The 133653-nt window shown below is 36.5% G+C and overlaps 29 protein-coding genes and 1 long non-coding RNA gene across 40 annotated transcripts; 13 read left to right on the top strand and 17 right to left on the bottom strand.

The window, feature by feature from the left end:
* Positions 1-10456: 10456 nt before the first annotated feature.
* BNAC08G23610D lies at positions 10457-11759 on the bottom strand. Of its 2 annotated transcripts, none has more exons than XM_013804363.3 (2): positions 10911-11759; positions 10457-10836 (listed from the first exon to the last, which is right to left on the bottom strand). In XM_013804363.3, the coding sequence occupies exons 1-2, from the start codon at positions 11029-11031 to the stop codon at positions 10676-10678; spliced, it is 282 nt and encodes a 93-aa protein (XP_013659817.1). In that variant the 5' UTR covers positions 11032-11759; the 3' UTR covers positions 10457-10675. The 2 variants fall into 2 exon arrangements, with proteins under 2 accessions (XP_013659817.1, XP_013659818.1); XM_013804364.3 differs by having other exon boundaries at positions 10457-10821; positions 10911-11310.
* Positions 11760-12425: 666 nt separating this feature from the next.
* Positions 12426-16187, bottom strand: LOC125591112. 2 transcript variants are annotated; one of them, XR_007327096.1, is made up of 4 exons: positions 15107-16187; positions 14942-15027; positions 13128-14850; positions 12426-12721 (listed from the first exon to the last, which is right to left on the bottom strand). It is a non-coding gene; the product is annotated as an uncharacterized LOC125591112 (long non-coding RNA). The 2 variants fall into 2 exon arrangements; XR_007327095.1 differs by having other exon boundaries at positions 12426-14850.
* A 15546-nt stretch (positions 16188-31733) lies between these two features.
* LOC106367834 (ATP synthase subunit d, mitochondrial) lies at positions 31734-33455 on the bottom strand. Its single transcript, XM_013807691.3, has 5 exons — positions 33176-33455; positions 32758-32839; positions 32293-32357; positions 32099-32185; positions 31734-31994 (listed from the first exon to the last, which is right to left on the bottom strand). Exons 1-5 carry the CDS (start codon positions 33344-33346, stop codon positions 31893-31895), a joined length of 507 nt encoding a protein of 168 aa, XP_013663145.1. The 5' UTR covers positions 33347-33455; the 3' UTR covers positions 31734-31892.
* A 5638-nt stretch (positions 33456-39093) lies between these two features.
* On the top strand, positions 39094-41809 carry LOC106364881 (transcription initiation factor IIF subunit beta). The gene is made up of 6 exons (XM_013804365.3): positions 39094-40417; positions 40535-40646; positions 40863-40993; positions 41069-41137; positions 41224-41370; positions 41502-41809. The coding sequence occupies exons 1-6, from the start codon at positions 40208-40210 to the stop codon at positions 41607-41609; spliced, it is 777 nt and encodes a 258-aa protein (XP_013659819.1). The 5' UTR covers positions 39094-40207; the 3' UTR covers positions 41610-41809.
* A 452-nt stretch (positions 41810-42261) lies between these two features.
* Positions 42262-42918, top strand: LOC106364882 (RING-H2 finger protein ATL18-like). Its single transcript, XM_013804366.3, has one exon. The coding sequence runs from the start codon at positions 42394-42396 to the stop codon at positions 42856-42858; it is 465 nt and encodes a 154-aa protein (XP_013659820.1). The 5' UTR covers positions 42262-42393; the 3' UTR covers positions 42859-42918.
* Positions 42919-43862: 944 nt separating this feature from the next.
* LOC106367835 lies at positions 43863-50697 on the bottom strand. The gene is made up of 5 exons (XM_013807692.3): positions 50444-50697; positions 50055-50347; positions 48397-49533; positions 47213-48238; positions 43863-46680 (listed from the first exon to the last, which is right to left on the bottom strand). The coding sequence occupies exons 2-5, from the start codon at positions 50236-50238 to the stop codon at positions 44099-44101; spliced, it is 4929 nt and encodes a 1642-aa protein (XP_013663146.1). The 5' UTR covers positions 50239-50347; positions 50444-50697; the 3' UTR covers positions 43863-44098.
* Positions 50698-56862: 6165 nt separating this feature from the next.
* BNAC08G23550D lies at positions 56863-59528 on the top strand. The gene is made up of 6 exons (XM_013807693.3): positions 56863-57027; positions 57189-57312; positions 57386-57551; positions 57621-57789; positions 57868-58144; positions 58226-59528. Exons 1-6 carry the CDS (start codon positions 56996-56998, stop codon positions 59300-59302), a joined length of 1845 nt encoding a protein of 614 aa, XP_013663147.1. The 5' UTR covers positions 56863-56995; the 3' UTR covers positions 59303-59528.
* Positions 59529-59710: 182 nt separating this feature from the next.
* On the bottom strand, positions 59711-61058 carry BNAC08G23540D. The gene is made up of 2 exons (XM_013807696.2): positions 60663-61058; positions 59711-60035 (listed from the first exon to the last, which is right to left on the bottom strand). Exons 1-2 carry the CDS (start codon positions 60945-60947, stop codon positions 59907-59909), a joined length of 414 nt encoding a protein of 137 aa, XP_013663150.1. The 5' UTR covers positions 60948-61058; the 3' UTR covers positions 59711-59906.
* A 109-nt stretch (positions 61059-61167) lies between these two features.
* On the top strand, positions 61168-63341 carry LOC106367838 (multiple myeloma tumor-associated protein 2 homolog). Its single transcript, XM_013807695.3, has 4 exons — positions 61168-61370; positions 61700-61789; positions 62465-62732; positions 62869-63341. Exons 1-4 carry the CDS (start codon positions 61328-61330, stop codon positions 63200-63202), a joined length of 735 nt encoding a protein of 244 aa, XP_013663149.1. The 5' UTR covers positions 61168-61327; the 3' UTR covers positions 63203-63341.
* A 39-nt stretch (positions 63342-63380) lies between these two features.
* LOC106367837 (mRNA cap guanine-N7 methyltransferase 2) lies at positions 63381-65874 on the bottom strand. The gene is made up of 11 exons (XM_013807694.3): positions 65708-65874; positions 65541-65619; positions 65374-65468; positions 65220-65291; positions 65025-65134; positions 64757-64879; positions 64573-64665; positions 64240-64308; positions 64047-64135; positions 63869-63966; positions 63381-63675 (listed from the first exon to the last, which is right to left on the bottom strand). The coding sequence occupies exons 1-11, from the start codon at positions 65861-65863 to the stop codon at positions 63544-63546; spliced, it is 1116 nt and encodes a 371-aa protein (XP_013663148.2). The 5' UTR covers positions 65864-65874; the 3' UTR covers positions 63381-63543.
* Positions 65875-67807: 1933 nt separating this feature from the next.
* Positions 67808-70375, bottom strand: LOC106367840 (dihydrolipoyllysine-residue acetyltransferase component 1 of pyruvate dehydrogenase complex, mitochondrial). Of its 3 annotated transcripts, none has more exons than XM_013807697.3 (8): positions 70125-70375; positions 69310-69393; positions 68969-69046; positions 68718-68788; positions 68570-68630; positions 68419-68479; positions 68250-68330; positions 67808-68157 (listed from the first exon to the last, which is right to left on the bottom strand). In XM_013807697.3, exons 2-8 carry the CDS (start codon positions 69325-69327, stop codon positions 68099-68101), a joined length of 429 nt encoding a protein of 142 aa, XP_013663151.1. In that variant the 5' UTR covers positions 69328-69393; positions 70125-70375; the 3' UTR covers positions 67808-68098. The 3 variants fall into 3 exon arrangements, with proteins under 3 accessions (XP_013663151.1, XP_013663152.1, XP_022563475.1); XM_013807698.3 differs by having other exon boundaries at positions 68718-68898; positions 70125-70311; XM_022707754.2 differs by lacking the exon at positions 69310-69393 and having other exon boundaries at positions 70125-70360.
* Positions 70376-70626: 251 nt separating this feature from the next.
* Positions 70627-73789, top strand: LOC106367842 (SEC12-like protein 1). Of its 2 annotated transcripts, none has more exons than XM_013807699.2 (10): positions 70627-71207; positions 71418-71518; positions 71847-71979; positions 72073-72164; positions 72381-72480; positions 72648-72720; positions 72824-72944; positions 73040-73159; positions 73245-73315; positions 73420-73789. In XM_013807699.2, the coding sequence occupies exons 1-10, from the start codon at positions 71019-71021 to the stop codon at positions 73611-73613; spliced, it is 1194 nt and encodes a 397-aa protein (XP_013663153.1). In that variant the 5' UTR covers positions 70627-71018; the 3' UTR covers positions 73614-73789. The 2 variants fall into 2 exon arrangements, with proteins under 2 accessions (XP_013663153.1, XP_048620528.1); XM_048764571.1 differs by having other exon boundaries at positions 71847-72009.
* A 458-nt stretch (positions 73790-74247) lies between these two features.
* On the top strand, positions 74248-77500 carry LOC106367843 (phosphoglucan phosphatase DSP4, chloroplastic). Its single transcript, XM_013807700.3, has 14 exons — positions 74248-74506; positions 74632-74704; positions 74796-74840; positions 74901-75009; positions 75129-75205; positions 75295-75371; positions 75483-75563; positions 75741-75873; positions 76108-76167; positions 76430-76486; positions 76599-76694; positions 76868-76927; positions 77018-77125; positions 77209-77500. The coding sequence occupies exons 1-14, from the start codon at positions 74481-74483 to the stop codon at positions 77338-77340; spliced, it is 1134 nt and encodes a 377-aa protein (XP_013663154.1). The 5' UTR covers positions 74248-74480; the 3' UTR covers positions 77341-77500.
* Positions 77501-77617: 117 nt separating this feature from the next.
* LOC106367844 (30S ribosomal protein 2, chloroplastic) lies at positions 77618-78799 on the bottom strand. Its single transcript, XM_013807702.3, is given in 5 exon segments — positions 77618-77800; positions 77890-78163; positions 78165-78196; positions 78280-78381; positions 78463-78799. Coding segments are annotated over 5 exon segments (753 nt in total). The 5' UTR covers positions 78769-78799; the 3' UTR covers positions 77618-77761.
* An 839-nt stretch (positions 78800-79638) lies between these two features.
* On the bottom strand, positions 79639-87557 carry LOC106367845 (clustered mitochondria protein). Its single transcript, XM_013807703.3, has 27 exons — positions 87370-87557; positions 86853-87113; positions 86694-86755; positions 86396-86585; positions 86164-86304; positions 85926-86076; positions 85664-85857; positions 85462-85563; positions 84784-84919; positions 84545-84673; positions 84010-84340; positions 83810-83914; positions 83435-83662; positions 83212-83352; positions 82858-82989; positions 82595-82765; positions 82428-82514; positions 82206-82334; positions 81937-82053; positions 81737-81805; positions 81485-81643; positions 81334-81390; positions 81217-81257; positions 80977-81096; positions 80509-80818; positions 80248-80427; positions 79639-80149 (listed from the first exon to the last, which is right to left on the bottom strand). Exons 2-27 carry the CDS (start codon positions 87106-87108, stop codon positions 79829-79831), a joined length of 4059 nt encoding a protein of 1352 aa, XP_013663157.1. The 5' UTR covers positions 87109-87113; positions 87370-87557; the 3' UTR covers positions 79639-79828.
* Positions 87558-88547: 990 nt separating this feature from the next.
* Positions 88548-89070, top strand: LOC106367847 (putative lipid-transfer protein DIR1). Its single transcript, XM_013807706.3, has one exon. It carries the CDS (start codon positions 88563-88565, stop codon positions 88929-88931), a length of 369 nt encoding a protein of 122 aa, XP_013663160.1. The 5' UTR covers positions 88548-88562; the 3' UTR covers positions 88932-89070.
* LOC106367846 (SURP and G-patch domain-containing protein 1-like protein) lies at positions 89027-92040 on the bottom strand. Of its 3 annotated transcripts, none has more exons than XM_013807704.3 (9): positions 91873-92040; positions 91096-91521; positions 90801-90930; positions 90553-90659; positions 90155-90316; positions 89917-90063; positions 89643-89837; positions 89357-89535; positions 89027-89276 (listed from the first exon to the last, which is right to left on the bottom strand). In XM_013807704.3, the coding sequence occupies exons 2-9, from the start codon at positions 91496-91498 to the stop codon at positions 89250-89252; spliced, it is 1350 nt and encodes a 449-aa protein (XP_013663158.1). In that variant the 5' UTR covers positions 91499-91521; positions 91873-92040; the 3' UTR covers positions 89027-89249. The 3 variants fall into 3 exon arrangements, with proteins under 3 accessions (XP_013663158.1, XP_013663159.1, XP_022563849.1); XM_013807705.3 differs by having other exon boundaries at positions 91096-91526; positions 91873-92014; XM_022708128.2 differs by having other exon boundaries at positions 91096-91526; positions 91821-91935.
* A 227-nt stretch (positions 92041-92267) lies between these two features.
* BNAC08G23440D lies at positions 92268-94121 on the top strand. The gene is made up of 7 exons (XM_013807707.2): positions 92268-92545; positions 92622-92677; positions 92761-92819; positions 92903-93295; positions 93362-93448; positions 93546-93714; positions 93804-94121. The coding sequence occupies exons 1-7, from the start codon at positions 92395-92397 to the stop codon at positions 93930-93932; spliced, it is 1044 nt and encodes a 347-aa protein (XP_013663161.1). The 5' UTR covers positions 92268-92394; the 3' UTR covers positions 93933-94121.
* Positions 94042-94550, bottom strand: BNAC08G23430D. Its single transcript, XM_048764577.1, has one exon. The coding sequence runs from the start codon at positions 94548-94550 to the stop codon at positions 94341-94343; it is 210 nt and encodes a 69-aa protein (XP_048620534.1). The 3' UTR covers positions 94042-94340.
* LOC106367850 (histone-lysine N-methyltransferase 2C) lies at positions 94134-98820 on the bottom strand. The gene is made up of 13 exons (XM_013807709.3): positions 98660-98820; positions 98236-98542; positions 97895-98069; positions 97767-97816; positions 97513-97605; positions 97345-97433; positions 97178-97256; positions 96870-96952; positions 96695-96773; positions 96183-96561; positions 95601-96063; positions 94710-95505; positions 94134-94624 (listed from the first exon to the last, which is right to left on the bottom strand). The coding sequence occupies exons 1-12, from the start codon at positions 98689-98691 to the stop codon at positions 95361-95363; spliced, it is 1974 nt and encodes a 657-aa protein (XP_013663163.1). The 5' UTR covers positions 98692-98820; the 3' UTR covers positions 94134-94624; positions 94710-95360.
* A 127-nt stretch (positions 98821-98947) lies between these two features.
* Positions 98948-100002, top strand: LOC106367853 (DNA-directed RNA polymerases II, IV and V subunit 11). The gene is made up of 5 exons (XM_013807715.3): positions 98948-99113; positions 99183-99272; positions 99362-99440; positions 99561-99656; positions 99782-100002. Exons 1-5 carry the CDS (start codon positions 99061-99063, stop codon positions 99812-99814), a joined length of 351 nt encoding a protein of 116 aa, XP_013663169.1. The 5' UTR covers positions 98948-99060; the 3' UTR covers positions 99815-100002.
* Positions 100003-100226: 224 nt separating this feature from the next.
* LOC106367852 (peptidyl-prolyl cis-trans isomerase FKBP42) lies at positions 100227-103210 on the top strand. Of its 4 annotated transcripts, XM_048764574.1 has the most exons (9): positions 100691-100818; positions 100900-100955; positions 101029-101094; positions 101348-101524; positions 101712-101801; positions 102018-102202; positions 102299-102421; positions 102523-102675; positions 102753-103210. In XM_048764574.1, exons 3-9 carry the CDS (start codon positions 101052-101054, stop codon positions 103083-103085), a joined length of 1104 nt encoding a protein of 367 aa, XP_048620531.1. In that variant the 5' UTR covers positions 100691-100818; positions 100900-100955; positions 101029-101051; the 3' UTR covers positions 103086-103210. The 4 variants fall into 4 exon arrangements, with proteins under 4 accessions (XP_048620532.1, XP_048620530.1, XP_048620529.1 ...); XM_048764575.1 differs by lacking the exons at positions 100691-100818; positions 100900-100955 and adding an exon at positions 100227-100473; XM_048764573.1 differs by lacking the exon at positions 100900-100955 and having other exon boundaries at positions 100646-100742.
* Positions 103158-103571, bottom strand: BNAC08G23380D. The gene has a single exon (XM_013807716.3). It carries the CDS (start codon positions 103569-103571, stop codon positions 103230-103232), a length of 342 nt encoding a protein of 113 aa, XP_013663170.1. The 3' UTR covers positions 103158-103229.
* Positions 103572-103919: 348 nt separating this feature from the next.
* Positions 103920-105961, top strand: LOC106367856 (glycosyltransferase BC10-like). The gene is made up of 2 exons (XM_048764576.1): positions 103920-105492; positions 105623-105961. The coding sequence occupies exon 1, from the start codon at positions 104430-104432 to the stop codon at positions 105471-105473; it is 1044 nt and encodes a 347-aa protein (XP_048620533.1). The 5' UTR covers positions 103920-104429; the 3' UTR covers positions 105474-105492; positions 105623-105961.
* LOC106367855 (DNA polymerase I) lies at positions 105912-110359 on the bottom strand. The gene is made up of 16 exons (XM_013807717.3): positions 110273-110359; positions 109981-110150; positions 109578-109761; positions 109414-109493; positions 109160-109198; positions 109000-109018; positions 108374-108427; positions 107625-107752; positions 107476-107544; positions 107276-107361; positions 107076-107185; positions 106869-106919; positions 106716-106774; positions 106581-106625; positions 106405-106479; positions 105912-106303 (listed from the first exon to the last, which is right to left on the bottom strand). The coding sequence occupies exons 2-16, from the start codon at positions 110110-110112 to the stop codon at positions 106169-106171; spliced, it is 1266 nt and encodes a 421-aa protein (XP_013663171.1). The 5' UTR covers positions 110113-110150; positions 110273-110359; the 3' UTR covers positions 105912-106168.
* A 692-nt stretch (positions 110360-111051) lies between these two features.
* Positions 111052-111684, top strand: BNAC08G23350D. The gene is made up of 3 exons (XM_013804367.3): positions 111052-111223; positions 111297-111349; positions 111446-111684. Exons 1-3 carry the CDS (start codon positions 111133-111135, stop codon positions 111572-111574), a joined length of 273 nt encoding a protein of 90 aa, XP_013659821.1. The 5' UTR covers positions 111052-111132; the 3' UTR covers positions 111575-111684.
* Positions 111685-112874: 1190 nt separating this feature from the next.
* LOC106367857 (serine/threonine-protein kinase-like protein At3g51990) lies at positions 112875-114370 on the bottom strand. Its single transcript, XM_013807718.3, has one exon. The coding sequence runs from the start codon at positions 114127-114129 to the stop codon at positions 113053-113055; it is 1077 nt and encodes a 358-aa protein (XP_013663172.2). The 5' UTR covers positions 114130-114370; the 3' UTR covers positions 112875-113052.
* Positions 114371-115048: 678 nt separating this feature from the next.
* LOC106367858 (nucleotide exchange factor SIL1) lies at positions 115049-116971 on the top strand. The gene is made up of 7 exons (XM_013807719.3): positions 115049-115344; positions 115422-115513; positions 115583-115733; positions 115820-115947; positions 116033-116191; positions 116269-116457; positions 116564-116971. Exons 1-7 carry the CDS (start codon positions 115134-115136, stop codon positions 116774-116776), a joined length of 1143 nt encoding a protein of 380 aa, XP_013663173.2. The 5' UTR covers positions 115049-115133; the 3' UTR covers positions 116777-116971.
* On the bottom strand, positions 116934-118082 carry LOC106367859 (acyl-CoA--sterol O-acyltransferase 1-like). Its single transcript, XM_013807720.3, has one exon. It carries the CDS (start codon positions 117792-117794, stop codon positions 117138-117140), a length of 657 nt encoding a protein of 218 aa, XP_013663174.2. The 5' UTR covers positions 117795-118082; the 3' UTR covers positions 116934-117137.
* A 9901-nt stretch (positions 118083-127983) lies between these two features.
* LOC111208572 (acyl-CoA--sterol O-acyltransferase 1-like) lies at positions 127984-131563 on the bottom strand. Its single transcript, XM_048764570.1, has one exon. The coding sequence runs from the start codon at positions 129163-129165 to the stop codon at positions 128065-128067; it is 1101 nt and encodes a 366-aa protein (XP_048620527.1). The 5' UTR covers positions 129166-131563; the 3' UTR covers positions 127984-128064.
* Between the last annotated feature and the right edge of the window lie 2090 nt (positions 131564-133653).

Below are 133653 nucleotides of genomic sequence, written 5' to 3'. Positions count from 1 at the left end.
CCTCGGAAAATCTTGTATGTTTTTTTAAAAACGCATCGATCGATGCGTTTTTGAACAAAAACAAATCGATCGATTACTAAGATGGCCCGGGCCGTAAGATTGTGATCGATCGATGAGAGTATCCCATCGATCGATCGACAATCTGAATTGTTCCTCGGAATTTCCTCGGAAAATCTTGTATGTTTTTTAAAAACGCATCGATCGATGCGTTATAGAACAAAAACGCATCGATCGATTACCAAGATGGCCCGGGCCGTAAGAATGTGATCGATCGATGCGTTATAGAACAAAAACGCATCGATCGATGCGTGTTCGGAAAACAGAATTATAAGGCAAAACCCGACCTTTTTTGGATCTAAACCTTAGAACTCTCATCCCCTCCGATTTCCCCTATAATTCGCCCCCCTTTCTCTCTCTATAATCATCCGATTTGAACAATTTTGGGCTCTATTCCACTTGATTTTTCGAGCTCTACCTGATTCCTACACTCGTCTTCACCCTAAGACAGGTATACTCCGCGAATCTCCACATTCTGAAATCGTGTTCTTGAGCAATTTTTTGGGTTTTGTGAATTTCTTATTTCCGTGTTGATTCCTTGATCAAATATGCATGAAACAGATGTTTAAACATGGAATAGAACACAATTGTCTGTGATCAACGAGTTTGGAACATGATTTGAGATGATTTAGGGATTGAGAATTTTTTTCAATTTGGTTTTTTTTATCACAACTCGATTTCGCTTTTCATTTTCATGTTGCTTTGAGTTCTTAATTGATTATAACCATGTTGAGAGCAATGATTCTATTTTGTAGAGAATGAAGCGCACGAAAACATCAGCAAAGAAAAACACACAAGAAGAGGGTTCGTCTCAGCTGGAGAAGCAAAGGCCAAAGAAGTGGGATAAGTCTGATACCACCCACTACAACAACATGAAGAAGGTAGCCGTTCCGGCTACACAACTAGCATGTCCTGAGACGATGACAATATTGGGAATCAAAGCAGACATTGAAGGACTGTTCCAGAACATGGGTCTAGGCCAACTATGCAACCTCAACGAACCCACTTATCCGGAGTTGGTACGCCAGTTCATAGCATCCGCATACGTCACCCGTCCCGATGATAGCCATCAGGAAGGTTTTCTGGCATTCGTAGTGCAGAAAGTATACTATGAGGTATCTTTCACAGACCTCTGCGGACTATTTGGATTGAGTGCAGGGGAGAGGACATCTGGTCTTTATTGGACTTCAGAGCTGTTGAACTTCTGGGAAACGATTGGCACAGGGGTTTATAGATCTTCTCAGGCAAAGGAGTCACTTATCCGGAGCCCAGTACTGAGATATGCCACACGCCTCATTGGCTCATTGCTATACGGGACAACCACAGCCGCATCAGTCACGCAATGGGAGTTGTGCCTCCTGTACCAAGGTGTGAGGCATTTGCTACCGGCATTTGGAAACTCTACATTCCCACCTGCTACTGCCTTCAACATGGGAGCGGTGCTGGCCGCAAACTTAGCAGGATACAAGGGGAAAGTAACCAAATCCAAGAGCAATGCATGTGGATTTGGTGCAGTGATTACTCGGATCCTTAGACATGTGGGTGTAGACTGCGAGAACCAGCAGGTAGCACTGGACAGATCGAACAACATTGCTTGGAACTACCTGGATGTCATTTCTCTAGTAAGTAAGGAGTTCATAGCTGGTCCCCACTCGAGGATCCATCGGGATGGTCCTTACGTCTACGTATTCCAGGACCGAGCGAAGAAAACACTCTACTGCCACCTGCCTCAGATCGGCCTGACTGCTCTACTTTCAGAGGCTGCAGTTGAGTTCCTACCCCCTGCTACCGCACTAGTAGACAAGCCATCCTTCTTCACGCCAAAATATCAGACCAAAGGCAAGGGCGTGGTTGATGAAGAAGGACAAGATGAGGCTGCACAAGCCATTCCAGATGATTCACAACCCCATCAGCTACTCCCATCAGACTCCAGCCAGTACAAGCTGCAAGAGCTTCCACCGAACGCCACTTCGCGCCAGCAACAACATTGGAGAGATCAGAGCATAAAGACAAACAACGACATGCTACACAAGATCTGGGCTGCCATTTCACGTATCAGGCCGTGTCGTTGCCAAAAGGATGATGTAGTTCATCGGGACAACTCTCCATCCAGCTCTGGTTCGGGTTCGAGTGGTACACACAGGGTAAGAAAGAGGTCCAAGAGACCCAACGATGCAGGAACATCTGGAGCAGGAGACGAGGAGTAGGAGCTATCACCGGCTATTTTATTTTCTTTTCTATTCTAACGTTTTATGGTCTTATTTTCTGTTAATTTTGAACTGAGTTTTTTTTTAGGTTTCTTAATTATGAGTTCGTATTTCTTTTACATGGTTTCTTTGTTTTATTTGGTTGTGTTTTGTGTAGCTTTTAATTCGTATTCAGCTTTGCCTTGCTAGATAAACCAAATAACTATTATCCGAGGAAAGAGGTTATATCAAGTGTTCCTCGGAATTTCCTCGGTATTTCTTAAAAAAAAAAAAAATAAGTTCAATGGTAGTCTGTTTCCGAGTCATCATCACCAGATGAATCTGAATCTGGATCTTGGTGAAACTCTCCAATCACTGGTTCATCCTCTACGTGAACGACGGCTTCCTCTCCAAAGTCGGTTAAATCGACTACAAGGCCAACTCCAGCTAAATCTTCTGCTGCACTACAGTTGCCGGATGTGCTTGGTTGTAGTGGGTCTTCCAGCTCAGAACTTCCCTGAACTCGGCCTCTCGGGTTGAGTCTTGTAACAGTAACCCATGGATCATCTCTGTTCCTTACCCGGGGGTACTTGATATAACAAACCTGTAACATTTAGAAAAATTATAAATTAATACACATGATGATGAATCATTCTGAATAATTAACATTTAATTACCTGATCGGCCTGGGAAGCAAGAATGAAAGGATCATAATATTGCAGCTTTCGCCTCGAATTTACTGATGTAACACCAAATGCATCTGTTCTCACACCTCGATCTGGGGTGTTGTCGTGCCAATCACAATAGAAAACAGTACAGCGCAATCCAACCATGCCCAAATACTTGATTTCCAAAATCTCATGTATGTGTCCGTAGTATACATCATCTCCTGATGCAGAACAAACGCCAGCATCATAAGTCGTACTCGAACGTCTCCTCTTCTGAGTTGTGAATGCATATCCTCGAGTACAAAATCTCGGATATGACTTCACAACAAAGTTTGGTCCAACGACCATCTCACGTATCCAATCGTCAAATGTTTCACCTCTGGCCAAACCAGCAGACACCTATTAATAGCACATATATATATATTATATCAATAAATGTGAATTAGTATAAATATGTGATAAAATATATTTTAATTTGTTTAAAGCACTCACATAAGTAAACATCCATCCAGTAAATTCTCTCTGCTTCATTTCTTCTAGTTCGTCCTCTGTGGCGTATCTATACTCGAACCGCTTTTCTGCCATGAAAATCCTGTATATGATGACAATAATGTAATTAATTAAGATTTAAATTTCAACTTGTTAAAATAAAAATTTGTAAGCTCATTTATTTACCTCTCATATTGAAGAACGTCTTCGCAGTTGGTGAGCAAATATGTTTGCAAATGACTGCGCTCCTGCTCAGTAAGTCGACGGTCCTTTGGTTTTCCGCTAAGTCGTCCAACGTCTGTGAAAATGTCTGGAACCGTAACATGATATGTTGCCCGTTCGCCTCTATCATCATGCCGAGCAGGTCTTCTGTTTTTGGTCTGAACTTCTGCTGGAAAGTAGTACTCGGCAAAGTTTGAAGTTTCTTCATTGATCATCTGTGCGACTATAGAACCTTCCACCCTACTTAAATTTTTCACCATCTTCTTCAAATGGAACATATACCGCTCATACAGATACATCCATCTATACTGCACAGGACCACCAAGTTCCAATTCTCTTGCCAGGTGAATAACAAGATGCTCCATAACATCAAAAAATGAGGGAGGAAATATCTTCTCAAGGTTGCACTGAATCACGGCTATGTTAGTCTTCAAATTTTCAATACCTTCAAGAGTCACTGATCTCGTGCATAAATCGCGGAAGAAACCACTTATCCCTGCAATTGCTTCATGAACATTTCGTGGTAATAGTTCCTTGAAGGCGAACGGAAGGAGGCGCTGCATCATTACATGGCAATCGTGGCTTTTCAAGCCAGTAAACTTTCCTTCCTTTCTGTCGATACAGTTACGCAAATTTGATGCGTAACCGTCTGGAAATTCCACATCGTTTGAAATCCAATCAAAGAACGCATCTTTTCCCGCTGCATCAAGTCGGTATATGGGAAAAGGAGCCCTACCATTCTCATCAACATGAAGTTCTGAACGAGCACATATATCGACTAAATCCAGTCTTGACTTCAAATTATCCTTTGTTTTACCTTGAACATTAAGGATCGTGTTCATGAGATTGTCAAAAAAGTTCTTCTCAATATGCATGACATCTAAATTATGCCTTAGCAGATGATCCTCCCAGTATGGCAGATCCCAGAAAATACTTTTTTTGTGCCAGTTATGTAGTTCTCCAACAGCATCTACCGGAAAACGCTCATGTCCACCGACTTCTGGCGTCCTTTCTGCACCAAAATCTCTTAGTTGTATCTTCAAATCTTTCCCACAAATTTCCGGAGGTGGACTGTCAAACACCCTCTTGTTCTTCGTAAACAAATTCCTACTCCTACGATATGGATGATCAGGTGGTAGGAATCTCCTGTGACAGTCAAACCAACACGTTTTCCTTCCGTGCTTTAGTTGGAAAGCATCAGTGTTATCTTGACAATATGGACATGATAGCCTTCCATGCGTTGTCCATCCAGACAACATACCATATGCTGGAAAATCACTTATTGTCCACATTAGTACTGCCCGCATTTGAAAGTTTTCTTTACACGAAACATCGTATGTTTCAGCACCTTGAGCCCATAGTTGTTGCAACTCATATATTAGTGGCTGAAGAAACACATCAAGTGATCTCTTAGGATGCTCTGGTCCGGGAACGAGAATCGAGAGAAACAAAAACTCTCGTCGCAAGCACAAGTTTGGGGGGAGGTTGTATGGTGTAAGAATGACGGGCCATAGAGAATACTGTCTTCCACTCTTGCCAAACGGACTGAAACCATCAGTACATAATCCAAGGTAGACATTTCTTCTCTCATACGCAAAGTCGGGATACTTTGATTGGAAATGCTTCCACGCTTTTGCATCTGAAGGATGTCTGATCTCACCATCTGTTGAGTGCTCCGCATGCCATCTCATTGGTTGCGCTGTGCGTTCAGACAGATACAACCTCTGCAACCTTTCCGTCAAAGGTAAATACCACATCCTTTTATATGGCACTGGAACTCTTCCACTCGTATCTTTATAACGAGGCTTTCCACAAAATTTGCATGTAACCCGCTGTTCATCCGCCCTCCAATAAATCATGCAGTTGTCGCTGCATACATCTATTACCTGATACGATAAACCAAGACCAGCTACGAGTTTCTGAACCTCGTAGTATGAACCAGGAGCTACATTATCCTCGGGTAGAATACCTTTTACAAAATCAGCAATCGCATCCACACAGTCTTCAGCCAAATTATAATCTGTTTTAATGCCCATCAATCTTGTAGCAGATGATAAAGCTGAATGACCATCTCTGCAACCTTCGTACAATGGTTGCTTTCCAGCATCCAACATATCATAAAATCTCCTAGCTTCTGCATTGGGTAAATCTTCCCCTCTAAAATGATCATTTACCATCTGCTCAGTACCTACACCATAATCTACATCCGTTCTAATTGGTTCTTCTAATCTAACCGCTGGCTGAGGTTCACTAGTACTACCATGTTCATAATCAGTTTCCCCATGATGATACCAAATTTTGTAACTTCGTGTAAACCCACTCAAATATAGATGAGTCCAAACATCCCACTCTTTAATAACCTTTCTATTTTTACAATTAGAGCAAGGACATCTTAACATACCTGTTTTTGCTTCCGGTTGTCGGTGAACTAACCCCATGAATTCAGTTATACCTCGTTGGTATTCTTCCGTAAGCAATCTCGTGTTCGGATCCAAATGAGGTCGATCGATCCAAGAACGAAAATAATTTGAAGAAGACATATTTTTTATGAATCAAATTCGTGTGTAAATAGAGTAAGAGGGAGGATGAAGATATGAAGTGAATGAAGAGGAAGAGGAGTGCTTGTATTTATAGTTTAAATCCTGCCGACATACCGAGGAAATTCCGACGGAATTCCGACGGACAAAACTAGTTCGTCGGAATTTCCTCGGAATTTTGTAAAATCCCCCAACGGCTCTCCAACGGCTATAATATTTCCTCGGAATTCATCGGTTTTTTCCGAGGAACACAATTTTCCTCGGAATTTCCTCAGAATATTCCGACGGACTGTAGTTTCCTCGGAATTCCGTCGGTATATTCCGAGGAAATTCCGAGGAAACCCAATTTTGTGTTTCCTCGGAATTTCCTCGGAAATTCCTCGGTATATTCCGAGGATTTCATTTTCCGTCGGAATGTCTGTCAGAATATCGATGTTTTCTTGTAGTGTTTGTAGTGGAGGTAGACAGAGAAAAAAAAATCAAGGATGTAAAGTTTCTGAAGCTGTTGTTTCTTGTGAAGAGATATATATTATTAGCACTTCTTCCACTTTTAAATTGACAGTAACCATACAAACGTGTCTTGCCTACCAAATAACACAGCCAATTTTTAAGCTTTTTGTTAAATGTATACATTATCAAATATGAAGCCAGAATTTATTGGACATCAAGAAACTTCAGAAGAAGAAAATATATCTATATATCGCATGAGGATGATGATGAATTAGTTGCAAATCCATTTCATTCATTTGTAAAAATCCACTTATTTTGATTTTGAAATTTATATCATTGATAGCGAAATCTGTTTGTTTGATTTTGAAATCAAGGGATTTGTCAAAGATTTGTAAATCTAATTTTTTTCTAAATCCACTAAAATACTAGAACCAATAACCCCTACTTACTAATATTTTTAATCCCAAAATAAATTTACACAGAATCTTAAAATTTTATAACTATTATACGTGTTAGATTTGAGAATAATCATGATTAGACTTTGTTTGAAAATTTGTTATAAAATTTCATTGTTTTTAAGAATTTTTTTTATCTTCTAATAGTTTGTGACAAGTTTTCATCAAATAATTATAATTAAATAAAAAGTTAATAAATTAATAGATTTTTGGGAGAATATCAATTTTAACAAGTTTGATACCATTTTTCAAATTTATTTTTAAAGGATAATTATTTTCATAAATACCTTAAATTTGTGATTAAAATAATTATATTAACTCTCAAAAATTATTTATAAATAATTAAGAATTTTAAAAAAAAATACTAATAGAAGTTTATAAACCAAACCTAACCCCTAAATACTAAACCCTAAACAATAATCACTAAATCTTAATTTCAAATGTGAAGGTATTTTGATTAAGACTTACTTTAAACAATTTCTCTAGATTTTTTGGGTTTTTGACCCTACTCAATGGGAGCTGCTCGTCAATTGTTCAGAGTCAGTGTCTTAGGTTTCTTTGCTTTTAATGGTGGAAGTACTTGCTCTCCGTGCAGCTCTGTCATCAGTACAACAATTATACCTTTTCAAAGTTTGGATGCGTTATGACTTTCAAGAGCTCATCCTAATTATCATCTCAAAATTCTATCAGCTAAAAGCTCTATAGTGTGTTCTCACAGATATCTTCTTCTTTTAGCTTCATCTATTTTTTTTTTCATCCCTGGAAAGCAAAATATGATAGCAGATTCTTTTGGCAAAATCTGCTTTATGTAATGCTTCTTCCATGTTATACTAAACTTTGGTTTATAATAGTATACCGTTCAGAATAAAAGATTAATAGATTTTTTAATAATAGATTTTTTTAATAATGTACTACAAATTAAAGTTACAACTTGTTTTGTCATCAGTTCGTATCAATCAGTAACTAGCATTTAGTCTTTCTATCATCACAAACTGAATCTTGACTTTCAGTCACAATTGGTAACACGGTAAACATTGTCACAATTACGTTACGCATATTATGCTATATATTTCTGTCACACTTATGTCACTAACCGTGAAAAAAATTGGTTACGTCTAAATGAGTCACAATATTGTGACAAACCAGTTACTGATTTGTGATGTATAAATTTAGTCACAAAATCGTCAATGATGTCACAAACTTGTTACGGATAATTTTAGTCATAAAGTTTTGTCACAATATGTCAAATTTCTTGTAGTGTTAGCGGAATATAAGAAACCGTCTCTTAACTTTTAAATAAAAAAACTAAGAACCGGGATCATGCTCTAAGAAACTTCTATTGATTAGTTTTTACTTTTTACCCCCTCTTTTTTGACGTCCCTTTTACCCTCTCCTTATGTTGTCATTAGGCCTGGGCATTTCGGGTATCGGTTTGGTTCGGTTCGGGTATTTCGGGTTTCGGGTAGTTCGGATAGGGGCTAGAGGATCCATTTAGTACTTGACATATTTTTGATTCGGTTCGGTTCGGATAGTTTTGAGTTCGGTTCGGTTCGGATAGTAAATGTAGGAACCGGAAAATATCTGGAAAAATTTCGGTTCTCATTTGGATCGGGTTCGGGTTCGGATAGTTCGGGTAGTTTAGATAATTTGGATAAAATATCGGTTATTTAGGGTAAAATATTAAATAATTAGGATGATTTACATAAAAAATTTGGATATTTCGGATTACTTTGGACATTTCGGATAAAACTATCTGGATAGTTTCGGATACTTTCGGGTAGTGATACTTTATAATAATTTAGTTATCCTCAACTATTTTGAGATACTTTTAATAGAATTTTAAATAAAAATATATATTTATTGATGTTATATGTATATATAATTAATATTTTTATATATTCGGATACCCGTTTGGTTCTCGGTTCGGTTCCGGTTCGGTTCGGTTATTTCGGATATAAAAATATAGGAACCGTTCGGATATTTGAGGGTATTGGTCCGGTTCCGGTTTCGGACATTTCGATTCGGTTCTGGTTCGGTTCTTCGGTTCCGGTTATTTTGCCCAGGCCTAGTCGTCATCATCACGTACTCTTATATACGGGCGGGTGCGAATACTATTAGGTATAACAAAATATTTAAGTTTGATATTATATGGTAGAATAAAGGATGCATGTCGTCACGTTATAAGCATCAGAGGATTAATATTTATTAATCATATGACCAGTTCCGTCTTCTTGTAAGCGACACTTAAATTTTGGCCTGTGATGACCTTTCGGGTTGTTTACGGTACCCTTTCCATTAGTTAAAAGACAACGTTTCTAAAATATATTCTTACATTTAAGCAGTTTTTAAAACATACCCCAAATCTTTGACAAATCTTGAATGTTTAATTAGTCATTAATGTCATGCTGTCACTACACTTCCAAAAACTATTATAGTTTTGGCTTGACGATTTTCTGAAATATTGCGTTCATACGTTAATGCAGAGATAACGTAAAGTATTTAACCGTATGTTATAGTTTTAAAGACTGGAGATCTGTTTAAAACCGGTTATGGACCTTATGGTCTTTTATGTACAGAGCCTATAAACCATAACTTAACGTTCAAAACTAGTTCTAATACAATTCATTGAAAGTATTTGCCATCAGTTGACAGTGATAGTGATACATAACCAAACCAACCAAGAACCTTTAAAGAAAATTATGAAAAATAGAACTATAAGTTTCCAGCACTATTTTTCAACTGTTGTTGAACTATATTATTCACCTTCCTTAATAACTAAACTACCATCCAACACGTACGATGATTTTTTCCATAATCGGCATGATAAATAATATATTTGTTTATGAGTTTATTTGACAAAATCAGCAAGACAGATTATTACCAGTACTTAATCTAAAGCAAAGTAAAATCAAAAAAAATTTGGCTGTGTTTTAAATTATTTTATCAATATTTTTGGATTATTTATGTGATTCTAATCTTTTTTTAACGCTGATTTATTATGATATCACAATTATGAGAAAGATTACATAGACGATCCGACAACCGACAATACTACATGTGTTATAAAGATCTACGCCTAACTGCGTCACCTGAGCCGTCCTACGAAGATCACGCCTGACTGAGTTTACTTGCACCATGTTGAAGATCTCTTGTAAGTCTTTCTTCCGTAGCCTGGATAATTGTTTAATAAATCGGTTTCTCCGGGAATTGAAACTTGGACCTACTCGTGTAGAAGCATTTATGTGATTCTAATTAACTCATTGTAATTTCAATAAATCGGTATTAGACTATTTTAAGTCATTCTCTATTGTTACTGACAATAATAGAATTAGTAAGAGACATCGCAGCATATGTATTCAGTATTCATATCATATATAAAAAGCCTCAAGACAAAAAAAAAAAGTAATTACTAATTAGCAATCACATTTTGTATTTACACAAACAAAATATTAACAGGCAAAACCCCAAAAAAAGTGAAAATAGTAAAAATATGGAATTTGCAAAACATATTCATCAGTTTTAAGAGAAGAAAATCAGAAACTTAGTAATGAAAATTTAATCTCAAAACCCAATGAATAGTTTACATATTGACTAATTCTGTACAAAAAACTTCAAATAGTTGCCGCCAACTTCAATTCCCTATTGAATTTAGCCTTGGAGGAGTGTCTCCGGCGATACTCTTTGTTATTCCCGGAAGGCTCCACCACATCCGCCGCGAATCTCACCTTCTTCTTTATCACCGCATTGTCTGGTGATCCTAAAACAAAATGAACTGCCTCCAATTTGTCAAACTGTTCATAATAAACTTTACAAAAGAAAATATAGAACATGAATTTGTTAACGTACGGATTTCAAGTTCGAACTTGTCCAAGTAATCGGAGAGGAGACGCTTGTGGAATTGACTTGCAACGAACACCACGCTTCCTGAGACGGCGAAAACAGCCATGAAACCTAACGAACTCTCCATATATATCTCTTCCCTAAGGTTTTATTCTGTTACTAATAAAATCGATCTTAATTCTCTGAGAATAAATAAACAATGATAAGTTTGGTTGCATTAATTAGGGGAAGATGCTAGGAAGGAGAAGGGATCAGGAGACATGATCGGAGAAGATAGACGGAGAAGCAGAGAGGAAGAGAGAAATGGAAGAAGCATTGCGTAAAAAAAATTAACAAGAAGGACAGAGAGGATTGATCGAAGAATAGCGTTGTATAAAAAGAGAGTTTTTATTTTCTCTTTATTTTGGTCAACAAACAAACAACTCATAATTAAATATGCATAAATCCAATTAATAATAATAAAATTGTGTACTATTTTTATATTTTTTGTTTCTTTGTTATAGTTTCTTCTATGAATTGAAAAAGCTTCACCAGTCACCACCTCTTCGTATTTTTGGTGTCTTTCTCAATAGAATAGAACAATTTGAACTCTCTCACTTTTTTTGGTTTCTTGTTCTAAATGATGTCACAAAAATTCCAAAAATATAACACAGAGAGTGTCAGGCACTTGATTGTTTCTATATTTTTGTTTTTGTTTTCTTATTGAAAATGGGGATAAGAACTTCCCCATTGCAAGGTTCTAAAAGAAGATACTTTTATAAGAACCTGCTGCAAAATTTTGGACACACATATATCTATTTTTATTAGTTAACTTTTGTTTAGAGAAATTAAATTTAAATATAGAAACACAATACATTAATAAAAGATTTACCTTTTATTGCTCAGAACCTCAGATACACATTTTTATGGATGAGTATGCTTTAAGGCGGGAATCCTCAAAGCTAGAGATTTCATGTATATTTTTATTAGTACTATTATGTTTTGTTTTATTTTTAGGCTTTTACAAATCAACTTGTTTTTTTTTCATTAGTCAAGTCACCTTTGTTTGCCTGTATGAAAAAATATTGAGGGATACAACTGCCAAGTTCTATATAGAATGGTCGTTTTGTCAAATGGATGAAGGATAGGAAGTTTGCTTTCAATATAATAAAATATCAAATGATTTTTTCATAGGGTAACATAAAATAAATAGAGGTGATGGTGACGTCAAACAATAGATATCGAAATGTGGGTATTAATAACGGGCATTAAACGCTATTAATTCGTTTTAATAGTGTTCCTTAAAACGCTCTGAGAGCGCCCGTTATCGTAGCTCCGACCCTTTTCATAGCGGATCTTTCGAATGCTATAGTTAAATAAACAAAGATAGCAAATGTTTCGTGTTATTAATTTGTTTTTAATTATCCGAAAATTTATTAAAAATAATTACCAAACTATATTAAAAACTACACCTAAACATATTTAACCAAAACATTATTCATAATTAAATAATTCAAAATTAAATCGAAAATTAATTCATAATTAAAAATTAAATTTTATTTATTAATTAAAATCAGTATACAAATAACTGGTTTACAATTAATATCGGTTTATTTCTTAAATTTGGTTTACACACAAACCGGTTTATTAAATTAACCCTATCTAAACGAAACATAATAAACCAACCAAAACTAAACCTAATCTACGCCGCTGCCTTCCTCTTTCGTCACCTTCCTCTTCCATCTTCCTTACGTCTATGTCTTCTCCCTCTTTCTCTCTTTCTTCTTCTTGCTCGGATCCATCTCCACCAACAAAGCTTCTTCATATTCGGCTTCTTCCTGTAACAAGAACAAACAAATCAAAAATTAAATTAATTTTGAAATCTAAAACTTAAACTTCAAACTTTTACACTATCAGAAACTGATCAAATTGAAACTCAAATCCTAAACAGCTTAGATTAATTTCAAAATTGTCTTAAACTTAAGAGTATCAATTGAAATAAGATCAGTCATAAACAGAAACAGATTAATCAATCTTCTCAAACCAAAACAGAAACAGATAGCACAGATTCTACACAAGCAAACACAAATCTGATTTCTCTGCAAGAATATGAAAACTCAAAACTCAGAATTGTGATCAAAGAACTCTATTTTAACAGATCTCAACACCACAAACAACAGATCGATTAAATTTCAGCAGAATATGAAACGACCAAACAAATATCAGAGACAAGATGAAGAGCACCCCCGGCCGAACTTTATCTCTTCTTTATTCTCTCGGTCTCCTCTCTCTCCAAAGAGGCCGTAAACGATGGATTCTGGGGAAGAGAGGACCAAAACGGGATGGCATCAACTTGAGGAAGAGAACAAGGCCGTAGACACGAAATCGAGGCTTCAAAATCGATGGGAGAGATGAGAGCAAAGAAGATGAAAAGACTAAAAAAAAAGGATCTGTCGGCAGAGAGAGGGAGCCAGTGAGGGAAAATGAAAAAAGAAAAAAAAAGAATCTTGACCTTTGATTTAATATAATCTAACGGTTGAGAAGGTAATCCGTGTATATAGATCTAATTGGCCAAGACAACTTTGTCTTTCTTTTTTATTTTCTTGTGTCTTGTATTTCATTATTTGATGATTTTTTTTGTGCTTATCTTTGTTTAAAGTAATGTTTTATTCAAAATTTATATTTTGCAGTTTATAATTTAAGTTTAAATTTTACAATTTTGAAATTGGGAATAAATTTTAGTGTGGAGCTATTTTTAAGATTTAAGATTTAAGTAGAGAATATTAAATTTGAAGTTTAGTTAACTAATCTGAATATATGGGGCTTGGAGTTATGATAAGATTTGAGATTATTGTTTGAAAATTATAATTTGATAGTTTGTATTAAGATTTGGATGTAGAGTTTAGGGTTTGAAGTGTAATGTTAAGGGTTTGAAGTGTACTATATAAACCCCTAAACTACTATATATATATTTTAGTAGATTAGTATTTATTCTAAAGTGAAGTTTAAGATTTACAAGATTAACATTTTAGATTAAATTAATAGTTTAGGATTAAAAAATAATTTTAGTTTTACAATTTACTTTTTAAGTACGAGTATCTTCAATGTTTATGATATAGCACTGTTGTTTTTACTAAATATAGTTCATTATGATTTAGAGGTTTAGAGTTATGAAAGTATAAGGTTTAGAGTTGTATGTAAAGGAATTTGTGATTAAGATTCAGATTTCAAGTTTGTTAAATTCTAAAAATTTAGATTGGAAGTATATATTTAGTGGATGAATGGCTTATGTTTGAAGTTAGGATTTAGGGCATAGAATTTGATGGCGAATTTAAGGTTTACATTTAAGATTTGAATGGAGTTTTAAAAATTAGATTTAAAGTTTAAGTTTAAATGTTGGGTTTAAAATCAGAAAAAGACGTTATATAGTATTTAGAATATCATTCAAGCTTGAACTTTAGGGTTTAGGGAATTAGATTTAGGGTATTAGATGGATTCAGGTTGCATTATTATATTTATATTGAACTGTCTTTTCATATAAAGATTAAAAGTTTTTAATTTTTTTTTAAAGTTCAAAATTTAGACTTTGATTATATTTATGGTCTAGGGGTTAAAAATATATTTAGAGTTTAGGGGTTAAAATAAGTCTAGCTAGTCACTTTGTTAAAATTATATATAAGTTTATAAATAGAAATGATAAAATCTTTAAAATATATATTGCAATATGATTAAAAAATATAATTTTCTCTAATAAAACATAAATAAATCATAAAATACAATATGCTTTTCCATTAAAGATTCAAAACATACAAAATCAATTCATCAAACACATGAATTCAAAGCAAAATACAACACACTCGGTGATGAAGTCTTGCATTGTTATCCTTGTTGCCATAGTGAAGTCTGCATAGAACCCATGACCAAGAGGCTCTTTTTCACGACAGTCTTCAAGGTCCAGCCCTTACATCTATATACATTTACACCATTGTTATGTTACACACAACAACACAATCACAAGCATGTTTTTGAGGTTGCAAAACAATTCCTAAGATCGCTACCTCTGCAATCAAGTGTTGAGAAGCAATTTTTGCTAGTTACCGCAGTCGCCTCCTCTGCTCACTACCACTGCAGCTTCCATTGTTTTCTGTCAAGTAAATGCCAACGTCTGTTATAGTCCACAAAACACTTTCTTAAACAAAACTAAAGTGAAGATCTTTCTTTACCTTACTATTTTCAGTGTGGAGCACAAAGGTGCCTTCATTGCGTACATCTATATACAAGAAGTAAAGGCAAACCGTGGAAGAACTTTTGGGGCTATATACCATAGAGTTAGTAGCATACAAGTGAAAGTAAAAGAGAGAGATAGTTATGTATAAACCTTCTTTAGATTCTCAAGTATACTGAACTAAGCAAAAGTAGATTTGTATATGCATGGACAGGCTCGATCAAGAAAGCTAATGATGTCATAAAGGACACAATCACACCTGAGCTTAAATAAGAGCCTGCAAGTGTCACAGCTCTAACTGAGAACACAGACAAAGATCCGAGATAAATAACTTGAACGATCTGAGGGATAAGCGACTTAAATTTCTTCTTCTTAAAACGTTCAGACAGATCAGCACTAGCAAACCTCTGAAACCTCACAGTCTCAGAAACTCTGCCTTATTAGCCTTCACAAACAAAATTGAAGGAAGCACCTGTAGATAAAAACATCCACTTAAGTCATAAAAAAAAACTGTAAGAACAAGAGGAATCAGAGTCTAATACTTCATTCAAGTAGGCGGAGAGTAACACATTCACACATATTAAGATTCAATCTTTGTACAACATACTGTAAAAAAGGTAACAACTTTCTCCTTAACAGAATCAATTGAAATAAGATCAATCATAAACAGAAACAGATTAATTACTCTTCTCAAACCCAACCAGATTTCAACACCACAAACAACAGACTGATCAAATCTGATTTCTCTGCAAGAATATGAAAAGTCTAAACTCAGAATTGTGATCAAAGAACTCTATTTTATCAGATTTCAACACCACAAACAACAGACTGATCAAATCTCAGCAGAATATGAAAAGGCCAAACAAAAATCAAAACAAAATCAGAGAGAGAGAGAGCTTGACCGGCGAGGTTCATTGCAAACAAGAGACAATGAATAGCCTTCACTACAAGAAAACGTGCCAATAACAACGAAGATTTACGACGAAAATATTTCGTCGTAAATTTACATGGTGTTTACAACGCAGTTACGAGGAGACCAACTTTCGTCGTAAACGCCATGTAAATTCACGACGAAATATTGTTTGTCGTAAAATCCATGTAAGTTTACGACGAAAGTACATGGAATGAGAAATACGTCGTAATCGTTACATCGACATTACAACGAAACATGTTACCGTTATATTTAGGTGAAAACGTGTATTCAATGTGCTTTAACTTACCAAATTTCGTCGTAAAGTCGTTGTAAATATTATGTTAAAACCATGTAAAATCCATGTAAAACATTCTTTGTAAAATCGTTGTTATATTTCAACTACCCAACTAGAAAATTTCTCTATATATATGTCATTTCCCACAACTCTCTTCCTCACAACACACAAACGGAAAAAAAAAATCCGAAAAAAAAATCAGAAAAAAAAAGATTTCAAAAAAAAATCTAAAAAAAAAATGGCCGGTGGCAGTAGTATTTACGAGTTACGGAGTTGGATGTATTTGCACAAAGATTCTGACGGAAGGGTGACGAACGCATTTCTGAGCGGGCTAGAGACATTCATGCACCAGGCGGGCTGTACACCGATCACGCAAGAAAGCGGTAAGATGTTCTGCCCCTGTCGGAAATGCAAGAATTCAAAATTTGCACGTAGTGAAACTATATGGAAGCATTTAGTAAACAGAGGATTTACACCACAGTACTACATTTGGTATCAACATGGAGAGGGTTATGGGAGAAATGAAGCTAGTAGTAGTAATAATAATTTTGAGGATGCTCATCATAGTGAAGAACCGAATCATTTGCATAATGAATATAATTATCATCAAGATCAGGAGCAGAAGGTAAATCATGATAGGGTTCAAGATATGATTAGTGATGCATTTTTAGAAACAACTACAACAATAGCTGATGGAACTGGAAATGTAGAAGAACCTAATTTGGATGCAAAAAGATTTTATGAAATGCTAGATGCTGCAAATCAACCAATCTACACTGGTTGTAGAGAAGGTATCTCTAAATTGTCTCTAGCAGCTAGGATGATGAATATTAAAATGGATCATAATTTACCTGAGAATTGCATGGATGCATGGGCGGAGTTGTTTAAAGAGTATTTGCCAGAAGACAACGTGTCTGCTGAATCTTATTATGAGATTCAAAAATTGGTTTATAGTCTTGGGTTGCCTTCGGAGATGATTGATGTTTGCATCGATAACTGCATGATCTACTAGAAAGAAGATGACAAGTTAGAAGAGTGTCGATTCTGTAAAAAACCACGATTCAAACCGCAAAGCCATGGGAGGAATAAGGTACCGTACCAAAGGATGTGGTACCTACCAATTACAGACAGATTGAAAAGATTATATCAATCTGAGAGGACTGCTGCGTCGATGAGGTGGCATGCGGAACATGTCCAGAGAGATGGTGAGGTTGCACATCCATCAGACGCAAGAGCGTGGAAACATTTCAACAAGGTACACGCAGATTTTGCTACAAATATTCGGAATGTCTATCTGATATCTTGCATATTTACATTGTTTTATCCATTCATCCATGTGCATTTTGATCATATAGACTAGGATTTAGCCATGTTTAGGTTGCATTTTGCATACATGAGTCTTTATCAGGTATTGGAGTACCACATGGAGTTCTTGGAGACATTTGGGTGCGTTTGGAGCTTAAAAGAGGTGATTAAGGTGATCATTGGACGAGCAATGCATGGGAGCGACCTACCGGAGCGACTCCATGAACTCGCTCGCCATTTACGCTTCGGAGCGACCTCCTAGAGCGACAAGGCAAAGTCGCTCCAGCTCCTAGAGCGACCTCACCACAGCGACACCCAGAGGTCGCTCGGGTTGTGTCGATTTGAGAGCGACGAACAAGCCGGGAGCGACTTCCTAGAGCGACACCCTAAGGTCGCTCGCGTTTATGGTTTCTGAGCAAGCCAGGAGCGACGTCGTCGGAGTAACACAGCCAGGTCGCTCGCGAGGAGACGACCCGGGAGCGACGTCTTCGGAGCGACACAGCCAGGTCGCTCTCGAAGAAATGACCCGGGAGCGACCTCTCGCAGCGACGTGCCGAGGTCGCTCCGCGTCTATTTGTTTGGCCGAATTCATGTTTTCTCAAGGGCCTTTTGGTCATTTTATTATGCACGTTTTACACTTTCTAAACCTATGTTTTAAGTACCTTTGGTAGCCACCAAGGAAGGAGATCTCTTTTTGGGAGAACAACTAGTAAAACTTCTTTGATTGAGATTTCATTGCTTTCATCTTGTGTTTTTGTTGATTTCTTATTTATTTCTCTACATGATTAATCTGAAATCCAATATGGGTTTAAGAAGAATCATGGAAATTTGTGAGTAATCACCTTTTGAATTCATGGGTTAGGGAGATTAAGGGTGATTAGGTTAGTTCTAGGATGTTTTAGTGTAGATAATTCTTGTTCCTTGCTAGTAGAGTATTCATAATGCATCTTCTGAGTTGGCCACTCAAAAGTTGATCAATAGGCATTTCCCACCCAAAAGGTGTTCGATGAAATGTCTGAGACAACTCTCCTAGGCTTTTAGTATACTTTGCCAAAGACATTTGTTGTTAAAGGTGCTAAGATAGCTAATAGACTTGTTAGTAATGATTGCTTTCACATTATTCAACCAAAGACATTTGATGTTTGAGATATGTTTGCAAATGAGCATTCATCTAGACATAGAGCTTGCTTAGAATTGTGTCTAGGCTTAAGGTCGATAGTTTGATTGATCATTTGCCATCCTTAGTTCGATACTTGATCACCCAAAGTGTAATCTCTATGCCCATGAGTTCTCTTTTCCCTTAGTCAAGAAAGTATCATTCTGTAATTGCTTTCTAGTATTAGTAGTAGTTTAAAACCCATCTAAATCATTGGTTGCACTTAGATTAAGTGAGTACTTGCATTCTCATTGCTTCGAATTCACTCAGAACTGGTTACGCCGTACAATTTACCGCCGGATATGTGCATGGAACAAGAATTTCAATTTTTGACCATATTAATCCCTGGGCCGAAGCATCCAAAACGGTCTCTTGATGTTTTTCTTCAACCGTTGATAGAAGAGCTAAAGCAATTGTGGTCAGAAGGGGTGAGGATGTACGATTGTTCCTTGAAAAACAATTTTACGATGCGAGCAGTTCTGCTGTGGACGATAAGTGATTTTCTTGCTTATTAGATGTTGTCAGGCTGGACAACACATGGAAGATTATCTTGTCCATATTGTCTTGGATCGACGGATGCTTTTCAACTGAAGAATGGTAGGAAGAGTTTTTGGTTTGATTGTCATCGTCGCTTTCTTCCACTTGCCCGTCCGTACAGAAGAAATAAGACATTGTTTCGGCACAAAAAAATTGTCAGAGACGGTCCTCCTCCATATCTCACCGGCCAGCAGATCAAAGCAGACATTGATTATTACGGAGCTCAGGAAACAGTTAAGGTAGGAGGAAATTGGCATGTTCCTGGAAATATGCATGATGGGTATGGTGTCTCTCACAATTGGCATAAGAAGAGTATATTTTGGGAGCTACCCTATTGGAAGGATCTTCTCTTACGCCACAATCTGGATGTCATGCATATTGAGAAGAACTTTTTTGAGAACATCATGAATACATTACTTAACGTCCCTGGGAAGACAAAAGATAACAAAAAGTCAAGGATGGACTTACCTGATATTTTCTCAAAAAGTGAGTTAAATATCAAGAGCAATGGAAATGTTCATGTTCCCATCTTTCGGTTGTCATCAGAAGCCAAAACAACCTTGTTTGACTGGGTTGCATCAGAAGTTAAGTTTCCTGATGGTTATGTTTCAAATCTGTCAAGATGTGTTGAACGAGGTCAAAAGTTCTCCGGAATGAAGAGTCATGATTGTCATGTGTTTATGCAACGACTACTTCCATTTGCTTTTGCCGATCTCCTTCCAGCAAATGTCCATGAAGCACTTGCAGGTAATTATAATTTTATAATATATATACATATGTTATGAAATGTTATTAATTTGATTATTTTTGCAATATACAGCCATCAGCGCCTTTTTCAGAGATCTTAGCACACGTACGTTCAAGGAAGAAGTCATCGAACAACTTCATCATAACATTCCGATCATATTGTGCAACCTGGAGAAGATATTTCCTCCTTCATTTTTTGATGTCATGGAGCATCTAGTTGTCCACCTACCGTATGAAACATTGCTTCGTGGACCTGTTCATAACGGATGGATGTATCCGTATGAGCGACAGATGAAACATTTGAAGGGGAAAGCAAGAAATCTTGCAAAGGTGGAAGGTTCAATAGTTGCGGGGAGTTTGACAGCCGAAACATCTAACTTCACATCATACTTCTTTGCTCCAACTGTTCGTACGAGAAAAAGAGTTCCTAGAAGATATGATGATGGTGGAGTACCGACATCATATCCAATTGATGGTGTTCCTGACATTTTCTGCGAAATTGCACGGTTTGGTGGTAAAACGAAAGAAGTATGGTGGTCATGTGAAGAGGATAAACATAGTGCCCACACTTATATTCTGCTCAACTACGAGGATGCAGTGACCCGTTACTTTGAAAGGTAAATATTTTTTTAATGTTAATTATATGAATTGAAGTTAATTATGTATGACTTGATTATTTGTTTAATTTGCAGCATGTTTGTATCTCAAGTTGAAGAAGCAATACCAGGAATATCTGCAACTGATGAGGACACACGTAAAGATAAGCAATTTGTCAAGTGGTTAAAATCACAGATACGTAATATATCTCATACATTGATTAATTAAGTAAGTGTTTTGATACTTCAATATAGATTAAGAATATCTGTTTTTTGCAGGTTGATTATTACGATCCTTCCCATATGGTTTCACGAATTGGTTCAAGGTCCAGTTGCAAAGGTCACCACATTACCTATGTATTTCACACGAGGATTTACCTTTCACACATACGAGTATGGGAGACATCGGGCAACGAGTAACTACGGAATATGTGTGAAAGGTGAAACAGACTTTTACGGGATCTTGCAGGAGATTATTGAAGTGGAATTTTTGGGGTTATTGAAGCTAAAATGCGTCATCTTCAAATGTGAATGGTTCGATCCTGTTGTGAACCGAGGGATTCGGTATAACAAATTTGGTGTTGTGGATGTCAATTTTGGGAGAAGATACAACAAATTTGAGTCTTTCATTTTAGCTTCACAAACCGAGCAAGTTAGCTTCCTTCCTTATCTTCGGCTTCGAACTTCCGGGATAAACTGGTTAGCTGCTATCAAAATTACACCTCGTGGACGTATTGTCGCTAGAGAAGAACCGCCCTTGCAAGAAGAAGACGCTATCAATGAAGTTGAGGTACCAGAACAACCAACTGATGAAATCTTTTTGATCGACCCGCAAAACTTTCAAGACGAGTTCGAGAGAAGCGACGATGATGATTGTAATGATAGTGATGAGAACAAAAACGATCTAGAGTGATGTAATATTGATGAGAACGAAAACGATTTAGAGTGATGTAATATATGTAACAAATGTTGTATTTCTCTATTGTAACGTATGTTTAAAGAAATATTTTTTTTCCCATCTTAATGTATGTGTAACAAATGTTGTTTTATATAATATGTATTTCTTTAGTTTTTAAAAAATTATTTGGAGTTTTAGGGTTTTAGAGTTTAAGTTGGAGAAAGAGCAAGAAGTAGTAGAGAAGACGATATGATGTTAGATGATATGTGACTTTGGGGTTTAGGGATTTCATTCTCGGTGTTTAGGGTTAAGCGTTGTAAAATCGTCGTAAATGGTTATCTATTCCACGTAATTTCGTCGTAGATGGAAGAACGTGGGCCTGGTAACTTCGTCGTAAATGGAAAAACGCGGACCTGGTAACTTCGTCGTAAACGGACGTTTCGACGTAATTTTCGTCGTAAACCGAAAAACACGAGCCTGGTAACTTCGTCGTAAATGGAAAAACGCGGGCCTGGTAACTTCGTCGTAATATTACGTCGCGTTTACGACGAAACCTTTTCTATATATTGGGACGCCGAGAACGAGGATGCCTCGTTCATTCCTCCCAAACTCTTTCCTCTTTATTTTTTTAAGTTAGTTTAGGTGATTAATTAGTTAGGTAATTAGTTTACGTGATTAGTTAGGTAATTAGTTTAGGTGATTAGTTAGATGACGGAATACTATAATTTAGGTGATTAGTTAGGTAACGGAATAATTTTTAATTATGTCGTCATAATTGATTAAATTTATTTAAATTTTTTTTAGATGGCTCCTAGAAGGAAACCAGCAGCACCTACTTATGCCCAGTTATTTGGCGATGGTTCTGGTACATCTTCTTCCGGTCTATCATCTTCCGATGCAGTTCCAGACTCTCAGACTTCTCAGAGAGTTTTTTCGAGTCCTCCTCTTCCACCGCAGATGCCTCCACCTCCTCCTCCAGCGGCTGCACCTCAGCCTGTCCCAGAAGGTGCAGTTCATCCGGATTTGCGTGTGCCTTCATATGCTCCATTCACGAGATATACGGTGGAGGATTTGCTTGCCCAGCCTGGACGGGAGGGTTTGGATGTTCTAAACCCCGATAGACCCCGAGGAACTTATTGGTAAGTTATTAATTTTTATTACATTAAAATTTAAATTATTTTTATTTTCTAACGGTTAAATTGTTTTTTTCAGATTTTGGGCTAACAACCGTGTTAGCCGGAGCGTTTCGGCGACGATTAAGGGTTACTACGACGGGGCATATCCGAACCGGAGCAAGACACCAAATCACGTTAAGATCACGTGGCTTAAATGTTTTGCGGTAAGATTTTTAAATTTAATTAAATTTTCACTTTTAAATATATATATATATATATATATATATTTTAATATTTATTATTAATTGTAATTTTTTCAAAAATTTTCTGTTTCAGCAACAGTGGCATTGGTCTTTGGGAATCACCGAGAGGGTGAAGGCGGAATTCGTTGCAAAGGCAAAGATCCGCCACTGCAACACAGTCTCCGATTGGAAGGACAAGTGGAAGATCTACGGGTATGAAGGAAAGCCCATTGAGCTCACGACGGATGTGTGGGATGGCCTCATCGCCTATTGGGAGCACCCCTCTTTGATCAAAAAGGCCAATTTGTGCTCGGCTTCTCGAAGGACGAAGGATAAAGATGGTCATTTGCCCATGCTTCACAGAACCGGACAAAAACCTCATGCAGGAGTCCGCCTAGAAGCTGTAAGTTTTTTTTTAAATATATATTTTAAAATATTCAATTAATATAATTTATAATATTTAATTTAATTTTTTTTTTGTAGTTCGAGAAGACGGGAGTCTTACCATCTCTGTCTGACCTTTTCAAGATGACTCACGCCACATCCGACGGAGTTTTTGTGGATCCTGCATCTGAGAAACTCTTCCAAGCAGTGGCTGGTCGGATTGAAGAACGGGAGACGCAACTAACCTAGGAGTCTCCCGATGGATTACCAGTCACATTGTCCACCGAAGAGGTCGACAGAATCTTCGAAGAGGTACAACTTAAAATTTTTGTTTACATTATTTTAAATATTTTAACATAATTAACTATATTAATATATGTTTTGATTTTATAGGTGGCTCCCAAAAAGAAGAGACGGATAGTCGGTATAGGCTCTGTTAACGACCTTGCAACTTCGTCATACACTTCGAGACGGGATGAAGAGACTGCTCAGATGAAGGCTCGAATGGATAGCCAGCAGGTTCGTTTAGACTCTCTTGAGGATTTGCTAAACGTGATGGCCGTGAGAAACTCGGTTATGCAGAGAATGTTGAGTGACAGACGAGCCGCTCTTGGGTTGCCAGTACGAGATCCCCAAGAGTCCGATCCAATCCGTCAACAGCCAAGCAACCCCACCAACTACTTCGAGGATATGTAGTTTTTTTATATTTCTGTTTGTATTATGAATTTAAATATTATTGTATGACTTTTAAATTCATTTTAAAAATATATTTTTCAATTTCATATTTCGTTTTAAAATTTAAATTATTTTAAATTCTGAATATTAAATATAAATTAAAATATATTATGTACTAATTAATAATAATATAATAAGAATCGATGTAAACTCCTCGTAACCATTACATGGAGTTTACATCGAATGTTTACGAGTGATTAACATCGAAAGATTTATGAGGGTTTTACATCGAAATGTTTACGAGTGATTTACAACGAAAGTATTTACGTGTGCTTTACATCGAAATCATTACGTGGGCTTTACCACGAAATCTTACGTGTCGTTTACGACGAATTCTTTCCCTGTGTTTTACGAGGAATATATTTTGTCGTAAACGTAACGAGTCGTTTACGACGAAACCTCTGTTACGATGGACGTTCAACAACGAAACGTCTTTCGAGGTTAATTCGTCGTAACACCCCGTTTACGACGAATTTACAACGAATTTACAACGAACATTGCCCTAGTAAAAAAAATGTTTTCTTGTAGTGCTTATTGAAGTTTTGATTCGAGATAACTATTTGGATTTTCTGAGAAATAAGGAGAAAAAGAGAGTTTCGTCGATGAAAAACAGTGAAGAAAAAGTTAAATTGGGATGTGAATAAAGTCTGGTCAAAGATCAACTTAAAGTATTTTGACTAAAATTTGACATATTTTACACTTACAATAGCATTTAATTTTCGATATGCAATTGTAAAACGCATACATTTAGCAAATTTAGGCGGCTAATTTTTTTATTTTCCTGCGATAACAATTATAGCGTTTTAAATTGACAAACGCTATAAAAAAATAAGTGTTTGTATATAATAGCAGAACTGTAATAAACGATATAGTCTGATGATATTAATACCCACATTTCTTGTAGTGTTCGGCTCTGAGATGTGGTTCCAACGATCTCTTCAACGGGTGCGGTGACATGTGGTGTTCGATATGTTTTTTGTTTTTTTCTTCTTCTTCGTAGAATGTTAAAAAAAATTCTTTCTTTTTTTGAAAACTTTTTAGTTTTAGGGAAATGTATAATCCAGAGAAAAAACATATAGACAAATAATTAGAAGGTAGAATTGTGAATATTTAGATTACTACAAATATTTCGTTGTTGAAAACGCCGCCTACAAGAGTCAATTCGTGAACAAGAAAGACTTTTGTTCCGCATGTTTCTCACATCGTCCATGGAGATGATGTGAAAATGTGTGGCACTTCACAGTGGTAAGGTTTGGTTGTATCCCAAGAAGAATCAACCCAATATGCATGTACATTTTCGTATATGATCTCGAGAGAGGTGAGATCGCTCAAAATATTGAAATAAAGCCTTTACTTGAAAGGTTGAGATGCGTATAGAGAAATTTGGTTGCAGTTAACTTTCTGGGATGACATTGAGAACATCATATCATTCATATGTTTGGAAACCTAATTATGTTAAGTTGTTTGGTAATGCATTCGAAAATAAGTGGAAATATATAAACACAAGCAAACTTAATTTACAAAGTAAATGGACACAATATACAAAAAAAAAAAAAGAATAGCACTTTCTCCGTTTCACAAAAAGTATCAATTAGACAAATTTCCCCCAAATTAAAAAATGATAAAATATACCAATGTACTCATATTTATTGTACAATAATTTAAATGAAAATAATTTAACTAAACATCTATTGGTTATTTAAAAGGATAAAAATAGATTTATCATGAAAATTCACATTAAAAATGTATAATGACATTTTTTTTGAAACAAGAAAAAAATGTTAGAATGACATTTTTTATGAAACAAAGAAAGTAAGAAATAGACAAGTTATAAATATATTGTATCAAAATTAATGTTGAAGTATGGAGCTTCATCCTTCGAAGAGGGAAACAGGCTAAAAGAGATTGGAGGTAGCTATTCCGTGATTACAATATAATAATGTTCTGTGAACTGGCATGGTCCACATGGAGGCAAATTTATTGATGATCATAATATATATTGAAGAGTTTCAATATTGTTAAGAGAATTTGCCATGTTTTAGCATTAACAGCAATTGGTAAATACCTTTTTGTAACTATTTAAATTTAAGTTGGAGGGTGGAGCTTTATCCTGAAGAGAAATATATCATAGCTACAAAGCGCACTCGCTTCATTAAGGCCAATCTCCATTTCCTCTCCATTTATGTCTGCATGATTTGTTCATATTGAACCTTGACAAGAGCTTGTTTAGGCCTGGGCAACCGGGTGACCATTCGGGGTTGGTTCGGATTCAATCGGGTTTGGGATTTTTGGATTTATAATTTTAGCCTTATTCAGGTATTACAAAAGTTTAGTTTGGATTTTATCACATAGATACACACTTCATAACCGCCATAAGACAATCTTCAGTTGAGAACACAACATATTAAGACAGTCTTCAGTTCAAAACACGACATCTTAAACACACATTTAAAACCCCACATAAGACAATCTACAATACAATGATTAAATCCGAAAAGAAACAAAAGAGTAAGATGACTAATGAAGATTAAGTAACATGAACCAGACATAAGACAACTTTTTGTTCACAAAAACACATGATTAAATCAGAACCTGGCAAACTCTGAACTGAAAACCCATTACATGATTGCATAGAAGAGGACGATGAGTAATGCTTACCTATGAGTGATTTCTTGACATCTCTAACAAAGAAGACAACGACTTTCAGTTGTTTTGTATCTCCAGTTTGAGCAATCGCATTTACTTATGTAATAACAGAGATTCTACAGTTTCAAAATCGCTGAGCATAAGGGAATACAAATCGGAGAGGATCAGGATTGGGAAAGGATATAGGGATAGCAAGATATTCGAGGAGCTTATGTGAGATTTTGCACAATAATCTCAGTATCAATTGAAATCATAAAATGGGAAATATGAAATGAAAAAAAGTAGCTCAAAGTTCGGATATCTATTTACCCGATCGGGTGGGTGGTATTTATCCGACCCAAACCGACATCCATCATACCAAAATAATGAGACCAGTCGGGCATGTCTCAAGATTTAAACCCGACCTGAACTGGTTTTATCGGACTGGGTTTGGTTCGGGTAATCTGGTTTGGATTATTTGCCCTGGCCTAAGCTTGTATATATAGTGGTTGAATGACATGAAGCCTAACCAACCAATAAAAACCGAAACTTTCTGCCTAAGACCAAACGAGTATTAATCAATGGACTAGATTGCAAAACTCGTATGTATATCAGATGATATGTCTCAGGATTTGATTATATGAAACTGTATATGGATCTTAATTAAAGGTAAACATATCAATATAAGTAAAAGCTTAGAACATGTCTAAACGTGGATAAAGCTGGGTAAGAACAATATTGTATTATTTTTTCCAACAAAAAAAATTGTTTGTAATATTGAATTCATTCAAAATGAACCAAAAGATCTTGGCTTTGAATATTAAGTTGTACTCCCTCCGTTTCATAATATAAGTAGTTTTGGCTAAAAGCACAAAGATTAAGAAAATTGTTATGTTTTTAAAAAGTATTTTATAATAAATAGGTTAAATATAATTTAACCAATAAAAAATAAGTATATTTAATTTGATTGGTCACACTGTATTCAATAAATGTAAAAGTTACCTAAAAATACGAAAACTACTTACATTTTGAAACAAAAACATTTTCCTAAAACTACTTACAATATGAAACGGAGTGAGTATATAATTTACGTTCACGAGAAAACACCATCGAGCATGAAAGTCATCACAGTTACTAAAGATAGAGGTATGGCCTTCTTCAAAATCCATTAAGCTTGCATTTATTGCTAATCTAAGGTGTTAGCATTTTTAGGTCAACATGTCTTCTAGTTCCACAATGAGAACTTTATATTTGAGGAGAAATGATATTTTTTTTTTTTGCAATCACATGCTGCTACAACACCACAAGAATCAAATGTCATAAACAATTAGCATTGAAGTAAATGAAAATGGAAAAGATAAATTCAAACATTCTTCTTAATTTTTTAGAACAACTAATGTTAAATTCACATTCTCAAAACGTATACTTTAAATAATTTCAATATATCACATTCATAGATTTATCAAATTTTTGAAAAAAAAATGATTCAGTTTTCCTTCAAATGTATTATGTTATAAATTTTTGATCGAATTTTCCTTCAACTATTTATATATAATTATTTATGTTTTCTTCTAATCAACACATGTAAACGAAAATCAACACATTTGGAAATGAAATTTCAAATCCAAATTATGCATATGGAAATAAAAACTCAAATCAAAATATGTAAAAAAATCTCATATATCTAAATCGACACATATGTAAATGATATCTCAAATCAAAATTAACGCATATAAAAATGAAATATCATCAATCTAAATCAATCCAATCAAACATGAGATCTAAGGATAAAAAAAACAAACGGCATATCCATTATAATCAAAATCAATACATATGAAAATGAAATCTTAAATAAAAATCGACGCATATGAAAATGAAATATCATAGATCCAAACAAGTCCAATCAAACATAAGATCTAAGACCAAGGAAACAAAAGACACAATCGTTATAATCAAAACCAACGCATATGAAAATGGAATCTCATATCAAAATTGAGGCATGTGGAAATAATATCTCAGATCAAAATATGGAAATGAAACCTCATAGATCTAAATCTATGCATATGAAAATGAAATCTCCAATCAAAATCGATGCATATAAAAATGATATATCATAGGTTTAAATAAGTGCAATTAAACACGATATCTAGTGCCAAGAAAACAAAAGACCCAACCATTATAATCTAAATTAACGCATTTAAAAACAAAATCTCAAATCAAAATTGATGCATATAAAAAATGAAATCGCAAATCAAAATATGGAACCGAACATGGAAATGAAATCTCATAGATTTAAATAGATGCATATGAGTATGAAATCTCAAATCAAAATTGACACATATGTAAATAAAATATCATAAATCTAAATGAAGAATAAGATACAATTTTTTTAGATTAAAAATATTGTATACAAACACCTGAAGAATCAAATGTTATAAACTATTAGCATTATAGTAATTGAGAATGGAAAAGATAAATTAAAAATTTCTTCTTAATCGTCTAGAAAACTAATATTAAATTCAAAATTCTCAAAACTTCTATTTTACATAATTTCAATGTATCACATTGATAGCTTTATCCAACTTTTGAAATTTTTTATTCGGTTTTCCTTCAGATATTCAGTTATAAATTAGTCAAATCAACAATTTAAGCGATGAAACTCCACAAAGATATCACAACAACTAAAATGAGCACTATTTGTACATATTTATTTATCTTTTCTTTCAATCAGCAGATGTAAATGAAAATCAACACATATGAAAATGAAATCTCAATTCAAATTGATGCATATGGAAATGAAAACTTATATCAAAATTTGGAAACAAATATGGAAATGAAATCTCATCGATCTAAATCAACACATATGGACATGAAATCTCAAATCAAAATCAACGCATATAAAAATGAAATATCATAAATCTAAACCAGACCAATCAAACACAAAATATAAGACCAAGGAATCAAAAGACACAATCATTACAAAATCAATGATATGGAAACAAAACATCTTAAATCAAAAATCAATGCATATGGAAATAAAATCTCAAATAGAAACATGGAACCAAACTTGGAAAATAAATCACATAGATCTAAATTCATGCATATGAGTATGAAATCTCAAAATAGATCACATAGATCTAAATTGATGCATATGAATATGAAATCTCAAATCAAAATCGACACATATGTAAATGAAATATCATAAATTTAAATCAGTTCAATCAAACACGTACGAGATCTAAGGCCAATGAAACAAAATACACATACATTATAATCAAAGGTAACACACATGGAAATGAAACCTCAAATCAAAACTGATGCATACAGAAATAAAATCTCAAATAGAAAGATGGAACCGAACTTGGAAAATAAATCACATAGATCTAAATTGATGCATATGAGTATGAAATTTCGAATCAAAATCGACGCATATGTAAATGAAATATTATAACTTTAAATCAGTTCAATCAAACACGAGATCTAAGGCCAACGAAACAAAATACACATACATTATAATAAAAAGAAACAGATATGGAAATGAAACATCAAATCAAAATTGATGCATATAGAAATGAAGTCTCAACTTATAAGCAGAAACGATTAAATATTTTCTTAAAATTGAAAGGAAAAGGTAATCGTTAATTATTATTTTTTGTTTTATAAACCAATTAACAATTTGAGTTTTACTGCGTGAAAAGGGAAAAATAGTATAATTCTTTCTGGTCTTTGTGAGTTCTGATTTTACATAAAGTACATGAACAGTAATGTGAACTTTGACTGTGTGTGATCATTTGACACAAAAAAAATATGAAGTTTTAATAATAAAAGATAAGAAAATTGTTGCATATCATCTCTAAGAACTAAGAAGTGTATCAGTTAAACCAATTCGGTATAAGCAAAGTAAAATCTATGACCATTACTTGTAGACCGGTTTGTTGATAAAATCTTTCAAATCTAATCTCTTAAATCGAAGACAAAACAACAAACCGGTTTGCATACAAGTAATGGATAAGATTTCTTCTATTAAATAATGTTGGTAATTGATTGGTTAACTATAATAATAACTTGATAGTGATGAGCTAATAGAGAAAACATGTAAAACGACAAAGAAACTTGATAGAGGCATACATTTGAGATATCTTTCACTCTTTTTACTCTCATTAGAACGACAAAAGAAATAATATTATGAAAATTATAACTAAATTAAATGGCAAGGATGGCCCTTGGCTAAAGCGGTAAATCCCATAAAGAAGGTGTTTTAGGTGCTAAAGCCTATTAAAATATTAGGAGCGCCAAATGCTAAAATGTTCTCTTTAGTCTAGTATCACGTGAATTTTTTAATTTGACTTGCAGTCAACATGTTCTAAATCTGTTACCATTTTCTCCTTTGATAAATATAACGTTCTATTTTTACAGGTCTTCTTCTTCCTTAGATAATAATAGTTTTTCTTGTTTTGATAATCGTCAAAGATACATAGGATTTCATATGAATTCTAATATCCGTAGACATTATTAAAAGACAGTTTATCTCCTTTCCAAAAAAATTATGTTTGCAAGAAATGTAATAAAAATTAACTTGAATTATAAATTGTGCATATTCCAGGTTTCAATGTGATTGATTTTAGTAGGAATAGCTGCATCTCCTGCTAAACCCTTTTTAGAAACTTTTGAAATTCAAACAAACATAAAATTTATTATAAGGTTCTAATACTCTATGAGACTATCAAAATTCGATAAAGTTTTACAAAGTGAAGTTGACATTAAAGTGTTTTTTTATCATAAATTTTGCTTTTTATAAATTTTATATATCTTTAATTTGTACAAAAGACTATCAAAAATAGATAAAAAAAAATTAGCCAAATGAAACTGCAAAAATATAAAATAAACACATACAAAATGAGGTATAAATGATGTTTTATTTTTGTAAATTGCTTTAAGTTTTGTAAAAGAGATAGTTTAAAGTTTTAATAATATTTGGTACTATTTTGGTGACATACTTAATTTATAGTAAAAACAAACTAAGTATGGTTGAGGACAATTTTTTTTGTCCGCTTTAGGCATCATACAAATCCGGACATGCACTGCCAAACGGGTTTATCGTCATTGTCTCATTGGGTCTCCAATGAAGATCTGAACAGCTGGGTGTACTTATTATCACAAAATCACAGCGAAAGAAAAACAATGAGAAATAAAAGAGAATGTCTGTTTCTCAGGCTGGAGATACAAGAAGCAATGATCAGTATCCCCAGTAGTCGTTACGGATTTCATCATCAAACTTCTTTTTGAGTTCTGGGTGCTTCTCAAAGTACTCATCTGCAGTCATGGTGCTGAGCTTTTTCTGATCACGCCAACACATAAAAGACAATGAATCATACATCAGAATCTTGAGTTAACAAAATACAATCGAATTGCACTTTGTATAAGATTAATAGAGGTGCTTACGCTTATCTCCTGGACATCAACAATTTCTTTCTCCAGCCGTTCAGACTCCTTGAGCGATTTCTGTTCTGCTTCTTTCAGTTCCACCAACTATATATATATAGAATGAAACATGGCAGACAGAAGAAACGACTAAGTTAAGACCCTTGTCAAAAATATTGTAAAACAATGGAGGGAGTTTCTAAGCTAGTGCTCACCAAAGCATCGAACTTTGGCTTGTATTCAGGAGTAACAGTGTCCACGAACTTTGGAATCTCAACGCCTGCAGCAAACCAGAAAAGAGTAAACAAAAAAAAAATCCAGTTATTCTCCCTCAAAATTTAATTTGGTATATATTTACACAGTCCCAAACAACAGAAATAGAAAAGAAACAACAATCACTAGTAATGAGAATTTCAATTCCAAGTTTTAATATGGAGCAGATCTCTCTCTGTTTCTCTCTCTCTCAAGATTTCTCAGTCACCAATCAAACGCAAGTAAAAGTACTTAACTTGATCACTAATTAAACAAGTAAAAGTGTATTTGTATCATAACATATACTGTATCTGTATGTCAGCATTCTGGAAGATGCGCATGAGAAACAGAAGCTGCACTAAATTTCAAAACCACAAATACGCAGAGACAGGTTACTGTTGAACAAAAAGATTGGCAGAAGAACGTACTGTCATAAGCTTCCTTGTACATGTCAACAATGCCAGACCCAATACCCTTTCTGTAGAAATCCCAATCAATAGGTTCAGGCTCCTACAACAAAAAGAAAGACCAATAAGCCCACACATACAAAACAAGAATCAGATAACAGATGGTATGATCAAGGTAACAAGATGCAAAACCAATGATCAGAGCACAAGTAGAACTATAGGCCTATCAATAGAAAAAAAAATGGTCAGCATCAATGCTTTACTCCACAAAGATTCCAACTTTCAATTGAAACATCAAAGCCCGATTTTTCTGATTAATACGGAAACAGATCTTAACAAATATACATTTCTCCAACACCAATCTGAAAATTCCGAATGATCCAGATTACTATTGTAGGAATGAATTAGATGAGAAAGGGAATCAATCGGAAGAGCGAACCTGGCTGAACTTGGTTTGGAGCTGAGTGTTAACCTCATCGAAAGCACGACGGAGGTTAGAGAACTCTCTTCGAGCCTCATCGGTCACAAGGACCTTCGCCATCCCTTCCCAATCAATCGTCCTTGAAGCTTTGAACGCCACATCCGCTACTTTCTTACCGGCTCCGCTCATTTTTTTTTTTTTTTTGTTCACCCTGATGAAATGCTTGCGATGAGGAGGAGAGGAGGAAGAAGATGTAAACGTCGTCCGATCCGACCAATGAACGGGATGCCCTAGGATCGGATCACATGTCCTTTCAGTTTTCTTTATTTATAAGTTAATCCCTTATTTCTTTAGTTCTCATAAAACGACCCAATTAACTTTCAGTAAAACTGCCTTTGACTCTCGTGAAACAAATTACAAATCTTGATGATACCTACATAGTCTGCATCGTTTTCTTTTTCTTTCTTATACTTGATGTGAAATCAAATTTCTTATGACTGTAATAATCGTCAAATCAATGCTCACAAGGAACTGAGAGATTACTTTGACAATCATCGGTTTTGCTTATATTTATTTGTCTTCTTCATGAGTAGAAAGTTACAAAAACAACCAAATGTTCACCAAGATGAGATTACTGTTGAGATCAAACTGATCAAGGATAAATACAAGGTGAGTTTAAAAAAAAAAAATCCTCGAGTTTGCAGTTTCAAAATCAATATTGAGTATCTAATATGATGATATAAAATTTCAAGGAAAAGAATTGTGAGAATTGATAAATGTATTTTGTGGTCGATTTACTAGCCTGTAAAACCATGGGAAAATCAGAAAATATTGAAAAAGAGTGATAAATTTGCTACCTTGTGAGAAAATGAAAAGTGGACAAAATCTTATCAAATAGTTATAATGAAATTATATGAGTTGAACACAATGAATTCAACAATGGAATATGTCATTAAAACTATGTGTATAACTCATAATATATTACTAGATTTTGACCCGCGCTTTCATTTTTTTTTCAATTGACAAATATTTAGTAAATGTCATATTTTCATATATTTGTGTTTTATTTTATTAAAAACTTAAACTTTTTATCTTTATTTATCGTATTTCATTTTAAATGACTATCTATGTTTAAAAAATTAAACTTTATTTCTTTAATGAATTAAATTGGTATAACTCTGATAAATTAATTTTATTATGTGGTTAATATTTTAATAAAAAAATTATATACTTTTAATAAAGATTTATACTTTTCAATGAAAAAATTCAATTTTTTTTATGAATGCTTAAATTATATTAAGAAAAGAAAAAAAAATTAAGAATAGTTGAAAAAAAGTTATTTGAACTTGGACTCAATGGCCCAAAGGAAAAAAAATGTGAGAATTGGATCTGATTTCTTAATCGGCCCAAATGGCCCAAGAGAGATCTGATGTAGGCTGGATCCGAAAAAAAATGACTCAATATAGATGTGTTATTAATATTACTTGATTGTCATTAATGAAACATGCAATGTTAGTAAATAAAATGACAGGTTAAGGTAAAAAAGACAACAGGATCCTGTTTTAATAATATAGACGTGAGTTGTACTAATAAAATCCATAACCAAACCACAAACTGAAGCATACTATGCAACCGGGGAAAGATTTCAAGTATTTTTTCTGACAAACAATAGATATATCAGAATTGTTTAGATAATCAAATGGTATAGGTAAAAACTCATTGCACAATTTTTTAGGATTGTTAATATTGTTGAAGCAATACGGATACCTTTGATATTACCACTGCATTAGCTTTGGAGGACCTTAAAACCGTATTACAGTCATAAGAGACCCCAATCTAAATGGCAAAAACTAAACTGAACTACATATTTTAACGACGCAGAAAAAGAGATATCAAGCACATGGAACTAAAATCAACGCAGAGCAATCTATCACATACATGTGAACTACATGCCGTTTTAAGAATCAAAATGACATGTAGTTTTATTATTTTCTTTCTTAGTTAAGTTTTCTTTATATTTGGAAGGGAGAGAGAGTGTGAGAAAATGGAGAAAAAAACCCACGCACAAAAAACTCACGGAGAAAAACTCAGACGCGAAAATCCCATAAAGCGAAAATGGATCTGCCCATTGAAGTTGATTTGCAAGTTCAAAAGGAAATCACAACTGAAGTGGAGCTGATCAAAAAGCGATACACAGTTTGAGATCTGATAATTCACTTTTTGTTTTGTTTATCTTTTCAAATTTTTCTTTTGTGGAGATTTTGATGTTCTTCAAGGGTTTTACCGACGAGAAATGTCCCTGGATTTCCCAGAGATGTGCTGCAGGCGATGCTGTGTTCGTAAGAGGAGAATCACTTCTTCAATCATCATCATCAAATCTCTTTGGTCTTTTGATTTTGAAATGCTTCTTCTTCTCTGCCTGGATGTGCAGGTAAGTAGGATCCTTCGTGATTCATTCATAATGAATCTTGTCTACATTGCTGATCCCGAGGATGAGGAGAATGCTTGGAGTCGACGGCGAAGATAAATAGTAAGATGGTCGCACTTTTAAAACATATGGATTTTTATAGATATTTTCATGTTTTTTTTTCTTTTTGGATGTGTGTCTTTTGCTTTAACATTGTTTCCTAATTTGCCTCGAAATATTTTTAAATTTAAACCTATTTGTGGGGATGTTAATATGGGCTCAACCTAACAGACCCATTTGTAACCATAACCCTCATTTTTTAAACAGGGTTCAAATAGGGTTGGCCCTAATAGGACCAGGGTTTAAATTCTAACCCTTTTATTTTGATTCACACAACTATTATACAATATTTAATAATGTTTTTCATCAAAAAAAATTAAAGTAGAGTTTTCTCGCCAAAAACTGAACAACAAAATTTTCCGTCGAAACCGCAAAATCGAGTTTTCAACTAAAACAACAAAATCGAGTTTTCTTTCCAAAAACGCAAAATCGAGTTTTTCGTCAAAACTTCGAAATCGAGTTTTCCCGCCAAAAAATCAAAATCGAGTTTTTCGCCAAAACCTCAAAATCGAATTTTCCCGTGAAAACGTAAAATTAAATTAAGTTTTTCTGGAAAACCCGTAAAACTCAATTTCACGATTTTGGTGGGAAAACTCGATTTGCCGGTTTTGTAGGGAAAACTCGATATTGCGGTTTTAGTTTTGACGGGAAAACTCGATTTTGCGGTTTCAGCGGAAAAACTCGATTTTGCAGTTTTGGCGGGAAAACCTGATTTGTCGGTTTCGGCGGAAAACTCGTTTTTGCTGTTTCGGCGGGAAAACACGATTTTGTAGTTTTCGGCGGGAAAACTCGATTTGCCGGTTTCGGCGGAAAAACTCGATTTGCCGGTTTCGGCGGAAAAACTCGTTTTTGTGGTTTTGGCGGGAAAACTCGATTTTGCGGTTTTGGCGGAAAAACTAGATTTTACGGTTTATGCGGGAAAACTCGATTTGCCGGTTTCGGCGGAAAACTTGATTTTGCTGTTTTGGCGGGAAAATGCGATTTTACAGTTTTGGCGGGAGAACTTGATTTGCCGGTTTTGACAGGAAAACTCGATTTTGCGGTTTTTGCGGGAAAACTCGATATTGCGGTTTTGGCGGGAAAACTTGATTTTGTGGTTTTGGTGGAAAAACTCAAATTAGGTTTTGGCGGAAAAAAACACAATTTTTTTTTTTACAGAAAAATTCTATTCTTAGTTGTGGAGCAAAAACTCGATTTTGCGATTTTGGGAGGAAAACTTTTGATTTTGATGCTCAACAAATTGGAGGAAAGAATCATATCTTAATTTTTCTAGTTTTATCTTTAAAATTTAAGAACAAAAATAAATGAAATATTTTTTTCAATTAAATGAGTTAACCCTGGTACCAGCCCTAACTCTTGATTATAATAGGGTTAAAATAGGGTTGGGCTTATAATAAACAAAAGAGGGCTGAGCCCTAACCCTGCAGTTAACATCCCTACCTATTTGTTATATGATCATTGTTACACTTCTCCATTGTTCTCTATTTGTCAATTTTCATTCAATGTTTATCATTCCATATTCAGTAGGAGAAACAAAGATATGAGGATTCAACAAGAGGTTAAGATACATATGTACATCATCAACCATGTACACACACGACCTTCTATCTGAAAGAAGAATATGATTCACCTCCTTGGCCACATCAGACTTAGTCAACTCAAGTGTTGACTTCCCTTCTTTTATTATTATTGCCCCTTGCATCTCAACGATGTAGGGGGGGCTTATTGGACAAAGAATTTTAGAGGAATTATTAAATTTTGAGATTCTATTCTTATTGGTTTGTGAATTTTTAAAATCTAAATAGAATCCATTATTATTGGAGTGATGATTTTTAAATTTCACTCAAAATCCTTTGTTATTGGAAAAGTTTAGTTTTCATTGAATTTAAGATTCTATTAAAATCTATTGTTATTGGGATGTAAATTTTCTTTGTTTTTACTCATAATACTCAACTTTGAGAATATCATCTATATCCATAAGATTTTTGAAATCAATGTAATAAAATACACTCACATACACAAACTCAAATTGAATAATAAAACAATATACAAATCACAATTTTAACATAATACAATTCACAACTTAAAAAAATAGAAAAAATATTTAAAATTTAAAATAAAAATTGTAAAAATAGTTTTAAAAAGCACTTTCGTATATTTTAATTAAACATTTCAAAAATAATAATTCAAATTTTTTTTACAAAAATTCAAATTTAAAACATATATTTCGAAATTATATAAAAAAATTTTTACTATTTATATATCTATAAAGTAAGAAGTAGAAATTAATTTTTTGGTCATTTTATTTCTTGAGATCTTTTTTGTGACAAAAACTTTTTTAAAAGTTGTTTAAGAATTGCCTTAATTGAAATTATTTTTTTTTTCTACCACCATTAATTTCTTACTTTAAAAGTTAATAACAATCAATAGAATTCTATACACAAGTAATGAAAATCTATGTAAAAGTATTTGATAAAATTTGTTAAATCTAGTTAACTTGTAAAATCCTCTCAACTATTAAAATCATCAAATTCCACAGAAATTCATGTTCTACTAACCCCCTTATTCTTCTCGAGCCTGAGCAACCCCAATCGTGTAAACATCATAATACTAATATTGTAGGATGGTATCTTTTTCATTTAAATTTTAAAATGTTTCAAAATTTGGTCAATCACAAAGAAACATGTGCCGTGATAGTTTCGAAAGGGTTTTTTTTAACGTCTGATTAATTATGCTATTGCAACGACGAGAAATATTATATAGACGATTCTATGGCCGACAATTCTACCATCATATGAGAATGCACGTCTGACTGCATCGCTCTGAGCCGTCCTATGAGATTCATGTTCAATGATATGCCCTTGCACCTTGCTGAAGAACTCTTGTAACCATTTTTCTCCATGGTCTGCATAATTTGCGTTTTCTGGAGTTTGAACCCCAGACCTCCTAGTATAGAAGCATTAGTGAACCCTTAGTTAAACCACTGGACTAAGGAGGGTTCCACCGAAAGTGTCTTTTAAAAGTTCTAAAATATATACCAAAGAGCACCTGGTTTTTAAGACAACAGAAAAAATTCTAAACAACTCCTTTGTTTTAAGAACCTTAGAGCATGATTATTGGGAGGTTCATAGGGTGGAGTTCTTAACGGAATATAAGAATCAGTTTCTTAACTTTTAACTAAAAAAACTAAGAACCGGTTCTTAAATAAGAGTTTTAAGAGCCGGTTCTTACCTTTTGTAGTTAAAAGTTAAGAGACGGGTTCTTATATTCCGATAAGAACCTCACCCTAAGAACTCCCCGATAATCATGGTCTTATAAAAACCTACCCATCCATGTGTCATTTTTATATTAGTTCAAATTTAAAATAGTAAATAAAAATTAATTACTTAAATTAATTGCAATAAAATATTAATGATTTGTTTTTTTAGATACTTAATGGAGTTCTAACTGTTGTGGATGCTCTTAGATACTCAATAAGCTAATAATGGGTTATTCAACCCGTCTTCCTTTTATCCCTCTTATAGTTAGGAAAATAGCATTCTTTTATTTGAAAGGTATCACGCAAATACTCCAATTCTGAAAATGTTTTCCGTTTCCATTTAATTAGCATCTTTCACTGATCACATTTGATGAAACAGAAAACTTGGGCAATTGATATACGTATTTATATATCAACACAATCAAAGAAGCACAATCAGAAAATTACTAGCCATGAATTCCCAAACCATTGTGCACCTCTTCACTATCGCAAGCCCTGCCATAATTGTCCCGTGCTAATGTTGTTTCTACAACATGTCAACATCTTGCGTTTTATGTTGCATACGATTAAGAACCTTGGAGTACACATTCTTATATATTTCTTGTAGACACTACAAAATATGTTCCAGGCATTACAAACCTGTGAAATTAATCCTGCTACCTTTTGACTTTTCTCAGTAATGCCATCCATGTTTGAAAAACTGACAAAGATAAACATACAACTCCATCATCAAGGAACTATAGACCATCTGCATCTAGTTTTCTTTTATGGTCAGTTCTTAGTTCATCAAAAAAGCATGATAATAACCAAACATTTGTCTTTATGGTTTTGTTTTAACGGGTTGCAAAGACATTCAGATTTTGACTACTTTGGATATAGCATAACTGGGTTTATAACGTATGCATGAGAGTATTCAAGTTGAACAAGATCGATTGATATTCCTCGAAAACATTTGATTATTTGAGTACATTCTACCAATACATGGAAAACAAAACTTGCTTGCTTGTTGGGTACACTAGATGCTGAACAAGAAAATATTTTATTTGTATAAATGTTCAGTAATCGTTGTGTACATAAGAAACAAACTAGCTTCTTGTTTGGATTCTACCAATGCTAAAAATAGATTTAGGTTTTGTTATTTGATTTGACTTCTTCCTTCCCTTTGTGACAGACACATTTGACAATAACCAGGACATTATTAAATGATGATAGGGGAAGCTTTCAGGGTTAATGTGAGCTATGTTTCCATGATCTCTCTGCATGCATGAAAATGGAAGAGTTTGAGGCAAAGAAGAATGAGGATCAAACTTTGGAAACAGATTTTGCAGAGAGACCAATGTGGCTGATGAAATGCCCTTCTCTCATCGCTTCTGCTCTCCAATCTCTTCCTTCTACGGATGATTCATACCTTCCCGTCGCCAAAGTCATCCTCTCCTTCGATCCTCTCGCTGCCTTCGACGAAGAAGAAACCAAAGTAATTTCCATTTTTTTTTCTTGATCTCTCTCTCCCTCTCTAGATCTTCTCAGTCATCTTCTAGGGTTGCGTTTGCTTTCTTGCGCGTCAAGCATGTGATTCTTTTGACTCGTGCAGTTCGTAATGGAATTAGCTAGGGCTGGATCTGGAAACATTCCAAAACGTTTTGGCTTGGATATGTCTAAGGATTTCATTCCCATGTCTGTTTTCTCTGAGTCTTGTTCACAAGGTAAGGACAACTTCTCCCTGTCCCTATGGCATGAATCTTTGGTAGTAACACTACACTAGTCAGATATTGACATTCTCTAATGATAGCATTCTCATATCTTTGTTTGTTGTATCACATTTTTGGATCATTATTGGGTTATGGTTCAGCATTAGTCTGTTTATTTACCATCCAGAGATGAACCTGATTCTGTTTAAGGATCTTCTTTGGAATGTATAGGGAAAATGTCAGTAGAAGGGAAGATTAAAAACAAATTTCACATGAGTCCTCGTACCGAAAACATGGAGAGCTATGGCAAACTTTGCCGTGAAAGGGCTACCAAGTCTATGTGCAAAAACAAACAGATCCAGGTTTCTTTTAAAGAATGGTTTATACCACTGCATCTTTACAAAAATGATCATGTTTATGGTTTTATTTTGGACCAGGTCATTGATAATGCCACTGGAATGTATATGTGGCCAACACCGGGAACTGTAGCTCCCACGGGAACTTTTGTATCTATCTAAATCACTCTAAACACACATTACCTACTATTGTTTTCCTTATAGATGTGAAAATTCAACTCATTGTTTTGTATCAGGAAAAGAAGAAAGTGACAACCAAGACAACAGAAATGAAGAGAACAAGAAGGGATCGAAGAGAGATGGAAGAGGTCATGTTTAATCTCTTTGAAAGACAATCTCACTGGACTCTGAGGAACCTCATTCAAGATACAGACCAACCAGAGGTAAACCTAAAGGCAAAGAACTTTTGTATAGTAGTGCTTGATTGAGAGATTTCAAAAGAGAACAGATACAAAAACTGAGATTTGTACTGTTTAATGAAATGTGTAACGGTATTGAATGTGGTTTGGTGCAGCAATTCTTGAAAGATTTGCTTAGAGATCTTTGCATTTACAACAACAAAGGGAGCAACCAAGGAACTTATGAGCTGAAGCCTGAGTACAAGAGATCCACACAAGAATAAGTTGTATATGGTCAAAAGGGTTTGTTCAGGTTTTGGTTAACCTAACAAATTTCATTTCGAGTAAAGGCACAACCTGATGACTTTCTAAAACATTTCTCATAAATTTGATTTCAACTTTCACAAAATGTAAAAACAAAAAGTTGTGGGGTTACTTGTCCTTTTAAGAAATTTTAATCAACAAAGTAAAAAGATTAAGAAATGGATTCAAGGACACTACCAAGAACCAAAACATTTGATATATGATTGAAGTCAAATAGTAAAATAATCAATGAGTTACTTGGGAGATCTTTAGTTGATTTGGTCGGCTGTATTATATCCATGAACTCATAGTCAAGTCCTGTTTTGGTGGAAGGACTCCTTGCTTATAATACATATATCCCTTGACTATGTAATGTGATGAATCCGAGGTTTCAGGGATAAATGTGAGTTAAGAGGGATGGTGCATCATCTCAGTGCCACCTTTTGTGTGTTTTAACGCCGTCATGTGATTCTCCCCTTGTCATTAATATTATTAAATGCAGTACTATCAGGTAATGCTTAAGATGGAAGCATGTTATCATCTCGTACGTTGACTATAAAACTCTTCATAAGTTTTCTTGAAGTTGGGGAAATAGCTGACTTTTCTTAAACAAATAAAAATAATAAGAGAAGGGGGGTGGTGTGGTCGGCGCCGTCCCAAAGCTCCTCCAAGTACATAAAAATAGTATTCAATGGGAGACGATAGTAGTCTATATAAATAGAAAGATAAAGTGAGTTAGAGAAGCAGAAAGCTCAAGAAAAAAAAATGATTTCATTGTTGTTTCCACGGTCTCCTTTGTGCACAGTAGCCATACTATTCTACACATATGTGTGCATTCCTTTAGGGAAGTTGAAGAATCAGTGTGGAGAAGTTAGATCGCACGATGATGATGACGGTTATAATCTAACCAGTGTGAAGTTCGGAGACAAGGAAAAGAAGGAGGAGGAAGAGATATGCTGCTCAATATGCCTTATGGATTATGAAGATGAGGATGCGGTGACACATCTTCCAAGATGTAATCATCTCTTCCATGTCCATTGCATTGAACCTTGGCTTCTCCGTGGCAGTCTCACTTGCCCTCTTTGCAGATCTTTTGTATTCTCTCGAACTCCTACTCCTCCTACCCACAACAATGTCATTAATGCTCATTCCTCTTCCACCTTCCATCTCTCTCTTGTTTCCTTTTTCTTCTTGTTGTTTCTCCATCATCTGATTGAATACTTGTTGTAGCCTTCATTCTTTGTTAGCACACTCATTCTTTTATATATATTTACAGTGTATTGTTTTGTCTTCATTACCAAACACAAAGACATAATCGCGTTGATGTCTCCATATGATGATTATTTAAGAAATACTAAACAGAGACAACAGCAGCACTAGCTATTAGTTGTACATGAATCACTCCTATGTTTCCCTCCAGATGAGTTGTTACCGTGCGTGTGAACTGTGAACCAAACATTTTGGATGTGTGTCTAAAGCCCAATCAGTGACAGGATTAGTAGAATCATTTTTCTGATGGAGAAAACGGACATGAATTGCTTATGTCATTGCCTAGTAAGATTTTGCTTGCCATCAGTTTTCTTTTTGACTGTGAATCTAAGAAATCTTAGAAGCAGATATATAGCATACACGTGCAGCAAGGTGCAGGGGACCCACTTTATGTTGCGGAAGGACAGCCAAAATGCTTTGATCCAGATATTGTAGATGCTACTCCAGCTGAAGATGGGTACAAATGTGCACATTCCAATAGATTTTCCACATTCCCTGTCCCCAAAAATTGAAAAATATCGAGCTAACTACTTTGGTATGATGCAATATTACATTATATAAAACGATGCAAACTAGTGGTTCTTGTGGAGTATGGGGGTTGTGTACAGGCTGAAAACGTAATCAAGCTGTTCCTGGGAACCGTGGATATCATCTATTCATCTTCATGCACATCAAGTAGTAGAGCTACCAAGCCTGTTGAACACTCGTAAGGTATGATAAAGCCACTCTAGTCAAAATCAGAACGTCTTTGCAAAAGTGTCCAGCTATCTAAATCAGCTGATATTCATCGTGTTACCATCGTGCAGGTTTTAAAAGTAGTGGCGCCATTACCACCAATCCTCCCAAGAAGGTAGAACAAAAACAATATCCTTCTGCAAGTTTAGTTGGATTAGTCTTCCACCAGACAACATTACATATCATTCTTTAAAGGTTATCCTTCTTGAGAAACATACATAGAGCTAAGCTAAGCTAAGCACTCTTTCCATGTTATTATCAGCAACCTTACAAATACAAACATCAGCTAACTTTAAGTTAAAATCAAAAGAAAGAGAGAAAAAAATGCCTATATTGACTGACATTCTAAATTAAGAAGAAAAAAGACAATAAAGTGAGATTATGATACAGATAGGATGACACCAACAAAGAATATGCCAAACCTCCAAAACGAACTAATCATTGACCCTAAGAAAGCTTTTTCGATTCACGTTGCTGCTTCTGCTACACCATTTACCTCTCCTCCTATCTTACCTTTATCCTTACCACTCGAGACCTCTGATCTATCTTCGATTTGCTTCCCAAAGCTCAGAATCCCACTGACATCCAGCTGAATCTCTTTGGTACTAACAACTTGCTGCTTCTGATGTGTGGTAAGTGCTTCGGGGTAACTTGCAACCAACTTGGCAGACTCTGGCAAAGATGTGAGCCCGGTTTGGATTCTGTTGCCATCCCAGAAACCATAGCTCGTAATAGGAACATTTTGAAGGTGCTGCTGATTAATGTACTGATGTCCTGTCTCATGGTCCCTGCTCAAGGTTGATGATGGCCTGATACTTCCTCCTGGATTGTGTTTTTGCTTGCTTCCATTCTCATCAGCGGTTAGTACTGTGCCAAACAGCTTCACATCTCCATTCTTATCGAGCCTCTTTGTATCAGACAAACTAAATGAATGGCTCCTGCTGTGACCAGATCTTCCATCCTTTTGGAACACTGTCAGAGGCTTAGTAGCTGAGCTAGTACACTTTTTGAGTGAGAAAGCTTCACCTGTACGTTGAGCCTTCACAATCAAATCAGATTTTGACCTAATTATCCTGCTCGGATCTTGCGTGAATGATATCCACGGAATTTGACAAGATTCCGTACTGGTCGCATGTAATTGACCGTTCTGCTCAGGTTTGACATGGCCCAAAACCTGACTTCTCCTATCAAAATCCAGATTGACCTCAGAAAACTGCCAGCCCATGTTATTTGTTTGCACAACAAGAGGATTTGGCAACTCGGACTCTATATGGCAATTGGAATCTCCTTGTGGTACACTGACGCCTACAAGGTCTTCCTCAATTGGAACATGGTGCAGACACTCGGGATACCTGAAACTTGAAGACGCAGCTTCAGCCTCAAGGCCGGAATTTCTGGTTCTGTTTACAGCTTGCATCACTCCATCCTGCATCTTTGAACTTTGTTTAGGCACCACAGCACCTTCACATCCTGAGCCCTTCTCCACAATATTATTGGAAAGAACGATTGACCCACAATACAAGGGGTCAGAAGATACAGCGATGGGTGTTAAGTTACCTTCATCTATTTCCATTGACAGTTGATCACTGCTCTTAATTTTCTCCGCAGCTACAGATGTCAAATTACCTTCATCAATGTCCTTTGAAAGTACATCATTGCTGTTCATTTGGTCTGCAGCCTGACAGTGGCTCTCAACAGTGTTAATGTCTACCAAATCTCTGCAAGGTTCCGAATCCCCATTGATATTTGCAGTGCTCACGAGATTGGTACCATCTTTCAAACGCAATAATGCCAGCCCATTCTCCTGTTCTGATCTACTAAGGCCGGCTTCCACATTTTCAAAGCCTGAATGGTTAGCTCCCTCCTGATTCATGTTAAGAGGTGAGGTAAGCGTATTCAAACCAATCTTGCTACTAACTCCATTATTGCATATGCCAGAGTTACTCTCCGTAGCACAAGGACCATCCAAGTCGCTTCCACCACCCTCATTGGCATTATCAACACTTGCAGATGCACTCACATTTCTAGATCCAGACTGTATACATTCCAGCCCAAGGCATTTCCGAACTTTGCTAAAGAAAACCCTACACTGATCCGGAGACCTGGTCCTGACAAACCTCGATAATGAAGCAAAATTCTTGCCAAATAAAGAGAAACCCTGTATAAAGGCAGATCTCTCAGCATCGGTCCAATGAATAGGCCCCGTTTCCCCGCAGCTCTCTTCTGAACATGAGTCATCGTCTTCATTGCTGTTCTCATTATGTGTAGTATGAGATATCCGAGGTTTCTTTGCAGCAGGAGCAAACTTCAAATGATCCATACACCCCTCTCTAGAGTTCACGGAAGTCCTTAAGCAGGAATTAATCTGCTCTGATGACAAAGGACCAACAGCTACAACATCTGCACCAAGAGTTCTCTTACGAGGGAAATCGAAACTGTGGGAGTACCCTTCAGAGTAATTGCCATCGCGCTGCAACGAACTAGAACTGCTGCAACCTCTAAGGGTGATCCTTTTGGAAGAAGTCTGCCGGGTTGATGCAACCTTGCCTGCGTTTGCTGCAATAATGGAGACAGCACCTAAAATATCAAGAGAGGCAGCCCCCATCTCACGTTTCCACTTTTTTGTTGGCGCCAACATGTAGGTGTGTTTCCCTTCTTTACCAAAACTACGCTGCTTCTTAATTTTCGCAAAACAATCGGACTTGTGGTTTTTGTAGTAGTAATCAATACAGTCCGCAGTTGTCTTCTGAGTAAGAAATGAAGCAATTTTCTTGAAATCCTTCCCGTGCATTGCTAGCATACTAAGGAAAGTCTCTTTCTCCTCTGAGGTCCAAGGATTAATCATTGTTCTTTCCTTCTCAACGTCGCATGGATCTTCAATCAGCCCATTGCTAGAGATAAACCGCGACCTCACTCTTTCTTTCTCATCCAATATCATCGCAGGCATTCTCAAAATGTCTCTAAAAGGCTTTAGACGGGTATTTTTTAGTAGCTTTTTCATGTAACTTACGAGCTCTGTCGTGGAGGCTACACTATCCCTTCTTTGAGCTGCACGTGAAGAGTAAACAGCTATTAGATTTTAAAATTCGATGAATCCAAATTTTTTTACAAAGCAATCTTTTGGACTACACCTCCTAGCTATACAAGCTAGGTGTTAATATAAATATTACAGTAGAGACTATTAGAATAAACCCAGAATCTAACAAAAGTTAATCTAGCTTTACCAATCCAACAAACTCGTTGTTATGGAATGACTTTGAACTTAGCTTCCAAATAAAAAAATTATGTTCACTATTTGACAGCTCCTGCGCCCAACGTATTGCACTGACAAAAAATTCCTCAAGAGTTCTAGATGTTTTCTCTAAAAAACTCATGCTCCTCAAGTTTCTACAACTAAACATATATTTACCTCAGAAAAAGAAAAATCAAAGAGTAAATAATCTGAAGAACCGCATAACAAGACTGGCATCTTACAGTTACAAGATAAAAACCGAATTCTATCCAGACAAAGACAAACCCAAGGAAAGCTTAAAATACTAAGAAAACAAAGCAGAGAGAAAAAGAGGTTTAAGTACTTTACCTGAAGAATAGAGTCTCAGGCGTACAGGTTGGGAAAGCTTCAGATGCCCACCATTTTTTGCATAGGGAAATACTTCTGTTTTTTTGTTACCCTTGGGTTGGTACTTTGCTGAAGCTAGTTGACGCACATCTTTCTTCCATGCGAGCTGAAACGCTTTAAACTGAAGGAGCAAAATTTTCTCCCTAGCTCTCAAGACCTCTATCCTTTCCGCAATTTTTTCTTTGACATGAGAATCAAACTGCCTTTGACATCTGCCAGGCAATCTTGACTCATCAAACGAACTGAAATCTCTTGGGAGCAATTTATTAAATACTTGAGATGATTCACTGGCATATATCTTATTGGTAGATAATAACTTAGCACAGAGCAAGTCTTCATCAGAGACCATGCTATCATCAGCAGAAGACAGGTCAACAGTTTCCTGATTGGAATCTGCCTTGGTAGACGGTATGGGCAATATATCTTCATTGCTTCCGACAGTGGCAAGAAACTGGGGTAGAGCATTAACTTCTCGACAACTATCTTCAATGATTCTAACAGGAACCTTGGCTGAAACAGCTTGATGAACAGTATCTCTCACCAATGTTTGAGCCACAGAGAAAGCTACTGCTTTGAGACCCAATACACAAGAAGCTTCCTGCTGCACATTTTCGTCTCCCTCGGGAAGGTCGGAACTGGGTCCAACAACACGGCACTGTCTTCCACATTCAAGCTTCAGAGCCCTTTGTTTGCTTTCAAGCAGATCAATTTCAGATTCAGCCATCTCCACAGCTTTCAAAATATCACCTTTCCAGGCAAGTAATTTTTTCATTGACGTCAACTGGACGGAACTGGAATCCCCTGTACCAGGATCATCAGTACCAAGCAATTCATTGAGCAAACAGCCAACTCGCTCCATTGAGATGTTATCAAGCTCCTCTATATTGATTGGAAGTCGTTCAAGGTGAATACTAGACACGGGACTAGGTGAACGGCACATGTTACTGACATCACTAGCACCAATAGCAGCCTTCGCAGATGACTTATCTGCACATACAGAAACGAAATTAGGTGGAAGACATGATAGAAAGAGAAAAGGAAAATCAGTGTATACAATATCAGGCATATGACAGAAGAGCTCCAGTAAAATCATAGAGATAACTCCAAATAGCACACAGAGTAATGTATAACAAAAATTACCGTACCTGGTGATGAATTGCAAGCTACAGAGGATGGAGTTGTAGGGGAACCATAATCTGGAGCATTGGTTGCTGTAGGACTTTTATCAGCAATATTTTTGTTCAAAGAATGCATTTCTTCTGCACTGTTCTCCAACAAGTCTGTTCCATCCTCGGTTGTGTTAACATCAACTTTCTTATTCTCGTATTTCGCCAGGCCCTCACCCCACCCAAGACGTTGTTTCTTTCTAGAACTCATCTCCTCAGACACAGTAGTTTTGGCACATGCAGTAGCATCTCCTGAAGAAGTTTGAGTCACAGCAACAGTTTTAGGAAGGATCTTATGTTTTCCATCACTGGAATCAACAGCCCCCAAGCTTTTCAAGCTACTTGAGTGACTAAAACCTGAACTCTGAGACGCAAAACTCCCAGAACGGGTCCACATTGGAAGCTTCCCAGTTGCTCCCAGAGAATTCTCCTTCCCATTTTCCCTGACACCGTCTAAATCACTAACCCCATGTAACTTATTATCGTGCATGTCTTTCAGGAGAATCTGATTCCGAGTTCCCTCTATCTCTGCATTGAGGATTGGAGGATCTAATGAATTATCATCAGCTAGCCTTCGACCGCGCATCAAACCATTGGATTGCTTTGCTGGAGAACACTCCTTGTTTTCATAACTGTTCACCGAAGAGGGCCGATCAAACAAGCCAAGACCGTCAGAATGAGGATCTGAAGGAAGTGATTGCCTTTGATCCAAAAATTTCTGCTCGTTCTTAGATCTAACTGTCCGAACAGGGGTGCACAGCTCAATATCCATCTGCTGAGCGGAGTTGGGTTGTTCCCAAGAGTTCACCACAGTGGTATGAGTATCTGAAGCAGGTGGTGGCCTCTCCTCAACCGACCTTCGACCATTTCTAACACCACATGGCCTATCAAAAGCTCTATAAGATCCGTTGTTCATCTCCCATGTATTGGACCTCCAGTCCTTCTGGCTTAAAGGAACTCTATCATCCCTGCAATTCCTGGTGTATCGCCAGTCTCCACGTGGTGCTGATGGTCTGTAGTAGTCATTCTCAAACATCCGGGCACTGGACCGAGAAGATGTGTAGCCATGACTAGACTCCTCCACAAACTGGTACCTTCCGCCCTGCTTACCATGAGCTTCAGAAAACATTACAAAGAAGTGAAAATTAGAAACTCCGCAAGAGCTATTCATCCACATATAAAATACAAGTTTGGACTTTTACTGCTGAAAAAAAAGGCATACGAACCATCATAGAACAGCAAGTGATAAAACTCTAGGAGACAACAGATTCCATTAAGACAAGTAGTCCAGACAAGAGTTTCAAATCTACCAGGAAAAAAACCCATAGATGTAATAAACCCACAAAAATAAAACCTTAGTGCCATCCAAATCTATAACATGTCAAGCTAAAACAAACAACAATCCACGATTCTGGAAACATCTACTGGTGGAAACACGTCTTCTATGATGATGAGTCAGGAACAAAGTTATATCCTTTTCTCCTCTTTTCAGATTCCTAAGCAGACAATACCAATTCAATTGTAATAACAAAATCATCTTCCTGCCAAATCTAAATCTAAAAATTAAACAAAAGCACAAAACGAAGCTGGTGGATTCTAAGCCCTAATAAGCGAGAAGATAAGGTTAGGAATCTTACAAGAAGGCCTGCGGAAGTCGGCAGATCCTCCCCACCGTGAAAACTCGCGGTGAGAAGAAGAAGAAGAAGGAGAATCCCTCCACCTGAAAGGAGGAGGATCGAAAGGCGGCTCGGAGGGTCTCTCGTGCTTCCTCTGCCTCAGAAGATCCTTCCGATCCCAAGATGAGTGATCCTGCGGCGGCATCAAATTACCCACAACAATCGCATAGGACTTAACCTTTAACCCACTCCAGACTCCGCGACCAAACGAGATAAGATGGGAGCTTGAAATCAATCAATGAAGGCCGCTTCAACTGGAAAGGATAAAAAAAAAAAAAAAAAATCAAATCGGAGAAGCCGCAGTTAGAAATTAGGGTTTCGTCAAAGTTGAGAAGAGCGGAAAGAGAAACCTGGAAGGAGGCCGAGCTGTAATCACTAACTGAGATAAAAGAGAGAAGGGAGATTCCACCGTGAAGAGAAAGAAAAAAAAAAAAGAAAGAAGCTAAAGATAGAAAAAAGGTTGCTTGAATTTCGGGTCGTAGAGTAATTGGGGATTTTATCAGGAGATTGGTTGATTCTCTCTTCCAATTAGCTCCAGCAAGAAGATGAGATAGACAATTGAGGGGAGAGAGAGAAAGAATGAAAGAGAAAAATCCCTTGTAACCTAAAGACGCTTATAAAACTGTATTTCATAATATTTTTTGGCGTCCGCATTAATATAAACGGAAAGTAAATCATGTGAGAAGGAAAATAAGTATTATTTTTACTTAATTACTCTTCTACCACCGTGTATCCGGTATCCCCCAAGACCAGTCCCTCTATTCAAACGGGTATTATATCTATTCAAACAAATATTTGGTGGATATCCGTAATTTCATAAATATATACTCCCTCCGTTCCTTAATGATAGACTTTTTAGAAGAAAAAAATTGTTTCAAAAAGATGTATTTTTTGTGTTTTCTATGATAAAATTGTAAACTTCAAGAAAATTAATTGAATTTATTGAATTACTATTGGTTAAAAGCTATTTGAAAATTGAAAATTGCAGAAAATGATATATTTATTATGGTAGTTTAATATGTTTTCTTAATATGTGTGAAAATACTAAAAAGTCTATCATTTAGGAATGGAGGGAGTATATTTTATAAATATATATTATATTTTTAACAAATTCAACCACTTTTATTTTTGAAAATTTTAAATTATTTAATATCTTATTATTTTAAAAATAAACATATATTTATTTATTTTACTTATTTTATTGTTTAAAATAAAAATTAAACTATCAAAATATTTAATCAAATTTTGCATCAACAATTATAATAAATTTAATCATGTATATGTTTCACTATATACATGATTAAAACTCATTAGCTAGATATCAGAATGCAAATAGATTTTTTGATATATCTATTACAATAAAGTTGGATTATCTCAATTCTCGTGAAGCCACTTCAGCCGAAACTATCTTAAAATTGAACACATATCATCTCTTATTCCTCTCATATTCCGTGTTTTCTTAAACCAAAAAACAATTACAAACAATATTGGACCTTTCCAAAACAACAAGAAGCTTTAGTCTGTTCGGGCTTCGCAAATATGTTTGTGTATTTGTGAGCATTTCCAAAACTAACTCATTTGGTCCGGGTTCTCTTTTTGCCGTACTCGAGCAATCACCTCGCTGTTCTTCCTTTGTTCTTCGTCTCACGGCGGCAACTTTCTTATGTATCAGCTGGCGTTTCTGTTTCTCATCCTTTTAATCACAGCATTAACACCAGCCCCACTACTCTCCCCACTCTCCGTCAATTAAAGATGATAATTATCATGAAAGCTAACCTCTTGGAGCTGTACACTATAAATATGTTTCATCTCTGCGATGAAAATTCCAAACAGCTAAAAAATCTCAAACTCCAGACGTTGTAAAGCTTTGATTCCAACAATGGCTAACTCCTACGCGCTTCTTGCCAACTTGAGGGATGGGTGTTGTTCAAACACCACTGAGGTCCGTTATCTCCGGTTCTGGTAGGCTTGGAATATCAGGAAAGGAGGCGAGCTGATGAGTGTCGACATGCTCTTGGATGAGCGGGTAACTTCGACTAACCCAATCTCGCTAATTATTTATTTTTTCGACTGTTTCAATTCGGTGGTTTGCAATTGTTTTTTTCAAAAGAAACATTCGATGCTTATCCTAGGAACCATGAATGCAACCCGAAGCCACACGTACCGACCATATCTCAGTGAGGGATCCATTTATTCGCTTAGTGGTTTTGAAGTTACACAGAGCAACAATAATTTCCATCTATCTGACGCCCATGTCTCCATTCGATTCAGCGATGGCACAACGTTCGTAGAACTTACGACCAGCTATTAGAACTCGCAAATACCATCAGACAACTACCATGTATGCTTTAGACATTTTCTATATCTAATTGTTAACAAGTTTTTACCTTATTTTTGACGGCACTGAATTTTTAAACGTGGAAGATGTGCTTGGTGAGATAATTGTAATACATAGCACCATCAGCGACGGAATACACGGATCACAGCGTGTTATGCTTACACTCTGTGTAGAAAGGTACTTTATAAAGTTGAAAGTCAAGAGTCTGACATCGGTAAACTGTATATCTGAACGTTGTGTTTTTTATAATTATTCTTCACAGGGGCTTGAATGTATGTGTTAGCTTGTTTGATGGTTTAGCTTACGCCTTTCATGACAAGATGACAAGCTACGGGGCGGAGCCAAAAGTTTTGTTGGTCACTAGCATCAACCCCAAGGTTGTTGGAGGTGAGTTACCTGGAATTACCTTTCCTCTATTGCCTTGATTCTTAACTTTACTTTACTGCCCTGCAACTGAGTATGAATTCTCCCAACTACGATTGATATCTTATGTTCTCCAACAAACATATAATCTTTCAACTGTTATTTGGAGAACATATATGAGTCAACATTATTTCATGCAAAGAACAAACCCAATGCATGAAATTTACAGAGATCAACACTTTGATGAGCAACCGGTGGTTGAGGCAAAAGGATGGTAGATGGACAAATAAAATCAGAGCTTGAAGTGGAACAGGTGAGCAGAGGAGACATGTATGTGCTAGAGCTTGAAGGTAACTTGAAATTTTACGCTTAGCTAGAGACCAGCATGCAGAAACAGTATTGACTAGGGCTTGAGTGAACCCTACTTTTTGGCTCTACTTTTGTAAGAATAAAGCAAATGAATATATATTACAATGTACATTAAACTCCAAAGCATATGACTGTTTCCGTAAACCCAGTTCAGAGGTTGTTCTTTTTTTTCTCAGTTTCTCAGGATGTTCTTAATATCACATGCACAATGAAACTTATCGTAGGGAGTATCGATAACAAAAATAGAGCAAGACAAATACAAGCATTTGGATGATTTCATTTATTATAACTCTCCTTGCTAAGGGTTGAAGACTGTCTCATGACAATGAAGTTAAAGGATCCACTTTTCTCTATTAATAAATATTCTGTTTGAGAATCCAAGATAAAAGAATGTAAGAACCTAAAAAGTATGTTTTGCCATTGTTATCTAAGCCTTTTAGTGTTAGTTAATTTTGTGAAAAAGTTTTTTTTTTTTTGTTTCGATCATCTATCTATATATGTTACTGACTAAAAAGTTTTTTTTTGCAAGTCTTAGGATTTTTTTCGATGGATTGTACCATTTAGTAGTTGTAGTGTTTACTTCTTTTTTTGATCAAATAGTGTTTTTTTTTCTTCTTAATTTGGTAAAAAGTACCTAGGAACGATCTATAGTTCTACTATTTGCTATCATTTTTTTATCATTGGTGTGTTGAAGAAAACGATGGAAGCTTTTTTTAGTATGTACAGAACTTAGGTTAAATTCACCCCACCCTTTAGCACCAATTAAATTTCCACATAGATTATTAATTAAAAAATATTAAATTAAACAAAAAATAGCTATAAAAAATAAAAAATACTAATTTTAACGACGCTAACGCTTACACATAAACCCTAAACCCTAAATCTTAAATTCAAAACCTTATACCCTAAATTCTAAACCCAAGTCCAAACACCTAAACCCAAACCCTATACCCTAAACCCTAATCCTAAACCCTAAACCCTAATCCTAGACCCTAAACCTAAACCCTATATCTTATACCCTAATCCTAGACCCTAAACCCAAACCCTATACCCTAAACCCTAAACCCTAATCCTATACCCTAAATCCAAATTATATACTTTAAACCCCAAAAATAGACTATAAACCTATAAACCCTATACCCTAAACCCAAGTCTTAGACCCTAAACTTAAACCTTAACCCAAACCCTATAGCATCTAAGTTTGGGGTTTGGGTTTAGGGTTTACCGTTTGGGTTTTAGGTCTAGGATTTGGATTTAGGGTATAAGTTTTGGGTTTGGGTTTAAGATTTACGGTTTGGGTTTAAGATTTACCGTTTGGACTTATGGTTAAAGTTTTGGGTTTAGGGTATATAATTTGGGTTTAAGGTTTACGGTTTGGGTTTAGGGTCTAGGACTTGAGTTTAGGGTATAGAGTTTAGGTTTATAGTCTAGTTTTTGGGTTTATGGTATATAATTTGGGTTTAGGGTCTATGATTAGGGTTTAAGGTATAGGGTATAGGTTTTGGGTTTAGGGGTTTGGATTTGGGTTTAGAATTTAGGGTATGGGGTTTTGAATTTAATATTTAGGGTTTAGGGTTTACGTGGAAGCGTTAGCGTAGTTAAAATTAAATTTTTTATTTTTTGTAGCTATTTTTTATTTAATTTAATGTTTTTTAATTAATAATCTACGTGGAAATTTGATTGGTGCTAAAGAGTGGAGTGAATTTAAAGGTTCACGCTAGGGGATGAACCTAAGTTCAGTCCTTTTAGTATTACTAAAATGTAATTATTCAGATTAAATGTAGAAATATTAACTCAGATCTTTCCATAAAGTTTCACTTTGAAGAATCAATCACATTCCAGTTTAGTCAATTTAGTTGTATTTGTAATCAGAAAAGTAAATTGTTATACACAAGCGCCCCTTGAGAAGAATCTTTTGTTTATACTTTCCATAGAGACTATCACTTCAAAAACTCTGAGCCACACAACTCGAAAGCAAAATAGTGAAAATTTCTTCACAACCAACATGTGAATGGTGGAAGAAGAAAATAGAATGAATATTCAGGAAACGTCCATAAAACCAAAGGGTAACCCGCTATCTTGATACATATACCATTACCCCTCCTCCAATCATGTTCAATCAAAATAAGTTCAACCAAAAATTAAAAGAGCAAATCTCACAATTTTTTTTTCCTTTTGATTATCAAGCTCAAGTTAAGGGAGGTTAATAAGATACTAAGAGAAATTACAACAAAAAAATTATACTTAATTAAAAAAAATAGCAACCAACAACAAAAACTAACAAATAAAACAATTACATAAAAGCAATAATGATTTTTATTGTTTTCATAATATAAACAAGATATTAAAGTTATTGTATCCATTCAAATAAAACATGTAACTATTTAATTAATTAAAACAATATACAATCACGAATTAGTTAAATTAGACGATCATAACATCACAAATTAGACAAATTAGACGGTCATAACATCCTAAACACGACAACTTTATATCTAGAAATATTCATCAACGTAAGTTTCATAAACAGAAATCAACAACATCTTTAACCAACTAAAATAGCCACTCTACATACAAAAAGATAACATTTTCGTACGAATCGCAGACCAACCACTAGTTATCATAATATAGTTAAGACCCTAGAAATAGTATCTGCCCATGGATACAGTATTGTTAAGGGTTTTTATGGCGGACATATATATATATATGGGTGTGTATTTTTGTGTAATAGCGATTCTTGGAGTTGTTGTATGTGATATGAAGAATGCAATAACAATTGTAGCTAGTGTAAGGGAGATAAGCTCAAAGACAGCAAAGATGAAGACAGAAATGGAGGCCGCGAGAAGCTTAAAAGAATAAGGTCGTAAGGGTGTCAAAAATCGATGAAATGTTATAGATTAGAAATGGATAACTAACTATTTTTATTGGTTGGAATAAAAGTATCACATTGATAGTCTTAGAGGCAAGATTGAACTTTTTTTGTATATTAGATATTCAGCATTAATACTACATATCACGAATCAAAACTCTTGTCCGATAAGTTTCGAAAAAGCAAAATTGGATGTTAAAGCTCAAATTCATTACTATAATTTTTAGAATTAAAATACAAAGTGAAGTCTATGTTTTTGTTTAATGAGAATATAAAAATTCCATTAAATATAAAAATATATGTTAATTAATTTTTTGAAATCAAGTTTAAATTATTTAATTATATAGTATAATATTCTAAACATATAGATAAATATTATTTCCTTTGTTCCCGTAAATTTTTTAAGAATTTTTTTTTACTCTACAAATTTTCAAAAGATTTTTTTCTTCTTATTAATTAATGTTAATTGGATGCTTTAAAGAAACATTAACTGAAAATTATTTAAATAGATTAAATTTTATTGCTGATAGTTATTGGAAACTACATAGAAAATAAATATTATAGTTATTATAAATATTTTTTATATTTTAATATGCGTAAAACTCTAGAAAAACTTCTTTTTAAACAGAATATTAATAATTTATTACTTTGTCTAAATATTATGTAAGACCTATTTAATCATACAAAAACTCATTCCGCAATTTTTCAGTATGTATATTTTAATTATATATTTCATCATTCCGTGATAAATTATCATCATCTTTATTAATTAATTTATCATTCAGAGCCAATGAGAACACAGAAACATACTTAAATAGAAATTAAAACCTTTGATTGTTGACTCCTCAAGTTAATTTATTAAGAGAGAGAAAGAGGGACGGCTTCTCACCGCAGGCTCTACGCAGCATAAAGTCTTCGAGATCGAAACTATAACAGAACTTTGGATCTTCTTCTTTTTTGGTGATGGCTCATCAAGACAAGTTGGATCATCATCGGTAATACTTGTTCTCTTCTGTCTGTTTTTTCCAAATTCAATCGTCTCTGTTTTTTGGTTCTTTACTTACAAGTTTGTCAACGACCATATTGACTTGAATCTTCTGCAATCGAATCACATTTTAAGAAACCTGATTGATCTGCACCTCATTTGACTGATCAGGTGTAATGATTCAGACGCACAAGATCCTACTTCAATGACCATTGAGTTTCTCCGCGCGCGTTTACTTGCTGAAAGAGCTGTTTCCAAGAGCGCAAGAGCTAAGCTTGATGGCCTCGCTGACAAAGTATTGTCTCTCTCTTTTTTGCTAATTTGCACCATTCCTAGCCTTAGTGTTATCTTCATGTTGTGATCTTTAGGTGGCAGAGCTGGAGGAACAGCTAAAGATTGCGTCTTTACAGAGAAAGAAGGCAGAACAAGCAACTGCTGATGTCCTTGCCATCCTTGCAGAAAATGGGTTTAATGATGTCTCGGACGGTTATGATTCAACCTCTGATCAAGAAAGCTACTCTCAGGCGAGTTCAGGTAAGCGTTTCTATCTGAATTGAGATGGAGCAGTTCCTCAGCATCAGAGAATGTATTATTCTTTTGCAGTGTCTGGCAAAAGCCTGTCCTGGAAAGGGCGCAGGAGAGAAGCAGCTTCTTCAGACAAGGCCAAGGAACCGCGTGATAGGAGACAGAGAGGTTTCGACTCTGCTTATATCTGGCGTCCAAGACACCGCCAAGGAAGGTCTTGTCGACAGATAAAACGCAGCGAATCAAGGTCTGATGAATCTCTATTGTAAAACTTGCTTTTTATATGTTGTGTGTTAAAGCAACCAACGTTTCTTTAACTTTCCAGAACTGTATCTGAAGATCACAAGGGAGATGGAAATGCAATTGTTGATACTGAAGTGGTTCCCAACGCGAGTGAAGAGTCATCCAGAACTGTGGTTGATGTTGTTGTTATGAAAGGAGACGAAAGTTTGCAGAATGTTTTAGAGAAGAGAGACAGCATGGACATCAACTTAGAGAGAGCGTTGGCAAAACGTGCACAAGTTATAGGTTCTTTTGAAGATATGGAAGAGACTCAAAAGCAGTGGGAGAAAGAGTTCACTGATTCTAAATTATCTGCCCTGGTATATGCCTTGTGTCTCAGAGCTTAGGCTATGACCTTTACAAAGATCTTGATATCTTATCTCTTTTCTAATCTTTTGCAGGATTCATGTGACGTAGGGAACCATTCAGATGTGACGGATGAAAGTAATGGGGAAAAAACACAAACTCAGGTTCAAGATTCCACACTAGTAGCCAACGAAGCTGACCAAGGTTCGCCTGATCATTCAGTAACATCATCATCTGATAAGTGCTGCAAAAGTTGCGGAACCAAATCTATGGAACAAGATGCATTTCCTTCAGGAGACAAAGGAAAACAAATACCTGAGAGTCCTAAAAGTGAGTCTTCTCATTCACAGAGCTCTCAAGGTATCTCCCAGCACTCTTCATCAACTATTCAGCCAAACTCGAGAGGTAGCTCCTTTCGTAGTAATGCCACTACTACCTTCCAGAAAGTAGATTACCCTTTAGTTCCAGCGTCAAAGGAGAAGTCTGATAATTGTGAGACAGTGCTCACTGCGCTGCAGCAAGCTAAGCTGTCTCTGCAAGAGAAAGTCAATAGCCTACATACCAGAAAACCTGAGTATCAATCTGAAAGCTCATATCCTTCAACGCCAGGTTCATACGCATTATCCATAGAGGCAGCACCTGGTTCCAAGTCATCTCTCCCTGCTTCCAACACCGGGTCCATGGTAGAGTTTCCTGTTGGATGTGCTGGACTTTTCCGAGTACCCACTGATTTTTCACCTGATGCATCAACGAAGAACAGCATTCTAGCTTCTTCGAGTACTCAGAAAGCTCTGATTAGCCATACACCTGACACGAGTCCTCCTTTGTCAACGGATGAGCGTCCTCTGATCACTCCGTACATTGGTGGACTAAAACTATATGCAGGCTTCAGGGAAGATACTCAAGAATCTAGACATTATAAAGCCACACCAAGTGTTTCAGGCAGCGTCATCTCTGGTTTTGGAGGTAACCAACTATCATTCTCAACTAGCCTCAACTTAGATAGACAAGTGAGTACATATACTCACGTGACACCTACTCGAAGCTTGTATCCTGATTCAGTTCTGCGTAGTAGAGAAATGTATTCGACTCCTTATTACACACGTGCGGTTGGGTTGCCTCCTAGTGGTGGTGGTTCAGGTCCAGCTGACGGCTTGTTTAGGCGAGTATGATTCTGTTGTGTTTTTTGTGTTCAAAGCTGCAATATCATATGTTGAACCTTAGTGTGTTGTATACAATGCGTGTAGAGACCAAACCAGCTTTGTGTGAATTTGTTAGAAACAAAAGTTAAAACAAAATACTGTAAAGAAGATGCAAAAGGTGTATGTATGTGAGTGATTCATAGCGTTGTAAGTAGATGACATTGATTGTTATTTTTAACTTCTGTTTTTTGTACTAGTTCTTCTCTTCGAATCCTATCCTGAGTTGGTTTCGCTTATTACACTTATCAAGCCTTAAATCGTGTGGACAAATCTAGCGGTTCAGACCAAGGTGACACAAACAACATCCATGAACGTGTTACCATCAAAATTGTGGCATCTAAAAGAAGAATATAAGACAAGAAGATGACGTTTTATCAGTGGAAAAGAGAAAAAAAAACTGCATTGGGAGAGGAGAAAAGTAGTGTCATTACAGAAGTAGAAGGAACTCAAGACAGTCTTGAGTAGATACAATGGGAATATAAGAAAATCTGAAAGGGAGTTTTTGCTATACAGAACCAAAATGGGGGCAACAGATTCATCGTCGTCGTGCAAATATGACTAGCAGCCTTCATCATCAATCATCTTCCGGATGAGGAGCTTGATCATCAGCATCATCATCCTCCTTTTTGTCACTTGTGGCGTTCCTCTCATTCCATCTCGCCCAAGCCCACTTCAGGACCAGAAACCCTCCAAGTGCATATACCTGAAAAATATAGTTTTGAAAGCAACCAAGTTCTCAACTTTTTTTGCAGGCTATGAACAAAATCAGAACACAGATTAATGCATAAAACGAAGAAGACAAAAACAAGTGAGCACAAGTAGGGCGTTTCTTCTACGAAGTTATGCAAATGTCGAAGAAGACAAAGTAGTCCGTAACTCATACAAGTGATGCCAAGGTCCTCTAATGCATACTATAGATGCAGGAGCAAAACAAAAAACTGTAGTCAACTTCAAAGTTCAATGTAGCACCACTGTCTGCAACTGAATGAAACAAATAAAAAAAAAAAACGTTGCAAAAACGGTCGTCACTTGTACAAATCGAGAAATCAACTGCTTTTTTTTACTTTTCAGACAAGAAGACAAGCAGACAGAAGTGCGTAAAGAGAAATTCAAAGAAGTTTCAAAGGACTTTAACAATAGACAGAAACAAAGAGACAATCAATCATCAACAAACAGCCATGGTCCTACCATGGACAAAGCTCGCAATAAAACAGCAACACTCCCATGATTGCTCATCTAAGTAATCCTTAAAGTAAAGCCAAGGACAAAAGCTCCCAATGAAATAACAATTCTTCGATATGATTGTTCATCTAAGAACATCTTAAAATACCTGCCAAATGACGAGGGAGTTAGAAGTGCTTCCGGAGCTAGGTTCGGCTTCAAGCTTGAGAGGCTCTGCGTTCTTGGGAGGATTGTAAGGGAAAGTAACCGTCGAGTTCTGAGTCTCCTTGTCCTTGGCGACTCCTCCCGCGGGTTTAGGAGCACCATCGGCGCCGTTAGCGGGAGAAGGAGACTTGGGTTGGAGAAAGGGGAACAAGTTAACGACGAAAGAAGGTAACTTCAGCTGAGGAGGGGAAGAATCGGATTCTCGCTGCTGCTGTGGTTGTTCAGCCATAGTTGTTGAGGATCCACCGCTTAGGGTTCTGAATCGTCGGATTTTTAAGGATACAAATCTTCTGGTGGTCACTTCTCCTCTCTTTCTTCTACACGACGACACGTGCCGCACGTGTCCTTTCCAGTTTTGTTTGTATTAAAAACTTAAATGGGCCCGAAAGTCCAAGATGAATTAGAAGGCCCATTAATTATACTTCGAGAATCATCGGTGTTTTTAGATTCAGACCAATCAATCAATCAATCGGACCGTCCTCAATTTTCATGTTCTTTTTTTTTTTTTTAATTTATATACAAACAAAAAAGAAACTCGATTCATAGACGATATTCATCAAAGCTGAAGCTTTTTGGGATCGTTGAACCCAGAAAAGTTTGCAACTTTCCATGTATCATCCGACGAGAGGCGGTGTTCGTGGTGGTCGAGATCGTAAGTTTCCCTTTTTTTATATATTTTGTTTCGGATCTTTGCTTCTCTTCTTCTTACAAGAAAGTTCTTAGGGTTTTCGTGTACCTTCCAACTCAATTTCGTCCATCTTCTCTGCTCTTCTTTCTTGTGATATTCGTTTTGAGAACGATCTAGGGTTTGAAGATGTAAAATTGGGTATAATCAATTTTACATGAGTTTGATTAAGAAGCGTTGGCATAGTACTAGTGAAATTGGCTAGTTCTAGAACATGATGAGCTGCTTATAAAATGATTGTGAATGATGAAGACTTGTGTTACTAAAGAGGTTACGTTTGTTTATGAAATGTGCAGAGTTCAGTTGGGATGAAGTGAAGGCTGATAAACATAGGGAGAACTACCTGGGTCACAGTGTCAAGGCCCCTGTTGGACGATGGCAAAAAGGTTCTTCTTTTTCTCTCTTATTCCCTCCTTTTCCTGTTTCTTTGATTTTACAAAGTTGCTTGCTTGGTCTTGTAAGTTAACTTGTCATCTCGACACTATGCTTGATCCTCTTGTTTGGCTTACGGAATACTAGTCTTGTCAACTGTAATCGTATTGGATAACTTGTTTGCTAGTTTCTGGTATCAGTGTTCTTGTTGGTAGACATAGAACCATATGTGTATATGCAAGAAAGCATTGTCGTAGCTCTAAACACATTTGAAATCCTTGATCTTATTAGCTCTTTCTGTGCCTTCTCTAACTCTGTAAAATTAGCTCCCAATTAATATGTGGTGGAATGTAAAGCGTCTCAACACTTCATGAGTTCAGAGGCGTATGTATATATGGTGGCTAAGATACATGGGGGTTGTCTGCATGCAGCTCTTATGGTCATGAATGAGCCAAACCGTTTTCTCTGCTTCTGTGTCTTTTTGTCACTTTGCATTCAGAAGAATTTGGTGTTCTCCCTACAATTTCATCGTTAAACTATTACTTTTATTTTTCTTTTGATAAAATTCAATGCCTTTGAAGAATTTGAGCATATTTATTCATGGATTCTTGTCCTTTCTAGCTAATAGATTTTTGTATCTTCAATGTATAACTTTATACTGACATTCCATTTCTCTGCGGACTCAACAGGTAAAGATCTTAACTGGTATGCTAGAGATAAGAAACAAGGGGGTTCCAACACGGATGCTATGAAAGAGGAGATTCAAAGAGTTAAGGAACAAGAGGAACAAGCCATGAGGGAGGCTCTGGGCTTGGCACCAAAGTCCTCTACAAGACCACAAGGAAATCGCCTTGACAAGCAAGAGTATACTGAACTTATCAAAAGAGGTTCAACAGCCGAGGACCTGGGTGCAGGGAAGGCTGATGCAGTTTGGGTTCACGGCATTGGCTACGCAAAGTAAGTTCTTGTTTTTTTTCTGTGTGATCATCTCTACTTCTTTAAAAAAAAACTCAAACTCTTGTTGATGTTTTGGTGTGTTTTTGCTGTACTAGTAGTTTCCTCATCTCAAATTTCTTTCTGCAACTCTTTACAGGACACCACGACCTTGGGAAGATCCTAGCACCCTTGCACCACCCTCTCAGACAGAAGAAGCAGGGCCAGCACGTTTGCCAGCAAATGCTCCAGCGATCAAAACTGTTGAAGATGTACCAAATGATACTGAGAGGAACCAAGAGAAGGATAAGCACGAGGAAAGGAAACCTGCGAAGAGAGATAGGGAAGAGAGACATGAAAGGCGTGAAAAACATGAAAAGCGCGAGAAACGTGAGAGGCATGAAAAGCGACACAGTCGTGATTCAGATGACAGGAAGAAGCACAAGAAAGAGAAGAAGGATAGGAAGAGGAGGCATGACTCCGACTCCGATTGAGTTAAACTGTACTGCTGTGTCTCTTGTTCTCTTACAGGGGAGAAGCTGTCTCTTCTGCAAGATTTAAAGATCCTTATCTCATTTTGTGTTCAAACCATGGAAGTAAAGAAAAACCCTATGAATGTGTTTGTTTGTTGAATATTGAACGAATTATTTTTTTTTTTTTAAAGAAAAAAACTGATCTAATGTTTGTTAAATGACATGGATAAAGTTAGATCTGATCCTGTAACAAACCCCAAACACATGTTTTATCTCATTTGCTTGACTAGTATAATACACAACTTTCACAATACCACCTCACACAATGGCCTAGCAGCCCAGTTATTCATAGAAAAGAGGAGTCAAATTGCCTCTGAGAAACGTAGATCAGCAGGGCCAGGTCCCAATATTCCCTTTTGCTCACTAATTTTCCCAAGTCCTTGCGATGAATCTTCTGAAGGTGCCCTTGTGTCAGTGACCATCGGAAATTCTCTCTGTAAATGGACCAAATACAATGAGCAAGCAGGGAGCTTAAGACTGAAGCAACTGTTGTGTCACAAACTCAATACGGATTTCTAAATATAACGTCTATACTAAAGCCAATTCCCGTACTCTTTTCTCAAGTGGAAGGAAAGTTCAAATTAGTTGTATACTGTAAGTGAGATAAGACAAGAAAAAGACGCTTGCCTCATCGTTATCATTAGAATTCTCAAAAGGTATTGGGGTCGATAGAGGAGGTTCAAGGTCTGGGTCAGGCTTCTGAAATATGAATGTTGCATAGAGCCCTGCGCAAAAAATAGGTAGATAAGTAGTAGCAGAGTATACAAAGTGGAGACTAGATAAGATAAGATGATGAAAAGGTTACCTAACAAATCAAATGCCCGTGGAAGCAGTTTTCCCCTAGGGTCAACAAAGTTCGGGCCAGCATTCATCAGCAAGCTTGCAAATTGAGCTCTAGCGATAGGAGTTGAACAGCATCAGCAAATGTAAATATACGAAACAACTATAATATACTAAATCTCGTGATATAAGATTGAGAATCTGTCAGACTTTTAAACCTGTTATCATCGTAAAAATCTGTTAAACTTTGAATCTCCACATATTCAAGGCCAGCTTCTCTCGCTAACCTGAGTAAAAAAAATACAAAAGAAAAATTTTAGAGGACCAAGGATCAAAAGATTAAATACAGATGGACGTCCTTTCTAGATCAACTCGAAGCAATATGACAAGTAGGATTGCAATGGAAATCTATTTTATCTAAAGAGTAGGATTGCAAATACAAGTAACAAGGTCAACAAGTAAACATTGTTGATATGGTAAAATGCTATACTACAGTACCATCAAACTGTTGTTGAATAAAAAGGTGAGATCATGGCGCCAAGAGAACCCACCTGATTAAGCTTGGGAAGTGAACCAAACAATGGTCTTCAGGAGGGTTGTCACCAGAAAATTTCAGCTGATACCTCTTTCCAAACAACGGAAACCTGAGTAGAAAAATACCAAACACTCTCTAATTTCAGAAAAGCAACTCTATGGCAAAATGATTCTATTTTTCTCAGGAAAAAAATAGCTCACTTTTCTTCCTCTACTTCGAAAGTGATCATGTAACTTTCTGACCGAATGTAGTTAGGAAAGACATTAGGCTTTGTCCCTCCGCTCCTATTGTGGTATGCTTCGACATTCTTCTGGTACTTTGCCCTGTTTCACCAGAATGTTAAGACGCGCAGTACAACTGCACAAAACAATACTTATGCAGTATAATGTTCAAACTAAAGAACTGAAAATCTAGTATCAATTCGCAGGAGACATTAGTATTAATCCAAATGTAATAATATTTCCTTACCATATGGTAGACGAGTCAGGAGTGATTCCGAAAAAGTAACCACCCGGTTTCAGCAAACTTGCAACATTACTTAAGAGTCTTCTCGCACTTTCCTCAGTTTCAAAGCATAACTAAAAGCAAGAACATTTGCTAAGTATGTTACAACCATCACGTTCTTGCTAATGCTACATATCCATATAAGTTAAAAAGCAAAACCTGAAGATGACGCCAACAGGAAACTAAATCAACCTCCCCAACTATCTTCTCCACCTTGATTTCAAGATCTTCCTGTTACACCATATGAAGGCAAAAAAAAATAAAAATAAGAAGTGTGCTCCACCATATTAGTATAAGATTGTCAAATCCTCACCTTGGAAGGATCAGCTTCGAAGAACTCCACATTGTAACTCTTCCGATGACTCTCCCAAGCTTCACGTACGCAAGACATCCCAGAAGACGATGTATCTAATCGTTAAAAAGTTGCAAACCCCATTAGTACTCTTTGAGGAAGCTGTAAGTGGTAATATTTATAAGTACCGATTCCGATGTAGTGACCGATTAAGGCAGCTTCCCATTTCTCGGTGTCGGGAGCTTCGCCGCAGTACAGCTCGCAAACCTAGACGACGCATAGAGATAGACATAAAGGATGAGACTTTGTAAAGGGATTGTGGTTAAAGAGTGGAGAAAGGATGAGTTTTTGTTACAGTGGTGTAAGGATGTGCGAAGATTTTGATTATGGCCGTCTTGGCGAAATCGAAGAGGCGGTGGTGACTCTGCTCCGGTTTCGAACCCGGGATGATGCCGCTCATTTCTTTCTTCTCCGGCCGAAATTTTGAAAAATTATGTATTTGGCAACTCATTTTTAGTTTTTTCGTTTTGCTTATATGTATTTTTCTTTTAACTGATTTTTTTTTTTTTTTTTTTTTTTTTTAAACTGATTTACTATTGGGAGAATTTGTTGAATAACCAAATACTGAAGTGAAATTAAGAAAGTGACATTGATTTCGCCATTATTATCTAACTAACATTTAATCCAGTTTTGCCGCAGTTATATTATTCTTGTTTGTAAATCTATATTATTAAAAGAGAAGTACCCATTTGAAATTGTTCTTACTTCATTAATTAAATTTCATATTTTTTTATTATCTTTTTCAGTTGCATTTATGAAATATCCTAAAACGAATAAAACTGTCTAATTTATTACTTGTCTTTTCAGTTACGTTAATGAAATATGCTTAAACTTCCTATTTTATTGTTTGTCTTTTTCAGTTACCTTAATGAAATATCTTTAAATAAATTTAGACATAATATCATTTAATCAACAAAAAAACTCATGAGTTATCCTTACGTGCATAATTTTAATAATGGAGATTTTAAAAAACGTGCATCATTAAAATGTTACCTAAAACATACAACACTAATATATAACATGCATCAATAAAACTAGAATTTGACTCACACAATTGTACGGAAATTATTTTCAGTTGATTAAATTAAAAAATATTTAAGAATGGCTATGTTTTTAAAAATTATATGGTATTATTTTCTCATAACTCATTTGTCATTTACTAAATTGTTAGAAATAAAATTTTAGCATAATATAACTCAGTTGTCATTTGCTAAATTTATGGTTTTTATTTATATTTTTTATTATTTAATTATAATATTTTCATTTTATATTTGAAAGAGAAATGCATTTTCTTTCAAACAATATTTTTGTAAATGTATTTTTTAAAAAATAATCAATTTAAATTGTTATTATCATTGAATATAATTATTTTTGACATAATTTGAGTTTTTCGTTTACATCAAAACTTATCATATTTTAGGATAATTATAATTTAAAATGTAATTTTCATATTTTTCAAACAAATTCTAAAAATATTTTTTAAATATTTTGTTATAATTTTTTAAAAAATATTAAGTTGCATTTCAAATAAAAAGGTAAAGATATTAAAAATATTCTAATTAAAATATGTAAAATTTAATATAGTTTTAAGGAAATGGTCAAATAAAAAAAATTACACATAAAAAAAATCATGATTTTTGTTAACTGGGCGGATCATTATTTATATGATATCGCAAACGAAAAAAAAAATTATGTTTTTACAATTATCTAATTAACTATGTATACTCATTTTTTTATATTTTTTATATGATATCACACATTCGTAAAAAAATAGATAATTTAAGATGCAAGAAAAAAAATATTTACTTAATGAATATAATATGAATGAATTTTACAAATACATCATTTAATAAAATAAATAATTAAAAACTGAAAATTCATATCCGTACTGGCGCGCGGATCAGGATCTAGTATCCGGTTAAAGAACGTCGTGACTTGTTGCTATGGACACTATTATTTACATCCAGTTTGTCCCCAAAAATGTTTTATATATTTCTACATCCAGTATAGTTTTATGAAAACTCATGTCAAACGGTTTTTATGTAAAACTTTCGTTATTAAATTTCTTTTTTTTTTGTTGTTGTAAGATTTAAGGTTTTGGGATCACAATTTTTAAAAATTCCCTAAACTTCTTATTATAAACATGATATACATTTACGCATATTCGTTTTGTTTTGTTTTGTTTTGTTTCGTTTCGTTTCTAACATGATTCACATCTATGCATCACATTATATTTAGAATACTGAATGGTATATTTCACCTGTTTTTGTTAGTGGTATGTGACTTGATTCATAAATGTATATCTTATAAATTAAACTCAACGCATAAATGATATATGTATCATGTCATGAGTGGTAGAAGACTTTGTCATTTCACGTGTTGAGTTCTTGGCAGCTGCTAAAGAAATTATTTATTTTTCAGAGGACTGGCAAACAAAAATACCTCAGGATTCAGGAAGATACGAATCTATGAGAAGAATTGTAAACCAAAACCAATATTTTTGTTAGTTGGTAGCTAGCCAAATGGAAAGAAAAAAAGAGGAACATGTGATTCAGAGCTTATCCTGTCGAACCAACAGGTATGGGTTCTGGATATGCAATGGGTTCTGGATATGCACGTGTGTCCAAGGTTTATTATGTAGTAGTAATCCCCCAAGATTCTATCTGATCAACAGTTGAATCTTTTCTCAAAGAAGAAGTCTTCGAACATCTTCAAAGTTTGAACGCGATTCAGCCAGAAACGAAGCTGCAACGATAACCCGGTTTCATAAAAAAGCAATCAGTAACAAAAGAGAATCGCAACAGAGGCTACTGAATGGAGATAGTGTACTCTATTACCTCCAACTTGTCCATCAAAGATTCGATGATCAGCGGATAGCGTCACGTTCATTTTCGTTACAACCGAAGGCTTCTCAACTCCTGAAACAGTGACAAAAACTTGTCATAACCGAATCAAAACAGTAACCCGAAGGTCTAAACACACACAAAAGGATGTTACTTGACTCACCATCTGCTCCAATAAGTGCCTCAACAACTTTATTCCCTCTACCAACTGCTAGAATTCCAGCCTGCAATCCAATTGATGATGCTCCTGAGTTTAGTAGTTTAAAAACACACATATCTGTAATTAACTGCACATCGTTGAAGGTATGATTTACCTGAGGGGGGTTAATGATTGCGCAGAACTGGTCCACAGGATACATTCCGAGATTTGAAATGCTAAAACGACAAAGAAGTTTTTCTCAGTAAGGAAAGTTTCATATCAGCTCCAGTCCAGACAATGGTTAAATTCGAAATGATGAATACCTGAATGTCCCTCCCTGAAACTCATGGGGAGCAAGCTTTCCAGATCGTGCCTTTTGTGCCAGCTCCTTTACCTGCTCCACAAAACAATTAAGAAAAGCAGCACATGACATACGGTAAGAAACAAGTGTATTCCTCTAATAGATTTTTGGTCAGCGTTCCTGATAATTGGAGTCATTAAGCCCTGCAACACATTCCAAGATGATAAGGGATTAACTATTCAAGTAATAGGAAAAGCCAACACAAGAGTGTACCTTCTCAGTTGCAACTGCAATTGATATGTCAACATCCCTCCAACATAACAATTTCTCCTTTCTCAGCATCCCAGAAAGCTGCCAGATATTAACGACAAAGGACTTTAAACAACCAAAAAGAAGGATTTAAGCACGCACAAGGAGAGATGTCAGGTTGCAATCCACATATCATTACATCAAACTCAAAAGTGAAAATTATCCTAAAGTAACAACGCAGTTAAACATAGCAGTCAAAACATCTTCCACGAAATATTGTTCCAACATGGGAATCACGTTGACGTAAAAAGGACAAACAAGATTGCAGTGATAGCATCATTTACGAGGAGAATGTGATTTCTCACCATTAGCTTGTCGTACATTCCTCAGTGCGACTGCCACTGCTTTAATAACTATGTCATTGACGGACACTTTAACACCATGGTTTTCTGTAGATCATGAAACCACAGTTGAATACGAATACAAATGTATTGGAAAGCTAAAGAAATTACACCAGTCTTCACTTCCATGAACATAAATATAAGAAATGACACGCAAACACAAGAAAATTAAAATCAAACGGAAAAAAAAAACACACACAATTCTATGGTAATCCAACATCTATCAATGCCTTTTAAATCTACTCAGCTTAAATTGTTTGAAGTAAATACCTCTAGGCTTGATTGCTTTCAGAAGCAAATTCCCTCTAGAAGAGGAAATTTACTACACAAGAATCTATTGGAGCTCATAGTGGTTTCCTGATGGATCCCAAAGACTTAAGAAACAATTTACTTTTCATATCTCATTCCATACACAAAGGAAAATATGAACTGAATAAATTCCAACTAAACAAATAAAGAACATGTTGAACAAGTGGACTGGGAGACTTGTCATTAATATATGAGCCACACTTTATCCCATCATTGACCATGATCTTATCATTTCCACAAAAGGAGAAGTTCCTCTCGCAAACTATATACAGATAAGCTCGTAATAATTTCAATTCAGAAGGGCAAATACAAAAGATTTACATTCTTTCTATCCATCGTTCATAATCAAACTCCAAAACATCACTTAGCAATACGCAATAGAAAAACTAGTCGACTGGCAAGGATCACAAGTGGAAAAGAGGAACACAGAAACTTGGGAGAGAAGACGGTTGAAAGGGAACAAAGCGTACCGAGTGTGGAAGCCGGAGGCAGGAGCGTGAAGACGTGCGTGCGATCGCTGCGTGCCGGAGGAGCGGAAGCACCATGGCAGCACTTTATTAGAGAGAAGACGATGGAGGCAGGTTCGGATAAAAATATTCAGAAAAAATGGGAGGCGACGGAATGGAAATGAACAACTTTTAATTTTGGTCAGATGCTCGCAGTGACGGCACGACCGAAATCCTTCAGAATTCAGATACGTCGCTGAACCGGAAAACCAATTAACCGTTACTGGACCGGAAAACCACATTCAATCATATATAAAGGCTCTCTCTACCTGGTTCAAAAATCATTTGGGCCTTGTCCCCAGTACAAAGTATAAATTCGATTATCCAAAGCCCAAGTAAATGGGCCGTGGTTTGCATAGTCATCGTAATATAATTAGGACTCGAAAGTCGAAACATTGAACATTTAATGGGCAACTGGCAAGTGCGATATAAAAGATCACGGAAGCACGATTGTGACTCCTGAGTTGGTAATTAATTTAATTAAAATTAATTTGGCATCGGAAAAAAGGATCAAAAGGTATAATCCTTTTTTTCATACACCAGCATCTGATCTGACTTTTTGTGTAATTATCTCAAAGCTAATTGCACGATTTTGTTCAAATCTCCGTCTCTTCTTCTTCTTTTTTTGTCAAATTCGAGACTTTTTCCATTCACATTATTTATAAAAAACTCAATAAAATCTGTCTGTCCAATTTGCAAAGTCAACTCTTGTTTTGTTTTCCTCTTCTGCTCGTGAAGGAAATTGAAAAAAAAAAACACAACAACAACGACAATTTTGTAAACTATATAATAAGGATCCCAATTGTCGTGGAAGAGAGATAGATATCAATTAGAAGAGGAAAGATTGAATCGAAGCGAATGGAGATAGAAGAAGCGAGACGGGGTGAAAGTGGGCATGTGGTGTGCGGATCATGGATTCGTCGCCCCAAGAAAGTCAACTGGGCCATCATCGCCAGAGCTTCCAAACGCCGCGGCTCCTCCTCTCCTCCTCTCCTCAACATCTTCTCTTTCGATCCCATCACCACTTCCCTCTCCTCCTCCCCCTTGGTATTTTCATTCTCCTTTTACCACTGTTGTCTGTCTATTCAAAGAGCTTCCAAGTTTTGTCGTGTTTTGGGTGAGAATCTAGGTTGTTGTTCCTTTAGGTTTTTTTGTTTCCTCTTTCAAAGGCAAATAGCCTTTTCGTTTTGGTATTTACTTGGATTGACTAATGAAATCTAAAACTACCCTTTTCTTTTTCTTTTTAATTGATCAAAGGCAATACATGAGCTGAAGGAGAGTGATGGTGATCCTGTAGCAATCTCGGTGCATCCTGGTGGTGATTATTTTGTTTGCTCTACCTCCAAGGGTGGTTGCAAGTACGTTTCTTTCTTCCTTCACCTCTTAATATTTGATGTTTCTAATTTAGCCGAGCTGGTATTGTCAAGCCTAGGATAGCTTCTCGATCATGATCAAATGTCACTAAAATGTTGAACAGTGTATTATTGCTTATCTTATTGCACAAGACTTGTAATAGTATCTTCCATTCCCCTATGTCTGCTAATGCACATGTGTTTGTAGTTAGTGATGCTTGAATTTTAGGTTTGGTTTTTTATATTTCTGAATATACTTTTGTTGAAGACAAATTTGGACACTATCTGCCTCGTTGTCTATACAAATTATTGAATTTTTAAATGGTTTTCAAAGGTTGTTTGAGATCGTTGGAGGAGCAATGTGTGTTACCGTCTTAGCCAAAGAACTCCCTCCTCTTCAAAATGCTGGACTACAGAAATGTATGGCCTTCAGCTTTGACGGGTCTAAATTAGCTACTGGAGGAGTGGTAAGGAGGCACCGAGAATTGCTTTATAAGGTCTTCTTTTTTCTCGATGTTGCCACATTTTTCTGTAGCTTACTAGAAGCTACTTTTTTTCAGGATGGGTGTCTCAGAATCATGGAGTGGCCAAACCTAACTGTGATTTTGGATGAGCCCAAGGCACACAAATCCATCCGGGACATGGATTTTAGGTAATGACTAGAATCTTCTCTCTTATTATCCCTCCTTTTATAGTCTTTTCAGTTTATTGCATAGTTAAACTAGTAATACATGAGTCTTGTGTAAAGATTTGCGACTTGGGTCACACAACACAAATAGAAGTAAATGGAGCTTGTGAAACGAAGTCGGTTTTGTGCATCTCTCTCTCTCTCTCTCTCTCTCTCATATATGCGTGTCTGTTGCTGTAGTCTTGACTCAGAGTTCTTAGCAACAACATCAACTGATGGATCAGCTAGGATATGGAAAGCAGAAGATGGTTTTCCTTTGTCAACTTTGGAGCGTAGTGGGGTATGTGATGATAGGAGCTAACTTTTGCATTTTGATCCCTATATTCTCAGAACTCATACATCTTTAATAAAATCTGCATGAAGGATTAGTTTGTCTATGTTTGTCTAGATAAGCATAATTTTGATATATATGAATTATCCTGATTTTGTTACTGTCGTGTGTTGCAGGATGAAAACATTGAACTGTGCCGGTTCTCTAAAGATGGGACAAAACCTTTTCTGTTCTGTGCTGCTCAAAGAGGTATATTATATTTATATATCGACTCTTATGTAAACTATTAAAGCATTACTAGTGTTCTAAAGGTCAGAACAAGATAGTGAAAGTTTTGAACAATTGGAAACAGGTGATGTTCCTGTGGTGAATGTTTACGACATTAGTACATGGAAGAAGCTTGGGTTCAAGAAGCTGTCAAGGAAGAGTGCATCGACAATGGCAGTGAGCTTGGATGGCAAATATATTGCTTTGTGAGTGTTTTCTTCATCCCGGGTCTAGTTATTGCTTTTTCAGGCTTTTGATTGCTGTACAAAGTTTCATAATTTGCACCTTATATTTTTTGTAGGGGTGGCAAAGATGGAGATATATCTGTCGCTGAAGTTAAAACAATGGAGATCTACCACTACAGCAAAAGGCTGCATCTTGGTCAAACCATTGCTTCACTTGAGTTCTGCCCTAGTGAAAGGTATGTATAAGTGATATGTCAAAACCAAGTCTCATTATTGGGGTTTAGACTAGCATTGTTTTTTATCTATCGACTCGGTGCTTAGGGTTATGCTGACAACATCGAGCGAATGGGGTGAGATGGTGACCAAACTCACTGTACCAAAAGAGTGGAAAGGTTTGTTTCTCATCTCTCTCCCTCTGTGCAAAGCTGAATGGCGCATATATACCTTCTTTATACAGCTCTCCCTAACTCATCTCTCTTATTTGTTGGATGCGCAGAGTGGCAGATATATGCACTGTTGTTTTGCTTGTTCATGGCGTCAGTGGTACTTGCATACGTGTTCTTCGAGAACTCGGATTCGTTTTGGAAGTTGCCAATGGGTAAAGATCAGAGAAGACCAAAGATTAGTCTTTTTGGAGATTCATCCACTACGCCTGCTGAGGATCATAATAAGTGGAACTTGGACCTATAGATTGAAAGAGATTTATGTAACTCCACACGAGACGTTTCCTGTCTTTTTTTTATTTTTATTTTCGAAACTTCACTGCATGTTTTATCTTCTTCCTTTCCACCACAGCTCTAATGATTCTGATTTTTTCCTGACAGTAACTCTTTTATTTTCTGCAGTGAAAAATTCGTTTTGATGTTTTTTGCGTCTTGAATACGTTAAATTGACTTGTGTCGCTGATCACATCCGTAACAAGTAAAAAAAACATTAGAGAAAAGAGTTTACAAGTCCAGAAAATATCTGTTTGCACGTGACCCACATATATAGGTCGGTAGCAATAAGAGACATGAGGACGTTTGTGAATGGTCCCTACATAGCAAGCTGTCCCTTTAAGCTTTTAGAGGCGATAAAATATCAAAAACAGTGATACACATTCATTAGTTAGAAAATATTCAGTGAGAATCATCCTCCAAGATCCTACAAAACAAAACTTAAAGGTAAGCTGGTGTGATAGGTTGTGGACCCGGAACAATTTAAAGCCGTAAACATAAAATCTCAATCTAGAAACAAAATAAAGTACAGTAGTAGCTGAAGTGTCCGTTTCTTTGCGGTCAGAAGTGTTACGGGTAAAAGAGGGTGTTTTCTTTGTTTTATGATTAATAAAAGTAAAAAAAAGTTTGAGCTTCTTTACGTACGAAACAAAACAAAAAGCGATTAGCTTTCCCCGAGCGTGGTGGGTCCCATATATCCTTTGTCTTGATCCTAAGTCACAAGCACTCACTCACACTCGCAACGATTTTGGACCTGGAATTGAAATTAGACTCTTACCATCACAGATCTTTATCGACACTGAGTGAGCAAGCTTCACTTATCTGATACATTCTCTAAAAGATGAACTGCCTTCAGAATCTTCCTAGGTAATGTATTCACTCATTCATTCTTCTTCTTGCTTTCATAAATTCTTTTTTTTTATCTTTCCTGTTCTTTGATTTCGACTTCATTCTATTATGCGTTTTGTGTTGATGATCGTCACTGTTTTCAGATCTTTAGTTTCACCGTTGTTGGGCTTTGGGGGCAATCAGAGAGATCCTTGTTCGTCTTCCTTGAAGATGCTGGTACCACACTACTTCATCTATTTATTTACTCGTTTGATTAATAAAAGATTCATTCTTCCTTTATTTAACTTTCTTGAAACTTGTTTTGCAGCTTCCCATCAGAGCCAATGATCCTAAATTGCGACTTGTTTTACAGGTAATTTAGTTGATTGCTATGTTTGAAACTAGTGTAAAACATATTCTGTTTTGAGTGTAGGCGGTATCAGATTCGAAATCCAGCACAGATATGAATGGTGGTGTTTCCAAGGAGGAGGAAGAGAAATCTGATGAATATAGCCAAGACATGACTCAAGCTATGGGTGCTGGTATGGAAACTCTAATGGTTCTGATGTTATCATCTGAGATTAGTTCTTCAAACTCACCTTTCTTGTTCCCCTTAATTATGCATTTCATTCACTGATTGGTTGTCTCTTTTCATTTTCAGTTTTAACCTACAGGCACGAGTTTGGAATGAACTACAACTTTCTTCGTCCAGATTTAATCGTTGGATCTTGCTTACAGGTTTCAATTTTTCATCCTTCCTTTTGTTAACTATTGAAATTTGTTGTTAATACTATTTTTACTATCTGATCCGCTTTGTTTGCTTATAGACTCCTGAAGATGTTGACAAGCTCCGTAAGATTGGGGTTAAAACCATATTCTGCTTGCAACAAGATCCTGACTTGGAGTATCCTTCCAAACCAAAGTTCTTCTTTTTTTATGTTTATTAATTCTTATGGTTTTTTTTTCAAATTTCGAGAAATGATATGTTGGGTGCCTTGACCAATGATACTTGCAGATATTTTGGAGTAGATATAAGGAGCATTCAAGCATATGCTAAGACATTTACTGACATTGAGCATATTCGCTGCGAGATCAGGTATAATAAGCCTTTGGTAAATGCAACTAGAGTATATGGGGAACTAAAGTTAGTCATCACTATTTGTCTATACTGCTAAAAACTGGGAACCATTGTCATCCCATTTCATATGCATAAAACAGTTCACACCATGAACACACTCAATCTTGACTTTGATGTAAATCTTTGGTGTAACAGAGACTTTGATGCATTTGATTTGAGAATGCGCCTTCCTGCCGTGCTTAGTACACTGTACAAAGCTGTTAAACGAAATGGAGGAGTTACATACGTCCACTGCACTGCTGGAATGGGAAGGGCTCCTGCTGCTGCGGTATGTTGCTGATACCTGTCACTCTGCTCTTATCTTTTTCCTCCCTTTTTCTTTCTGTAGCACCATGTTCATGGTGCTGTTGAGTCTTCCCATGAAACAATGTTTTAAGACTGTTGCAGATAGTTGTTGTCATAATTATTGTGCTTCTTTGGTTGGATGATGAGGGAATGAACAAGTGTTGTTGACCTTTTGCTGACTAATACTGAGAATGGGTATTAATTTTCAATTTTACAGTTGGCATACATGTTCTGGGTGCAAGGCTATAAACTTATGGAAGCTCATAAAATACTTATGGTAAGATGCTAATCTAACTTCTGGTTTTCTGTTTCCCTGATACCTGTATTGATTAAGCCACAACATGTTGAACTAGTGATACTGCCTGTTATATATTATGTGTTCTAAGCCAGTTGATGCACCTAGTAATATATACTTAGTAAATAGCACCAAGACAGTAGTATATTGGGTTAGTTCATTGATCTATAGTATCTAGTCACCTTATTTAAAGAGGCACATTTAACACTGGTCTAAGCAAACCATCTCTGACAATTCATGGCAGAGCAAACGAACATGTTTTCCAAAGCTGGATGCTATCAGAAATGCAACAATTGATATTGTAAGTCAACAAATCCTTTAAATTTCAGAATGCTTGCACATATGTTTGTAGCTCCTCAGTTTCATTTTCTAACAAATGTTGCTGAGTTCCTGTGTTTCCGGGGACATAAAAGCTTACAGGACTCAAGAAGAAGACTGTCACTCTGACACTGAGAGACAAGGGGTTCTCCACGGTAGAAATATCTGGCCTTGACATCGGATGGGGACAGGTGAGTATGGCTCTTATTATAAGTCGAATCAAATATCTTCTTGATTCATTTTGATTTTAAAAGTATGGTATATGATTGAAATCTAGCATATGCACATTTCTCATTTCTATGCAAACGAAAAGTCTTGACTCTACGTGAGAGGAATGTATATGATGCATTCATCATCTTTGCAGAGGATACCTCTGACACTTGACAAGGGAACAGGATTCTGGAGCCTGAAGAGAGAATTGCCTGTGAGTTTTCTTAGTGAAGTAGAAAACTCATTAGTGTCTGCTTTTTTGTTTTTATCATGTTCTGACCATGGCTATAATTTCTGAACGCAGGAAGGACAGTTTGAATATAAATATATCATAGATGGTGAATGGACATACAATGAGCAAGAACCGTTTACAGGACCTAACAAAGATGGCCATACCAATAACTACGCAAAAGTATATAATGTCTCTCTTTCGCTTAACATGAACAAGTTTGATGAATGAGTTGAATCTGTAATGTTGATGTTTTAATGAAACAGGTAGTGTATGATCCGACGAGCGTTGATGGTGCAACTCGTGAGAGGTTAACGAGCGAAGACCCTGAGCTTTTGGAAGAGGAACGCTTGAAGCTAATCCAGTTCTTGGAGACATCTTCAGAGGCAGAAGTTTGAGAACATCTCTTGTAACTCTGTGAATGTACAACTTACTAGTAACAAATAAAATGCTTTATGTTGCTCATACATAAAGTTATGTTTATAGCAAAAAAAAAAATAAAAACATGAAGCTAGTTGTACAACGTTCAAGAACAATAATATTACAGACTTTTAAATATTTGTTTTTTACAGTTACATTTTGACCAATGTGAAGCTGCTTGGGGCTGGTCATTTTAAATAATTGGATCTTTTCTCACAACTAATAATTTTATCTATGCTGCATATAAATGATCAGTGAGATATAAACTTAATGCTTTCATTTTTTTCAACTTAGAATGGATACAAAGATGATGATACTAAGCTCTAAAATGTTTTGCATTACAAAATCTGATTCTTTGCACCTTCTTATAATGCCAACAGGCTAGTCATCAAACTCGCACTATGCCTTATTCACCCGAATCTTCTGCCCTTCCAACAGCTGAAGTTTTAAAAAAAAACATTAAAAATGAGAAAAAAAGATTCAACACACTACTCTGTGTTTATACAAGTGAAAGGATGAAAGCTTACAGAGTTGTTAAGAGCCACAATGGCAGCTTCAACATCCTCTTCAGAAGAAAACGTGACAAACCCAAACCCAGTGGATTTCGAAGTTGCAGGTACTCTCGAAACCTTGGCGCTGACTACTTTCCCTTTCTCAGAAAACAAATTCTCAAGCATCTCTTTGGTAACAGTCTTTGCTAGATTCCCTACATACACTTTGTAAGGACTATCTACAAACGCCGAATCTTCAGACTGAAGCAGTGACAAATCAGGAGACGATGATGACGCTATAGGTTTCTCTGATGTTAACCTTCACCTCACGTCCTTCAATGGTCTGACAAAAAGAACAAACCTTTCGCCATTTTTATTACAGAAGATGGTGTAAAAAGAGAAGAAGAAGAAGAAGAAGAAGCTCACAGTGCCATTTAACTTGTCAATCACAGCATTGGCATCTTCAACTGATTTCATTGTAGCGAATCCAAACCTACGGCTTCTTCCTGAATACTTATCATACATCACCTGATCAGACAAATCAAACATCAAAAGCATCAATCTTTTATGATAAAAACTATGAAATGTAACAGACGCAGAAACAAGAACCTGAACATTTTCAGCGGCGCCGTGTTCTTCGACGAGTTTTGAGAGCTGTTCGTTATCCACAGTTCTGGGTATGTTTCCGATGTAGACACGCCTTGAGGACTCTGCGTTAGGGTCTGAAGCGGGTTTTTCTTCAGTCTCCACCGCGTGGGGAATGAATCTCACCCTGGAGCTCTGTGCTCCCGCGAGAGAAGGAAACGGTTTGAGTGAGAGTACATTGGTTTGTGTTTGTGGAGAGGTCACGGATTGGGACGGGAATGAGAAGACTGTAGGTTTGATTGAAACAAGAGGTGTGAGGAAAGTAGCCATTGTCGGAAGGAGAAGCAAGAACAAGAGAAGTGTTGTGCTTTCAGACATTATCCTCTCTTTCGTCTCCTAAATCAATTGGGCCGAACCGAGCCTTCATATTGTGGGCCTACTAAAGTAGCAGAATATACAGATGAAGATGATTTAATGGGCCTGAGTAGGCTTGGACACATTTATCCACATTTATCCCAACTAAGATTCATCGGAAAAAAACAAACTGAATTTCATAGATATCCAAACAAATTATATATCTATGAAACCAAAACATCAAAACCAAACAGAGAACACCAAAAGTTTATATACCTAAAAGTGTTAATTATATTAAGTTTTAAAATTATATCCAAATGTACTAATCATAGATTGATTACCCAAATGTTTTGTTTTCTTTAAAATATTTTAATTATCCTAATTACCTGTTATTTTATCCAAAAATTCGAATTACTCAAATTTTCTTTAAAAACAAAATTAGCATAAAAGTATATATCGAAATTAACTAAAATTATCAGAAAAACTATAACCGAATTAAATCTGAAATTTTCTTGGATATATAAGCAGGTATATTTTATCCGAACTAAGGGGAAAACTAAAATAACTGAACTAAATTTCACAAATATCCGAATCCAAAACTAAAGAGAAGAATTGCCAAGGCCTTACAGTTCGGTCCGTTTTAAAAAAAACGGCTTTGACGTTCGAGCTTTCAGTTCGCCACTCATGGACCGTGGCTAATCAAACTTCATATAGTAGACTTATGTATGAACCAGGAAGTCAAAATGTTGTTAAATCAAAGCTTAAATCGTGAGCTTATTCTCTAGACGAACTAGAACTTTTGTGGGATAAGATTACATCCAGATAAAAGTGAGGAGAAAAAAAAAAAAAAAAAAGACCAGACATAGCTGGAAGGGGGACTTGCCCAAACCGTTGAAACATATAATGAAGAACACAACAAAAGTTTTGTGGTACACAAACAAGTCTTCTTATCCTGCAATGGACTCACCAAGTGAATGACAAAACCAAACTCCACTACTTAGAATCGAGCAACGTTTCATTCCAACGCTACTAAATTTTACTTTTTGGCTTTTTGCTTCTTCTTATCCAATGATGTTAAGCCAGCTCCCAACCCTGCAGGAGCCTCCACGTTCGTTGTTTTCTTAGAAGAAGCTGCAGTTCCTGGACTGATCAGCTGAGATAGCTGTTGCACTGGAACACCACTCTGGGGACGAACCAGTAGCCCCTTCGCAGCTGCCTTCTTCCTAACTTCAGCTGCAGCACGAGCCGCTCTTTCATCAAAACCTCTGCCACGAGGTTGAGCCTCTGCCGTGTTGAGAGCATTAGCCCTCTCTGCGGCTGCTGCGTTTTGGAACGCCTGTATCAGGTCTGGCCGTGACTGTTGCACCCCCAATCAGGAAAACGATTACATTACTATAAACAGTTTTGTGATTTCCACCAAAAACACTCCAGAAACTAAAGCTGCAAGTAAGATACCTTCAAGAGATCGATAGCCTTTTTCGTGTTGGCCGCATCGACTGCCTGTCCTTTCTGCTTTTGTGCAGTCTTCTGAACCTCACGCATCTCAAAAGTCTTCATCCAGTTTTGAGAGTCTTTTGTTCTGGAATCATCCTCTCCCAATTGTTTGACAAGGATATCATAGGTTTTCTTCTCATGCTGACCAAAACAAAAACAGTTTCTTAAGAAGATGAGACAAAAAAAAAAAGAGGATTCAAAGCCTTAAAGAAGCCGTACTACCTGTTGCGAGAGCTTGAATAAACCCATACTGTTGCACGCAATGGCAAGAGCGTGGTAGCATACTGCAGTCTGAATGTGTTCCGGACCAAGAAGCCTCTCATTTTTCTTCAAAGCGTCTTGAAGATAGCGTAGAGCTGTGTCCATTTTGCCCATATCCTGATACATCATGGCGACATTTATAAATGTGGCTGCAACATCCGGGTGATCAGGGCCAGATGAAAGGCCGAGTAAAAGCAAGGCACGGCCCATGTTCTGTAGAGCAAGCTCTGTCTGATTCAGCCCATGATAGAAAAGAGCCATATTGCCATAGCTGCAGTTCAGATACCCCCAAGTAAGTAGACATATATCAAACCAGAGAAAAGAACAGGAGCGCACTGCAAGTCCTGACTTTGAAATGTCAATAAACTGGAGTCCTACTTCTAATGAATTGTGAAGGATAGTAACTAGATTCAGTAGCAGGCTTGTTACCTGTGAGCAGTATCAGGATGGTCTAGACCAAGGCAACGCTCATTTATGATTAGTTCCTTGTGTTGCTGCATTATGGCACCAGCCATATCTCCTGCATGGTACAAAACCATGGCCAGGTACCTGAAAAGCATAGAAAGTAAAAACTTGTAAGGCAAATAAAACAGAAAACCGTAGATAATAGTCTAAATCAAAAAAAAAAAAAAAATAGATGAAAGGTGGAACATCAGGCAGTAGGACTACCTGCAGCAGTTTGCAACTTCCCTGTGCATTGGACCAGTCACCTGGAATAAGATTAAACATGATCATCAGTTTTAGCTTGATAATATGTGACAATCAATAGGATGTATGACCACTTACCTGTTGAAGTATCGAAAATGCCTCTGAGAAAAACGTGTAGGACTCACTGAGCATACCCTACAAGAGATTAATCACTTTAGTAAAACAACAGACCTTCATGATGTATCAGGCGACGGAAACTAAAACAATTAATTTGAAATAGCAAAACTACCTCAGCCAGCTGGACCTTCCCCATCTCAACGAGAGTTTTAGCCTCAGAGCATACAGGGACAGAATGCTTAACAACAGCCCGAAGATCCAACACATCTGACGCGTCAAAAGGCGAGGCAGCACCAAAGTCGTATTTGCGAGCAGCAACACTGATGCCAACCTGTTGCCCAAAACAAATAACGATTAATAACAATAATTAACTGACATTAGTAACAAAATTCTGAAGGAGCAAGTTATGTGTTTCTCTACTTACCTTTTGGCAAAGGTTACGGAGTACAGGTACATTTTTAGCTGTAGTTCTTGCCTGCTCGGACAACTCAAACTGAAAATAAGCTCACATTAGCTTCAGGTGGTTATAGTAGGTAAAAAGTATAAGTAACTTGCTCAGAAGGGTGACAACACTTCAAATAGACAGTCGATAAAACAAGTTTAAATTGATAATGATTATTATACCTCAAACTTGGCTTTGGCAAACTCTTGAATGTCAGACCATAGAATGTTGGAGTCAACCATCATATAAGATGCGAGACTTTTCTTTGCAGAAGCTTTTCCTTTCCCTCTTCCTTGACCCTGTTCAAATTTCAAAGGTCAGTATAGTACCTTATACCAATCAGAAACAATAAGTATGCTTTATAGACTGCTCCAAAGAACGAAATAGCATAATTCAAGAAGAACAAACAAGGAACTATATAGATACACAGACTTTGATAGTGCACACGAACCTTCTTTTGATTTTTAGCATTCACGTTGTTGGTGCTAGCTTTTCCTCCAGTAACATTTCCAAAGAGACAATTTAAGAAATGTGAGACTGCTGCACCAATATCGTGATCCTCTATATCTCTTAGAATGTCCTGCAGAAGCAATGTAACAACTTTACTAACGAGCTTGTCTCTTGTTCAACCATGTTTGTTGGTAGTGTCAATTTTACAGACTTTATAAACTACCTTGAGAATGTGCTTGGCAGATCTTACGGTAATTTCATTCAAACAAAGATCCCACAAATGAGGTAAATGCTTCACTCCATTAGCAATCTGATCATGTACAGCCATTGTTAATTACGTCAGCCATGGAGATTAATTTTACAAAACAACATTGGAGATGACGAACTTACCCTTCCAATATAACGAACATTGACACCATGAGAATGGAGTGCTTCAGTCAAAGTTTGACCATCCATTGGGGAAACCTCAAGAGCGCAAAGATCTGCTATGAATTTTGGAAGCACCACATCCACAAGGTATGAACTAACTTTCTTCACATTTTCTTCATCAGCAGCTATCTCCTGGTTAACCCAAAAATTAATAATTAATATTAAATCAGTTACACAAATATAAGGAAAGATCTTGCCACAGCACCTATAGCAACATAACATACCTCTTGCGTGCCACCTAATTTGAAGTCAGTGAAAACATTAGGGTTAAATGTTATTTCATCACATAGTTTGGAACTTTCAGATGATCTGGCTGCAGAATCCGCAGTGGTATCTTGCTTTTCTGCAACAGTTTTCTGTAGATGAAACAAAGATATCAGCAATTACAGTGTCTTGTAAACTCAGTTACAGCTGTTCTCAGACATTTCTTTTCACCGAGTTCAACTGTATTAGCAATGTACTCAGTATTGTCTACTAACACAAATGAAAATAGTTATTTTCATCATTGTTACAGAAGCCAATCCTACTTGGTATTTTGTCTGTGTGCTTTCATTTCACAAACAGAGGTTAGCCCGTACCTCAGAAGTTGACGCTCCGTTTTCCTCTCCATGGCTCAATTCATCACCCGACTTAGAAGTATCAACACTAACATCAGAAGGATCAGGAACAATATCCGTCCCTTCATCAGTCTTGGTTTTACATTTTGATTGAGATTCAGCCTTCATCATGACATATGTACTGATCAATACCTCTAATAGTAAAATGAATGAAATATGTTTATAAGGAATGAAGAATCTGTACCTGGCAAAATGAAGTGATAAGTTCTGGTCTTAGTACACAAAAGCGTGACTCTGGACCCGTGTAATTAGCATCCCGAGGCGTCACTCTCATTAAGTCCAGAAGATAATGTCTGTTGTCACTCCCAACAATCCCCTTGCACTCCACTGGTGCAGCTAACTTGAAGACATTCTCGGAAGCATCAATAACATCATGTTCCTTAATGTGAAGAAGTTTTGCAGCCTCAAGCACCTGCAGAAGGAATAATTCAGGAAAAAAAGAGTTATGTTAGAACAAAGGTGGTCGTATACTAAAGATGTGTAACAATATTGTACATACAAATAAATACTAGTCTAGAACTATCACACTAATGACTACAACATCCAACAGCAAGATTACCTTAGCATGAAAATCTTCATTCCAGCATATTTTCTTGCCATTATCGACTGAACCATACAAAAGCGCATCTGATTTATCCCCTTGAAGGATGCCTGGTAGAACACTCTAGAATACACATATGAAAACACATTGCAAGCTATTAAAATATACGCAAGCAAGATCAAGAAAAAATAATTGGCAGTTACAGCATTGGTACGAACCTGAGCAACAACACGATGACCTCTGTAGTCAATAATGGCCATAGCCAGATTATATAACCCTGGTACATCTGCTTCTTGATACAACTTTGTGCCTTTCAAGTCGTTGTTTGCAGAGGCATAGGTTGCCTGCTCATTCTCTACAAGAGGCGCCTCATTACAGCAGTTAAGCTCTGCACTGTGTTCCCCATCGCATGTTCCTTCTTTGCATGGAACCTTCTCAGATGAGGGCATTTTTTCAGTCACCGAAACATTACTTGATGGACGTTTCTTGGATAGCTGTTCAATGTCCGCATCAACAGCAAAACTGAAAAAGATATTGTTGTGCACATACCTACAACAGTGGAACAATAACAAGTGTTCAACACTGAGACGCTGATGCAAAATACAAAACGTAGAAATCTAAAAGCTCCAACTCATTTTCCATGTTTAAGCAAAAAGAGAATGATAGGATTTCATGGTAACAATGAGCAAAAAAATAAAAGATATGAGTTCACGGTTAAGAATCAACGATAAAAGCCAAAGGATGAACACTGACATGTGCAGACACTCTGGATCAGTTGGATTTATGGGTGGTATACATCGACTGATAACACCAATTGCTCCGTTAAGCGCCGCATCGACAAAGTCGGAAGAAACTTTGTAAAGAGCTCTGTCACGTAAGATCCTGCAACGAAGGAATTTATCAATATGAAGCAAACTCTAAAAGGAACAGACTGCCAAAATAAAAAGTTTCACGGAACCAAAAAAATCACTGTAGTCAAAAATCACATGTACCTCTCCTGAGGAGTAGCATGAGGGAACTCCCTGCATGATTGCAACTCCTCGTTCCAATCTCTTTGCATACCAATCAGCTCACTACCATAGGAAATGGTCAGTGCTTCTTCTGCTCTGGCTGCATCGCGCTTGTGATCTGAGCCAGATGCAAGAGCTTACATCAGATATAACATTACCGTATCTTTGTGAAAATAGGTATAAAAGTCGGATCATGTTTTGAAATTCCAAATAAAAGAGGAACTTATCTTCTCATACTATTTATGAGCAGAAGCGCATGTTGTATATATAAAATAGAAAATGAGCATGCAGACGAAGAACAAGCAACAGTTTGGACAACAAACTACCAATATATTAACTCACATAAAATTAGTCGGAAATTTTTTATCAAAATTATTCTTAGAGCGAAATATAACTAGGAGCTTAGGATGCAGTCACAGATACAGACAAGAAAGAGGCAAAGTTTTCTTCTAAATCCTAACCAATGTAGGTGTGCCATGTTAATATCTCAGAACCATAAACAGTGCTTATAACACGAAATGTGGAAAAACGTCCTCTAAAAGAACCAGTCGAGCTGGCCACAAAAAGAGAGAGCCAAGCTACTAAAACCAAATTACTATGCAGCAAGAAAAAACATACTATAATATTCAAGTTCCGTATGTGCAAAGTTGATAAACTCACCGGGAACAGGATATGGTCTTAGCCATGAGTGTGGTGGCAAAAGTGATTGAACATTTTCAAAGGGATGTGCAGAGGCTTTCTTTTCCATGACCTCGCGAAAAGCTTTGTAGTCAAAGTTTTTTTAAAAAAAAGAGATAATTAACAAACTGAATGATACTAAAGTAAATAAACTATGAAGAATTACATATATACTTATTCCCACCTTTTTTAAACTTAGAGCTAAGTTTTTGCAATAAACCAATGAGTGTAGCTGTTTCGAACCCAGATTTACTCGGCCTAGGATCGAGAATATTCCCGCCGCTAGAATTAACGTAAAAGGCCTTTGTTGTGCCCGTGATACAGTATTTGTTACCTTCAAGCGTCACAACATCCAAATAGATTAAGTCTCCTACAAGCCTGTCATAAAACAAATTATTATTAGATACTTATAGCCTCTACATAAGTTAAAAGCAGAAGGTGCATACCTTCTGTGGCTTGGAGGAGGGTTGAAGGACGAGAAGACAATGCTCTCCACACATTTGATCTCTTCCGTTGGAGAACTGATCAACTTCCTGAGCGAGGCAGGTACATCTTCCATGAAACCGAGGCAATCAAGCTCTGGGACGTTGGGTTTGTCTGATTCAGAAAAGAACCGTTCAGCGTGCATGAACAGCAAAATTATTAAGTCAAAACACTAAAAAGAAAAAGATTCAAATCAGAAACCTCCAGGATTCTGAGCTTTGTTCAGTGCTGCGTCATACTTCAAGGCAAGCGTAGTAGACAGGGAGGAGTGGAGAGTAGAAAGCGAAAGGAGGTCTCTAGCTCGGTGAACATGAGCCCTGATAGATCTATCATCGTACAACGCTGTGAGAAGAAAGAAAGAAAGAAACAAATACAGTCAATTGTCAAGCAACTAGTTTTCAACTTAAAAGAAACACAAATTCTTAAAACATACCAGCAATCATTTCCAATGAACAACCACCAGTTGTGATGTCAGCAACTTCAGAAATCTCATTATAATCTTCAAGATGGTGAGACTCATTCTCCTTATTGCGGAGCAACAACTCGTAGCAAGTGAAGTAACATGTCTCCGGGGCATCAAGAAGGAACTGCCTTATATCCATCACCGAGTCTCCAGGGTTCAACTGAAAAAAAAAAAAAAACAGATTAGACATATTCAGTAACTCACACCAATATTATAAACAGAACAATAATAGTAAGAAAGGTAAAAAAAAGAGAAACTTTGAACTCACTTGTAGCTCCATTTTACCGCCACTCTGTGTTTTGACAGAAACAGGATAAAGACGAAGTTCACCTGTGAAACAACAAGCATATCAACAAAAGAAAAAGCTGAATGCAATTGAGAGATAAAATAAAACGAATGCTACCTAGAAAACGCAAAAAGAGCTAACCTTGTTTAGGTTGATCATCTTTACTTGCTGCTACTGCTTGTGATTCGCTATCGTCAGCGTTAGGAACCGGAGGAGGAACTTCATTGGCTTCAGGGACGGTAGCTTCAACAGCGTTATCAACGGTTCCATTATCAGAAACAGAAGCAGGTGCAGGAGCAGCAGGAACATCGGATTGAGGAGCAGAGTCAGTGGGATTGGAGGCAGAGCTCTGAGCCGCAGCTCTCTTGGCCTTAGACTTGTTCGATTTCCCAGCCATTTCACCTAGAGAGAGAGAGAGAGAGATCAAGTATCTAGTGAATTAGCATAAGCACAAAGCAAAGTGTCGAATAAACAAGCGGATATGAAGCAAGAACGATTGAATTTGAGAATCTCATTCATTTTTTACGGAAACAGAGATAAAGGAGCATCTGAATCGATAAAGTGTAAAAAAAAAAAAGTCGCGGATGTGAAATCAAAAAGGAGATATAGCAAAAAGGGTAATTAAAGGGGGTTTTAGTAGAGGATCTAAAGGAGTTACCTTGAGGGGGCAAAGAGAAATGGGATGACGGCGGCGGCGGAGGAGAGGTGAGGTTTAAGGAGGGTTGAAAGTGATAGAAGAGGCGGCTGATGATTTTGCTGACTCTTTATTAGAAGCTTGAGTTGAGTTAGGGAGACCACAGCTAGAGAGACAGGAACCAGTCACTCTCTTTGGGCTTTTATTATCTGTTGGGCCTTCTATGGCCTTTTCTTTTAAACAGGGGAATGATGATTGCGTAGTTTATTGCTAATCATCTGTAATTAAGATTCCTCATTAACTAAAGACGACAATAGCATATGGGTTTGATTTGATGGTACGAGGAACCGGTGGTCTCTCAGTTAGTACCGATGCGGTTTCGATTTTTTGTTTCTTGGGTTGTGGTGGGCCAGCTCACTTAAGTAATGCTCCCTCTGTTTTTGATAGACGGATATTCTAACATTTCACGTATATTAAGAAAACTCATTAAATATGCATTGTTTTTTGTGAATAACAATTTTTCATAATTTTTATCCAATAAAAATTTAATAAACACCATTAATTTTTTTGAAACTTACATTTTTTCATAAAATCATACATTGAAAAAATAAAAAATGTATCTTTTTGAAACAATTTTTTTTTTCAGAATATACATTTTTTAGGAATAGAGGGAGTACGTGGTAATGATGTCTTAATCCTTTCTGCTGTACAACTACTGGTTTTGCCATGTGTCTGTTACAGTCTGTACAGGACTGCTTTTTACAGATAAAAGTCTACTTTCCACGTTTATGAATACTAAACTAACCTTTGGAACTTACACAATAACAAAAGACAGCATACTAGCCACATTATATTTATATACAAGTATATCGTTCATCAATGACACAATAATTCATATTCCCACATTATGCTAACAAAAGTATAGCTTTCAGTTTTTATTCTACCGAAAGTTAACAATACTTTTACTTACTGATTAAAAACTCTTTAACGTTTTATCATAACACCACCAGTGAATGTTGGTAAATGGATGTTTAAAGCTTGACCGAAGATTGAAACTCTAGGAGTGAGAAACACACGTTGTAACCGTGAGGCTTATTTGGGTTGTGAGGTAGGAGAGAGGTGCTACACAGCATGATATGACACCCCTTCATAGTATAAAGAAGCATCATCTCGTTGCACATCATGCATCATCTCATTACACTATTATTGTTTACGTGATGAAAGCCATGAGAGTTGTTGGGTTAGCTATGGCACTGCTCATGACCATAACGGTTCTTACCATAGTCACTGCACAGCTCGAGGACCAGCAACCACCTCCACCGATGTTACCCGAGGAAGAAGTGGGAGGATGCAGCAGAACATTCTTCTCAGCACTGGTTCAGCTGATACCGTGTAGAGCAGCAGTGGCTCCTTTCAGCCCAATCCCACCGACCCAGTCATGTTGCTCTGCTGTTGTCACACTTGGTCGCCCTTGCCTTTGCCTCCTCGCCAATGGACCTCCACTATCAAGCATTGACCGCTCCATGGCTCTTCAGCTTCCTCAGAGATGCTCTGCAAATTTCCCTCCTTGCGATATCATTAACTAGAAGTCTAGGACCAACCTTATCATCTTTTCTTTCTTTTTTTCTCATTTACCTTTCACTCTAATAAATACGCTGTTGAGAGTATTATTGTCCCAGACTTTAAAAACATTAATAAAGATATAAGAATAGAGATCTCAGTCAACTCCAATCCCAACAGATAAAGATCTTTTTGCAAACAAATCCAATCCAAACAAACACTTCAATTTATCAGAGTAATATAAGAACTTGGAACATTATATTTTAATAGAAAAGCAAAGATCAGCTGGGGCTTGGTGGGGTGAGAGATAGCTCATGATTGTCTGCCAGCATATTGAATGGTTCTTAATAATAAGCTTTCCTTGGATTTCCCTGTAAGAACAATTGAGACAAAAGGTGAGTAAAGTGCTATTACAAAAAAAAGAACTGGGCTAAAAGATAGGTGAAAGTACCAGTGGGTTGGGTCTGTGTTTGTAACCCAGCATCATTCGCTTCTTGTACTGCTCGTATATATCATCCTCAGGGTTAACTTCTCCTGGAGCAGAAGCCCCAACTCCCAAGTTGTTAGTCTTTACATCGCCTGCCATTATCGGGTCTGCCATACCCTTTCTAGAGCTTCCTATACCTTCACCTGTAACCCACTCCTCCAATTTTTTTAACCTCCTTGTCTCCATAAGGGAACAAGATACAGAAAGAAACTAGGTCACAAGTTTACAGATAGAGCGAGCAAGTATGCACCTTCTTTCCAACCCATTTTTGACAAGAGCTTATGTCCGACATTATCTGCTTGGATCTTAGCCTTCTCAGCTGCCTCCTTTGTGGCTTTCAGTGCAGCTACATCGTCACACTTTGCAAGGAACTTATCTAGCTCTTCCGGTGGGATATAATCACCCATGTGATGACCTCTCTTTCCGGAGTCCGTGGAGGGAATTGCTGAAATAAAACATGGTTGAGCGATAAGGCATTACAGTTGCCTCAAAATAAAAGAAACAGAAATAGGATTCATTCTCACCAGATGAGCCTTGAAGAGAAGCTGGCGGGGGCATTTCATCTTTTGACTGCCTAGGACGTCTCATCTTCTCTTCTTGGGCAGCCTTCTTCATGTAAAACTCCATCATTGAAATAGGGTCTGCAGCCCTCGGCGCGCTAAAAGAGTCGCCTGCGACGTAGACAAAATTTAACCCACAGTTAAAGCTAGATGTTCAATAAAAAGAGAGAACCTAGGCAGACAAAAAGGCTAACTGACATACTGTTGTTAGGTCTTGTAACTGATGCCTGAGCAGATCTAGAGGAAGCTCCGGATTCTACAGAAGCATCATAGAGAGCCGAAGCAGGGATCTGATAGCCTCTTTGTTGCTGAGCTGGCTTTTGAGAAGTGATTGGTGTTGTGGACATCCGAGGGCCTGCATCACCTGGAAAGATAATATGAAGGAATCCAGCGTTAAGAATATACCGAACAAGCAGCCTCACATTATACACATACTACAGAGCATACATAATTCTTATTATAACTCTATATGTTGTCTGAAAAAAAAAACAAGGGATGAGGCATGTTTTCCATGCACAAGCTTAGCTAAACATATTCTGAAACAGTTAAATAACATAAAGAAAACAGTTGCATAAATAAACACAGGTGTGTAATAATTACCACTATGAAGTCCACCAGATTCCTTGGCTTGTGAAATAGATTTTTCCTCTTCAGACAGCCTGAATGCATAGTACTTGTAATCCGCACAGCTCTCATCAAAAAGGAATCTGGTTGGGAAACAGGATACAAGATGCAGAAGGTCAACAAAATCACACGAAAACACCTAGTACCGACTTAGTATGCGTGTAATAGATGGAATCACGAAACATTAAACCGCGATGCTCCAAAAAAAATGAATTTTCACATACTTAAATAGTGTATCCCCAGGATTCTTTTGGCGTGTGACATCCTCGAATGCCCTTCCATTCTTGGCAACAAAGCTTGCTAGTTTATCAGCAGCATTCTTCACAGTAGGATCACTGGGCGCAGGAGGAGGTGCTGCACATCACTTATAAAACTGATTAATACCGAGACCATGAACAAGGAATGCAAATCACTCTTGTAGCAGTCGTGGCAGAAATTCCAAATCTTTCCAGCAATTGGATTGTTGGTTAAGGAAGACACTGCACAAAGACATATATTTACTATGTAAACAGCCATTACCAACATCTGACACTTTGGCTGACTTGGCGGGTGTGTCTCTTCCCTGCTCTAGCTTCGGACGCTTAGCATATCCATGATCAGTTTTCACATCCCCTTCATCCTCGTCCTCTTGTTCACCAAGCTTTACAGGAGGTGCAAGAAGCTTAGACTTTTGCTTCAAGCTGAAGGCAAGCTTACCACCTTTCTTCTGGGCATCATTGGTCTTCAACCCAATGGAAACTTTAGTAGCAGAAGAAGGCCTAGGATTAGAAATCCCAGATATAATCTTCACAGGCTTGGACTCCTCTACAACACGAGGAACCTTATCCTTGGCGTCATCCTTCTCCTGTTGAAGCTGTCTGAATCTTTCCATGAAGGACCCATCATTCACAAAGATGGTAGGAGGAGGTGCTCCTTTATCCATTGCCAACGGTTCAGAAGCTCTCACTGCTCTACAGATAGGCTCTCAAACGATTTAGAAAAATCCCTTGATAGAAATTGCGATACAAGGAAAACAACAAAGTAAACGTATTCTTCTGATTTCAATAAAAGATAATACTTTTCGTCATGGAATTCAATTGAATTAGCAAAATCATATCAATCGAAAAAAACAGTCTAGAAATCTCATCGGAATCAAATAACAGAAACCCAGAATCAACTAAATTGCAGGAGAGCAGGAAACCCTAGGTAACAATCAATCAATCAATCGACACGGAAGCAGATGAGCTCAATGAAGATCCACATACTATTGATTCAGAGAAACAAATCGAGAACACGAAGAACAAGCGATCTTATCACCTTGCGGCGGTTTCCGATCAAAAGTCGTCGGCCAAAACGCAACGAACGGAAGGATAGAATCGGAATCAGAAACTCGATTTTGTGTCGTGCGTTTGGTTGCGTATGAACAAATATATAGGAGGCCTTTTCATTTGTTTTTGTTTTTGCAATTAGACACCTAAGGTTTCATATAATTATAGTAAGACCCCAAAGGTTTTATCTCCCGTCCATTCTTCAGGCTAACCAGAGAATAGGGGCTCTCTACTGAAACAAGACGGCCCAGTTTAATTCGTCTGGGCTGATACGGCCCATTAAATGGGGTTGGTGAGTAATGATTTTATTTAATGATAAAAAAGGATGAGAGAGATCAGTGAAATAAATAAAGCTGCAACGGTAACAAGAGAAAGCCACGTGCACCAGGAGCCGCTTAACTGGCCCCTGTAACGTTAACTCCAACGGTTACATACTTCTTTCTCCTTTCCTTTTTCTCCCCACCCCAACCCCAACCAACATCAGACTCGCTCTCTCTGTGAATTCTAAACAATGGAGCCTGCTCAGATCGACTGGAAGCGAATCGATTCTCGTTTTGTAGAAGACGTCTTCTACGAACACCTCCGAGCTCCCAAATGGTTCGACTTCTTGGCTCCGAATCACTTAGACACCATCGACGACGACGCTTGGTTCTGCAAACCTGGTACCAATCTCTATCTTGTCTCATCTCTGCATATCGTTGATCCTCGTTACTGATCTTGTCTCCATTTCGTTTCAAGATTGTAATCATCCCAAGAGACCTGAGGATTTCTTCCAAACGCCTACTTCTTCCAAGGTTTTGCTTCTTCTTGATTTTCTTGTTTTTTTTTTCATCACAAACACTTCCAAGGTTTCTCATTTAGTGTTTCTCTCTTGAAGCATCCAAGCCTGAGAGATAAGAATCAGACACCAGGATCTAGTACAGAGCAGAAGCAGAGGTACTGCTTCTTGAAAATCTCCGCCTTTGAATGCTTTTTTGTTTCATACTCTCTTATTATATCATCCATTGACTTTGTTGTAGGAGGAGGGGACATGAAGACAGTGAAAACCAGAATCCAAACTTATCCACGCCTCCGAGATCATGGCGAGCAGCACTCAAGTCATCCTCCGCCAAGAAGATGAGTAAAGAGACACCGAAGCTAAAGAGCACGCAGTCAGCTAGGAATCTGTTCTCAGGGAGAGATATATTTGGACATATCTCAGAGTTCTGCTACGAGTTGAAGAGATTGGCCACAAGGGTAACCGAGAGAGAAGATACTACAGGGAAGATTGAAGTGAAGGAGACTCATCATCATCAGCCTTACTCTGTTCACGAGTTGGAGTTGAAGAAGGAGAGAAAGCCATTGCTGGAAGTGAGCAAAGAGAAGGTCCATGAATCCACAAACACATTTAAGGAGAACCGTAGAAGAAAGAAGTAAGCGTTGCTTCTTATGTGAAAATTTGTTTTTATTATGTAAAGTTACTAACTTTGGAGTTGCAGGAGAGTGGATGATGCGGAGAATATTCCTGTCTGTCTTAATGGGGAGACTGTAGCAAAGATGAAAGGAGAGGAGTGTAGAAGAATTAAGTAAGTTCCTTCATATGTGTTGCAGTACACTAAAAAGCCTATGATTTTAACTAAGGTACACTAAACTTGGGGGATTATTCTGTGATGATTGTTTCAGGAGAGTGGATGATGCAGAGAACATCCTTACACCTTTAAAGCTTGGGAATGTAAAGAACAAAGGACATGAGCGGTTACTGCAGCAAATCAGAACAAACCCACCATCTCCTCAGTGCTTCTCAGAGAACCGGACAGCTTCTTTGAAGGCCTTGGGGACCACCAAACCTACGGTATGTAATCTCATATCCGTATTTATTGTCCTGCTAGAAACAGACACATAACGAGGAAATGGATGTTTTTTCTTTTGTGTGTACATCAGGAAAAGGGAATGGTTGAAGAAGTGGTGAAGAGAAAGGAGGAGGAAGAGCAGAGCAGAGACAGTAACAACAAAGAAGGGAGAGGCTTGGACGTTCTCTGGTTCTTAAAGCCTTGCTCTATGGCCAACTAATTTTTCATTTTTCTTTTAAACTTCCACCAAGTTCATTCTTCTTTCTATATTTGATTCATTTTTTGTTTTGTTTTTAAGTTCATTTCAGATGATCATGCTCAGATTCAAAGAACATGTAATATTCTGAGCAATTTGTATTCATCGATCTTACCTTTACATATACAATAAATAAAATATGTTTAAATAAAAGAGAGATTGGTATATAAAAACAAGAAGAGGAGTATGATCCATCTCTGTTTATTAAGAAGATCAAGTACAAGAACAAAACCCTAAGTCTCTATCATCATCTTGATTCTTGAAATATCCCAAATCGAACACACAACGAACGTAAAGGGAAAGAGTAAACATGATGAGATATATATATATATATATATGTACAGGGAAAGAGAGAAGAGAAGAACATATGAGTTAAGGACGGCGAGGAGAAGAGGAGAAGAAGCAATCGAGAAGCCTAGACCAAGCTATTCTGGCGCGAGCGAAGACTCTCCCTCTATAAAGCCTACCTTCAATTTCCATCTCCTCCACCGTCTGAGCGAACGCCGTCAAACACCTGATCGGTGGTATGTACAGCGTTAACGGCGCCGCTGAGAACGCTATCGTGAATAACAGCTGTAACATTCTCTCCCTTTTTTTTTGTTTCACGGAAACGCAGATCGCAACCTGGTTATGAGTTAAAGACTAGTGAGCAGTACCTAACACAGATGAAATAACGTTATTAAGTAAGATGGTTGATTAGAAAGTAAGATAAAGAAGATTGCTTCTTCATCACATGTTTACCCTCTTGTCTTACAACTTCCACCCTCTCCAATTCTAACTATTTAATCTTAATATTGTCCTATGGTCCATGTCATTTCTAGTAGCTACTCCTAGATTGTAGTTGACCGACAGTTTAATAGTTGGGAGTTAATTGATTATTTTATTACCATATCATGTCATTTCAAAAGCAATTGTTTCTTATCAGACATAATGGGAATATATTATGTCTTTTACTGTTACACTTGGCAATGTCCAAATACATCTTTGTGTTTGGTTGACTTTGGTGTTCCACTAGCCCCCCCCCCACACCTTCTCTAATACAGTCCATACCAAAGTTTCAACGGGATAGATTTCCAAAGTAGCTAGAAGTTTTGATAAATTCTAATATTCTTCAAAACCTTTGTTTTCTTAATAAGAAAAATTATTCAAGCAAGCAACCAATCATTAATGTATTACTCTTCTGAAATTCTCAAAATCTCTTATTTCATTCAGCTGTTAATCCTTTCTTCAAATTTTTCAAAAGCTAAATTTGTTTCACAATGTATATATTATTATACATACAACATCTAAAGGAATCGATGATAAAGAAGCTAGTACTGCTTCACCTACCAACTCCTCCTGCAAGGTCTTTTGCTCATCTTGTTCCAAATGTTGGATGATGCTCAAAGCCTCTCACGTTCTCGTCCTCTTTTGCTTTTGAGCAACAAATCTAACCCCTTGCTTCCCCAGCTCCACCGTCTTCACTTTTCCATTCTCAAGCGTCACCATCAACTTCGATGTCCCTCCTCCTCCTACTTCACTTACCACTCCTTTCTCCCTGTTTTTTACAACTCAGCTGTTAGAACAACCTAAGAATAGATGAAACATCTAGAGATAAAAGACGCTCAAAGGTAAAAAAAAAGTCTCATGTACCATGTATTATCTGAGGCCTCGTGTATTTGAACCTTTTTGCCTTTTGCATCCTTCCCCAACTTCTTCAGAATCCAACTAGCATCAAGCATTTCGTCTAACAAACTGTCATCACGTGACAGTGACACATCTTCATCTTCATTGAACGCTGATTTTTCAGCTGGAGGTGATGCTCTCTTTCTTTTGGACCTATGTCCTTTCCCAGACTTGCTTCTTCCATACACAATTCTAGGGGCTTCACGTTCTTGGCTCTCCGGATTATGCGTTTTTATTTTCAGTTTCAGCAATCTTTTTGAATCTTTCTGCAACTCTTGTTGGCCACCATTTGAATCTCCTCCGCCTTCCCCCTTTGAAGTGCCTACCTCACTTTGAGACCCTCTCTTTTCTTCACTACTCTTTCTCAATACGCTCCTTTCCTGCTCTTCTTGGGAAGCGGTTTCTTCTGATTGTAATTTCCCATGCTTTCCTGAAATTACCAGAGCTTCTTTAATTATATCGTCTATGTCGTACATCGACTAAATAACATTTATAGTCTAGTCTTAAAAATAAACCGTAGTGTGTATTATCACTCAAAAATACACATACCGTTGGATTTGGAGGCAAGGTTTGATGTATCGCAGCTCACCGGGTTTGTAACTCCTGCTTTTCTAGGGCCTATACTTATCACCAATTTTTTCGCCTTCACAGGGCTCTGCTCTTTAGAGTGTTTTCCGAGTTTCTCGCTATCTGAATCTTGAGGCCTGCTACTTTTTATCCTGAGAACTCTCAGTGGCTTCTCTTCTTCTCCACTGACCATAACCTTTTCAGCAACTTTTCTTTCGGAAGAACCAGGCTGATTGATAACAGGGGCGCCACCAGTTTTCCCTACGACTCGTGCACTAGCTCTTAGGCTAGCAATTAGCTCTTTGTCCTCGATATCTTTACGTTTCCAAATTTCCTGTACAGCATCCTCAAGATCCTTGACCTAGCATCATAAACACAAATCAGAGAGAGAAAAAAACGGGATCACCAAATTATCATTCACAGCATTCTACTAGCATTGGGAGAGATATAAGACAACAAACACATACAAAATATTAATGAAACATGAAACACACCTGGTAGCTTTCTCCGCGACAAGTAGAACATTTGTACTGAAGATTCCCATCCACTTGAAACTGCATATATTTCTCATCGCTGCAACATTTGTTTGCAAAGTTAGCGTTAGTTGGATACATATACAAGGACAGACGTGAAATTTGGTTATATGAAATAGATTTAAAGGGTACGGACCTGATTCCATCACACAAGCAATGGACCCAGCGCTGGCAATAGTCACAACACACCATTGGTGTTGCTTCCGAGTCCCTGTAAACCTACGTGAAGAAAGCAAAACAAGTTGGCCCATTTGTTTCAAAGCGAGACAAAGAATACCCAAAAGTATTGCATTTAATACAGATATCTGATAGTATACGGTAACAACTGTAAAATACAAAAACCTCAAAGTCAACTATGGCCAAACATAACCAAATACGAAGCAGGGAAACCGTGCAGACATTTCACTATCAAGTATCAACAACGAAGAGAGTGCAAGAACATACCTTCAAACATACAGGACAATAATTTCCCTTGCCAAACAGCCTTCCACAAGCATCACAACAAGTATGCCCCAAAAACCACCTGCAAAGTTAAAAGGATTGATAAGAGATCTAGTGCACTTTAAATGAACAAATACTAGAATACATCAGAAAGCAAAAGATAAGAATACCGTAAGCTCTGGCCATTCCCAGGGACTTTAGACCCACAGCTGTAACATTTGGTGTGTTTAGGACACAGATAGGGTCCAGAACTAACAGTCTGTAACATCCAGGGATAAAATTAAATCAATTTGCAAAAGACAAGATAAGAAATTTGCTAAGAATCAACAAATATATACCTTGTGTCGAGGCTGTTGGCAATCACAATGATAGGCATCATCACATCTTTTGCAGAACATCAACTTCTTCGGATCCCCTGAAGTTCCACATGCCTAAAGGAAACATAAACAATGAGAATGTACAGGATAAATAACTTAACTATTTAATCAAAAGTGTTCAAATCCGTCATCAGATGCTTTCTAAGGAAAATTGATTGTAGCCCAACATGCAAAAGCGCAGGACTAGTCATTGAAAAGGTAATGTCCAAACTAACCTCACAGGTTCGGCAAGAGGGGCAAGCCCAGGAGCTCCAGTTAAACAAATCTGCAAGCAAAAAAAAAAAAACAGCTATAAGAATATAAGCAGGAAAAGTATAAGCATAACGTTGCCATGAAACGATACCTCTATGTTGAGCCCAAGACTTCAAGCAGTTTCTGTGATACTTCTTGCCACAACACTTGCAAGAAATCATCTTTGCTCTCTCACTCTTCCCAACTTCAACCATAAAGCACATGGGACACGTAACACTTGCACTGTCAGTGTCATGATCTACTTCATTGAGCTCATTGACAGCAACCTGCGTAGAGAAATGCATAAAAGCAAAACAAAGGTCTAAAACTTGGTTTAAAAAGGAGTTGTACATCAATTCAGATACACAAGGGCTCATAGCACCTTAGTAGTGGAGGACATAACCAACATAAACACAAGTATTCAAACAAGTTCGGGAAATGCACAAATCGCACCTCAAAGTCATCAGAAGCAGAATGTTCAGCATGATTCTCAACTGCCTTCTTCAGCACCACCGTGTGTCTCCCTTTTCTCGAAATCGACGAGGCAGCAACCACCTCCTTTACCGAATCATCCACACCAATATCGGAGGGAGCGAGCTTAGGCACGTGGATCTGAACGGTGCCTTCCTTTGAGGCTCCAGCATCCCAGGGGTCAGGCAACAAGTGCTGAAGAGAATGAATCTCGTCGAGGAACAAATCCTTGGCTTCCTTTCCATGGAGAGTCCGAGGAAACCCCAACAAGCAGTCGCAAATTTTACGGCTGCGAAGAAAGAAAGAAAGAAATAACCAAAGCCGTAGGGTTAGAAGACGACGCACTCTCGCGAGGCGCTAAAACAAACAAACAAAAAGAGAGTTAAAGAGAAAAGAGATACGATACCATGTAATTGGACAAGCTACGTGAAAGGCCATAGTCGGTTATGCGTCCGGGTTCGATTTTTAGGGATCTGATGACTTCTCTCTTTTCTTTTCTTTTCTTTTTTTTCTCCCTTCTGATATAATTTGATTTTTTTTTTTTTTTTTGTTAGGTCTTTATCCCCAATTAAAATCACACCAGATCTTTTCTGTAAATAGCCTAAATACTAAGGTCCTGGAAGGAAATATTTTAAGAGTTATTCAGCCCGATCCGAGCCAGATGATTTAATCCAATCAGAAAACAACACGTGGAGTTATGTTAGATTAAATAGACAGAACGACGCCGTTGTTTTCATCTTTTGGTTAATTCAGAAGATTAACCTGTGAGACTGTCTCTGCGGCCGAAACGAGAATCTCCGATCAGCGATGAATGCCCCCGACCGATACGAACGATTCGTCGTCCCTGAAGGCACCAAAAAGTATTGCAGCTTACTCTAATCTTCATGTTTTTTGTAATGTGCTGAAATCCTCTCTGGATGTTAATCTAGGGTTTCGTATGAGAGGGACACGAAGATCATCAACGCTGCTTCCTTCACAATTGAGAGGGAAGACCATACCATTGGCAACATCGTCCGCATGTACGATACGGTTCATTGTCTCTCTCTCTCTCTCTCTTTTTGTAACAGAAGAAAATCTCTAATTTCTCTCTCTGGGGGGGTTTGATTAGGCAACTTCACCGCGACGAGAATGTGTTGTTTGCTGGATACCAACTGCCTCATCCTCTCAAGTACAAGATCATAGTCAGGGTAAGTTGAATGTTTTGATTTGTGTTAGGGTTCAGATTAATGGTAGGAAAGGAATGTTTTGGATGCTCTTGTTCTAAGTGTGAAACTGAATCTTTTTGTTTTTGTTTTTGTTTTTGGCAGATTCACACCACAAGCCAGTCTTCTCCTATGCAAGCATACAATCAGGCTATCAATGACCTTGACAAGGAGCTTGACTTTCTCAAGAGCCAATTCGAGGTACCAACCCCAAGTCTTGTTTCGAGTCTTGTTCATAAATGTTTTTGTGAGTTAGCTAGAAGAATAATTATTAACTAGTATTGAATTCCATCCATTTTTTATACACTTCCCTTGTGCGCTTTCAGGCAGAGGTTGCCAAGTTCTCGAATCCGTACTAACAACCAGGCGGCATAAGGAGCTCAGAGTTCTCCAGTGGCACTTGGAGAAACGTGTCACCATTTTCCTTATCTAAGCACCAACCAGGAGACGCTGCTTGTTTTGCTTGTATAAATTAGAAACAAATCCTCCTGTGATCGTTCTATGTTTTGGATATTATTTCCGGCCGCTAGTATTTGGATTACCTTCTCTCTCGTGTCTACCACTTTTTATACCAAAAAACAGACGCTTGTGAAATGTCTCTGAAGAGTTTTGTGCGTCTTCGCAGCAGGGTGTTGAGCCACTTGTGCAGCAAAAGCTAGTGCCTCCCTGCCACCAGTGAATACAATAGCAATGTCCAAGGACGCTCTTGGTCTCCATGCCTCTTCTCTTTGCCCTAACGACCTGTCTGCTATCGTCACTGAATCATTACTCTGACCTGCTCTGCCTCCACCCCTTTATCAGTGTGGCGCCAAATCTCATCTGCCACCTCCACCATTTCAGTAGCGTAGAATATGGAACCTGCCTGCCTCACGTCCTCCATGGCTGATAGCCTGTGGAAGCAATGTTATAGGGATCATGGAGAGACTGACCAAGACTTGAAGCTCAGTTGCTGGAACAGCCACTGAAGGAAGTGCCATGATGTTTCTGGCGCTTTTAATAATGTCCATGACCACGAATGGTGAGTAGACAATGACGAACATGATAATTGCAATCCAATTTGACAACGGATCAGTGACGAATAGTAATTAGTGCCCAACCCATAAGCTGCAATACAAAATTGAAAATTGGTTTGTTTTGACTAAAGTGAAAAGTTGAAGTGGTCAAATACAAAATTGGCTTTCGAAAAGGGTTTGTTTTAGGTAAAGTGAAAAGTTGAAGGTCTTCTCTACTGACATTTTTCTTCAACAAAAAATTAAAAAAAAACATCCTTCTCTAGAGGGATCTCAGGTAAGATCATTCTCGATCGAGTCTTCTTCTTCGTGAGTGACTTGGACGACGAGTCACACTTCTCCTTCCGCTTTCTGTATATAAGTTCACTTTGTTCTCCTCCAACACTTGCTCTGTTTTGAATGAGATGCTTTCCAACATGTTTTTTTTTTTTTAGTGTCAGCGAGTCTCCTGTCTCGATGCTGCAAAACTCTTATGCAAAATGAGCTTCTTGTATAATCTTACATGTTTAATTCTTGATGACTTGCCATCATTATAACTCTTTTCCCTTCTGAATGTTCTGCAGGATCGATGCTTGGATTGTAAATAATGGATGAATCTCTGGAGAATCAAACTCAAACTCAAACTCTTGGTAAATCATTTCTCTCTAAAAAAAATTGGATTTTTTTTATTCTGTCCCCATATTAAAGTGACAAGTGCTTTGTTTAAAGTGATGAACGGATTTTATCAAGACGATTGTGTTAAAACAAATTGCATATGAAATAAAGTGTATTGCTTTATTCTACACCATACTGTGGTCTGCTGGAGAAACCGTCTTACTTTTTGTGTGTTGAAGTATTTATAATGACTGCTAAATATATTTATACTCCACATTTGGTTTTCAGACCAAGAGAACGAGATAGTTACTGAAGGTAGCGCGGCTGTTCATGGTGAGCCTTCTCAAGACGGCAGTGTTCCACCTAAAGTTGATAGTGAAGTGGAAGTCCTCGATGAGAAAGTCAGTAAGCAGATCATAAAGGAAGGCCACGGTTCCAAACCATCCAAGTACTCCTCATGCTTCTGTAAGTATAGAACCCTTAGCTTTCCCCTTTCTACACTTTTGGGTTATCTGATTACTTTGAAATGTCTCCTCTGATGAGTAGTGAGGAACAGTTAATAGTCCAACGTTTCCCTGAGTAAATCTTCGACAGGGTTATCCATTTGTTCGAGTTTTTCTACCTAGCTGACCAATATTATCTTGGGTGATAGTGCACTACAGGGCATGGACCAAACACACGCAGCACAAATTTGAGGATACATGGCAAGAGCAGCAACCTATTGAGTTGGTTCTAGGAAAAGGTATGTGGCCATTCATTATGTACTCTACTTCTACCCCTTTCTCGTTGGATGAGTCTGAGTCAGCTTTGTGTTTCATGTGAACGTAAAGAAAAAAGGATATTTGGGAGGAAAGAAATTGAGTTTCCATTGTTTTGGTTTCAAATCCATGTTTATGTTACTATACATTTTTCTAACGAGACTGTGGACTAAGAAGTGAAATGTTTGTCTGTGGGACAGAGAAAAAAGAAATGGCCGGTTTGGCCATCGGTGTCTCTAGCATGAAGTCTGGTGAACGTGCGCTCTTGCATATTGGCTGGGAACTGGGATACGGGAAAGATGGGAACTTTTCTTTTCCAAATGTTCCTCCTATGGCGGACTTGTTATATGAGGTTGAAGTTATTGGATTCGATGAAACAAAGGAGGCAAGTTCTTATCTTTAATATTATGAGCAACTGATATGGATTGTTCACAAACCAAGTATTATATCCCAAGCGGACTTAAGAGGATGGATTGTTCAGGGAAAGGCGCGCAGTGATATGACTGTGGAGGAAAGGATTGGCGCAGCAGACAGAAGGAAAATGGATGGGAATAATCTGTTTAAGGAGGATAAACTGGAGGAGGCCATGCAACAGTATGAAATGGTTGTGGATCTTTTCTCTTTCTTTCTATCAATTACTGAGCGATTCTTGACAAAACTCTTGCCTCTCCTTCCGGATTTCGATCATGGTTTTTGCTGTCTCAGGCCATTGCATACATGGGGGATGATTTTATGTTTCAGCTGTATGGGAAGTACCAGGATATGGCTTTGGCAGTTAAGAACCCATGCCACCTTAACATGGCAGCTTGCTTGATCAAGCTTAAACGATACGACGAAGCCATTGGTCACTGCAACATTGTAAGACTCATCATAGCATTCATCGAAAGAACATATTTTTTTGGTTTTTCTCTAATCAAAGATGTAAAACTTGTCAGGTGTTGACAGAAGAAGAGAAAACCCCAAAAGCGCTGTTCAGAAGAGGGAAGGCCAAGGCAGAGCTAGGACAGATGGATTCAGCTCGTGAAGATTTTCGAAAAGCTCAAAAGTATGCTCCTGACGACAATGCGATCAGAAGAGAGCTACGAGCGATTGCAGAGCAAGAGAAAGCTGTGTACCAAAAGCAAAAGGAGATGTACAAAGGAATGTTTGTAGGGAGAGAAGAAAGTGGTGGCAAGGGAAAGAGCCGCAACTGGTTGATAATGCTGTGGCAATGGATGGTGTCCCTCTTCAGCCGGGTCTTCGGACGCCACAGAGTTAAAGCAGATTAATAATGTAATGAAAGCTTAATCAAATTCAACTATAAATGGTAAACTGTTCGTTCTTCGATGTTGCAATGAATCTGAGAGACATGTAGCTTCTTGATCTTATTTATGATGTGGTGGATTTACAAAAACCGAATGTCTTTAGCTAAACTACCATGTGGGATTGGGGAGGGTGACATGGGTCCAAGCGAAGTAAGCACAGACCATTAGTTGAGATATATAAACATAGACTGCAAAAGAAAGACTCATAAGCATAAGATCCTTCATGTCTCCTTTCTTCTCTGGCTTCAGATTCTTCCCCATCTTCTCTGCCGCTGAGATCATCTTTGAAACTGTTCTCTGGATCACTCCTTGGCTCTCTTCCGGTGATTTTTGTTTTCGACAAGACATCACAGTCAGGGATCTGAGGCTGTGTCTGGTTGGGGCTTGTCTTGTTGTACGGTGGTTGTGGGGTGAGCAGAGTGGGTGGTAGAAGGTGGTGAGTGCCGCCATCGGAAGATGAATAGAATAATAATTGAAAAAAAAACAAGGTGTGGATAGACCTAATCTAACACACCTATCAGGGCTGCGAGTTCAAAGGTTAGGTGGGTTTGGTTGGTTAGTTTAGTTTTCGATTAGTTTGTTTACACAAAATTTTGGCAGGTTGAACTGAACAAAAATATTCGTTGGTTTTCGGTTAGTTTGCTTTAAATTTTTTATCGAACTGAATACAAGTTCAGTATTCAGTTAGTTTTGTCGTTTAATTTGACTTAATTACGTAATTTTGATTAAAATTGAATGTTTCGGTTAAATTTTGATTAATTTAATTAAAAAAAAAAAAAATTCTACCGATCCATTCAAAACCTATAACCAAACATGAATGAAAAAACAAAACATTTGGTTCGATTTTGCAAATTGAAGTCGGCAATTTTGGCAGGTATGTGAGTCCAGAATCTATCCAACTCATTTCTCTATTATGGTGACTTGTGAGATCAATAATGAATCAAGTGGGTTACAAAAAAATAGTAAAAAGTCAAAAGCTTCGCGAAAGAAGGTTCTTCTCCTTCTTACATGTGTTCCAATCTCCATCCCCTATTATTAGATTAATAATAAATCGAGATATGTTTAAAAAATCTGGTTGCTGAAAAAACCGTATCAACTCTTTACATATTTAAACAGGCCCACGCAAACAAGATTAGCAATAACTGTGTCGATTTGTCCTAATAATTTCCCAAAATATTTTAAAACATCCACGTGTCCCTACTTGCTGACGTCACATTTCCCTTTTTTATTTTTAAAAATCAATCATCTCCTTCATTCAATCATCCATCATCTCCTTCCTAGGAAAACTTCTAATTGTGTTGCAGAGAGATGTTCTCTTCCTCCACTCTCGTCTATTCTCTTTCCCTCTTCCTCTCCCTCTCACTCCTCTCCTTCCTCTTCTTCCTCTCTTCCTCCCGCCACGACATCCTCTCCCCCGCCGATGAACTCGACGACCTTTCCCTCTTCCACCGCGCCGCCGTCTCCTCCTCCTCCAGCAACCGCCGCCTCATCTCCCTCTCCGAAACTCCCCCTCCTCCTCCCAAGATCGCATTCCTCTTCCTCACGAACTCCGATCTAACCTTCCTCCCTCTCTGGGAACGCTTCTTCCAAGGACACGAGCATCTCTACAACGCTTACATCCACGCGGATCCATCCTCGCGCATCTCCCCCCTCCTCTCCTCCACGATCAACGTCAAATTCATCCCGGCCAAGAAAACCGCACGCGCTTCCCCTTCCCTAATATCCGCGGAACGGCGGTTGATCGCACGCGCCATCCTCGACGACCCTAACAACCTCTACTTCGCTCTCGTCTCGCAGCACTGCATCCCTCTCCACTCCTTCGCGTACATCCACAACCACCTCTTCTCCGCTCGATCCTCACCACAATCTCACCACCCAAGCTTCGTCGAGATCCTCTCCGACGAGCCTTTCCTCCCGAAACGGTACGCCGCGCGTGGATTCGACGCGATGATGCCGGAGATTTCGTACCAGGACTTCCGCGTGGGGTCTCAGTTCTTCGTTATGGCGAAGCGTCACGCGTTGATGGTGGTCAGGGAGAGGAAGCTGTGGAGGAAGTTTAGGTTGCCTTGCGTCGATGGTGGATCTTGTTACCCCGAAGAGCATTATTTCCCGACGTTGTTGTCTCTTGAGGATCCTGAAGGCTGTAGTCATTTTACTCTCACACGTGTTAACTGGACCGGGAGTGTTGGCGGTCATCCTCACACGTACGGGGCGAACGAGGTGTCGCCTCGGCTGATTCGCTCGCTGAGGAGATCGAATTCGAGTTTGGATTACTTCTTCGCGAGGAAGTTCTCACCGGAGTCGTTGCGAGGGCTGATGGAGATAGCAGATGATGTGATCTTCAGGGATTGAATCAATGAAAGTGAATTAGGTAAACACTTGAATTACCTCCAAAATGTAGATGAATGAGAAAAGGTTGTGTACTGAGAATCTTAGAAGAAGTTTGTTGTTTGTTGTTTGATGTTTGTCTTTTCTTCTTCTTTTGTGTCTGTGTGTTTCAGGTCTGAAGTTTTAGAAGAAGTTTGTGGTTGGCGCTCCTCGAAGAAGAGTGGCAAATAAAGGTGAAACTCTTGTGTGCGTGTGTGTGTTTACACTGTGTCTTAGGGAAATTAGATGGCTGGATTGGGTGTAAAAGGAAAATGTAAATAGTCCTCAAGGGCAAAGTGAAAGCGATCATCAAGTTGTGGCCAGATCGGCTCTCTTTTTGTTTTCATCTCCTTTCCCTCTGGAGACATAGAGAGAGTGTGAATGGCAAAAGGGCCTTCCCCTCTCTTTTGTTTCAGAAAAGTGTGAATGTAACAAATCTTTGTTATATTGAATACCATTGTACTTCCATGCCATACAAGAGCACCAACTTTTGAGATACTTTTTGAGGAATTCCATTGTACTTCCATGCCATACAAGAGCACCAACTTCAACTAAAAGCATGACGCTTTACAAAAGGATTGTTCAACAAGTGTCTACCCTTTGCGCGAGAGCCCTCTAACCCTTGAACTTTCTTATATTCTATGTACCACCCATCCAACAAAAGATGCATAATATCATTATCATGATTCAACACTTTTTTTTGCATCAAGGCTCTCCCACAACTGTAAAGTTTTTCTCATGACTGGATCAGCTGAAAATCCTTCTGCGTATGCACCTATAGCGACCAACAAGCTCCTCCATTTCTCCCCATTGTCCTGTACACATCACCAAATCAATTTCCTCTCTTATTATCGTATTGTAGTAGATGTGATGATACTGCTATAAGCCCTTCTGAATAGATTATAGTCAGACCAACCTCTGGTTTCTTAAAAGCAAGATCTCTTGTTTCAAACGGTACTATGTAATCCGGGAGATCAGTCCGTAACAGTGCCTGCCATTTAAACAAAAAAAAAAAAAAAGTCACCATCTCTGCATAATGAAACTCTAAAAACTGAAACGAATGAGAGAAGGAACATAAAATCAAAACCCTACCAACTTCTTGCTTAGCAAGGCTTGATCCGCGTGAGCTATTAAGCTCTGTTGCAAAGAAAAGGTTAAGAGAGTAAAAATTAGGCATTGCATGTTGAAGAAGTACTAGCTCGCCTATGCAAGAGCCATCTCACTCACCTCTTTTAATTTTCCTTCCTTTATTTCATCAATAGACTGCAACAGATTCTCCAATGTGCCTAATGATACAATAGAAAAATAATGATTAACAGGTAGCCAGGTGGATGCAAATCAATGAAGTCAAAGCATATAGTATGTGTATCAACGACTTACCAAATCTAGATAACAGTTCCACTGCATGCACGTTCCCAATTCCATCAATTCCTGCAGGCAAACACAAACATGATTGGATTAGATCTCACTTCAGCCATTCTCTGCGTGCACTTTTGCTAATTTTTTTGTATCTAAATCTATTCACAAGTGCAGCTGTGAAAGAATATCAGAAACAAATTTGTAAGGGGTAGAGGAGGTGGGTGTTACCTGGAATATTATCAGATTTGTCTCCAGCAAGGGCTATGATATCAACAAACTGGGCTGGCTTCAAATTTCCAAACTTTTTAGCAAAATCTTCTACTCCAAAAGAAACCATCCTGGCCATAAGAAGCGGCAGCATTGACACCAATGAGTGAGAAAATGCAAATATAAAGAGACACAACAGTTGTCTAACGTGAATTTCTTACTCTGATCCGCGTGGTGCTATTCGAAGAAGACGAAGCGAGGGAGAAAGAATCTGAAAGAAGTCTTTGTCTGGAGAGACAACTCGAACCTGTTAGGAAGCAACAAACAAGTGATTAGGCCACATCTAGGAAAAGGACAAATTCAACAGAACCTCGGTTTAAAATGAGCAGAAAACACTTTTTGAATAGCTGATGATGATTACTTTATAACCAGCACCAATGCTTCGCATAGCCAGTGTTCCAATAACATCATCAGCTTCTACACCTGGCACCTGTCTTCATAGAATTTCTACCCATTAGTGAGTAATCAGAATAAATAAAAGGAGATATGACATTTATGCGTACGATTTACCTCTATAACCTTTACAGACATTGCCTTGATGGACGCTTTGAGATATTGAAGTCCTTGTACTACGGTATCAGGTGTGGGAGGACGATTACTTTTATAGGCAGGGTAGAGAGTATGACGGAAGTTCATGCCTGTAACAGTTAAAGCACAGAATAAAGATAGGTTAGATATTGATGAAATTACCTATTATTCATACTTCACACTCTACATAAAGGAAAGGGAGAATCATGGAATGCAAAAAAGCCTAAAAGGCATAACTATGAAAGGCATTCCCATCACTCCGAAGGAGAAAGAGTAGTGGATATACATATTTGGGTTCAGCATGTACAAGACGAAAATAACAAAAGGCAGTAGCAGACTTAGCATTGGAGCTAAATACTGCCCAACATATATATGCCCAATCGGTAACATACATATTTTCAGAAATCAATTTACTCTATTCTCTATACCAAATTTATGACTGCCAAAAAGAGACAACCAAACAGCCCAAAATGTCACCCATGACAAGTAAGCCATAATATTTGGACTAAATTCTCTGAGGCGCAAAAAAGAAAAATCAGTTCAAACTGAAAGTAAATATCTATAGAAGCAATGTAATTAAGGATTTGATATTATTAGTAAATGATATTGCTTTCACAACCATCGAGTCAGCACACTAACTTAACTCTCAAGAAAAACACCCCATTTGTTAGAATATCAACTGATCCAACCAACATCATTAACTTAAGTTTGACTTAAGACATGGAGCTTACCTTTCGAAGAATGATAACCAATTGACGAATTAGAAGTACTGCCATAAGCAACTCCTGAAAAAGACTCTATATTGTCAAAAAGGAGTAAACTGGAAAAATTCAGGTCCACAAACCATTTAATCTTTTTGCCCCATAACCTTGTCTACTAGATGATATATTTGTCAGATTACCACTATCATGTACAATTAGAAACCGCTCTCTTGATAGCTTAGTATAAAATCCCATCAATATGCACTAATGACTATCAACATCAAGTAATATATCATTATCTAGGTGGTTGAAAACGTGACGTCAACACTGATTCAAACAATTGAGGAAGCCGATACTTACACAAAAATACAATAAAGTTCTGGGGAAAGTTTAGCAGACAGCACTCAACAAGCTGAACACAATCGTTGTTATACGAGAGGAAAAATAGTGAATATAATATCTATAGATGACTTGTGGAGCAATTAGCATCAACTGATAAGAGGCATGCATTCACATAGTCGAGTAAAAAAATCAGGAAATTCAGAGGCCATAACTATCGAACTAGAGCTAGATTAATTCGCCCTACAATACTCATAAAATGGCTAGACGTCGATGAAAGTGTGGCAGACCCAATGTCTACTAAAGTTATGACTCACCATCATGGTCGAACACCACCTGCATGTACACAGTGAACTAAGTCAGCAGGATATATCCAAGAATTAGCAGTGAAAAAATGTGAGAAAGAGAACTACAATGACTTCATCTTAAAAATCACAGAGATGAAGAAGTGAGAGACAAAATGGAAATGGAACATACCGCCACATGGGATGGGAGAAATTTCAAAACATCAATGATCTGCAAGTTATAACACAACGCAGAAAAGGTAAGAAGCGGAATCCTAAAGTTAGAAGAGTAAACAAGAAAGAGATGCTTAAAAGCCTTAAGTTGAGAAACACAATTCAAAAGGCAACCATGATTAGCTTGAACAGCCGTCCAAAAATGGTAAAAGAAGCATTTACAATCAATAGAGTTAATTTAAGTAGAGGACAGTATGAAAGATTTTCACTTACAAGAGAAAGAGCTGAGAATATAGTCAGAACCCAGTCGGCATTTCCATCAGCGTGAGTCAGATGACCATGATTCAACCTTGCTGCACTTTCCCCAATCATATGCAAGCAAAGAAAACTACATTATATCTATGTATGTAGTAACAGATGGAGAGTAGACAATATACCTAAAAGCTTATAGTAAGCCCTGTAAATAATGGAAGTCCCATCGATAAGCATCACTCTGCCATTGGAAGAAGCAGCGCTAATTGCTGCGTTAGCTTCCAGATTTATCGAGGCAGGCGCAAGATGTTGACTTTTAGAGAATTGAGAAACCGTTGCGTCCAAATTACAAGTGGAACTGCAAAAACACTGAACTCCCCACCACATATATATATATATATATATGTATGTGGTATCAAAATTAGTATCTACCTCCTCAACATCAAACTAGCCACTAATATCTTATGTGAATAAGCCTAACCAATTATGATGTGAAACATACGATTAAGAGTAAGAAAAACACAGCGATAATGACTCAGGAGACTTGGAAGGAGATATAGTATACAAGCAAGTAAGCATGTTTCTCACCTTGGTGGTGCGTGAAAGAGAAGGAGAGAGGAGAGAGTAGTTCCTCCTCCTATTGCATAAACTTCCAATTCTCCCGGGGAAACACAGATTTCTCCACAGCAAACGGGAGTGGTGAGAGAGATGCGACGTCATTAGGTCACTGGCAAGAATGAAGGAGCGTTTAACCTGAACTGCAAACACTTTCACAGAAAACAACAGAAGCAGACGAATCAAAACGAAGATTAGACGAAGAAAGGAGTGTGGAGGAAGCTTGCAGAAATGGGGGGAGGCGAGACGAGAGGAAGGATTTTACCGCTCGCTCTATGCGTCTCCGTGTCTTCTTCACCAAATCTTCTTTCTCCCACTTTAGGACGACGACTCCAATAGACCTGCGGGTTCGGTTTACGAATCGGTTCGTTCGGTTTTTTTGGTTAATTTGTTCTTTGAAATTTTTTTACCAAATTGAGCCAAAATAATTTACGGTTTGGTTCTTTGGATTTCGATTAATTTGATTCTTCAGTTTTTTAAAAATAAAATTGAACTGGACCAATTTTTTTTTAATTTTTGTGTTTCTGTTATTTTGGATGATTAAGTTAGTTCAATCAATTCGATTCAAAATATTAGTATAATTCCAATTGAAAATTTTCCTGTGATAGTTTTTTTAAGTTTTTGTCGCAAAATAGCTGCCAATAAAAAAAATGATCCAATTTTTTTTATTAAAAAGTAAAATTACATTTAGATCCTGAAGTTAACTAATTTAGAATTATGGTTTAAAGTTAAAAAGTTTTGAGAATATGATTTCAAATTTAAAAATAAATATTAAAAAATTTAAAATAAAAATGGGCTATCTTGATCATTTTTCATATTAAAAATTATTTTTGTGACAAAAGTAAAAAAAGAAAGGCTAATCAAAGAAAATTGATCCGATTGAATTTGCTTTAAACCAAACCAAACCGATCCTCGAATCAACCCTGTAACCAAATTAATTATGTAACTGATCGGGTCTATATCAACATAGGCCCCTAAAGCCCATAGTGACAAAAAAGGCCCCTAAAGCCCATTATATTATATAGGCCTTGAGAGTGTGCTGTTTTTAATTACATCAAAACCCTTGACTACATAGAGTCGAAAACCCTAGAAACGAGAGTTGGACGAGAGGATCAAAGAAGAAGAATGACGCAGAAGAGCAATCAGTTCAAGGGCCAACAGAAGAAGAAGACTGTTGCCCCAAATCGCCATGGAAAAGCCATTCAAACTCGCAAAGGTATTCTCACTTTAATCTCTCGAGATTTTCTGTTTCTCAGATTATCATTGTCTTCTTGTGTTTGTTCTTACAGGAAGGAGATACATGAAACCGTCAAAGACGACGAAAGAGTTAGACACCGACCGGGTATCTTCTCTCTGTTCCTTCTTCCATCTCCGTTAATCTTGAGTCGAACTGTTATCATTTTTTTAATTAAGTTTGGTTTTGTTAATGTTGGAGCAGGAGCTTACGAAATTCATAAACCATTGCAATGAAGTCAAAGCTGCCAACGCTGCTTGCAAAGAAGGTGGTCAACTCAATATTCTCAAAGCCGAATCTCATGCTGAGCCGTCCAAGAAATCCGCCAAGTAGACGAATCATGTTTTTTTCTTTCAAATTGTTAAACTTTTGTGTTTCTTACAACAGTTTTGTCACAAAACAGAGTAACAAAGGTTATGTCAAAGCACATTTTCTACGAGTGATTGAATCTCCATACGCTTATGAATTTATTTAGTATTACCATTAGTTATGAGCTGTTACTACCTTCTTCGTTCCCATTGCTACGCACCTGATTTGAGAATTGCCTTTGATGTTATGCGTTTCAATGTTATTGAGATGCTCTTTTTCCTCTCCTTTTCTCAACCACCTCTTGGTTGTGCCCCTCCCGGATGTGGAGACCATTATACAGCTAAACAGAAGAACTCTTACCACTCACCTGATCAATTACTCGCGGTACACCACGTTAGGGAACGAAACAGACCTTGTCGTTTTTCCCACAGCTGTCTCATTTTCTTATGATAAAATTTTGTTACAACGACAGCCCAAATTAGAACTTGCATCTTTGAAACAAACCTAGCTGTTTCTAATCAACATACTTGAGGTCCCAGCATGAAGCCTCCTATCCAGCAGTTATGAAGGCGAGATTGGATCGTTGGCTAAAACTGATATGTAATCTGAAATGGAGTTTGAGTTTACCTCCTGCAGTTATAGAGTAGCCACTGGTTGATCTAACAAAGGGTCTACTCTCCCTGAGTAGAGAAGACCCCTAAGAAATAGTTTATTCTCCCTCAAAGATAAGCACATTATTTCCCTGCCATTACATAGTTATACATTACCGAATCTATCAGGAAATTTGTGGTTTAGGTTCTCATATGTAATTCTAAACAATATTCATAACGATATCGAATATTTTCCAGTTTCACTTTCGGATTTCCACGAGACAAAAGACGCAGAATGTGTGTCATACCTAACGATCTGTGAACATGTCTTACTGTACATATCTAACACAAGCTGTTCCATCCTCGCATTCAGTTAAAGAAAACAAAAGTCTTCACTATCTTCTTTTTTTTTTAGACAAAAAAAAAGTCTTCACTATCATGGATAGAAAAGCCAGTCCTACAGGGTATACAGGAACTAGGTAGCCAGTTCAAGTATCGTAGTTATCATTGTCAAGTTATAGTCCAATTTCAAGCAAGATGGAGCTCAAGTTAGGAGAAAGAAACAAGAAGGTTCCCAATTCAACAACTCAATATTCCAAGAGAATGTTTTGGAATATCCCCAACAACACTTCTTGTACAACATTTCCTTGCCTTAATATTTGGGATAAGGATAAACGCATTGACTTTGGACCAATACATAATAATACGTAATATTAAGAGGTGATCCATCATTATACCATGACACAGCACGATGTTACGTGATTAAAATCTTTATTATATACAATAATACTTTGCTGAATGAATAATTTGACCAACCCAAAAAAAAGAAACAAATGGCTTCAAAGCGAAGCACTTGATTAAAACGTTTAACAAAACTCAAAATAGAAAAAAAAAAAAAAAAAAAAAAAGGGATCATTCCACGGGCCTGCCCACCGTCTCAACCATCATGCACGGGTTCCCAATGCCCAACTCATCCCACCGTCTCGACCTAACCGACTGCGTCAACCCCGTGAGCCACCCAACCACTTCCTCCATCCCCGGCCTTTTCTCTCTACACGTCCTCACACACTTGGCCGCCACCAACCCCAGATGGTTCCTCACGCTCACATCCACCGGCGGCCCGATCATCGGATCATAAATCCCGCCGATCTTCCCTCTTTTTATCATCGGAATGGCCCAATCCACTATAAACGACGGGGAGTATCTAACGTCTATCGCTTTCCTCCCGCTGATTATCTCCAGGAGCAAGATCCCGAAGCTGAACACGTCGGTCTTAGTGCTTAACCTATCCGCCGTGACGTAGTCCGGGTCGAGGTACCCCATGGTGCCAGCTGGAGGAGTCGATTTAACTTTCTGGTCCTCTACATTGCATCTGATCGCTAGACCGAAGTCGCCAAGCTTCGCGTTGAGGTTCTTATCCATCAGCACGTTCGCCGATTTGATGTCTCTGTGTATGATCGGCGGGTGTTGAGAGTGCAGGAGGTGCACGGCCTTGGCTATCTGGAGAGCGATTTTGATTCTCTTGCTCCAGCTCGATATCGCGATTGGACTAGAAGGCGAATCGGAGTGAATCACGTCGTACAAGCTCCCGTTCAGCATGAACTCGACGACGAGGAGAGGATCCTTGACGTTGTCGGCGCTGTAGCCGAGGAGGTTGACGAACCTAGGGCTCCGGATCTTGGAGAGGATCTCGAACTCGTTGTGGAATTCGCGGCTGATTTCTCTCGATTTCGAAGGTCTCTTGACGGCGACGAGACGGGAGCCGATGACGGCTTTGTAGACGCTGCCGTGGCTTCCGCGTCCGAGGAGGTTGTCGGCGGAGAATCCGCCTGTCGCGGCTTCGAGGTCGCGGTGGAGGAAGCGGCGTAGTTTGGGTCGGTCTTCTGGGGGAGATTCGGTAGGAGGAGGAGGAGGTTTGGTGGCGGCGGATTTGGAAGATGAGACGGCGACTGCGACGGCGGATCCGGCTTTGCACGAGAGATAACCCATTGGGTCGAGAGAATGTAGGAGGAGGAGGAGGAAGGAGAAAGGGAAAGGTGTTGATGAGTCTGGTGGCGTGAGAAGTCATTTTGGTAATAAAGGGACATTTGATTAGATTCAACTCAAGGAAGTGGAGAAGTCATGATTCTTTCTTTTTTTGTTTGTCTTTTATCTAATTATCACAGAGTCGCCCCTCTAATTTGTCATAACTCTCTTTCGTGCCCAATAAATAATAAATGTTATCAATTTTCATCCATTTTTAACCCAAAGTCGCCACTCTAATTTATCACCACTCCGTTTTTCCCCAGATAAATAATAATGTAATTATTTACTCCCAGTCAAGCTAGTGTATATTAGACCAACTCTGGATTAAGCCAAGACGATTAGCCGTTTAGGTAGCCTTTTTGGATCCGAGTTAGATTTTTCGGAATTTCAATACCTTTTTAGGTTTTACTCGAATCACAATTTTTTTAAAAAAAATGCAGTGTTGTACCTTAATATCTGAAATCACCGAAAATTACCAAAAAAATAACCTACATTATTTAAAAGTACCTAATTTTTTTTGTTTAAATGGCAAACTACTTAAATTAAGTATTGAAATTTTCTGAATCAACCAAAAATTCGTTCCTCTAATTTATAATAACTTCGTATAGTACCCAATAAAGATGATTTCGTATGAATTTACACCCTCAGTCAAACTAATGTATTATTATGCTAAGCCGGATAAAGAGTGGTTTGCTTGCATCTTTATCTAGATCCAAATTAGTTAACCAGAGGTTTATTTATGCATCATTACCACTCACACAACCATTCGATTACCGCCACGTGGAGACAGTGGGTGACGACCGACGAGATGACGTGTAATAAACTTATTGGTCGAACACGTTGTAAGGAGTAGTTTTAGTTCCGTAATATAAAAATCTGAAACCTCCAAAAATTACTCAGTAGCAGAACCTTAAGCCTTTCTTCACTGAATTACTCTGCTCCCGGAGAAAAACAAGATAACGGCGACGATGAACTTCTTCCGATGCCTGTCACTATTGGTTGTGATCGCACTAGTGAATGGTACAATCGCTGAGAAAGCTAACTCTTCCGGAGGAATGGTTTGGGCCACTGCGAGAGACGAGGCGGAGCTGGTAGAAGATTCCGGTTTGGTTATCGGAGAACAGGATCAAATCGACGGTGGATTCTCCTCCCTTGATGGGATGTTACACTGGGCTATAGGTAAAATCATCTCCCCCCTCCCACTGCTCTTCTTCTTTAATCTTTCCTCTAGATCTGACTCTACTATCTCCCGGTAGGTCACTCGGATCCTGCGACGTTGAAGGAAGCAGCTAAAGATGCACAGAAGATGTCTATGGATGAGTTGCAGAAGCGTCAAGTGGAATTAAAGGTGCGAACTTTTTGTGACTATTATGACTCTGTTTCTGCTTGAATCTCATCTGAAAGTATTGTTGAACAGGAGCTAGTGGAGAAGCTGAACATGCCATCTGACGCGAAGTTGATGCAAATAGCTGTGTCTGACTTGAACAATGCTTCCTTGTCTCTTGAAGATCGTCACCGTGCTTTGCACGAGCTCTTGATCCTTGTAGAACCTATCGATAATGCAAATGGTAACGAGAAGCTTTAGATTCGGTATATGTTCTATTTTACGGTGATGTTGTTTGTGTCTTCCCTGACTATACATGACTGTGTACAGATTTGAGCAAATCAGGAGGGCTTAAAGTTGTGGCAGGAGAGCTGAATCATTCTGACTCAGAGGTAAGGAAGCTAGCTGCGTGGGTGCTAGGGAAGGCCAGCCAAAACAACCCTTTTGTTCAAGCGCAGGTTTGTTTCCTCCGTTGAACTTGCAGAGCAGGACTGTGTATAGAAGCCATCTGAAGCTTTCTTGTTTTGTGAATCTTGGTAACAGGTTCTTGAACTTGGTGCTTTGACAACACTGATTAAGATGGTGAACTCCAGCTCGACTGAAGAAGCTGTGAAAGCACTCTTTGCTGTCTCTGCCTTGGTACGGAACAACGTAGCTGGCCAGGACATGTTTTATGCATCACGTGGATACATTATGCTTCAGGTGAGCTCACCAGAAAGACATCATTACACTGTCAGTTTTTGGAAAAACCATTCATTACATTATGCTTCGTTCTCCAGGATGTAATGAGCAATGGGAGCTTGGATATTAAGCTGAGACGTAAAGCTGTATTCTTAGTGGGTGATTTGGCTGAGTTTCAATTACAGAACACAGATCAGAAAGCTGAACTCCCTATATTCAGTGATCGTTTGTTCCTAAAATCCGTGGTGGATTTGATCCTTGTCCTTGATCTTGATCTCCAGGAGAAGGTGAAACTCTTAACAGGACACACTGACCTTATTATATTATTCCTCTATGAAGCTTTTGCCACACATCTCCTTCTAACTTCTGCTAATTTGTGTAAATATGTTTCAGGCTCTTACCGCAATCAACACTCTTCTTCAACTCAAATCCATAGAGCCTTTGATTCTCAGAGACTTCTGCGGGTTGCAAGGAGCATTAGAGAGAATGAAGCTGCAGCTGGAGGAATCAATGGCGGATGAAGACAGGAGAGACTATGCTGCAGATGTGGAAAGCCTTCGTGGTGAAGTGGAACTCATCTTCCGTAAAAAGCTTGGACTTTTATGAACCATGATCAGTAAGAAAGCAACTCCTTGTGCGTCTGATTTATTAGTGGGAAAAAGCTTTAGTCAAAGGAGGTGTCCACAAATCTAGCTGCCTTAGATAGATTTAAGATGTGTAACCTAGACAGATCTTGCTGATCCATTTGCTTGTTATTGTCTACTTGTTTTCAATTTTTAATGTATAGTTTTATAAACTTCCCACTATTTTCTTGATTCATGTTTTCATCCAAGTGAAGAGAGTTGCAGAAACTTTAGAACTGTTGTATCAACAGAAGACAAATAAAGAGTCGCATGCGATGTGATCATGATTCTTGATATGTTTTGTAGCAATATGAAACTCAAGATTTGTTTTCATGGGCAAGTATTTAAAGTAGAGATGCCATGATGGTCTTGAGCTCGGCTGCAAGCGCGCCTGCATATGCATACTCTTCAAGAGCCCTCTCAAATATGTTGCCCCGATTAAACACCGGCAAGAACAGCCACAAACCCGTCACCATGACAAACCCGAACGTCAAAACACGACCGACTCCTGTCGGAAGCCTCCACCTCCCGTTGACTTTTTTCTTGACGGCGATCTCCACAGTAGTGCAGAGCCCGTGTACAAGGAAGAACCACATTACCTTCCAATCCGGCATCAACCCTCCCATGTAGAAGAAGATGAGCTCGTGCATCAACCCTGAGACAACAAACGTGGCGAGAACAGCAAGAACACGTGACCAGTTCGGGTCCAAGACAGAGAAGAGCTGAATCATCGGCTCGTACACGGTAGGCCTTAGGATTCCAGTGACCGCCAGGTTCCATCGTCTCCCCCAGAAATCTTGAAGAGATGTCGCCAGGTACGGTTTGTTGAACTGTAGCTCTAGCTCAAGACCTGACATGGCTCGAACCATGGTGGCCGTGGCGGCTAGGATGAGCTCGAGGAGGAGGTAGATATGAATCGCGTAGAGAGTCAATACGGCTTTGTTCGGGAGTTTGCTGTTATACTCGTAGACTTTTGTCATAAGAACCAAAAGAGTAGCCATGATGGTATAATATAATAGACCCTCTCTGGATGATCCTCCATGGGAGTAAGATTTAGGGCTCAGATGAATCTTTTGGTTCTGACTTCTGAAATATTCAAGTCTCCGGAAAGGATGAAAGAAGATGATGGAGACGAACAATGATCAACAAAACTGACATAAGATCTTAAAAAACGTGCCATGCATCGATGTAAACCATGAGGAACGTCTTTTTTATATTTTCTATTCATTGTCAAGTTGACGATCAATAGTATTAAATCAATACTATTAAAACATAAGTACAATTTTAGACCCAAATATTAAAACATAATATAATAACATAATTGTGCCTATAACATTAACATTAATAAATAAACACCATAAAATCTAATAGCTTAAATATGAGAAGATTTTTTTTTAAAAAAAATTTTTGTTAAGATTACATCCCATAAAAATAACAATTAGAAATTAGTGAAAACCATAGAATTTGCCCTTTTTCAAATTAAAATATCCATAGAATTTTTAAGAAAAATTTTCCTAAACGGTCTCAAACCAAGTTTTTCTTCCAAATATAGACTTCAAGACCCAACTTGGCAGAAATGTTTCATTTAATGATACTTAATTACCAGAGCACCTCCAATGTTAATTTAACCTAAATTATTAAATAATAAAATGAAAAATATTTTGAAAACTTTTCGTAAGTTTTCGGCGACGAAGATGTGTCGCCGTCCCTGTATTGTTGTATGTTGTCTCCGTCGTCGTCTACGTATCGCCTCCGCATCATCTTCGCCGTCGTCTGCATATCGCCTCCGCATCGTCTCTGTCGTCTGCGCATCGTCTCTGTCGTCTGCGCACCGCCTCATCTGCGCATCGCCTCTGCATTGTCTCCGATCTGTCCTTGTCACTACAAGCTCGCCGTCTACGATGATGTCATCTCCAAAGTCTTTTCATTTCTTTGATGCTGCTAAATCTCAATATGCGATTTCTCTCTGCTCAAATCACTCATGTGTGTGGTTTCTTCTTACTAGTATTGTAATCTGTTTAATTTGATTGTTGAAAATCAGCATATTGTTGCTTGCATTGTATTGAATCTCAATGGTAAAAACTCAGAAATCTTCAATCTTGGATTCATTTATCATGTTTAATGAGGATAATTGGGTATTACTTCATTTTAACATAGTCATTGGCATCTATGTTTTTCTGAAATAATTAGATCAATATATGATTCAGTCATTGTTTCATTTGTTTCTCCTGTTCCTTTGAATGATATTCCAGTTTTTGGTTATACTCTGCAGAGAGAAAAACATGTACATTGTTTCTAATTTCTTTGTGTTTGTATGATTTTTTTCTTTTTTAGACTATTCAGGATAAGTTTTCTGATCATGTACTAAACCTTCCAAAAAAATTGAATCATGCATGTTATTACTGATTCAGCTAGCTGTAACAAGCAAACTACTGATACATTTGCTTCTCATGTTCCTTTTGAATGTTATTACAGTTTTTGGTTCTACTGTGCAGAGAGAAAAATGGGTAATTGGTTTCTAATTTTTTTTTTTGTGTTTGCTTTATTTTCTACTTTCTTAGACTATTCAGGATAGGTTTCCTGAACATGTACTAAACCTTCTAAACAAATTGAATCATGAAGGTTATTAGTGATTCAGCTAGCTGTAACAAGAAAACTACTATACATTTGCTTCTCATGCTATACGATGAAGTTTCCTATTCATTTGTGTTCTATTCTTTTTCATTTCAATGGTTTGTTGATGATTTACATTTTTACTGATCATTTTCTGGATGTCGTTTAATGGTTACGTGATATGCACCGACCACATATATATTTGTTTTTGGAAGTCTATCTTGAATAAGTTGGATGATTTCCAACTTATGTAATGTACAATTTAGGTTTAAATGCATTTTCCCTCCAAATTCCAAATCACAATTTGAAATTTCCCAAATATGAAGATATAAATCCTTAGTATTTGATCTGATTTCATTTTTTAGTTTAAACTTCTTTGTTAGAAAGAAACGCACTAATATTCAACTATTTTGGAAACTCATCCAGAAATTCCAAATTTCTTTCCAACGTTTATAATATAAAATTTACGGTTAAATACATTTATGTTTTAGCTTCTACCAGATGATTATCCTCAGTCTAACGGCTAAACCCCTTCTCTTACAAAACTGAAGCACTTGCCTCATCCCACGTTCGATTCCCCTTGGAATCGGATCGCTTTTTATTTTTTTACTTGAATAAAAATCAATGGATTATATTCATTTACTTACATCAACAAACAATTGAAACACACTTGGCCTAGTGGCCATACTTTATTCCCCCTTTCCCTAGAGATCTCGTGTTTGAATCCTGGTAGATGTATATTTGTTCTTTTTTTTTTTGCTCAAAAATTCCATATCATAATTTGAAATTTCCCAAATATGCAGATACCAATCCTTAGTTTTTGATCTCATATCATTTTTTAGGTTAAACTTCTTTGCTAGAAAGAAACACACTTATATTCTACTATTCTGGAAACCCGTCCAGAAATTCCAAAGTTCTTTCCAACGTTTATAATATAAAATTTATGGTTAACAAAGAGAAAAAGGAAACTGAGGAGCATTACATGTTTATTCTCCGCTTGGTCAAGGAACAAACTCAATCTGAATCTGAATGGAATGAGGTTTCGAGCAAAGTAAAATATATTTTTCGCAAATTGATTTGCTTGATGTCTTTATCAAGGCTGAAAACTTTGACTTTGTTGCTGAGTTGGAAAAACTAACAGCAGAGCACATTGAAGCCGAATGAAACTTGGCTAATGTCAAGGTTAAAGTAATTGACTGGCCAAAGCTTGGGAAAAGTTGGATGGATAATAATCTGATGTTATCAACTTCCCTTTTATGTTTTAAGAATAACTAGACCCTGACCCGCGCGCCAGCGCGGATATGAATTTTCAAATTTTAATTATTTATTTTATTAAATGATGTTTTTGTAATATTCGTTCATATTATATTTATTAAGTAAATATTTTTTTTTGCATCTTAAACTATCTATTTTTTTACGATGTGTGATATCATATAAAAAATATAAAAAATGAGTATAGAGTTAATTAGATAATTTTAAAAATAGAAATTTTTATTTCGTGTGCGATATCATATAAATAATGATCCGCCCAATTAACAAAAATCATGATTATTTTATGTGTAATTTTTTTTATTTTGACTATTTCCTTAAAACTATATTAAATTTTACATATTTTAATTAGAATATTTTTAATATCTTTACCTTTTTATTTGAAATGTAACTCAATAATTTTTTTAACAATTATAACAAAATATTTAAAAATATTTTTAGAATTTGTTTGAAAAATATGAAAATTACATTTTAAATTAAAATTATCCTAAAATATGATAAGTTTTGATGTAAACGAAAACTCAAATTATGTCAAAATAATGATATTCAATGATAATAACAATTTTAATTGATTATTTTTTAAAAAATACATTTACAAAAATATTGTTTGAAAGAAAATTCATTTATCTTTCAAATATAAAATGAAAATATTATAATTAAATAATATAAAATATGAATAAAAACCATAAATTTAGCAAATGACAACTGAGTTATATTATGCTAAAATTTTCTTTCTAACAATTTATCAAATGACAAATGAGTTATGAGCAAATAATACCATATAATTTTTAAAAACATAGCCATTCTTAAATATTTTTTGAATAAATAATTATTTTTAAATTTAATCAACTGAAAATAATATCCGTACAATTGTGTGAGTCAAATTCTAGTTTTATTGATGCATGTTATATATTAGTGTTGCATGTTTTAGGTAACATTTTAATGAAGCACGTTTTTAAAAATCTCCATTATTAAAATTATGCACGTAAGGATAATTCATGAGTTTTTTTGGTTGATTAAATGACATTATGTCCAAATTTATTTAAGGATATTTCATTAAGGTAACTGAATAAAGATAAACAATAAAATAAGAAGTTTAAATTCATTTAAGTATATTTCATTAATGTAACTGAAAAGACAAGTAATAAATTAGGCAGTTTTATTCGTTTTAGGATACTTCATAAATGCAACTGAAAATGACAAGCAAAAAAAAGAAATTTAATTAATGAAGTAAGAACATTTTCAAATGGGTATTTCTCTTTTAATAATATAGATATTTATGTATTATGAAACCAACATCATGTTGTATGGTCACTTTTTCCTTAACGGAATCATAACATTTTTTAATTTTTGTATCAGTCAGCAAGAGAATTGCTTATATTGCTTTTAAAATCTTACTCATTTTGAGATATAACACCTTGGCTTAGTGGTCTTGTATCTTGGTAATCTCATTTTCATATTCGATTTTTGGAAACTCATCCTGAATATCACAAATGGTATCCTAGATAATATATATTTATCTCTGTGAATAAATAAGTTCACATTTCACAAAACGAATATCCACCGTAGCCTAGCGGCTAGCCCTCTACTCGTACACAACTCGTATCGCACATTAAATTTGCCTTCGATTCCCTTTGGAAACAAAACCATTTTTTTGCTTTTAATTAAATATAAATATGTTGTTTATATTGGTTTAATTATAAAAATTGGCAAGTATAACACCCTTGGCATAGCAGCTGCACACTAGGATTCCCTTTACGAGAGTTCTCGGGTTTAATCTTGGTAATTTCACAATTAATTTCTTTTTGAAGTTAAGGCTTATGCTTACTCATTTTATTTTTTGGAAATTCATCCTAAAAGTACCATAGATATGTGTTTTACAATGATAACAAATTTTAACACTTTATTGATAGAATTACTGACAATGCTTCAAGACATTCTAAAATTTCTTTAATAACAATCTAAATGAAACAAACGTCGTCGTCATTCATTACAAACTTCTTACTTGTCCAAGTCAACATCAAAGTTCAAAAACATAGTCTTAGCATGACAGGTATTGAATCTCCCATCGCGTTGATGTCCTGCGTAACCAAGCCAAATTTTTTTTTAAATTTTCTAGTATCCGATTTTCTGGAAAGCTATCCTGAAATTTTGAAACACCTTCCTGAAACTAAAAAAAAAATTCCCACAAATTTTCACAAACAAACTCATCTCAGTCACACTCAGGAAAATTGGGATTGCGGATAGTAATACCACACATAACAAGCACAAAATGTAATGGAAACATTAAATGTACTTAAGTGAGTGTCTTAAGAGGCAAAGCCTTTGGTTCTGAACCTAAATATTATGAGCCAACTCATCTTCATCAAAAGCCAAATCCTGAACAAAAGTGAAACTCATAAGCAAACCGTAATCTCTATAATCTAAAGGAGAAAAATAAAAGTGTAGATTCTTCACCTTATCCTCATAACCAATGTTTTGAAAACCAGACCGGACATCAACTCGGTATTTTTTACTGGGTGACTGGTTGAACCGGTTCAACCAGGTTTTAAGTATTTTCTTATATATATATAAGAAATGTGATTAAGCAGAAAATACACTTAGAAATATCCCCTATATATTATTTGTGAAACATTACAACTTCTTTTTGTAGCCACATGTCATCACTAGGATGATTCTTAGAATTACTAGAGAAATATGTTGGTCCATCTAATTATATAATAAACTTTTTATTAAACTAACCATAAATTCATTATTAATGTCAATTATTATTTCCTTAAATAAAGATTACGGAATTACCTAATGTGAGTAAAGTATATATGACAATTAATGATTTTGAATAAAAAAAATCTGATAAAAAAAATGTATCTTCTATCAAATTTGTTTAATTTAAAACTATTAAAATAACTTTTAAAAAACAAAATAACCATATTATAAAAATTTAGATTTTTCTGTATATTTTATATTTTGAATTTTAAAAAATGACTATAAATTACTAAAATTGTTAAAAGTCTCACATTCAAATTTTGCGATCCATGGTTTAAAATTTTTGTTATGACAAAATACAAATGATTACAAAATCATATAAGTAAAAGTCTAATTTAATTAATCATTAAGATTTAAAATATATATGTATATATATATCATTCTAAATTAAACTATAAACCATATTGAATAAATAAATATTTTAGTTTCAAAATTTACTTTGAATAATTTTTTTGATAAAAGTTTTGAACTAACATTGATAAATTTTTTTAAATTATCAATTACTAAAATTATTAGTCCCACAATGAAAATTTTGTTATCAGTAATTTAAAGTTTTTGCTATTAAAGATACACATGATCAAAAAAAACATATGAGTAGAAAACACCATTAAAAAAAAATAGACATTAATATTAAAAATATACTATGTATGTTAATATCATTTAAATTTAATTACATACCCTATCAAATTTTTTAAAAAAATTGATTGTATTAATAAAATTGATTTATACGTTCGCACCAATTTTATTATATATGTAATAGTTACTGACTTTTAATTATTTAATATATATTTATTATTTCATAATATGTAAGAACATATAATACATAAAATAATTTATATATATAATTTTTATCCCGCGCAAGGTGCGAGTCTTAATCTAGTTTAGTATTAATAGAGAAACATATAATTAAATAATTATTAAATAGAATTTTGTGATCACTAGCTATTGGTTTTGCGCCTGACCACTATTCTTTATATATTTTTTATATATAAGTTAAAATAAAATATACCATCAATGGATATAAACATATGCAATTGAAAAAGAAGGAAACAAATGCTAATTTCTTTTTGGACTAAGGGAAAACAAAGGAAACAAATGTAAATAAGAAACATTTACATTTGCAAAAGAAGGAAACAAATGTTAATAAAAATTAAAAGAGGAAAGAAATGATTGTGGATTTCAAACGGAATGGTAAGAATCTGAAATCCAATAAAAACGTACCATTTTTACATCACAATTAATGCAATTACATTTATTATTTTACTGAACCGGGTTTATTTATTGACCTGAATCGCCGGATTAACCTGTTTTTGACCGGTTTTGACGGTTCAATTTTAGTCCGGGTTTTAACTCAATCCGGACTCGGTATGTTAAACTATCCACGGTTGAACCGGTCGGACCGGCCGGTCCGGTCTGGTTTTCAAAACCTTGCTCATAACTATCGACATTTCCGAATATAGCTGCAATAAAAGCATCAAATTTTGGCTAGCTACATGTTTTCTGCAGGCAGGACACTCATGGTTCCTGAAAATGCAATTTTGCCAATAAATAAAACTCAAATAAGCTCCTTATATAGCAATGCTAGACATATAATATACCACACACTATCCTGCGTAACCTAGAAAACAAAAAAATCCAAAATTTGTTAACATCGGCTTTTATGAAAAGCTTTCCTGAAACTACAGAAATCATTCATAAAAAAAAAAATCACAAAGTTTCACAAGCACGGACAATCGAATTGAAATTTCATAAGTAAATTCACGAACCAACCAAACATATCAACATGCGTAAGCCAAACAAGACACCAAACAAAAAGTTTTTCAAATTTGTTAACATCAGATTTTCTGGAAAGCTTTTCTGAAACTACACAAATCCTTCCTGAAATTTAAAAAACCACACAGTTTCACAAGCGCAAGTAAGAGACTAGAAATGTCATAAGCAAATTCACGAGCCTACAAATATATTAACATGCGTAAGACAAACAAGACACCAAGCAAAAAAAAATTCAAATTTGTTAACATCAGATTTTCTGGAAAGCTTTCTTGAAACTACATAAATTCTTCCTGAAATTTAAAAAACCACACAGTTTTACAAGGGCAAGCAAGAGACTAGAAATGTCATAAACAAATTCACGAGCCTACCAAATATATCAACATGCGTAAGACAAACAAGACACCAAGCAAAAAAAATTCAAATTTGTTTACATCAGATTTTCTGGAAAGCTTTTCTGAAACTACATAAATCCTTCCTGAAATTTAAAAAACTACACAGTTTCACAAGAACAAGCAAGAGACTAACCATTTTATAAGCAAATTCACGAGCCTACCAAACATATCAACATGCGTAAGCCAAACAAGTAAAATAAAAAACAATCTTACTAAAATTTCTATGTGTCATTGCGTGTTTAAAATTTCTTACCAAATTTTATAGATGGGTACGAGATTTTTGTAGGTGGTTTAAACTCCGATAATTGTTTGTAGACCCTTCCTGAAATCAAACAACTAAAATAAAGAACAATCTTCTCAGAGAAATGAATAAATACTTATCTCAAAAGATTAGTAACTAAGAATCTTGCCTTGTTAGATAAGTCTTTCACCATCGGGTTGCAGAGTAGGTGCAATTTTCAAATGCCAAAAGTTAACTTCAAATCGTATCAAATGCTTAGACGTGAGACTAAACATGATTAAGACTTTGTAGATGAGTTGTTATCATTGGTATTGAACTAGCTTATCAAAGACATATCCCAACTTAGCATAAAAATACCAGACAAGATCAAATACAATACAAAAACACACAAAAAGGCAATCCTTTGAGAGATTGGGAAGAAATCGAGTACCTTGGAGAGAAATGGAAGCTTAGGTTTAGCGGAGAGACGTAAAAAAAAACTTTTCGAGGGAGACGAGAGTTGCTTAGTTACTAATCTCTTTGAGATATGTGTTTATCTGTACGAAAATTCAAAGCAAACAAGGTAACATTAAACATCTGTTTGCGAAACAACCAATTTTTCAATTAAGAACCCTAATATTGATTTTGAATTGGAAATGTTTAATTAACATTTACATGGATTAGTTCGAATTTCGACCGATAAGAGTGTTGATGGTTGTAGATTCACCATGATTTATCTCCGGCGTCATCGAAAGGAGAAGACGATGATGGTGGAAAAGTCGAATCTCTTCGTCATGATCCTAGTCGTTCGTTGACTCATTTTTCTGTTTTAAGTTTTATTACTGAGAGAGTAGTTTAGACTTTTGATTTGATCTATTAGTGAAAGCTATTAATCTGATTTCTAGTTTGTTGTGTTATTTTAGAGACATAAACTTAAATAAGTCTATTTAGTAGAATTACCCTTTTTTAATTATGTACAAAAGCAAAAATTATAATATTTATTAATGCAATCAATTATATAGATTTGCATCTAAGATATGATAGATTTTGGTTGTTTAAAAATTTCCATAATAACTGAATTTTTTATATATAGTAATATATTTTATGGATTCTAATATATTTTAAGCTAGATTTTATATAGTAATATATTTTATTCTTCGCGCTTTAGAAAAAAAAACATGGGTTCTATTATGAATAGTCTCAGTTCAGATTTATTCAGTTTTCCCAACTAAAATCTCATGTATTTAACATATATTCAAGGATAATAAAAAGATATCTTATGTAAAAGACTTACATTATGAATGTAGTTGTCATATTTTCATTAAAAAATTTGGCTGTTTTTTTTTTTTTACAAGTTATCTTCTTCAAAATTAAAAAATAAAATTCCTTCAAAATTTTATCCTTGGGCAACAAAAAAATTATCTACTTAAAATTTGTATAGTGATCGCATTTGCATATGTTGGCAATAAAATATATGGACATCGGAAAATAAAATATATAATATGTATACAATTTTTATTATTGAATATATTTTTGATAAACAAAAATAGTTATGTGCTTTTAAAGCTATGTCAAAATATTACGCTCCAATTATAAACGTCAAAGCTCAAACTTTAAAATCAAAATGTTATTCAGCACATTAGATACAAGTATAAAATGTCAGTAAATAAAAGTTGTGACGGATCTTCTGCGTTTTCAAATTTAGTATTTGCATTGTATAACCATAAAAATTATAATTTAAAAAATTAAATTACCATCTGAGAGATACCCGTGCGGAGGATGGAGCAGCTAGAGATGGAAAACGGCCGTGAAACGAAGAAGCAGAAGACTGCAGAAGCAAAGGACACGCCATGGACGAGGTTTCAAGTGGATAAAGTTGCAGAAGAGAGTAGTGAGAGCTCATACATACACATAAAAATTAACATACTCATTTTTTTAAGATGTGTAACCTAGGCAGATCTTTTTTTTTGAAAAGAACCTAGGCAGATTTTGCTGAGCCATTTTGCATGCTATTGTCTCTACTTAAGAGATTTTCTTCCAGCTCATCTTTAATTCCACATCATGTTTGCAATGTTTAATGTATAGTTTTATAAACTTCCACTATTTGCTTAAATCATGCATGGTTTATGCAGCAACTTTGAAATTTTTATAGCAATAAAAAACAAAGAAAGAGTTATTACATTCATGATCTTGATCTGTTTTGTAGCAATAGAAATACTCAATTTTTTTTTAAATCTTTTAAGTGTTTAAAATTAGAGAAGCGATGATGCTCTTGAGCTCGGATACAACCGCGCCTGCATGTGCGTACTCTTCAAGAATCCTCTCAAATATGTTTCCCCGCTTAAACACTGGCAAGAACAGCCACAAACCAGTCACCATGACAAACCCGAACGTTAAAACACGGCTGGTTCCTGTCGGAATAAACCTCCACCTTCCGTAGACTTTTTTCTTGACAGCTATCTCCACAGTAGTGCATATCCCGTGTACAAGAAAGAACCACATTACTTTCCAATCCGGCATCAACCCTCCCAGGTAGAAGAAGATGAGCTCATGCATCAAACCTGAGACAACAAACGTGGCGAAAACAGCTGGGGCCTGCGACCAGTTCGGGCCCAAGACAGAGAACAGCTGAACCATCGGTTCGTAGACAGTAGGCCTTAGAATTCCGCTGACAGCCAGGTTCCATCGTCTGCCCCAAAACTCTTGAAGTGATGTAGCCAGGTAGGGCTTGTTGAACTGTGGCTCTAGCTCAAGACTTGACATGGCTCGAACCATGGTGGCTGTGGCAGCTAGAATGAGCTCGAGGGAGAGATATATATGAATCGCGTAGAGTGTCAATACGGCTTTGTCAGGGAGTTTGCTGTTATACGCGTAGACTTTTGTCATAAGAACCAAAAGAGTAACCATGATGGTATAATACAAGAGACACTCTCTAGATGAGTAAGATGTGGTAGGTTTAGGGCTCAGATGAATCTTGATGGGCAAGCAAGAGACAGCTAAGAAAATAGGGAGAGATAATAAGGGTTTACTGTCTGAAGCAAGAGGACCTCGTCCTAAAGCAAAGAGAAAGAGCTTGAAGTTAGCGAGCCAGGAGATGAAGAAAGCCGTGATGCCGACAGCATGTATGTTGGACAATGATAAAGGAACTACGAAGAAATAGAGGAAGACTGGTATGAATAGTATCATCCTTCTCATCCCTTTTGAAACCAATCGGGCAACGACATGAGTGTAACACAATGAGATGATCACTAAACACCACGCGCTGATGAAACTCACCATCTCTGTCAAGTCTCCGGAAGGATGAAGAAGATGATGAACAAAGATCGACAAAACTGACATAGGATCTTAGAAAACGTGCAATGCATCGATGTAAAACCATGAGGAAAGTCTCCGTTGTATTTTCTATCCATTAACAAGTTGACAAATGACATTAAAGAACCATATCTGTCTCTTCCTCTAGGAATATTTAATTGCTTTAAGACACGTCTTATGTCTCTTCCAGTAAGGTTTGGTCATCGAGACCATCTCTAGGTAAACCATCATCGGTCTTGTTCTCCTAGCAATTCTTTTTTTTTTCCTGTGACCTCAACATCAAGAACCATATCTATCTTTGAATTTGGATCTTCAAACTTTGAAATATAGCTTTTGTTGTTGCAACTATTTAAGAGGAAGCCAAAAGTTTCTAGCTTTGATTCTTTGTAAGCGTTGACTACGGTTGTATTCATCCACTATGTTGATCAAGAACTTATTCTTCAGCACTATCATCCCTTTAATAAAGAAACCCTCCAATTTTGATCAGACCAGGTTCTTTCCTTGAAAGTCTAAAGTTTAGAATCATAGTCAAGAACTCAAGATGGAAGAGATAGCCACACTCATAGTTGCAACCCTCCAGGGCCAGATGATGCTTCTCACTCACACACATGCTTCCACACTCACACTCACCCCCATCATCCCAGTATTATAAATATTTTCTTTTCTTTTTATACGATATGTATGGTTGTCTGATTATGTGATTATTTATTGTGTAACAGGATTCACAAGAGAATGATAATTCTGACATAAGCGGTCATGTGGGAACAGAGAGGCAGTGAGGAAATACAGGGAGAAGAAGAAGGCTCGCACCGCATACCTTGAAGACGAAGTCAAGAGACTGCAATCTCTGAATGAGTACTTGTTTAGAAAGCTTCAGAGGCAAGCAATGGTGGAAACTAAAATCATCAAACTCCGAGCTCTTCTGGTAGAAATGCAAGTGAAGATTGATGATGAACTTGGTGGTTTCTCGTTTCAGAAGCAATGCAACGGTTCTGGTTTTGTGTTTAAAGAAGGGGATGTCTCCCTTCTGTGTTGGCTATATATATGACATTGGTGATAAATGAACCATGGAACAGAGAAATAAAAAACAACGAAAAAACTTGAGCCTAAATGGTTCAAAGACTAGTGTTTTGTAGGTTAGTGATTTTTCACTTTTTGAAATTATATTTTTAGCATATGCATCATATATAATGATCTCATTTTTTAAAAAACTGAGTTTTATTTGATCTAGGCCTGATGGATTCTAACACAATCTCAATCTCTTGTAATCACACAGATGAATGCAACATAACAATAAGGAATGTAACGTGTGAAGTGGCAAGAGTAGACTGTGAGGAGAGCAAGGCACTTCGTGAACCTATTCACTCCATTGTTCTCCATTCACCACTATTCTCACATTAAGCTTTTCACATGCTGTGGTATTGTGTATATATATACATGTACGGGTTTTAGTTAGGGGACAGAGGTAGGGTTGCAAAATAGTTAACTTATACATAAATTGTAGTTTACTCCATATTTGATTTGATGTAATTTGATTTGGAATGAGTAGGACGAGGAGGATTATAGTTGTATGTATGATTATGATTGTGGGCTTGAAAGATCTTTGGGGGTCCATTTATTGATTCTCTACATGTGGGCATGGTGAAAACCCAATCACAAAAGGATAAGGTATATACATCATACATACATGTGTCTTTGAAAATCCATTGGTGTGGACTTGCACCAATCATTGAAATTTTAATTCAATTTGCCTCAAACATTTGCACGTAATAATCATTCTCCCATGTAGTGGAATCAAATATTTGTAGATGGGTCAATCATAAGACCGCAATTTTAAAATTTTGGGGGTAATTATTTATAGCCACATAGTAATAAGATTGAAGCACGTAATCATAGAGTGAGGTGTTATGTTAGGTGCCTCGGCTCCTGTGACTAGACTAGACCACTGCTTTTGACACTCACAAAAAAATAAACTATTATAAATTATCAATGCTTTCCATTGTTGGTCATCTTTTACAAAAAGGTCCTTTCAAAATTTTAAAATTTGAAAAATACTAATTCCTTTTACCCTACATTATTCGAAAACAATGATGTCTTTTCATCTTTAACCCTACCCTCTCATGTATTCAACAATATAATAGTTTGAATATCGCATTAAAAGTTATAATATGTGGAAAGTACATGCCCGATACTTTATATAGTCCATATCATATAGCAAAACTATACATGCTGGTTTACATTGCATCATGGAACTGGTCAAGACATCTTACAATTATATATGCCACTATAATTTTTATTCAAGAGAAATTGGTCATGATAATTTTTTTAAGTTCAGTCAAACATGCCAAAAATGATTGAATCAGATATTAAGCAGTTCTGCAACAGTATTGACTAAGAATTAAAGTGTCTTACCAGACATTAGCTGGATAAGTGTCAATATGGATAGCATGTTTTATGTTTTCTAAATTCCTAATGACTCAAGCTAATCATAAATGCAAATCTATACTATACTAAAAGGGGGATATAAGCTCCTCTTAGAGTGTCCACGTAGGCACAAAAAATCGTCCAATCAGAGAGTCCGAAGTTACCACGTCATCTCATTTACTTTTTTCGTAAAAAATGAAAAACAATGCAAAGGAAAGGATCGAACCCGGGTTAGTATGACATAAATATAGGGCAAATACCACTAAGCCATTGAAACTTTCTTGGACATATATACAAGAATCACTAAATATGTAATCACAAACTCTTATGTACATTTACAATAATATGGATTCAACTTTCAAGACTCCGATACTTTGTTTTGTAAAAAAAAATAAGTAAGTGACTAAGCTAATATATTCTTTGAAAGTGTGAGAACATTGACAAATATGAAAAAGCATAGATTTTTGTTTTCGTGACAAAGTTAAGAATTTTGTAAAAGTAAGTTTAACATAAAATTTTCGTGACAAATATGAAAAAACATAGATTTTTGTACAATTTTGACAAAACAACTCAAAACATAGTTCTCTAATGTCTTAATAAAATATTATTTAAGAGTGCAATAATTAAATATATCAATTAAATAAATTTTGTAATTTATAGACAAAACAATAACACAACAGATTTTGAAACATTTGTTTAACCTATCGATTTCTTTTCATGAGAATCCAACTCTATACTATACTAAAAGGGGGATATAAGCTCCTCTTAGAGTGTCCACGTAGGCACAAAAAATCGTCCAATCAGAGAGTCCGAAGTTGCCACGTCATCTCATTTACTTTTTTCGTAAAAAATGAAAAACAATGCAAAGGAAAGGATCGAACCCGGGTTAGTATGACATAAATATAGGGCAAATACCACTAAGCTATTGAAACTTTCTTGGACATATATACAAGAATCACTAAATATGTAATCACAAACTCTTATGTACATTTACAATAATATGGATTCAACTTTCAAGACTCCGATACTTTGTTTTGTAAAAAAAAATAAGTAAGTGACTAAGCTAATATATTCTTTGAAAGTGTGAGAACATTGACAAATATGAAAAAGCATAGATTTTTGTTTTCGTGACAAAGTTAAGAATTTTGTAAAAGTAAGTTTAACATAAAATTTTCGTGACAAATATGAAAAAACATAGATTTTTGTACAATTTTGACAAAACAACTCAAAACATAGTTCTCTAATGTCTTAATAAAATATTATTTAAGAGTGCAATAATTAAATATATCAATTAAATAAATTTTGTAATTTATAGACAAAACAATAACACAACAGATTTTGAAACATTTGTTTAACCTATCGATTTCTTTTCATGAGAATCCAACTAAACAAGATAAAAAAAAACAATTAGATTTATTTAATTACCATTTTATTCAATTTTGATTAATTTCAAATTGTAATAATGTATCTTTTTGAAGTTACAAAAAAAAATGTTCTTTCTCTATTACACTAGCATTATATATAGATTCCATATACACAAATAAATATAATATAACAATATAAGCTTGCTTTCCCCGATTCATATGAAAACTTTTTAAGTTATCCACCAAAGCAAATTAATTAAATCAATCAAATTGTTAGAATACAACAAATTAATATATAATTTTATTTTAAATTAAATTATTTAAAAAGTGTATTTTCATTAAAAACAAAATAATAAATAAGTAAAACTGATTTGATGGTAATTTTTATGACATATATATTATGTGAAAGAAATATAAGCTTAATATGAAAAAAAATCTTAAATACAAAAAACTCTAAAATTAACAAAAAAAAACTAATAAAAATTAAACTATGATATCAATTGAAAGCTTATTAGACAATATTAATAAAATATTTAAGCGGTAACTAGACAAATTTGATTTTTTTTGCTAGCCAAAAATTTATTATTATTTTTTTTTGTCATCATCAATTTATTTATTATTAATTAGCATCAGTTATTTCAAGATGTTTAAGAAATGATGGACTTAAATGATATATGAACTATGAATATTAGTACTTTGTAAAGCTGACTTAGATAACACATCTGCA

Source organism: Brassica napus, chromosome C8 (genome assembly GCF_020379485.1).
Source record: "Brassica napus cultivar Da-Ae chromosome C8, Da-Ae, whole genome shotgun sequence".
NCBI lineage: Eukaryota > Viridiplantae > Streptophyta > Magnoliopsida > Brassicales > Brassicaceae > Brassica > Brassica napus.
The sequence above is the reverse complement of the archived record's forward strand: the minus strand, read 5'-3'. Positions and strand labels throughout refer to the sequence as shown.

Bases quoted from the DNA above. Each gene is read 5' to 3' on its own strand.
- BNAC08G23610D (XM_013804363.3), bottom strand. From the start codon at position 11,031: ATGGAGAGTTCGTTAGGTTTCATGGCTGTTTTCGCCGTCTCAGGAAGC. The intron at 10,837-10,910 runs GTACGTTAACAA...AATTGGAGGCAG, and splicing joins CAAGTTCGAACTTGAAATCC to TTCATTTTGTTTTAGGATCA.
- LOC106367834 (XM_013807691.3), bottom strand. From the start codon at position 33,346: ATGAGCGGAGCCGGTAAGAAAGTAGCGGATGTGGCGTTCAAAGCTTCA. The intron at 32,840-33,175 runs GTTCGCTCTTCC...TTTTTGTTGTAG, and splicing joins TCCAAACCAAGTTCAGCCAG to GAGCCTGAACCTATTGATTG. The intron at 31,995-32,098 runs GTAAGCACCTCT...TGGCGTGATCAG, and splicing joins TTGATGTCCAGGAGATAAGC to AAAAAGCTCAGCACCATGAC.
- LOC106364881 (XM_013804365.3), top strand. From the start codon at position 40,208: ATGAAAATGGAAGAGTTTGAGGCAAAGAAGAATGAGGATCAAACTTTG. The intron at 40,647-40,862 runs GTAAGGACAACT...TGGAATGTATAG, and splicing joins CTCTGAGTCTTGTTCACAAG to GGAAAATGTCAGTAGAAGGG. The intron at 41,371-41,501 runs GTAAACCTAAAG...GGTTTGGTGCAG, and splicing joins AAGATACAGACCAACCAGAG to CAATTCTTGAAAGATTTGCT.
- LOC106364882 (XM_013804366.3), top strand. From the start codon at position 42,394: ATGATTTCATTGTTGTTTCCACGGTCTCCTTTGTGCACAGTAGCCATA.
- LOC106367835 (XM_013807692.3), bottom strand. From the start codon at position 50,238: ATGCCGCCGCAGGATCACTCATCTTGGGATCGGAAGGATCTTCTGAGG. The intron at 48,239-48,396 runs GTACGGTAATTT...CTGTATGTGCAG, and splicing joins AGCTTGCAATTCATCACCAG to ATAAGTCATCTGCGAAGGCT. The intron at 46,681-47,212 runs GTAAAGTACTTA...CTTCACGTGCAG, and splicing joins CCTGAGACTCTATTCTTCAG to CTCAAAGAAGGGATAGTGTA.
- BNAC08G23550D (XM_013807693.3), top strand. From the start codon at position 56,996: ATGGCTCATCAAGACAAGTTGGATCATCATCG. The intron at 57,313-57,385 runs GTATTGTCTCTC...TGTGATCTTTAG, and splicing joins TTGATGGCCTCGCTGACAAA to GTGGCAGAGCTGGAGGAACA. The intron at 57,790-57,867 runs GTCTGATGAATC...TTAACTTTCCAG, and splicing joins ATAAAACGCAGCGAATCAAG to AACTGTATCTGAAGATCACA.
- BNAC08G23540D (XM_013807696.2), bottom strand. From the start codon at position 60,947: ATGGCTGAACAACCACAGCAGCAGCGAGAATCCGATTCTTCCCCTCCT. The intron at 60,036-60,662 runs GTATTTTAAGAT...TATATTTTTCAG, and splicing joins ACTCCCTCGTCATTTGGCAG to GTATATGCACTTGGAGGGTT.
- LOC106367838 (XM_013807695.3), top strand. From the start codon at position 61,328: ATGTATCATCCGACGAGAGGCGGTGTTCGTGGTGGTCGAGATC. The intron at 61,371-61,699 runs GTAAGTTTCCCT...TGAAATGTGCAG, and splicing joins TGTTCGTGGTGGTCGAGATC to AGTTCAGTTGGGATGAAGTG. The intron at 62,733-62,868 runs GTAAGTTCTTGT...AACTCTTTACAG, and splicing joins CACGGCATTGGCTACGCAAA to GACACCACGACCTTGGGAAG.
- LOC106367837 (XM_013807694.3), bottom strand. From the start codon at position 65,863: ATGAGTTGCCAAATACATAATTTTTCAAAATTTCGGCCGGAGAAGAAA. The intron at 64,666-64,756 runs GTGAGCTATTTT...TTTTCTACTCAG, and splicing joins TTCGAAGTAGAGGAAGAAAA to GTTTCCGTTGTTTGGAAAGA. The intron at 64,136-64,239 runs GTTTAAAAGTCT...TCCTATCGCTAG, and splicing joins GATTTTTACGATGATAACAG to AGCTCAATTTGCAAGCTTGC.
- LOC106367840 (XM_022707754.2), bottom strand. From the start codon at position 70,199: ATGGTGCTTCCGCTCCTCCGGCACGCAGCGATCGCACGCACGTCTTCA. The intron at 69,047-70,124 runs GTACGCTTTGTT...AATATCTGGCAG, and splicing joins GCCTCCGGCTTCCACACTCG to CTTTCTGGGATGCTGAGAAA. The intron at 68,331-68,418 runs GTGAGTCAAGTA...TCACTGTTTCAG, and splicing joins GGCACTTATTGGAGCAGATG to GAGTTGAGAAGCCTTCGGTT.
- LOC106367842 (XM_048764571.1), top strand. From the start codon at position 71,019: ATGGAGATAGAAGAAGCGAGACGGGGTGAAAGTGGGCATGTGGTGTGC. The intron at 72,945-73,039 runs GTGAGTGTTTTC...TATTTTTTGTAG, and splicing joins GATGGCAAATATATTGCTTT to GGGTGGCAAAGATGGAGATA. The intron at 73,316-73,419 runs GTTTGTTTCTCA...TTGGATGCGCAG, and splicing joins TGTACCAAAAGAGTGGAAAG to AGTGGCAGATATATGCACTG.
- LOC106367843 (XM_013807700.3), top strand. From the start codon at position 74,481: ATGAACTGCCTTCAGAATCTTCCTAG. The intron at 75,206-75,294 runs GTTTCAATTTTT...GTTTGCTTATAG, and splicing joins TCGTTGGATCTTGCTTACAG to ACTCCTGAAGATGTTGACAA. The intron at 75,564-75,740 runs GTATAATAAGCC...TTGGTGTAACAG, and splicing joins CATATTCGCTGCGAGATCAG to AGACTTTGATGCATTTGATT.
- LOC106367845 (XM_013807703.3), bottom strand. From the start codon at position 87,108: ATGGCTGGGAAATCGAACAAGTCTAAGGCCAAGAGAGCTGCGGCTCAG. The intron at 83,663-83,809 runs GTAATCTTGCTG...TTCCTTCTGCAG, and splicing joins ATGAAGATTTTCATGCTAAG to GTGCTTGAGGCTGCAAAACT. The intron at 82,515-82,594 runs GTAAGTTCGTCA...GTACATGATCAG, and splicing joins ATGTTCGTTATATTGGAAGG to ATTGCTAATGGAGTGAAGCA.
- LOC106367847 (XM_013807706.3), top strand. From the start codon at position 88,563: ATGAAAGCCATGAGAGTTGTTGGGTTAGCTATGGCACTGCTCATGACC.
- LOC106367846 (XM_013807704.3), bottom strand. From the start codon at position 91,498: ATGGATAAAGGAGCACCTCCTCCTACCATCTTTGTGAATGATGGGTCC. The intron at 90,931-91,095 runs GTAATGGCTGTT...AGTGATGTGCAG, and splicing joins AGCCAAAGTGTCAGATGTTG to CACCTCCTCCTGCGCCCAGT. The intron at 90,064-90,154 runs GTATGTCAGTTA...TCTACGTCGCAG, and splicing joins AGTTACAAGACCTAACAACA to GCGACTCTTTTAGCGCGCCG.
- BNAC08G23440D (XM_013807707.2), top strand. From the start codon at position 92,395: ATGGAGCCTGCTCAGATCGACTGGAAGCGAATCGATTCTCGTTTTGTA. The intron at 92,678-92,760 runs GTTTTGCTTCTT...TCTCTCTTGAAG, and splicing joins AAACGCCTACTTCTTCCAAG to CATCCAAGCCTGAGAGATAA. The intron at 92,820-92,902 runs GTACTGCTTCTT...ACTTTGTTGTAG, and splicing joins AGTACAGAGCAGAAGCAGAG to GAGGAGGGGACATGAAGACA.
- BNAC08G23430D (XM_048764577.1), bottom strand. From the start codon at position 94,550: ATGTTACAGCTGTTATTCACGATAGCGTTCTCAGCGGCGCCGTTAACG.
- LOC106367850 (XM_013807709.3), bottom strand. From the start codon at position 98,691: ATGGCCTTTCACGTAGCTTGTCCAATTACATG. The intron at 98,543-98,659 runs GTATCGTATCTC...CTTTCTTCGCAG, and splicing joins GTAGCTTGTCCAATTACATG to CCGTAAAATTTGCGACTGCT. The intron at 96,064-96,182 runs GTATGTGTATTT...TGGTAATTTCAG, and splicing joins CCTTGCCTCCAAATCCAACG to GAAAGCATGGGAAATTACAA.
- LOC106367853 (XM_013807715.3), top strand. From the start codon at position 99,061: ATGAATGCCCCCGACCGATACGAACGATTCGTCGTCCCTGAAGGCACC. The intron at 99,114-99,182 runs GTATTGCAGCTT...ATGTTAATCTAG, and splicing joins GTCCCTGAAGGCACCAAAAA to GGTTTCGTATGAGAGGGACA. The intron at 99,657-99,781 runs GTACCAACCCCA...GTGCGCTTTCAG, and splicing joins TTCTCAAGAGCCAATTCGAG to GCAGAGGTTGCCAAGTTCTC.
- LOC106367852 (XM_048764575.1), top strand. From the start codon at position 101,052: ATGGATGAATCTCTGGAGAATCAAACTCAAACTCAAACTCTTG. The intron at 101,802-102,017 runs GTATGTGGCCAT...TCTGTGGGACAG, and splicing joins TGAGTTGGTTCTAGGAAAAG to AGAAAAAAGAAATGGCCGGT. The intron at 102,203-102,298 runs GCAAGTTCTTAT...TGGATTGTTCAG, and splicing joins GATTCGATGAAACAAAGGAG to GGAAAGGCGCGCAGTGATAT.
- BNAC08G23380D (XM_013807716.3), bottom strand. From the start codon at position 103,571: ATGGCGGCACTCACCACCTTCTACCACCCACTCTGCTCACCCCACAAC.
- LOC106367856 (XM_048764576.1), top strand. From the start codon at position 104,430: ATGTTCTCTTCCTCCACTCTCGTCTATTCTCTTTCCCTCTTCCTCTCC.
- LOC106367855 (XM_013807717.3), bottom strand. From the start codon at position 110,112: ATGACGTCGCATCTCTCTCACCACTCCCGTTTGCTGTGGAGAAATCTG. The intron at 106,626-106,715 runs GTGAGTGAGATG...TCTTTGCAACAG, and splicing joins AGGAAGGAAAATTAAAAGAG to AGCTTAATAGCTCACGCGGA. The intron at 106,480-106,580 runs GTAGGGTTTTGA...TTTAAATGGCAG, and splicing joins CCTTGCTAAGCAAGAAGTTG to GCACTGTTACGGACTGATCT.
- BNAC08G23350D (XM_013804367.3), top strand. From the start codon at position 111,133: ATGACGCAGAAGAGCAATCAGTTCAAGGGCCAACAGAAGAAGAAGACT. The intron at 111,224-111,296 runs GTATTCTCACTT...TTGTTCTTACAG, and splicing joins AGCCATTCAAACTCGCAAAG to GAAGGAGATACATGAAACCG. The intron at 111,350-111,445 runs GTATCTTCTCTC...ATGTTGGAGCAG, and splicing joins AAGAGTTAGACACCGACCGG to GAGCTTACGAAATTCATAAA.
- LOC106367857 (XM_013807718.3), bottom strand. From the start codon at position 114,129: ATGGGTTATCTCTCGTGCAAAGCCGGATCCGCCGTCGCAGTCGCCGTC.
- LOC106367858 (XM_013807719.3), top strand. From the start codon at position 115,134: ATGAACTTCTTCCGATGCCTGTCACTATTGGTTGTGATCGCACTAGTG. The intron at 115,345-115,421 runs GTAAAATCATCT...ATCTCCCGGTAG, and splicing joins GATGTTACACTGGGCTATAG to GTCACTCGGATCCTGCGACG. The intron at 115,948-116,032 runs GTTTGTTTCCTC...TCTTGGTAACAG, and splicing joins ACCCTTTTGTTCAAGCGCAG to GTTCTTGAACTTGGTGCTTT.
- LOC106367859 (XM_013807720.3), bottom strand. From the start codon at position 117,794: ATGGCTACTCTTTTGGTTCTTATGACAAAAGTCTACGAGTATAACAGC.
- LOC111208572 (XM_048764570.1), bottom strand. From the start codon at position 129,165: ATGTCAGTTTTGTCGATCTTTGTTCATCATCTTCTTCATCCTTCCGGA.